At 45.8% G+C, this 144,179-nt stretch overlaps 2 long non-coding RNA genes and 1 pseudogene across 2 annotated transcripts; 2 read left to right on the top strand and 1 right to left on the bottom strand.

Moving 5' to 3' along the window:
• Positions 1 to 18,150: 18,150 nt before the first annotated feature.
• On the top strand, positions 18,151 to 33,008 carry LOC123851356 (uncharacterized). Its single transcript, XR_006792554.3, has 4 exons — positions 18,151 to 18,233; positions 20,621 to 20,757; positions 24,785 to 24,944; positions 32,878 to 33,008. It is a non-coding gene; the product is annotated as an uncharacterized LOC123851356 (long non-coding RNA).
• Positions 33,009 to 34,910: 1,902 nt separating this feature from the next.
• Positions 34,911 to 37,145, top strand: LOC123852030 (ribosome biogenesis protein NSA2 homolog; annotated as a pseudogene).
• A 15,880-nt stretch (positions 37,146 to 53,025) lies between these two features.
• On the bottom strand, positions 53,026 to 143,870 carry LOC135361772 (uncharacterized). The gene is made up of 3 exons (XR_010405713.1): positions 134,938 to 143,870; positions 85,498 to 85,631; positions 53,026 to 53,812 (listed from the first exon to the last, which is right to left on the bottom strand). It is a non-coding gene; the product is annotated as an uncharacterized LOC135361772 (long non-coding RNA).
• Positions 143,871 to 144,179: the final 309 nt, after the last annotated feature.

Genomic DNA, 144,179 nt, shown 5'->3' with positions numbered 1-144,179 from the left:
GGCAGGGGAGCCAGAGTGTCAGCATTTGTCCAACAGCAAACTTAAAAAGAAAAAAAAACAAAAAACAAAAAACAAAAGCGGAGCAATAAGGAACAGATCATCAAATCGGGGCCAGCTCCGGGAAAAACAACTTGAGTCCTGTGCTCTCCTGTGTCCCTTTTCAGCAACAGCCGCCTCTTTTCCTTCCCCAAGGCAGAGGCCACATCAGGCAGAAGAGGCCACACGCAGAAGAGGCCAGGTCGAGAATGCAGGATCTAGTCTCCTTGAGCTTTCAGATTAAAATCCCACCTCTGACCCTTATTAACTGGGTCACTTTGGCAAATTCTTTGTGCCTCAATTTCCTCATCTGTAAAATGGAGAAAAAATAAGACCTCATGGCTGGGGAAAGGGTTAAGTGAGAAAACAGGTTAACACAGTGCCTAGCACGTAGTAAGTGTTCAGTAAACGTTTGTTGTTATTTCATTATTTTTAGAGCTCCTTCTCTCTCTGCCTTTGTCCTTCAGTTACACGCCACTCCCCAGCAGTCCCACTGGATTTGTCTAAAGAGGTAAATGCAGCCAGAAGCATGGAAACACAGGTTCTCTTGCAGGGTATTTTGCACATGGTCCACCAAGACCCTCTCTCTCTCTCTCTCTCTCACTCTCTCTCTCTCTCTCTCTCTCGGTCGGTTTCCACAGAGCTCCATGGACAGCAAGCCCTTACCCTCATCCACACACCCTAGGTGCTATGGCACCATCTACTGGGATAGCCCTCTTCGCCTCCATCCACCCAACTCCAGTTCAATGCCCACACTGTAAAAAAATGCTTTCTGTTTCAAGAAAACCAACCCAAGTGCATATAAGAAGACAGGAGATATACTGACCATACAAAAGTCCAGGGGGAGGTCTGTCTTCAGGCATGGCTTGATTCAGGGTCTTGCAAGAAGTCGCTAGCACCTGATGTCATCTCTCAGTCTCGCGTCCTCTATGTTGGTGTTGCTGTCAGGCAGACTCAACACTTCTGATGGCAAGACATTTGCATTGCCAAGTGAATTCCAGGTTCAAGCTCAGTGAGAAAGAGAACGTTCCTCTCTCCTAACAGCCCCAGCAGATGTTCCATGTGTTCCTTGGCTGTCTTTGGGTCACAGGGCCATCCCTGGACCAATGTTATGGTTGGGTGACAGAGGGAGAAGTGTGACGCTCCCACCTGTAACCCAACTGACAGCTCTTGGATTGATGAAGTGGAGAGGGGTTCTTCCCAGAAAGAGATCAGGGTAGTCTCCAGAATAAGGGAGAAACTCAAAGCCCAGCAAATGCCCACCACACACACGTCTTCCAAAACCTATCCCCAACAATTCTAGCCAAGTCTCTCCTCTGAACTCCTGACCTGATTCTTCAGAGTGCCATTCATGTTGGCAATGTCTTTTATGTCTTTTGCTGGTATCTTTGGTTAGGAGTAAGTCTTGCTACATTAGCTACTCCATGCAACACTTCCATATGAACACTTCCTGTGTCCTTCATTTGGCGATGAATCCAGCGCTGCATCCTTGTTCTGCACTGCTATGTTTCTCTTACTGATCCTGAACTTCACATCCTATATGTATGTCTTACCTGTCCTTCAGGACAGGAAACAAGAATGCTTCTTGCCTGGCACCTTCTATATAGTAATTGCTTGATCGATGTTGTTTGATTAAGAACTGAAGGGCAATTCTTTTCTTATGTCTTCTGTTGGTCGAATGCCAGTAGGTGCTAAATAATATTGCTGGAACCCTAGATTTAGAACGAACACTGAATGTACTTTGGACTTTGATCCAAGCATCCCTAGAGCCCCAGTCTGCCCCCCCTGGGGCTGGAGGCTGGGGGTCCTGGAGAAAGACCAGCAGAGCCCAAACCAACGGAGAGGAGTACAGCCCTTAAAACAAACAAAAAGCTGTATCTGGTCTTTCATTCCTCAGGGAATAGAGATTAAGGCAGGGCAGGTCCTTAGCAGGTGAATGAAATAAATCCACAAAATAAGAGAAATACCAAAAGGGAGCTAAACCAGTTTGGACACTTTGTTCAGAGCCTTTGCCATTACCTGCAATGATTACCTGGCAAAGCTCCTGGACATCCGGAGATAGCTCAGTCCTAGCCTCGAGGCTCCTCTCTGGGACCTGGCTGGGGGCTTGATCCCAATGCAACCCAAGCTGAGCTCTGCGCAAGGCCAGCAGGTCAAAGAGCCTCCAGGGACACCAATCAGTCCTCAGGCAAGGGGGAGGAGAGCCAGAAAGGCAGGAAACTGAAGTGTCTCCAGTTCTCCTCAATCCTCTTTAGGGGATGGAGGGGGCCGCCCAGGTGGGCAGGAACTAGTGATCAGGTCAACATGGCCCCTGCCCCTCAGGAAAGCTCCAGCAGATAACTGCCACCTGACACCCAACACCCCTGCAGTCCCCTGTGGGGGCTTAGGCAGATGGAGTAGGGGTGCCAGGGGCAGGGACGCAGTCTTATTCTCCTAGAGCCCTTCACTGCTAGGACTGTGAGAAGACTTCAGATCCTATCCCCGTGTCATCATTTTCTAGCTTCGTGACCCCAAGCAACCTCTCCAGATCTGACTGCACTTATCTTGGGAGGGTGTGAGGTTGGATGAGCCCCCTGCCTGCTTTAAGTTAGGGGACGGTCAATCCTGATGGTATGTTATCACCTGCCCCAGCTCATCACCCACAGGCCACATCTCTAGGATGCTTGGTTTCCCGGTGGACAGTTCAGGCCAGGTCCCCGTTCCAGCTTGTGCTATGGAGCAATAGGGAAGTGCCGCCCAGCAGTGAAGGGCAGGGCTCAGGGGCCAAACTGTTGCGTCGAGTTCTAGCTCTCCCCCTTTCCAGGCCTCCCCTCTGTAAAATGGAGATAAGTCCTCTCTTGCAGAGTTCCTATGAGGACTCGATGATGTGATGTAGATAAAACGTCTCAGATCAGTGCCTGGCACTGGGTAAGGGCAGGGTAAGGGCTGGCTATTGGTGCCATGAGTGTTTAGGAGCCCACAAGGCTCTTAAAACCACCATCTGAGCTAATAAAAGGTCCAGGATGTCGCTTCCAAAAGCTTCGTCCCAGCGTAAGTTGAGCCTGGCACAGACCCGGGGCCGGGAAGAGATGGCCTTGGCCGTTCTTTTCCTCCCTCCCTCCGGCAGGTGAGAATCGGCAGCCCCGTGGCCTGGAGATTGAAAGCCCCTCCCAGCCTCCGGCTCCAGAGGGTGGTTGGCAGCGCGCTCCTGACGCTGACCGGCTGCACCCCACCTTTGCACAGTGGGGCCTGGCAGGCCGGATGCTGCCTCCTTTCCCAGCGGGCTCATGTCAGATGGCTTGATTACCGTGCGGTGCATTTCAGGCCTCCTTGCCATTATCAGCTTCTCACTTTCAGTGGCTGGATCAGGGGCAGGATCCTGCCCTTCCTCCCTGCGCGCCATCACTGGGGGTTTGTTTTCGCAGCAGCCTGGCCTGCACAGGTGAGCCACGACCTATCATAGCAGAGCCTCCGGCCCGCGCACACCCACCTGGACGCCGTCCCACCTCCCCTCGGCTCAAGCCCTGCGCCTGCCTCCCAGGATTTGTCTTGAGTGAGGCTTGGCAGGTGAGGAAGGGGCTAGGTCCCAACTGTCCAGTCTATGCCACCAGCGTTTCCAGGTCACTGAAGAAAGCGTCTTTCCCGTGGTGATGACCAGTACCCCGGGAAGGATAAAAGAGGAGAAAATTATACAGAAGGAAAAAGCCAGGATTTATACCAGAGTCACAGGTCCTGGATTTACAACATTTGCACCTCCCCCCCAGTCCTTTCCTCACACAGTGCCCCCTCCCACCGTGCCCTCCCCTGTCCCCCATGGCTTTCCTATGATAATACCTCTCACGGGTCCTTCCCTCCCAATCACGCCTTCCCAAATGGACCCCCGCCACACCCAGGCCGGTGCAGCTCCCCTATGTGAGATGAATTCCTGAAGATGGAGTAAGGGATGGGACCTCACCTTTGAATAAACAAACAAACAAAACTTTCTTTCATCAGAGAGCTCCAGAAAGAGTCCCTGGGCGGGGATGGGAGGGACACTTTGGCAGCCGGTCCCTTTCCCTCCCCCGAGGTGTTTGTTCTCACTGCCACCAAGTCACCTCGGTTGCCTTGCTCTCCTGCCCAGGTGTGGGCTGCACCCCCATCTGCCCCCCTTTAGCAGAGCTCAGACAGGCTGGAATTCTCTAAAAATAACCTCACAGAAAATCAACGAAACGAACAATGGGAACACAAGCAGCTGAACAACAGATGTGCTTGCCCAGTGCTGGTACCTAATCCTAAAACAACCGAAGTCCCGCCACCCCTGGGCTGGCCAGGCCTCGGTTCCTTCCTGCCTACTCCCTGCCCCTGCCAGAAAAGACCCTCTCAGGTAAAGCTTTCTGACACGCCCTCCCCCATCCCTGCTGCCTGGCTGGGAGCCTACCAGCCAGGGAGCAGTGGGTAAGAGAAAAGGCAGGTGTTCACAGTGCAGCAAGCAGCTGGTCTTGTGTCCAAGCTGAGCTCAAAGGGAAGGCGGGGCCCTAGGCCCCCTAAACCGGAGCGGAATCCTGCTGGGTGAAGCAGTCCCCCATTTGGTGTGACCTCCAGAGAGGGGAGGCATCTCCAGAGCGGTGCCTGGCTGGGAGAGGGGAGCAGGTGTGATCAGAATTAGAGCCAAGGCCGAGCTCTAGACGTGGGGAGCGGGCACCTGGCTCTGGCTCTATCCCTGTCAAAGGAGGTAACCTCCAATGTCTCTGTCACTTCTAGCACTTTTCCATTTTCCAACTCTCCACCTTGAGCCATCAGTTCCTGGAGAAAACGCCAGTCCGTCAAGATGAGTCTCGGGGGCGGTACCTTGGGAAAGGCCGTTCCCAGCATGGTGAGGGCAGCTAACCTTCCTGAACGTCAAACAGGTACCAGAGACCATCTGAGCCATTTTGCACGTGCGGACTCATTTCCTCCTCACACAAGCCCTGAGCGGGAGGGCCCCAGATCCCCATTTCGCAGATGAGAAAACTGAGGCACAAAGAGGGTAAGACCATCCCAGGGTGGTAAGCAAAAGGATGGGCTTCAGGCAGTATGCTCCAGGGTCTGTGCTCGATCCGCACATTCAAGTTCTCCTTCACATACAGTGGCTGTGATGTCTTTCAAAAGGTGGAAACCCACATGTCCATCAACGGATAAAGGGATAAACAAAATGTGCATCCGTACAATGAAACGATATTCAGTCCTAAAGACGAGTGGAGTGCTACAACATGGATGAACCTCGAGGACATCACGCTAAGTGAAATCAGCCAGTCACAAAAAGACAAGTAGTATATGATTGCACCTACCTGAAATATCTAGAATAGACAAATTCATAGACATGGGGAATAGATTAAAGGTTGCTAGGGGTTGAGGTAAGGGGAGAATGGGGAGTTACTGCTTAATGGGTACAGAGTTTCTGTTTGGGATGATGAAAAACTTCCAGAAATGGATAATAGGTATGGTTGCACAGCATTACAAATGTGCTTAATGCCACTAAATTGTGCACTTAAAAATGGTTCAGATGGTAAATTTTGTGCTATGTTAAAAATAACTTATTAAAAAAAGATTTATTTATTTATTTGGGGGGGTACAGAGAAGAGAGAGAATCTCAAGCAGATTCCCTGCTGAGCACAGAGCCTGACACAGGGTTCAATCTCATGAGCCTGAAATCATGACCTGAGCTGAAACCAAGAGTTAGATGCTCAAGTGACTGAGCCACCCAGGTGCCCCATTAAAAATAACTTTTAAAAATATCTGTACTGAGGGGGCACCTGGGTGGCTCAGTCGGTTAAGCATCTGCCTTCAGTTCAGATCATGATCCCAGGGTCCTGGGATCGAGCAGGCTCCCTGTTCAGTGAGGAGCCTGCTTCTCCCTCTCCCTCTATCCTTCCCCCACCCACCCCCCCATGCTCACTCTCTCTTGCGCTCTCTGTCTCTCTCTCACAAGTAAATAATGAGCACTTACATGCCCTTACTGCACTAGGTACTTTATACATCACCTCGTTTTACCTTTACAACACCCCTGAGTGAGGCTATGGTGCCATTCTACCTAATTTATAGGCCAGGAAACCAAGATTCAGAGGATAAACTACCCAAGGACCCACAAGTGGTAAGTGGCAGAGCTGATACATAAACCCAGGCAACGCCGAAAGCAAACTTGGAGAAGAGGGTAGGGAAATGTGAGAAGGCTAGAACAAGCTGGGACGACCCGGGGTGTGCAGCCACTCACATCCCTTACCTGTGCTCGCCAGCTTCCACAAGTGCCACGTTGGCATTTTGTCCCATCTCTCCCTGCATTTACGTTCTCACAGCCAACCAACACCTTCTGGCCTCCCCCTTCCACTAACATCACTAGCTCTGCCTCTGCTCGTCCACGACACCTCCCCACCCACCCCCTGCACAGGAGGACAGCTGGTCAGGGATCTGGGGGAGGGGGAGGGCTCAGAGTCCCTCAGCCTAATTCTGTTCTGAAGGAGAGAGGGGCCGAGATCTCTCCTAAAGGTGACTGCCAAGCAAACAGCAATTGGGGGTCCTGCCGGGGGTCCTGCCAGGTACCTGCGTGTCCCCAGAAGAACCTCAGGAAGGCTGGGCAGGCAACTCCGTGGGGTGCCAGGTCTCATGGATTACTCATTTATCCCAGTCTCAGGTGACATCCTATCTGAGCGCGCTCAGGGCAGTGCGTTTCTTTTGCCTTTGAAATCACAAAGTGTCCGTTGCCCTTGAAACACAAGGCACTCCACATTCAGGTCACGCAGGAAAGCCAAGCACACCCACATCCAGGCCACAGCACTCATGGCCAGTTGTAGCCTCCTGAGATGTCAGCCTAGTCCCGAAGGTCACATGCAAGTACAAAGCATCCTTAGAAACTCCTCACATGGAAGGGCTCGGGCAAAGTCCCCAGCTGCTACAGGTTGTGACTGGGGGGGTAGGGTGGGTGGGGCGTGGATGGGTTTTCTGTGTGTGTGCCACATGACTTGCTGTCTCTACCCCATATCCCCCAGGAGATTTTCCCTGGCATTCTGTTCCCCAGGCCCTGCAGCCAGCCACTGACTCTAAGTCCCCAGATGTCCACTGAGGAGCTGTGACTCCTTTCAGGGGACCCTGAACAGCTAACAGGCCGCAAGGAGCGAAATCCATGGGGATTCCAGACCTCGGGAAAGATTTTAAAGCAGCTGAGTCTTTCCAAACACATCTTTAATCGTGTCCAGGAAGGATGGCCTCTGCCAGCTGGCAGATTTAAAGGATAGGTTCCCATGCTCTTGGGAAAGTCACTCTGGCTCAGAGTTGCCAGATGACTTTGGTGTCAACCCTCTAGGCCCTGACTCTTGGCTCTGCCATGACCCAGCCATGTGACCTTCAGCCAGTGTGGCTGAATCTTTCTCCTTTATAGAGAGAGAGAGGCAGAGGCAGAGGGAGAAGCAGGCTCCCCGCGGAGCAGGGAGCCCGATGTGGGACTCGATCCCAGGACCCTGGGATCATGACCTGAGCTGAAGGCAGACGCTTAACCGACTGAGCCACCCAGGCGTCCCTCTTTCTCCTTTATAAACCAGAGACAGCGACGGTACCTACCTTCAGTTACTGAAGAGAGTTAAACGGGATGCAGCACATCAGGTACTTAGGACAGTGCTTAGTACCAAGGTTCTATTCAAAAAATATTAGTTGTCGTTAGTGCACAGACATACATTGGTAGCCAAGCAGGGTACCCTGCCCTGGAAACCTGACTCCTTCTCAGACCCAGTGCAGCACAGTGGGTAGCCACTACCTGCCATTGGCTATTGGCCAAGGATAGCATCTAAGACAAATCTTTTTGCTGCCAGTGTCCTACTTTTTTCTTAATTGGCAGGTAGTGCACGTCCCCTGTCTCTGAGCTGGGACCCCTCCACCTCTCCACCCTTGTCTCCTCTTGTACCAATGCTAGGCCACCCTCCCCACAACACACACGTGCACTTTGGATCCAAAACCGGTCCCTGATTTCCCTACACACCATTTTAAACAGCTTTATCCAGATATAATCCACGTGCTATACTGTTCACTATACATTTTGAAGTGTATAATTCAATGGCTTTTAGTATATTCAGAGCTATGCATACGTTGCCATAATCAATTTTAGCCTATTTCATTACCCCTCCAAAAGATCTATATGCCTCTTATCCATCACCTCCCAAACTCTCCTTCCCTCTGCCCCCCCAACCCTAGGCAACCACTTATCTACTTTCTGGCTCTATCAATTTGCCTATTCTGGACATTTCATATAAATGGAATCATATAATATGTGGTCCTTCTCACTTAGCATGATTTTTTCAAGTTCAATCCACTTTGTAGCATGTGTTAGTATTTCATTTCTTTTTATTGCTGAATAATACTCCATTTTACAAATACAGCACATTTTATTTATTGATTTATCAGTTGACGGACATTGGGGCTTCTTTCTACTTTTTGACTATTATGAATAATGCTGCTATGAACATTTATGTAGAAGTTTCTGTGTGGACACATACTTTCACTTCTCATGTAGATACGTAGGAGTGGAATTGTTGGGTCATATGGTATATGTTTAACCACTTGAGGAACTGCCAGAATGTTTTCCAAAGCAGCCATACTATTTTAAATTTCCACCAGCAGGGTATGAGGATTTGATTTCTTCATATCCTTGCGAACACTTGTAATTATCTGTGTTTTTTTATTATAGATATCCTAGATAGCTTTATCCGGTGTGAAATGGTATCTCATTGTGGTTTTTATTTGCATTTCCTGATGGCTAATGAGGTTGAGCAGCTTTTCATGTACTTACAATCATCTGAATATCTTCATTGGAGAAATGCCTATTACGATCTTTTGCCCGTTTTTAAATTGGGTTGTCTTTTCATTATTGAATTGTAAGAGTCCTTCGTATATCCTAGATACGAATCCCTTATCAGATACATGATTTGTAAAAAAATTCTCCCATTCTGTGGGTTGTCTTTTCACGTTCTTACTGTATTCTTTGAAACACAAAAGTTTTTGAATTTGATGCCATTTTGAGTAAATTTTGTATGTGGTATGAGGTAGGGGTTCAAAATCATTCTTATACATGTGGATATCCAGTGGTCCCAACACTGTTTTAAAACAATTCTTTCTCCAATTTAATTATCTTGGCAGCCTTGTCAAAAATTATGTGACCATAAAGTTGAGAGTTTATTTCTGGACTCTCAATTCTGGTCCATTGATCCATATGTCCATCCATAGGCCAGTACCACACTGTCCTGATTACCTTTGTAGTAAGTTTTATATCTGGCAGTATAAATCTTCCAACTTTGTTCCTCATTTTCAAGTTGATTTTGGCTTATATGGATCCCTTGCATTCTCATATAAATTTTAGGATTGGCTTGTCAATTTCAGCAAAGAAAACAGCTGGAATTTTGATAGGGATTATGTTGAATCTGTAGATCAGTTTGGGAATGTTGCCACCTTAATAATATTATGTCTTTCAATCCATGAGCATGGGATGCCTTTCCATTTATTTAAGCCTTCTTTAATTTCCTTCAACGATATTTTGTGGTTTTTGGAGTATAAATTTTGCACTTCTTTTGTCAAATTTGTTTCTTTTTTTTTTTTTAAGATTTTATTTATTTTGACTGAGCCACCCAGGCGCCCCTTGTCAAGTTTATTTCTAAGTATTTTATTTCTTTGATGTTATTGTAAATGGAATTTTTTTCCTTAATTGAGTTTTCAGTTTACTCATTGTTACTGTACAGAAATACAATTGATCTTTGTATATTTTTCATGTATCCTGAAACTTTGCTAATTCATTTATTAGAGCTAGTAGTTTTTTTCATGGGTTATTTAGGGTGTTCTCTATATAAATCATGTCATCTGCTTCCTTTCCAATCTTGATGCCTTTAATTTTCTTTTCTTGCCTAATTTCCCTGGCTAGAATGTTTAGTAAAATGTTATATATAAGTGATGAATAGATATCCTTGTCTTGTTCTTAATATAGGGTTGCAGTCAAGTCTCTTACCATTAAGTATGTTAGATGTGGGGATTTGTAGATGCTTTTTATCAGATTGGGGAAGTTCCCTTCTATTCTTGATTTCTTGGGTGTTTTTAATCATAAAGAGGTGTTGAATTTTGTCAAATGCTTTTTCTCTGTCTATTGAGATGATCATTAAGTTTTGGTCCTTTATTCTGTTGATGTGGTGTATTACATTAATTGATTTTCAGATGTTCAACCAACCTTGTATTTCTGGGGTAAATCCTACTTGATCATATGCATAATCCTTTTTTATATATTGCTGGATTCAATTTGCTAATATTTTGTTGAGGGTCTTTGCATCTGTATCCCTAAGAGATATTGGTCTGTAGTGTTCTTTTTTGGTAATGTCTTTATGTGGTTTTGGTATCATGGTAACACTGGCTTCATAGAATGATCTGGGAAGTGTTTCATCCTCTTCTATTTTTGGAAGAGTTTGTGAAGAATTGGTATTAATTAATTTAAATGTGTGGTGTTTAGTAAAATGTTATTCACCAGAAAAGCCATCTGGTCAAGGGATTATCTTTGTGGGAAGTTTTAAAATTACTAATTCAATCTCTTTACTTGTTTTAGGTCTATTAAGATTTTCCATTCTTCTTGAGTCAGTTTTGGTAGTTTGTGTCTTTCTAGGGATTTGTCAATTTCAATGAAGTCATCTAATATGCTGTCATATAGTTGTTCATAATGCTATTTATATCCTTTTATTTCTGTAAAGCCCATAATATCCCTTTTTCAATTTCTGGTCTTAGTATTCTGAGTCTTCTTTTTTTCTAGATCAGTCTAGCTAAAAAGACTTATCAATTTTATTTATCTTCTTAAAGAGCCAACTTTTAATTTTGTTGATTTTCTCTGTTGTCTTTCTATCCTCTATTTCACTAATCTATGTTCTAATCATAATATTTCCTTCCTTCTGTTTGCTTTGGGTTTGGTTTGCTCTTCTTTTTCCAGTGTTTTAAGGTGCAAGTTTGGGTTATTTATTTGAGGTCTTTCTTCTTTTTTGGTGGAAGTGTTTACAGCTATAAAATTCCCTCTAAGCACTGCTTTGGTATGCTGTGTTTCATTTTACTCATCTCAAAATATCTTCTATTTTCCCTTGTGATTTCTTCTTTGATCCATTGGTTATTTAATAGTGTGTTGTTTAATATCTGTGTATTTGTGACTTTCCCCAATTTTTTCCCATTATTAATTTCCAATTTCATGCTATTGTGACCAGAGGATATAGTTTGTATGATTTCAATCCTTTTAAATTTATTGAGTTTTGTTTTAAGGCCTGGATATGGTCTATCCTGGAGAATGTTCCATGTATGCTTAAGAAGAATGTGTATTCTGCTCTTGTTCAGTAAAGTTTTCTGTAGATGTCTGTTACCCATTGACATTTTATCTCTTCTCATTAATTCCAATTCCCAGAATGTCTTTCCCCTTATCTCCACAGAGCTAAAGTATATCCATTACTTAATCCCTAGAGTAAGTCTTACCTCCAATGTTGTGTAAACTGCTTTGGAAAACTGAAAATAAAGAAAACATATGTGTTCATTATCTGATGCTGCATAACAAATTACCTCAGAACTCAGGGCTTTAAACAATAAACATTTGTTATTGCAGTTTCTGAGGGTCAGGCATCCAGGAGCAGCGTAGCTAGAAGGCTCTGGATCAGTCTCTCTTAGAAGGTGGCAGTCAAACCATCAGCCAGGGCTACAGTCATCTCAAGGCTTGTCTGAAGGATGATCTGCTTCTGAGACGACTCAAGTGGCTGTTGGCAGTCCTCAGTTTCTTGTTAGCTATCAGCTGGAGACTTCAATTTCTTGACACATGAGCCTTGCTACAACATGGCAGGTTGCTTCTCCTAGAGCAAGTGATCTAATAGAGAGCCAGCAAACAAAAAAACCCCCCAAGACAGAAGCCATAGTCTTTTATAGCCTAATCTCAGAAGTGAGATTCTGCCATTTGCTTGCAATTAGACAGATAAACTCTGTAACAGTGTAGCAGGGGGCTACACAAAGGGTGTAAATACTAGGACATGGGGATCATTGGGGGCCATTCTTGAGGCTGGCTGCTGGAGCTTACAAATGATTCGTTTGAAGTAGCACAACACTGATACCTAAATCCAGTAAACACAGCACACAAAATATAAAACTACTGGCCAAGCTCACAAATGAATATTGAGGCAAAATTCCTAAATTAATTAATTTATTAATTAATTAATAAACAGATTCATGTGGCACATTTGAAGAATAATACCCATACATAAGTGGGATTTATTCTGGGAATGCAAGGATGGTTCAATATTAGAAAATCCATTAATATGATTCACTGTATTTTAAAAAAATCTAAGGAGAAAAATTAATTGATTATTTCTGTAAATTCTGAATTTGAATAAAATTCAACCTTCATTCTAGATTAAAGGAAAAAAATCTTAATAAAAGAGGAATAGATAGATTCTTTCTTGGCATGATAAAGTATGTCTTCCCCAAAAGTCAGCATCTTGCCTAAAAGGAAAACACTAAAAGCAGCTCCATTAAAGACAAATGAAAAGATAAGAATGCCCATTACCATTACTCTTTAAAAAGCTCTGCAGATACAAGACAATACAAGTAGGCAAGAAGAATTAGGAAAGAGGTTAGAGGTGTAAAATACAAAAATAAGAGGCAAAATTATCACAATCTGTAGAATTATCATGATTATGATGTATAATTATCATGATTATGTATCTGGAAAACCTAAGAGAATCTACTGAATTACAAACAAGAGAAATGGGTAATGAAGCCAGTTACAAAATTCATATGTAGTTCACAATAGCCTTTTTACATATAAATATCACCCAGTTAGAAGACACAGTGGAAGAATTTCCAACAGCAACTGAGGTATAAAATAGTCTGGAATAATTCTCAAAATGTGCAAGAAATGTATGAAGAAAACTAATATACATGTGTAGTGGCAGATGGTAACTACACTTATGGTGGTGAACACATGTAATGTACAGAATTGTCAAATCACTATACTGTACACCAGAACTAATATAACATTGTGCGTCAACAATACTTCGATAATAAAAATTTAAAACAAACAAAAAAAATGTTTAAGAAGGGGGGGTGGGAGAGGGGCAGAGGGAGAGAGAAAGAGAGATTCCCAGCAGGGAGCCCGACATGAGGCTTGATCTTATGACCCTGAGATCATGATTTGAGCCAAAATCAAGAGTTGGATGCTTAACCAACTGAGCCACCCAGGTATCCTTAAAACAAAATTTTAACATACAAATGGACTTGAAAAAATGCAGAGCTATACTATATTCTCAGAGAGAAAGATTCATCACTGCAAAAATGTCAATGCTCTACTCAGTTACTTTATAAATCCAACACTATCTCAATGAAGGTGACTACAGGACATTGTTTTGTAGAACTAGAAAAGCTGATTCTAAAAGTAAACAATTGAGTCTACCCATGAAACCTGGAGAAAGAAGAATAATGAGCAAGCTTTGGGAGGAGAATTAAGAAACCAGGGCTCCAGGCCAAACTCTGCCCTAACAAATTGAAGGACCATTCATCATTTCTGTTGGGGTTTTGGTTTTCTCATCAGCAAAGCGAGACACCCAGGCTAGAGGGGGTCTAACCTTTCTTTCAGCTCTAGAATTTTCTGATTGATTCTGTTGTAAGATTGTTCGTTCAAATCCTGCAGACTTGGATGGAGCCATGTCTCCTCTGAACAAGTCCAGGGCACCTAAAAGAGTGTTTGGCTAAGTATGTGAATTTCTGGGGTTCCATGGAGGCCCTTTGCCAAAAAGTGGCCCTATTTTTACCCTCACCCCCATGCTGTCTCTGGTACTGCTTCATGGGATTTAGTCCGTCAATGTGACCTCTCCCTCCATTACCTGCCCCCCTGAGGAAGTAAGCTCAGTGTTTGGATTTTAGTGCCACTCCTCTCTGATCTTTTCCTAGGAGCCAATCTGAATAAGAGAAAGAAGAAGATGGGGAGAACAGAGACTCTACAGAAAGGTGAACGACCCAGGGCAAACAAAGAAAAAGCAGAGACACAGAACACTGCAGACATCTTAGCCCCAGGAAGTCCATACAGAGAACTCAGAGGAAGGCACAAGAACTATCCCCAGATGACAGTGGAATTAAATGAATTAATATCTTTACCTGCAAAACAAGTGCATTATAGACTGAGTTCGTATTTATTGCTTTCAACAGAGCAGAATGATTTGCACAAGGAGAAAAGGAGAGCTTCCTCTTCTCTCCTCTCCTCAGTCGGGAAAGACTTTCTGGGAAAGAGAACGTTTGAAAGAGGTCCTCGAAGGAGAGGGAGAAAGATGCTTGGCAAAGCTTGTTAGGGTGTGCTTTCTCCAAAATCAAGAGAAGGTACAGAAGAGGTGGGGGTAGCCAGAGAGCAGTGAGGAATCCTTTCCTTGAGAAAAAAGGGACAGAGGTGCTGAGGAGAAAAATGCTAGCCCAGGAGGGCAAGGGCCGTGAAAGCCTGGGGGTGGGCTGCCATGCAGTAGGTGGAAAATTCTTTAACAATTCTTCCTACGGAGGGCGGCCTGATTTTCCAACAGCAGGCCCCCGCATGGGAGTTTTGGAGGTAACACGCTGGGGGACTGGTGTAGCTCCCTATGATATCACTGCAGGCCAGCAGGAAAGCTTGCAGTCTGATCACTTCTAAGTGTCCTTTATCTGCCTCAGTGGCCAGCCTTGAATTCAGGTGAAGTCAGGTGTTGACCAAACTCCTGCCAGGAGTCCAGCTTCACACTTAGGGCTGCGCTGAACAGAAGGGAAGCCAGGGGAGAGGGTCCTTGCTGGGAAGGAGTTCATAGCTGGAAAAACAAGAATTGCACATTGGAAAGTGGTATTATTCCTATAATTCACCCAAGTCCAGAATTAAATCTGAAAATGAATGGAACAGTGAGTGAGTTAGGAGCTGAGAGGGAACAGAGAGAGGACAGGAGGCTGGTGGCCAGGGACGACTTTGCTGAGAAGGTGGAACTTGACCCCAATATGCATCTATGAGAACAAGGTTTCTCTGCTTTCCTCCATGCCCCAGGCTATTAGGGGACCAAGCCAGAGGCCCCGGGGGGTGGAAGAAGTAGCTTCTTTTCTGGAAGCTTAGAGGTGAGGCTTTAAGTGAGAACTTTGTCTGGTCCTATCTTTCTCAGTGCTGTCTGTTTGAAAAGTGAGTCGATTTTCCTGTTACAATAGCCAAAAAACCAAAATAAATCGAGAAACGAATGGCAAGCTGGAACCTGGAAATGAAGTTAAAATATCTAGGCTTAGTGAAGACACCACAAAATGGTTTTCTCCTCAAAGTGGCGCTCAACCTAGACTACACTGCTCTAATGGATCTGGGGACATATTCTTCTCCCTGACAACTCCACCCACCCCACTTCCCACCCCATTTCCTCCAAAAGCCTTTTGCAGATGGTGCCTCTCAGTTCCCAGAACCAGTCTGGAGCAGTGATTAAAAGGATCAGAATTCCGGGAACCACTTTTTTTCTTCTTGGCCACCTTGGCAAATGCCTAAGCTATACTAAGATGCAGTGAATCATTTAAAAGTGACAATCAAGATGCTGGAGAAAAATTAAGAATTCCACGAGGCATGGGGCCAGTCCACCAAAAAAAAAAAAAAAAAAAAGTGGTTATTTGGGAAAAAATGGGATTCTGTGAACACTCTTTTGGGGAACCTTCCTGATCCATAGGTACTCAGACCTCCCACTTCCCTCACTGGTTCCTTCTTTCGTTTCCCCACTCAAAAAATGAATTACTACCAGTTCTCTGCATAGTACAGGGTTGTAAGACAGCCTAGAAGAAAAGGAATAATGAAAGACTCAGGACCTTGTTGGATCTACTACCCTGAGAGTCTTCTGTACCACACCCTACATTCCATTGGAAGGACACCCCATAATCTTTTGCCCATTTCTGTCTTTTGCAATTTTTCCCGATGCTTAAAAAGCTCTCCCAGGATGCAGAGGGGAAAGCCAAGGAGATTAAAACAAAGAGAGAGAATATAATAGACATAAAAGACAGATAACAGAAACCATACTTATGAATTACAGGTGACTTGCAGAAGAAACTAATCAAAGTACTGACCTAAAAACAGTTTATAAACTGAAAAGACTCCTGCATTCCGGATGGTATTAGTTTCCCAGGGCTACTGTAACACAATACCATAAACTGGGTGGCTTAAAACAACAGGGATTTCTTCTCCCACAGTTTTGGAGGCTAGAGGTCCAAAATCAACATGTAAACAGGGCTTCCCTAGAGAATGCTCTAGGGAAGAATCTTTCCTTGCTTCTTCCAGCTTCTGGTGACCCTGGGTGATCCTTGACTTGCGGCGGGGTTAACCCCAACCTCGGTGTCCGTCTTCACTTGGCCTTCATCTCTGTGTTTGTCTGTGTGTTCTCTCTTTATAAGGACACCAGTCATTGGATTCAGGGTGCCCAAAATCCAGGGCGAATTCGTTTGTAGCCAGTTGTATCTTTAAGACCTTAGGTCACATTCTGATGCTCCAAGTAAACGTGAATTTTGAGGTGACATTATTCAATTGACTGCACAGAACAAATCAATGAAGAGACTAATAAGTAGGCACATCTTGGCAAGAATCTAGAAATAGAAGGACAAAGGAAAAAAAAATTCTACCAGCAGTGCAAAGTTATTACAGTCAAATGATGAAAAATCAGACAGTCTTCTTCAAGCATCTCAATGGTAGCAAGAGATGACCAAAAAAAGTGACACAACATCTCCAAGGTTTTAAGGGAAAACAGTTTAACTTAGCCAAATGGCAGTTTTATCATTCACTTATGACTGTTTCAGAAAAGACATTCTCAAACATTCTCAGGAACATCTTTCCTGAGAAAATTGCTTTAAGATCCACTCCAACCAATGGAGAGGTGAAGTAAAATGAGCCAAAGAATGGGTAGGTCATAATATAAAGGAGTGTTGGCAGGCATTGAAGAGATTTAAGCATACAATGAAGTTTAAATGATATAGTTTCAAAACATGTAATCTAAATAGCAATTAATTTTTAAAGGGAACATAAACAGTGTAGAATATCCACAATTTAATAGTAATTCGTTGATTCCTCATATCCCAGATCATACAACACACACGCAGAAGAAACAGATGGGAGAAGGTAGAAAGAAGTAAAAGAATGTTAATTTCTTCATATTACACACGGCTATTCAGTATTTTAAAATAATTCTTAGTCCTGGTATTTAGAAGAAGTATGGATTCAAGTATTTTACTGGTAGATTTATAATTGGCAAAATGATGTGTGTGTGTGTGAGAGAGAGAAAGAGAGAGACAGAGACAGACAGAGACAGAGAGACAGAGTATGCACACAAGAGAGCATCTAGTTCCCTTCCTCTTTATTTTATAGGAGGTCATCCCCTCCCCCACTGCCACAGCTTAATTGAGGTATAATTGACAATAAAATTTGTATGTTTAAGGTGTACAATTTGATCTGGTATATGTATACATTGTTAAATAATCACCACATTCAAGCTGATTAACAAATCCATCAACTCACATAGTTACCATGCTCTTTTCTCTTTTTTTTTCTCTTTTCTTTGTGTGTGTGTGTATGTGTGGTAAAAACACTTAAGATCTACCCTCTTAGCTAATTTCAAATATATGATACAGTATTACTAATGATAGTCACCATGCTGGACATCAGATCCCCAGAGCTTATTCACCTTGCACAACTGAAACTTGGTACCACTTAACAAATGCCTCCCCATTTCTCCCAGGAGGTCACGTCTACAGAACCTGTCCTTCGTCCCCTTTGCTACTGTAGTCCTTTCACATTCCCCTGGCCCCGCAGGCTCCCCATTTCACCTGCCTTCATATCCAGCCTCTGCACATTCCTGTGGGCAAGAGGAAAGGGGGCAGGTGAAGGAGGATTGGAGTAAGCCATGGATATTAGGCTCTGCTCTGCGTACGTACCCCCTCCCAGCCTAAATTGATTGGGCTGAGCAGGAGTTGGGGCAGGAAGGGGGAGGTACATACTACCAAGACACTTCCTAGACCTTTGAAGGGACATCTTTACTGTTTCTAATTTCTTGTTATTATCAGCAATATCGTAGTGAATATCTCTATACATGTGTTTTCTTCAAAACCTTTATTATTTCTGTTACAGGCTATGGAGTGAGACTCTTCATCTTTCCCCAGCAAGCAATCAGGACTCACACCTGAGTCAGAAAAAACATGAAGTTCTTCAGCAGGTAGCTTTTGAGATGACTCTCAATGATGCTTACCTGCTGCCATGCTCGGCCTCACTAGTCTCCTCCCCTGGAGTGTGAGCTGGGCCTCGTGACTTGCTTCTAATAAATGGACTCCTTATGGGCAGGAGTGGGGAGTGTACTTTTCCCCATAAGATCCAGCCCTGTGCCTGGCTCTCAATAAATGTTTGGTGAGTGACATCAGATGTGAGAGGTGAGGGACAAGGTGGCCTTCCTGTGGGTCTGGCCACACTGTCACTCCTTGGGTTAGTCCAATGGTCTTTGAACCAGGGCATAATGTGTGGCCAGGGATAACCTAAGACTTTCCAAAAGATATGTGGACACAAGTAGTTTTAAGGAAATCTATTTCTAGATTTTCAACTTCCACATCTATTTTTCCTAAAACAGGTCTGCCTGAAACATCTCCTGGTTAAGGCTCCTCCTGTGGGTTCTCCACTCCCACTTCCTCCTCACAGTCCTGCTTCACAAAAGATAAGGATTCCTTTCACCCTCCCTGAGCCTTAATTCCTATGGTGCATAGTTCCCAGCTGATTAAAACTTCCAGGGTATCAAACAAAGGGACAATTTAAGATATTTTTTATTTAACAATCTCACCTCTTCCATTCCCTGACCACTGTCAAAGGATGCAGCCTTTCTGTGGGAGAATCCCATAAAAGCAAAGCAAAGACAGTGCCCAGAACAAATATCAAGCTAATAGCACCTTATTTCCTACAGGTGACAAGCTCGTGGCAAGCCTCTGTGCCTTATTTTCCACTCTGCCAGAAATAGAATTCATAAGTGAGACTGTCTCCAGGACGCATGTCAACATATTTATTTGAATGAACAAATGAAGTCTTATTTTTTTTTCAGATTGAGTCTGATTTGGTTATTTGGTTTGACAGTGAGTTTTGGCTTAACTGATTAAGTTAAATGGTGGACAAAATCCATAAATTGAATGAGCTAAATATGCAGCTGTGTGTGTGTGTGTGAGTGTGTGTGTGTGTGTTTGTAAGATGAATTTTTTATTTAAAAGACTTGGTATTAGCAAGATATGTTAAGATTAACAACATTTTTTCTTTTCTGAACCCTTTCAGAGTATACTGGGTTAAACAAAGCACTTTAATGTGAAAAAGTGCAGGATGCAATCAATAGTCCTCCATAAGTGATAGTAGAGTTTTTTTTTGATATACTTTCTAGCAACTGAGAAACTTGAATGAGTGCAATGACCAAGAATAAATTTCCCCAGGTAGTTGATTCTCCATTCTTTGCATTCAGCTAAATTGATGGAGGATCTAATTAAACTGTCAGCTGATAGATCATTAAAAATAATTTTTGATGATAGATTACCATATGATTTTGGCATATAACTGGGAAGGGGTTCAAAGAATCAAGTCTCACTGCTATGACAAAACTCTTTTTATTCTCATCATATTTCTATGGACACATTTTCTCAGGTGCATCTACAAGAAAGGAAAAATAGCAACGGAATTGAAGCTAAACAGTGTCTCATTCTAACAATAAGTAATGTTTATTCATGGATAGAGAAGTGAGCGTAAAAGAAATCCTTCCCATGTCACTAAAAGATGCATTTCCCACAGTATGGAGGTTCCTCATAAAATTAAAAATAGAACTTCCATATGATCCAGTAATTCCACTACTAGGTATTTACCCAAATGATACAAAACCACTAATTCGGAAAGACCTCTGCACCTGTGTTTATTGTAGCATTATTTACTAGTAGCCAAATTATAGAAGCAGCCCACTGTCCATCAACTGATGAATGGATGAAGAAAATGTGGCATATATAGACAGTGGACTATTACTCAGCCATAAAAAAGAATGAAATCTTCTGTTTGCAACAACATGGATGGACCTAGAGGGTATAATGCTAAGCGAAATAAGTCAGAGAAAGACAAATACCAAATGATTTCATTCGTATGTGGACTTTAAGAAACAAAACAAATGAACAAAGGAAAAGGAGAGACAAACCAAAAACCAGACTCTTAATTATAGACAACAAACTGATGGTTACCAGAGGGGTGGTGAGTGGGGGGTGTGGGTGAAATAGGTGATGGGGATTAAGGTACATTTATCATGATGAGCACTAAGTAACATAGAGAATTGTTGCATCACTGTATTGTACACCTGACGCTAATACAGTATTGTATATTAACTGTCCCGAAATTAAAGTAAAAAAGATGCATTTTCAGTATCATGGTATTTTTGTTAAATATTTATTAAAATTCATATTATATTTATAGTATTTTGATTAATTGTATAATAAACACTATTTTGATGGATAATCTAGAAACTTTTTTTAACACCTGGAGCTTATGATCCCAGGAGATTTTTAAAGTTAACTTCAATATATACACATATTTTTATTTCAGAGTATGATAAGCATTAAAATAGGATGAAAATCTCTGGCGGAATTGGGATGAAAATGCAGATTCAAGGAGAAATATGAACAATATAAGATTTCTGTTGATAAAGAAGAGCCTGTTAGGTATTTTTTAAACAGCTGATGGTGAGTATCAAATTGCTATGCTATTTATATGTCATTGGATACATTTAAAAGAGTCCTGTTACAGTTTTGTAGCTGGCAGATTTTCAATATGCAGACATTGCACCCTTTGGGATCACTACTGAAATTTGCAAGGCAACTATTTAGCTGTCAATGCACCCATGCTGCCTCTCAGACTTGGCCTAGCCCTTCTCCTTAGCTAGAACAATCTCCCTATCCTGGCCAGTATAACATGGGCATGGAGGGTCTGAGACTGGGGTGGCCTGGCCAAGTACAGGGCTCAGGAGGGGGCACACAGTGACAGTCAGGGAATCAGAGCTTTCCCTTGCTGTCCTGACCCCACCACTCTCCAAAAGCCAAGTAGAGGGAAGTCCCACACCTCCCCTTAGGGACTGTGTCCTCAGAGCTGAGGACAGCAACAGGCTGTGGCCATGTAGACAAAGGATTCCCCAGACTTTTAGGCCACAAACCCCTCTAGAGTCCTCTGGCTTAATTAGCGATGCTTGGCTTCCTATAGGAAAGTGGGCACAGGGGCCTGGGCTGCACACTCCCGCCTACTACCCACTTCACAGCTCGCCCTTCTCCCCAGCAAGCCTTGGGTAAGCACTCTGGAGAGAGAGGGGACCAAAGCTCCCAGGCTGAAGGAGGAGACAGTTCCCACAAAGAGGCAGAGAGGGGATACCAGAATCCTCCTGCCCTTGTCCTCATTCTAAAAGAAGGACTGTATGCTCTTAACTTTTTCTTTACATTCATAATTCAAGAGAATTGATGCTTTAAAGGACCCAGGGCCTGAAATATTTATAATGTTCCTTGAGGACCTGCGACAACAGAAGAGAACCACCTATATAAATAGCAAGGCCATCATAAAGGAACCAAAATGTTTGGCAAAGGCAATCCAGGAAGACTTCCTAGAGAAGTGAGATATTCAAACGACTTTTTTTTTTTTTTTTAAGATTTATTTATTCTAGAGACAGCACAAGTGGGAGGGGCAGAGGGAGAGAGAGAATCTCAAGCAGATTCCCCGCTGAGCACAGAGCCAGACGCCAGGCTCTATCCCCTGACCCTGAGATCACGACCTGAGCTGAAACCAAGACTCAGACGCTCAACAGACTGCGCCACCCAGGCGTCCCTTGAAACACCTTTTTAAAGGATATTTGGAGGCTACTAAGCAACAATTCCAATGTTTATTGCCTCCCAGAATGTTCTCTCAGTGGTGAGGAGTTGTAACATTGAAAATACCAGCGATCAGCTGGAGACAGATAAACTGGAGTCTGGGGGAGGGGAGCGGGGGGGGGGGGAAGGGGGGGAGTGGAAGGAGAGAACAAAATCCTTTCACAAATGCAATAACACTGCCCTGCTTCATTTCATTACCAGAGATGAACAGGGCTTATAAATGACGACATTACAAGCTGAAACGTGACCCCCTGGGAGAGAGTACGGGCTGCCTTAGTGTTTGTAGATCTGCTCCCTGCCTGCTGTCCACAGGGATCTACGTGAGCTCAGAGAACCAATAAGCAGGAGCACCTTCCACTGAGATGCAACGATGCTTCAGCTGTAAAGGGCGTAACCCGGCGCGGCACTGAGCCTAGTTGGGCTGCCCTGGCCTGGGGAACCAGCCACAGCTCAGTGACCCGGCCAAGGGGGACAGCCAGGCCCACTGCTCAGTCCTTGGGTGAGGAGCGCACAGAGCAGCGGGCAGCACCCACTGACTTCGTAACCCAATGTGACCAGTCCCTTCCAGGCCCTCTTGGCTCCAGCCTAACTGGATTGCCTGCCCTTGCCCTGTGCCTCCCTGCCCTGTGTTCTCCAGTCCAGGCCACTTCCTTCCCTTAAAGGGCCTTTGTTTGCATATCCCCTTGTCTACTTTCTACTAGTCCCACCTCTAGGCTCCTCCTCGGAAAGGCTTCTCTGATTCCCCCTCAACTGAACCAGCCCTTGATCACCCTGTCATCCTCTGTGCTGCCACCCCGGAGCCCCTGATCTGCAGTTCTCTCATGAAATGGATCCCTTTCTACCTTGCATTATGGTTATTTCTATGGTTTGATTTCCTCTCCCGGCCTAGGGCAAGAATTATCAGCCCGTCTCACTTGAACTCCATGAAGCTGGGCTGAGTACGTCCTGGGTGCCAGGCAGTGCACAGGGGTGCATTCATGAGGGAGGGACACAGAACCCTGCAGCCAGGCCTTCATGTCCCAGTAGGAGAGGAGAGGTCAAGCGCAGCTCAGAGCAATGGCCCTCTAAGGCCAAGCTCAACGCTCTTCCTATAGCTTTAGCCCAGAAGGCGGCTGAGTTCCAGATGGTTGGAAATGATTTCTCTTTAACCAAATGCAGATCAGCCTGTGATGGTCCAGGTAGCAATGGCTGAAAGGCAGTCCAGCAAATACTCAGTCACTGGGTATGGGCTTCTGGGGAATGGTGAGTATACCCTCGGTCATGATACTTTATCGATCTGGAGTCCCAGGAGGGACTCTGGAGCCAAGATTCCTCTGGGCCCTAGCTGAGCACAGGGAGAACATTCAGTTTACATCCAGCAGGTGGTTCCTAACTTTCTGAGAAGCTAATGAAAGTTCTGGATGTTCTTCCCAGAAGTGCACAGACACATGCATGTGTTCTTTGGCACACAGTTTCAGGGGATTCACCTACTTTTGAAAACCCTTCCATGGATCCCTGAATCAACTTTGATGTAAACAGTGGGTCCTTTGGTGTGGTTGCTATGGAACGATGGGCAAAACCTATATACCCTCAGGGAAAGGTGCTCAGAAAATATCTGCTGAATTAATGATCTTGAATTTGACCAGGCTAAGATCCCTACTTGTGTTCACCGATCACTATTTCTTCTACTATCTGATAGAGCCAGAGCCCACCCAGTGTTCAGGTGGAAAAGGCAGCCTTCCGTGTGGTGACATATGTGGGGTTCAGGGAATGCCTTGCCCCTGAAAAGCATCTTTCTCCGACAAACTCTGCCATGAACACAGTCATTAACACAGCATCCCTTTGAAGCAAGGGGTCAGAGTGACTGGGTATATGGAACTCCTCTCCTCCTCTTTCAGGGAGGAGCCTGGGGTTGAAGACGGATTTGTAGGGCGTTTCTTCCTTTTAGAAGGGGGCTCAGCAGACAAAGATAAGGTGCATTGTTCCTGCAGAGACTTTCTAACCTCAGCTCTGCCTCCCTCAAGGGCAATGTTCCAACTATGAAGAGACCTTGAGAACTATTTCAAAATCAAAACACCACCCATATGATCTGACAATCCAGAAACAAAAAAATACCCTGGAAAATCTTTTGTGAGTAAGTTAATGAGAACTGCCAAGAATGCTCAGCCCCTGGGAAGTTTGAATGTATCCAAGCAGGAAAGACCTTTGCAGAAGAGGGGTGGAGGGATGAGCTAAAGCTATAGGAAGAGCATTGAGCTTGGCCTTAGAGGGCCATTGCTCTGAGCTGCGCTTGACCTCTCCTCTCCTACTGGGACATGAAGGCCTGGCTGCAGGGTTCTGTGTCCCTCCCTCATGAATGCACCCCTGTGCACTGCCTGGCACCCAGGACGTACTCAGCCCAGCTTCATGGAGTTCAAGTGAGACGGGCTGATAATTCTTGCCCTAGGCCGGGAGGGTGTCAACTATGTGCTGGGTGGTTTTCACATATTATCTCATTTAAGCTTCACAATATTGGGAGAAGAAAGTATCATTTTCCCCAATTACAAGTGAGGAAACAGGCAAGTGAGCCCAAAGTTATGCAGTTAGTAAGAACCCAGATTCAAACTCAGGCTGTCAGTTCTCAAAGCCCACAAGCTTCCCGCTGTACAGTAGATAGTAAGTATTTTGTTTTGTTTTAGGACAGAACACAGATCAGGCCTATGATCACTTCAACTCAGAAATAAGGGACCATCTGGAGAGACCAAGGTTGTCCTGAATTACATCAACTTTAAAATTTGGAGGAGGGGCCAGAACCCCACTATTTCCCCTGGAATAAGTTCTGGGTTTGCTTCATGATCATGAGAACTAATCACTTTTCTTTTTCAACATACGTACCCAGCAGACCTTAGGATCCTTGTGAAATGTGAACATGGGAAGATCTTCCCCGATGGCCCAAGTCCAAAGCTCCAGAGGCCGGGTAGAAGCAATGACACACAACTCCACAAGATGCCAGGTTGTGGGGCCCAGCAGAGCCCAAGAAGGCTGACCCCTGTCTCCAGGTAACTATGACCAGGGACTCACCTGTCCATATACTTCACTGCACCAGAAAATGACTAACCTGGGAAAATACTCATTGTTGACCACGTTCACTATTTCAAAAAAATTTTGTTTCTTTGTTGAAAGTATCTTTCTTTATTTTACCTCCTTGGCATTTCCTGTTGTTTCTGTGAACAAGCACACTCCCATAAATGTCATCGTCATCATTATCGCCATCATAATGGCCAAGATCCAGGAATTCATTTGCAGTCTAAAAAGCATTTTCCTACAAAATGTAAATCATGATTACGAGCCATAACCAAGACTTTGTAAGACAGTCAGTGTTGAGATAAATGTAATTTTTTTCTTTGGTAATAAGCAACTTTGGGCGCATTTATTAATTTTCATGCCTAGATTTTCCTCTTCTATCTCTCACAGATACATTTATTTTCAACTAGACGTTTTTGAATAAATCTCTGGCCCAATTAGGCAGAGAAATAGGGACCAAGCAGGGTATCTACATGCAAATAAATATTTTTGTGCACCGATATTTGCAAACTGATGACTTTTGAAGTCTAGATTTTTCGGACAAAAATCATTTGGATATCATTAAAGAAAAAAAAAAAAAAGCCTAAAACTTTTTTCCATTTAATAGAGGGCATTGCCAAATATTTTTGGCACCTCAAGTTGTCTTGTTGTTAATCAACTATTATTATAGGGGTTTGCTCCAGAACAATGTTCTAAAAGCTCTTTATCTTGTTACATAAGCAGAATGGCATTCCAAAATCTCATTTTTTAAAAGGCATTAGTCACCAGTATAACAAAACACATGTTCTGTACCAATAAAATTTAATGTTCAAATAAAAAATGCTTGTTTACATGTATTTTTATATGCCGGCCTGTATTAAAGAGAACATGTTTTCCTTAGGTCAGTGGACACTCCCTCCTATTTCTCTGTCTAATGAGAAGCCAACCCATCTCCTTGTCATCGCCCCTGGAGAGGAGGCAGAGATCCAACAGGGGAGGAGCAGATTTGGTAGTTAGGACTTTGTGACTTGAAGCTGAACGGTAGCTCTCCTCCCCTACCCGCCGACTGAGTCTGGGCTGAGAACGGTTTCTACAGGCGGGTCACTGTTGCAATGAGCTGCTGTCATTCAAACCCAACAGTTGTGGACCCTGCGAGAGGGTCCCTCCTCTCTTCATCACCAATAGAGAATCAGACATCAGAATCTTATACTATAACAAGAACAATGACGGAAGGTGCAGTTTTTAAAAACATTTCCTTTTATTCTCAAGTCTAGAGGATGCATCCATCAATACGACTTCTTGCTAAATTCATTAACCTTTGTTTCATCCAAAATAAGTAAATCCTATGAGGTAGGGCAATGGTTCACCTCAAGCCACTATAACTCTATTTGGTATCTTTAGGCTAAAATTTTTCCTTCAAACTAATTTAAATTTTCTAATTGAAGTTTATGGCCTAGAAGCATCTGATTTTTCCCTGTGTTACTGGGTTTGATGTATTTCTTTTATTTAAAATATTTTATTTATTTATTTGAGAGAGAGCGAAAGAGAGAGCACACAATCAGGAAGAGGGGGAGAGGCAGAGGGAGAAGCAGACTCCCCGCTGAGTGGGGAGCCCGCCATGGGGTGGGGAGCCCAATGCGGGCCTCGGTCCCGGCACCCTGGGATCATGACCTGAGCCCAAGGCAAACGCTTAACCAACTGAGCCACCCAGGCACCCCGGGGTTTGATGTATTTCTTACATGCATTCAGAATCACATAGCATAACACTGTAAATGTAACACCATGTCATTCGTAGACTTCTCTTACATGCTTTGCAACCATGGGAGAGGGTATCACAGTTAAGGATGGAGTTTCTCATAGGTAATTCCGGTTCTATAAACAAAAATATGTATTGTCTAAGGGGAATATTTTATTCTAGTAACAGGTTAGATTTTAATTCAATAGCAGGTGAATGATTTATTAGTCTTATTAATTAGACATCAAAGCCCTCCCAAATAAAATAAATAAATAAATAAGCTTCATAGTAACAGAGACCAGGAAGACAGAGAAACATATCCTGGAAACTATTTTTGTGTATGTGCAAAATAGGTAACTGCTACTACCAGTTCTTCCTTTTCCTCACCCGAAAGCCTTGCAAATTCTAGACAAACTACCTCTGTCAGAGTCCAGAAAGAGAAGGAAAAAACAAAATGAAGCTGACACCATTTCTTGCCCGTGATGTCATCTGCTGTCTTCCAAAGCCCATGGGTCCAATTTTGATGTCAGGCTGCGTAACTCCGCAGTGACAGGCCCAAATGTATTTGAAGAGGGAAATAACCTTTCAGCTCTGTGCAGTCATTTTCCCCACAAAGACAAATATAGCCCAGGCTGAAATCACTTAGTGTCAATCAAGGTAACCAGATCAGCTCGGCGTTAATAATGAATTTGGTCATGTGCCCCCACAGCGAGTGAAGTGTGAGATAGCCAACCACTTGTGCCCAGTGACACCCACCGGCTTCTAGGTCAGGCCACAGTTCTCCCAGCCCAGCTGGGAAGCAACAGGGTAACTTAATCTGCCACCCACTCTAATTGCTAAACTGAGAGAATTATCAGGGTTGCCAGATAGGGATTTCAGAGCCCCGGGCCTAGGCTTGGTGGCGCGATGCAAAGCTATGGCTGGGGTTCTCATTAGGGATGGATCCAGGTTTTGTAGGGTCTAGGGCTTACACAACTTAGGGTCTCTCTTTAGGAAAAGAATACAAACTTACAAATATAAGGTTAGAAGCAGGGCCTTGGAAAGGTCCCTTTTAAGTGAGAGGCCCTGAAGCTTATGCTTCATTAACATCATGGTAAATCTCCAGTTGTCATGGAAACCGAAAGAACACTGGCCTCCTGTCTGTGTCCTGGATTTCGGATTGACTGACTCCAAGGAAGTATATCCTCTCTACTCTTATGTGATCGTTTGCCCTTTTCCATAATTCCTTACATGGAGATGAGCTATACGCAATGCGATCATGGGTCATGGGTCATCCCTTTACCAACCACCTCAAATGTAGAGTTGTGTTTCTGACAGACACCAGTCACCAGTTGGTATGCCCTGGTTGTCCTCTATGATGCCAGCTTTTAAAGATTAAGGATATGTCCCAAATATCCTTAGTTTCCCCAAAATAATCTGCAATAAAACTTTGAAGAGGATGACCACAAACTCAATCACTAGAGACAAAAATAATAGAACAATGGCCTCAGGGAGACCTTAGACGCAGGCAGTTTTCAGGCAAACCAAAGACTGCTTGTCCTATTTAAGTATTTACAAGCAAACTAAAAGCATTATTACCACAATAGGAAAAAATCAAATGGCATTTAATCCCTCGAAAGCAATGTTGGTTCGACACTTCAAAATATTGTTAATAGACTGGAAGAGGAAAATTTTATGATTATCTCAATGGAAGCAGAGAAATTATTTCATGATTCTTAATACTCATCCCCAAGAAACTCTTAGCAAGTTGGAAATAGGAGAAAATCTTCTTTTCTTGATAACGTCAACCAGAAAGCTAGAGCAAATATTTACCTAGTAATGAAATTAGAGAGTTATTCCTATAGGCATTAGGAACAAGATAAGGATCCCCATAGCTAGTTCACATTGACCTAGAAGTCCTGGCCAATTAAATGACAAAGAAAAGAAATAAGACATAAGGATCTGAAAGGAAGAAACAAAACTGTCAGTATTTGCAAACAACATAATTGTGTATCTAAAAAATCTAAGAGAAAAAAATAAAAATAAAAAATAAAAAACCTAAGAGAATCTGAGGTAAATGATCACAATTCAGTTAGGAGAACAAGCACAATGTTAACATATGAAAGCAACACCTTGACTGTATCCTACAATAACTATTGCAAAATGTCATGAAGAAAGATCTTATTCACCAAAGCCATGAAACTACAAAATACCCAAGAATAAACAAAAAATGTTTAAGATCTAAATGAAAACATGATAAAATTTTACTGAAAGACATTAAAGAAAACCCAAACAAATCAAGAAAATGTACCTGTATCTGGTTGGAAAGGCTTGGCATCTAAAGATGATTATCCCCGCCCCCCCCCCCAAATTAAGCTCAAACTCCCAGTGGGATCTTTCAAAGAAGTTATAGACTGATTTTAAAATTCTCCTATAACAGAAAATGTGAAAGGATACCCAAGGTAATTCTGAAAAAGAAGTTCTATAAGAGAGAGCCATGCTGTCGTAAATTTCTGAAGTAGTCCGATAGAGGGTAGGAACACTCAGGTACTCAGAGAGCACACAAATTGCATGTCATTGCAATGACCTTTAAGGATAAGAGACTGCATCAAGTAGGAGAACTTGGGGAGTACAGCTCCTTGGTTTACCTTAATCACACTATGAGAGACAGTCTGAGTGCTGGTCATGGTCAACCAGCCAGAAAGAAACTGTCAGGTGATGGGAAGTCCTGAACAGTGTTTTTTGTAGCCCGTAGGCCACCAGCCACAATGCCCCAAAACTCCGGGATGGTTGTGCAAAACCACTTTTGGTAAGCCACATTATTCAGACCTATTATCAGTTTCAGTTTCTTGCTATATTGCTATAATGCCATATTGCTGCACTGCACACAGATTAAATGATAATAACCAGGCATCAAGCATGCCCCGTTGCCTTAAGACAATATGACAGGCCATGTGTGATTGTCATGTGATTATTATCACTATTCATCCTACAGCCCACTGTCCACTGGGCTACTTCAGAAATGTAAAAGCATGTGCCCTCTTTCAGACTCCTTTTGCAAAATTTCAGGCAGGCATGTCATCTACCTACTGGGAGGAGCTGAGCAGGACAAGCCTGGCCATTGGCTATCACAATATCAAAACATAAAGCTACAGGAACTAAAACATTGTAACATTGGTACAAAATAGCTCAATGGGACATAAAAGGGAATACAGAAACTGAGCCATGAATATGTGGGAAGGTATTTTATGATAAATGTGGCATTTAAAATCAATAGGGAAAGAATATACTGACTATTTAAAAAAATTATATTGGAGCAATTTACAAACCATTTAGGAGAAATTAATTTACATCGCTACTTTTTACTACTCAAAAATGTAAGTTCCAGAAGGATTAAAGACCTAAACAATATACAAAACTATAAAACCTTAGAAGAAAATCTTAGAGAATGTGACATAGGGAAAGCCTCTGCAAAAACTATAGAGGGAAAAGTGATTGGATTTAATTTTGTCACATTGTAACATTCTGTCAACAGAAGTCGCATGAACATACTAAAAGAAAAGTGACAGATCATGAAAAGATATTTGCTATGTATGTAACAAAGGATTGGTATTCAAAATATATAAGGAATTTCTATAAGAAAAAGACAAATAGGGGCGCCTTGGGAGCTCAGTTGGTTAAGCATCTGCCTTCTGCTCAGGTCATGATCCTGGAGTCCTGGGATCAAGCCCCGAGTCTGGCTCCCTGCTCAGCAGGGAGCCTGCTTCTCCCTCTCCCTCTGCTGCTCCCACTGCTTGTGCACTCTCTCTCTCTCTCAAATTAATAAATAAAATCTAAAAAAAGAAAAAGACAAATAAACCAACAGAAAAATGGATGACAGATAGGAATTGGCGATTCATAAAAGACAAACTACAAGTCAATACTAAACACAAAAAAATCAGCTTCACTGCCCACCAGTATAGAATTAAACAATAGTGGAATACCATTTCCAATTTTTACTTGTGATCAACAATACTTTCATTTGTCTGAGAAAGTATATTTTCCCTTAATTTTTGAAAGATATTTTCACTGGGTATGAAATTCTGCTTCACAGAGATTCCCCACCCCAACCCCCGCCCCCTCCCGCACTTTAAAGATGTGACTCCATCATCCTCTGGCTTACACAGCTTCTGACAAGAAGTCTGCAATAATTTTTAAATCTTTGCTCCTATGCATAGAATGTCTTTTTCCTTCCACTGTCTTCAGGCTTTTTCCTTCATCCTTGGCTTTCAGTAGTTTGAATCTTATATGCCTAGGTTATTCTGTTTTGCTTTTGTTTTGTTATTCTGCTTGGTGCTCTCTGAGCTTTTTAGATCCATGGGTGATATTTATAATTAATTTTGGAAACTTTTCAGCCATTATTTCTTTAAATATTTCTTCTGTCTTTTCTTTCCTCTCTCTTTCTAAAATTGTAATTTATATGTATATTAGACTATTTGATATTGTCCCTCAGATTTTTGCATGCTCTTTCTTTTTTTCACTCGTGTGTGTGCTTCCATTTGCATAATTTCATAAAGATAGATCTTCATGTTCAATGATTCTTTTCTCAGTTGTATCAAGCTTACTAATGAGCCCATTGAAGGCATTCTTCAACTCTTTTACTTTGTCCTTCATTTCTAGCACTTGCATTTGATACTTTCTTATTTTTTCTATCTCTCGACTAAAATTACCCATCTGCTATTGTGCATTGTCCATCTGTTCCATTAGAACCTTTAACGTAGAAACCACAGTTATTTTAAATTCTGTCTGATCAATCCAACATCTATGTTATATCTGAGTCTGACCCTGTTGATTGCTTTGCTTCTTGATAGTGTCTTTTTCCTTGCTTTTTTGTATGTTTCATAAATATTTGTTGAAATCCAGTCATCTTATCTTGTATGTGACAGTGAAAATTGATGCAAATAGTTTTTAGGCCTGGAAATAAGCATGCCTTTTGCTCTGCTAGGCCTTTGGTATAGGGGTTTGAGTCAATATATTCAGGCGATGCTATGTGGCAGACACTGTTGGTTGTCTTTCCAAAGGTAATCTTTTCTTTTCTCCCTGCTAAAAAACTTGAATATCAAGGGGTCCCTGGGTGGCTCAGTCAGTTAAGTGCCTGCCTTCAGCTCGGGTCATGATCCTAGTCCTGGGATCAAGCCCTCCATAACATTGGGTTCCCTGCTCAGCAGGGAGTCTGCTTCTCCCTCTTGCCTCTGACCCTCCCCCTGCTCTGCTCTCACTGGTACTCTCTCTCTCTCAAATGAATAAATTGAAAAATCTTTAAAAAAAAAAAAAGCGTCCATTGACAGAATGAACAGAAGGCTTAGGACTATGCCTCTGCTTACCCCCAAAAGTGTTCTCACGAATTCTCCCACCTCCTCTATGCCCATTCTCATCTTTGACTTCTTCCAGTTCTATAACTTATGCACACTGTTCTCTCTGCTGAAACAGTCTTCCTCCACATGCTGCCTAGCTAACTCCTACTTATCCTTTAAGTCTTGCTTAGGACATTGCCTTTTCTAGGAGGCCTTTCTAACCCTCCTGAATATGTTTAACTGGGCCTCTTACATTCTCCCATGGCACCCAGTGCTGTCCCCTAAATAGCACTTGGCACACTGAATGGTTATGATTCCTCACTAGAATGTAAGCTCCTGAGGGCAGGGACCACGTGTGTCTTAATTACTGCAGCATTCTCATGCAGGACTCGGGGCCTCACACATGGTTGGGCCACAATAAATATGTGCTAAATAAATGAATGAAATTTTACCCTCTAGAAAGGAAAATAAGGCACACACATAAAAAAGAAAAATAAAAGCCCAGAATTATAACGCCACCAGCTTTGGTTTTCTTTTTCCAATATTCCTCTGACTATTCAGGGTCTTTTCTGGTTCCATACAAATTTTAGGATTATTTGTTCCAGCTCTGTGAAAAATGTCGATGGTATTTTGATAGGGATTACCTTGAATGTGTAGATTACTCTGGGTAGCTTAGACATTTTAACAGTATTTGTTCTTCCGATCCATGAGCATGGACTGTCTTTCCATTTCTTTTGTCTTCCTTCATAAGTGTTCTGTAGTTTTTAGAGAAGAGATCCTTTGCCTCTTTGGTTAGGTTTATTCCTAGGTATCTTACGGTTTTTGGTGCAATTGTAAATGGGATCGATTCCTTAATTTCTCTTTCTTCTGTCTCATTATTAGTGTATAGAAATGCAACAGATTTCAGAAAAGACCCCGAATAGCCAGAGGTATGTTGAAAAAGAAAAGCAAAGCTGGTGGCATCACAATTCTTGACTTCAAGCTCTATTACAAAGCTGTCATCATCAAGACAGTATGGTACTGGCACAAAAACAGACACATAGACCAATGGAACAGAATAGAGAGCCCAGAAATGGACCCTCAAGTCTATGGTCAACTAATCTTCGACAAAGCAGGAAAGAATGTCCAATGGAAAAAAGACAGTCTCTTCAACAAATGGTGTTGGGAAAATTGGACAGCCACATGCAGAAGAATGAAACTGGACCACTTCCTTGCACCACATACAAAAATAGACTCAAAATGGATGAAAGACCTAAATGTGAGACAGGAATCCATCAAAATCCTTGAGGAGAACACAGGCAGCAACCTCTTCGACCTCACCGCAGCAACTTCTTGCTAGACACGTCTCCAAAGGCAAGGGAAACAAAAGCAAAAATGAACTATTGGGACTTCATCAAGATAAAAAGCTTTTGCACAGCAAAAGAAACAGTCAACAAAACCAAAAGACAACCAACAGAATGGGAGAAGATATTTGTAAATGACATATCAGATAAAGGGCTAGTATCCAAGATCTATAAAGAACTTATCAAACTCAACACCCCAAGACAATTAATCCATTCAAGAAATGGGCAAAAGACATGACAGACACTTCTCCAAAGAAGACAAACAAATGGCCAACGGACACATGAAAAAATGCTCAACATCACTTGGCATCAGGGAAATACAAATCAAAACCACAATGAGATACCACCTCACACCAGTCAGAATGGCTAAAATTAAGACAGGAAACAACAAATGTTGGCAAGGATGCAGAGAAAGGGGAACCCTCTTACACTGTTGGTGGAAATGCAAGGTGGTGCAACCACTCTGGAAAACAGTATGGAGGTTCCTCAAGAGGTTAAAAATAGAGCTTCCCTATGACCCAGCAATTGCACTACTGGGTATTTACCCCAAAGATTCAAATGTAGTGATCCAAAAGGCCGCTTGCACCCCAATGTTTGTAGCTGCAATATCCACAATAGTCAAACTATGGAAAGAGGGCAGATGTCCATTGACAGATAAATGGATAAAGAAGATGTGAGATATACGTACACACACACATATATATATATATATAGAGAGAGAGAGAGAGAGGAATATTACTCAGCCATCAAAAGGATGAAATCTTACCATTTACATCAATGTGGATAGAACTGTAGGGTATCATGCTGAGCGAAATAAGTCAATTGGAGAAAGACAATTATCATATGGTTTCACTCATATATGGAATATAAGAAACAGCAAAGAGGATCATAGGGGAAGGGAGGGAAAACTGAGTGGGAAGAAATCAGAGGAGACAAACCATGAGAGACTTCTAACTATAGGAAACAAACTGAGGGTTGCTGGAAGGGAGGTGGATGGGGGTGATGGGGTAACTGGGTGATGGACATTAAGGAGGGCACATGGTGTGATGAGCACTGAGTGTTATATGCAACTGATGAATAACTGAACCCTACATCTAAAACAAATGAGGCACTATATGTTGGCTAACTGAATTTAAATAAAAAAAGAAATAAAAATATAAGTCAGGGTATGCTAAGTCTCAAATAATTCCCACTAAAGTTCAAGGGATCTGAACAGGCTAACTGGGGGAAGCTTCCCAGCAGAGGTGGAAGTGAGCTGGACCTTGCAGGAATCATACCTGAGGGAGGAAGACATTTCTGGCAGGATGAAAGCCAAGCTGCCAGAAATGGGCACAGGAGGAGGCAAAGCATAAAAGTTGGATCCAAGTTTTCACGTGAGGTGAGTGCCAGAGATAACAAACTAGATTATAGAGGGTCTTGAAGGCCAGGCTAAGGGCTCTGAGCTTTATTCTGTAAGCAAAAGGGAATCCCTTAAATATTTTGAGTAGAGCTGGGGCATACGCAGAGTCAAAGTTCTGACTATGAAATCTTGAGAGAGCTTGGGATGATTGAAGCAGGTGGGATAGAGCCAGGATGACCCACGAGGTAGCCATTGTGATACTCAGAAGTGTAAGTAGATAGGGGTATTCGCTTGAGGAATGATCCCTCTCCCATTGTTAGTCTATGCTTGTGGAATAAAAACCATGATTAGTATATAAAGCAAATACAAAAAGCAATTTTTAAAAAACCTGTAGAAAGAGCAAGTCAGGCCCGGTGACCCTATAGACAGGAGTTCAAGAAGCAGACCTAGGAAAAGAAAGAAAGAAGGTCTCCAGGCAATTCCTTTACTGACAAAAATGAGTTCTTTAGAAGTCATCCCTTTCGACTGAGGCTGTGAAGAGAAATCTCATTCATTTTTGCAAATTCCAATGCCCTTTGTGGTTTGTAGTGTTTTCAACTACAAGGCAACTTTCCTGCTGTCACTGAAAGCTGTAATGTTTCTTCAAACTACAAAGTAGGGTCAAAACAATACTGAAGTGGGTGAGTGTGTTTTTCTCCAGAAGTGCCTTTTAAGACAGGACGGGGGAGAGATACTCAAGTAAAGAGTTTTTTCATCCCAAGTACTTTAATTATGGTAACAGTCTGAAAATTCCTAACACCTTACATATGAGGACACAAAAGCAATTTTATCGCACTCGTGGTTTTTATTTATATGCAGAAAACTCTTCAGATTTCAGCAAGGAGGCGAGATTTATTATATATTTGCCCTAAAGATACCAAGTCACACACCTGACAGCAAGTCATATTTTACCGAAAAAATGAAGCCTTAAAATTTTACTGTCATAAGGTTTCTAGTCCCTTTCTTGTATTTTAGGGTTCCTACCAAACATGCCAGGAGAGAGGGCACCTTGAACTTTTCTGACCCTATTGTGTCAAACACATCTCTTACGTGCTTCATACTTCGTCTCAATTCTTTGACAATCCGGTCTGAGGGCTGAGAAATTCTCCATAGGAAAAACCTCAAAACACACACTGTACCTTCCACTCACATCTGGAGTCATATATCAAAACTGCCCTCACAGAGCAGCTCCTGGCTTTTCCTGACAGAAGGGATGGGAGGTCTACCCTCAGGCCGAGGAGCTGGCTCTCCTGAGTGCCTGCCCTTCCCTCATTTTTCCCTCAGGTGAAGCCTCATTTCCCCCTTAGGAAGCCTACCTCCCCTCCTTTCCAGTGCTCTAAGTCCTTGGACAGACTCCCCGTGATATCCCCCGAACGCTCTAAATAGTTCCTCAGTAGGTTTCAGCCAGCTGTGATCTGCTCCTTCAGGCCCCAATTTGTGAAGTCAAGTTTCTTTACTACTAAGAAATAAGCATAGTTTAAAAACCAGTGGGGGGTGAGGCCCCCACATCAGTTCAACTTTTAAAGCAGCACAGGGAGTCTCTTTCCCGTCTCGGGGTTGCATGGAGTCAGCTCCTGGGTCTGTGAGACTAGAAAATTGAGAGCTTCTTCACACCAGCAGCAGCAGCTCTGCCCCATCACCAGGCCACAAAACCAATATACTGAGTCACACCAGAAGCACTGTGGCCATCGTTTGGATTACCAGGAGAAAAAGAGGAAGAAGGAAGGTCTGGAGGTTCGAGAGTGTTCAAAGAAGGCAAAAAAGATGATTGGTCTGAAAGCCGAGCTCTACCATGAACAGCACCAGGCTGAGAAAATACAAATGAAAAAGATTATCATGATGCATGAAAGGAGAAGCCTCCAACAAAAGAATGATGGTGAGACTCTATGAGGAGCGATGCTGCACGCCTACTGGACAGGGAGGGACAGTCCAGAGCTAAAGTCCTTTCCAATAGGATGAAACAAAAACGCCAAGAGAAAGCAGGCAAATGGGAAGTCCCTTTGCCCAAAGTTCGTGCCCAGGGAGAAACAGAAGTATCAGAAGTTATTCAAGCAGGAAAGAGAAAGAACAAAGCATGGAAGAGGATGGTTACTAAAGTCTGCTTTGCTGGAGATGGCTTTCCTCGAACACCCCCTAAATAGGAGAGATTCGTTAGGCCAATGGGCTTACGTTGCCAAGAGGCCCATGTAACACATTCTGAATTGAAAGCCGCCTTTTGCCTGCCAATACTTGGTGTAAAAACGAATTCCGCATCCCCACTATATACAACTTTGGGTGTTTATTACCAAAGGTACTGTCATGGAGATGAACGTGAGTGAGTTGGGTCTTGTGACACAAGGAGGCAAGGTGATTTGGGAAAAATATGCACAGGTACCAATGATCCTGAAAGCGATAGAGGCATAAAGGCAACCTTGCTGGTTGGACAGTAGCTTCCGACAAGTAACTCCTTATAATTACTGAAGACCACACACCAATCGGGAAAACCACCATGACTGCAGTGGTTCTGAATACCACCAAACAGCCCGGCATGTCTGCAGTCACCAAGACAACTATCTACTCTACTGTTAAAAAAAAAAAAAAAAAAAAAAAAACACACAAAAAAAACAAAGAACATGAAAATAGCCCATTTTATAAACTGGTCTTTATTTTCAAGTCAGTTTAGCATCTACATGTTCCTAAGTTTGAATAATTTTAAAGAACAATTATAGAAATATCATGGTCTGTTTCTGCATTAAGAAATGGGTCCTCAGCAATGCAGATCTAGTGTTACTGGAAAAACTAGTATAGTTGAAAATACCTTTTATCGTAAAGGTTAGTGCACACTTAAATCTAGAGCCCAGGCTATGAAACGTCATTTCTGAGATCTTACCTGAAGTCTATTCTACCTCATTTTTCTTCATTAATCCTAAGAAATGTAGCATGGCATACGGTCACATTTGCTTATAAAGTATTTACCCTAAAAGTACAGGAGAGAAGGCACACTACACCAAATAGGAAGAGTTCAGAAGAATTTAGATAAATCTTTTCACCTCTAATCTTTCCTACAGTAAGTTGGTGAATTTGTATTTGAAACATATTTTTCTCTCAATCATGAATAGTAATACCTACTTGGAACTGTATTCTCTACTCAAAATATATAGAAAAAATACACCAAAATGTTTGTATTTTCATACTTTTAGAATGGTTAAAAATTTAAGTAATTCCAGATAAAATAATTTTTAAAAGACTGCACTGATGCCCTTAAAGAGAAATTTGTTTGCAGTTACTTGGATAAAATTAAAAAGGTCATGTTTTAGGTTTGTAACCTGGTCAGATCACTTTTGTAATCTGAATTATGTTTGTAGCTTTGAGCTTTAGGGTGTCCATCATATTACATTAATCTATAATCATGTTAAAGTTTTAAAATTCTGTTTATTTTTTTAAAGTCTGTCTTGAAAGTACAAAACAAAACAAACAATAAAGTAGCTCAGGTAATTTTAATCTGCAGCCAGGGTTCAGAACCACTAGGTTAGAGGATCTCTAAAGTTCTATCATCTTTAGCATTCCGTGGCTCTAGAAGGTACTAATGGATTACCATGGTACACCAACCCCCTTTCCTTTCAAAACACGATGACTAATCCTAGAATGGCAAATAGTTTCAGTTCAAAGACCTACACTCATGACTTAGTAGTTGTGGTCTAGAGCTCTGTGGTGAGGTTTAAGGCAGAATCTGGACTAAACGGGAAAGAGCGTTGTATCAACCAGCAGTGTCTAGCATGAGCAATGGGGAGAGAGAGGCACTCCAGATTTCTCCTGGCCTGTCCTAATCTAAAGAAGAGACCACACAGGAAGAGAGCTCAGACAAGAATGTAGATCAGTGCTATCCCTAGTTTTAGGGATGTACTGCTGTGTAACAAAACTTTCCAAATTGAAGTGGTCCAAAACAACAACTGTGCTCTCATGATGGTATGAATTGGACAGGGTTTTTGCAAGACGGCTTATCCCATTTCCAAGAGGTGTTCAGGAAGGGGATGTTGACAGGGGTTGGAGGGTCAAGATGGCGTCCCACCCCCATGCCTCTCCTTGGTTGGAAAGGCTGGAAAGGGATGTGGGGTTGGCTGGTCTGCCTTCTCAGCAGGGTCCTTACATGGTGGCTCAGAGCTCTAGAAGAGTGAAAGTAAAAGCTGTTGGACTTGTGAAAGGCCTCTTACAAGGCTCAGACAGCATTGTGTCTGCAGAATTCTCTTGGTCACAGCAAGTCACAAGGCCAGCCTCAGGATCAAGGGGAGGAGAAATAAACTCCACCTCTTGATGGGAAGCACAACATGAACGTCCAGGGAGGGAAGGAATGGTTGGCAGCCATCTTAGCAGACAATTGACCATATCCCTTTCTCGGCTCACCTGATGGATCCTCTTGTGTGGCTATTGGCTTAGCAATCGTATCATAAAATAGGTGAAGAAAGCAAGTCGATATTCCTGATTATCCGGTCTTAACTTATACTGTTTAAATATTATAAGTAATACCACATGCATATTCTATTCATTAATACATATATTTACATCACTGCCTTAGCTACTATCCAAATATTATCAGGTAGCATCATTTACTAAGTTATCAGCTTCACCAGTGACTATCAGAAAGAGATAATATGGTTGCATTTTAACCCTATAAGCCCTTGAAGGGATTGTATTTTGTTGTATTTAAGAATACTATTGGGGGGAAGACAGGAGAATTCTACCAAACATTTATTTTTTATTTTTAATTTTTTAAAGATTTTATTCATCCATTTGACAGAGAGAGAGAACACAAATAGGCAGAGCAGCAGGCAGAGAGAGAGGGAGAAGCAGGCTCCCCCCTGAGCACGGAGCCCGATGCGGGGCTCGATCCCAGGACCCTGGGATCATGACCTGAGCTGAAGACAGACGCTTAACTGACTGGGCCACCCAGGCGCCCCTCTACCAAACATTTAAAGAAGAATTAATACCTACTCTTCTGAAACTGTTCCAAAAAATAGAAATGGAAGGAAAACTTCCAAAGTCATTTTATGAGGCCAGCATTACCTTGATCCCCAAATCAGACAAAGACCCCATCAAGAAGGAAAATTACAGACCAATATCCCTGATGAATATGGATGCAAAAATTCTCACCAAAATACTAGCCAATAGAATACAACAGTACATTAAAAGGATTATTCACCATGACCAAGTGGGATTTATTCCTGGGCTGCAAGGTTGGTTCAACATCCGCAAATCAATCAAGGTGATACAATACATTAATAAAAGAAAGAACAAGAACCATATGATCCTCTCAATAGATGCAGCAAAAGCATTTGACAAAGTACAGCATCCTTTCTTGATTAAAACTCTTCAGAGTGTAGGGATAGAGGGTACATACCTCAATATCATAAAAGCCATCTATGAAAAACCCACAGCAAATATCCACTATCACCACTGCTATTCAGCATAGTACTAGAAGTCTTAGCCACAGCAATCAGACAACAAAAAGAAATAAAAGGCATCCGAATCGGCAAAGAAGAAGTCAACATATCACTCTTTGCAGATGATATGATACTTTATGTGGAAAACCCAAAAGACTCCACCCCAAAACTACTAGAACTCATACAGGAATTCAGTAGAGTGGCAGGATATAAAATCAATGCACAGAAATCAGTGGCATTCCTATACACCAACAACAAGACAGAAGAAAGAGAAATTAAGGAGTCGATCCCATTTACAGTTGCACCCAAAACCATAAGATAGGAATAAATGTAACCAAAGAGGCAAAGACTCCGTACTCAGAAAACTATAAAATACTCATGAAAGAAAACGTTCCATGCTCATGGATTGGAAGAACAAATATTATGAAAATGTCAATGCTACCTAGAGCATTCTACACATTTAATGCAATCCCTATCAAAATACCATCAACCATTTTCAAAGAAATGGAACAAATAATCCTAAAATTTGTATGGAACCAGAAAAGACCCCAAATAGCCAGAGAAATGTTGAAAAAGAAAAGCAAAGCTGGTGGCATCACAATTCCGGACTTCAAGCTCTATTACAAAGCTGTCATCATCAAGACAGTATGGTACTGGCACGAAAACAGACACACAGATCAATGGAACAGAATAGAGAGCCCAGAAATGGACCCTCAAGTCTATGGTCAACTAATCTTTGACAAAGCAAGAAAGAATGTCCAATGGAAAAAAGACCGTCTCTTCAACAAATGGTGTTGGGAAAATTGGACAGCCTTGTGCAGAAGAATCAAACTGGACCATTTCCTTGCACCACACACGAAAATAGACTCAAAACGGATGAAAGACCTAAATGTGAGACAGGAATCCATCAAAATCCTAGAGGAGAACACAGGCAGCAACCTCTTTGACCTCAGCCGCAGCAACTTCTTCCTAGAAACATCACCAAAGGCAAGGGAAGCAAGGGCAAAAATGAACTATTGGGACTTCATCAAGATAAAAAGCTTTTGCACAGCAAAGGAAACAGTCAACAAAACCAAAAGACAACCAACAGAATGGGAGAAGGTATTTGCAAATGACATGTCAGATAAAGGCCTAGTATCAAAAATATATAAAGAACTTAGCAAACTCAACACCCAAAAAACAAATAATCCAATCAAGAAATGGGCAGAAGACATGAATAGACATTTTCCCAAAGAAGACATCCAAATGGCCAACAGACACATGACAAAGTGCTCAACATCACTCGGCATCAGAGAAATACAAATCAAAACCACAATGAGATACCACCTCGCACCAGTCAGAATGGCTAAAATTAACAAGTCAGGAAACGACAGATGTTAGCGAGGATGTGGAGAAAGGGGAACCCTCCTACACTGTTGGTGGGAATGCAAGCTGGTGCAGCCACTCTGGAAATATGGAAGTTCCTCAAAAAGTTGAAAATAGAGCTACCCTATGACCCAGCAATTGCACTACTGGGTATATACCCCAAAGATACAAATGTAGTGATCCAAAGGGGTACGTGCACCCCAATGTTTATAGCAGCAATGTCCACAATAGCCAAACTATGGAAAGAGCCAAGACGTCCATCAACAGATGAATGGATAAAGAAGAAGTGGTATGTATATATACAATGGAATATTATGCAGCCATCAGAAATGAAATCTTGCCATTTGCAACGATGTGGATGGAACTAGAGGGTATTATGCTGAGCGAAATAAGTCAATCAGAGAAAGACAAGTATCATATGATCTCACTGATACGAGGAATTCTTGATCTCAGGAAACAAACTGAGGGCTGCTGGAGTGGTGGGGGCTGGGAGGGATGGGGTGCCTGGGTGATAGACCTTGGGGAGGGTATGTGCTATGGTGAGCACTGTGAATTGTGTAAGACTGATGAATCACAGACTTGTACCTCTGAAACAAATAATACATTATATGTTTTAAAAAAAAGATAGTAGGAAGGGAAAAATGAAGGGTGGGGAAATTGGAGGGGGAGACGACCCATGAGAGACTATGGACTCTGAGAAACAAACTGAGGGTTTTAGAAGGGAGGGGGGTGGAGGGATGTGTTAGCCTGGTGATGGGTATTAAAGAGGGCACGTACTGAATGGAGCACTGGGTGTTATATGCAAACAATGAATCATGGAACACTACATCAAAAACTAATAATGTAATGTATGGTGACTAACATAACATAATAAAATTAAAAAAAAAAAAAGAATACTATTGGGGGGAAGAAAAGAGAGAGAAAGAGAGGCAAACCAAGGAACAGACTCTTAACTATAGAGAAAAAACTGATGGTTACCAGAGGGGAGGTGGGTGGGGGGATGGGGGAAATAGGTGATAGGGATTAAGGAAGGCCCTTGTGATGAGCACCGGGTGATGTACGGAAATGTTGAATGACTATATCATACACCTGAAACTAATATTACACTGTATGTTAACTAACTAGAATCAAAATAAAAACTTAAAAAAAAAGAATACTATTGGACATAGGAAATTAGGAACACATTAGGAAGGGAGCTGTTTCCCCGGCAACACTCTTAGCCGAAACCCAAATTGATAGATAGTCTCTTGGGTGTCAGTTTCAGGCTATTGTGCATAGCCATGAGATTAAGAGCAGGAAGTGGAACCAGTGGCTTAAAATCCACTTCTAGGAAATTAAACTCCCCACCCCACGCTACCTCCCTCCACCATGCTGCATATACTTAGAGCATCTGTCTCCTCCTGGAGGTTGTGTTTGCTCGTCTAAGTCTTTTGTCCCCTTCACACCATATGATCCCAAAGACTTTGGCGGTGGTGGTGGGGGCGGGGGGGTGTCTTCTTTTATCTTAATTACTCTTCAAATAGAACCCAGCCCTAAATTCTGTTCTTGAAACCCTGGCAAAAACAGTGTGGCTGGGCCCACAACTCCAAGTGGAAAAACTTACTGCCAATTCAGTTTCACTTGTTTCCAGGTTGTAGTTCTACTGGTTAAAATTTCAAGACAACTTTCTTTGTTATTTAAACACAAATGAGATGTGGGGAATTTTTAAAACAAGGTAATTCAAAGGAGGGCCACAGAGGTAGAGCTGACATACTGCTTGTCCTTTGAAGTTTACTGGAAAAAGGTGACATGAATGTCATAGACATGATTACATAGACCACATCCAATCATCTATCCCACAAGTGTTTAATTGAGCATATTCTATGTTCCTGACATGGTGTTAAGCACAGAGAAAAGAGAAAAAGAAGACTCTGTTCTGGCTGTGATATTCTGAATAGGGGAGGCAGACCAGATATGTAATTCATTACATTACACATGATATTTTATGTACTCTAATAATAATAATAACAGAAAATATTTTTGTAGCACTTACCACGAACCAGATATGCTTCTATATGCTTTAACTTACACTAATTCACTTCATCCTCAGAATAGCTCTATGATCTAGATTCTTTTATTATCCTCATTTTATAAATCAGGAAACTGAGACACAATGGTCCTATTGATGTAGCACTGCTACCATTGTAAAGGATAGGAGGAGTTGCTCAGGTGAAGAAGGGACCTTTGCAAACTTGAGAGCAACCAGAGGGCTGCTGAGAACATTGGTGGGGCTGTGGAGGGTGTGATGGGGGAGCCGAGCTGGCGGGGAGGAGGTGGGCATCGATGATGAAAAGCCCTGCGTACTGTGACCAGGAAGGTCCATGTGGGGCCAGCTAGCTTCCCCACCCACTCTGTTCAGAGATTCACCCCTAATTCGAACCATGTCCTCACAAATGACAGGTTGGAATCTGGAAAAGAGAGGTGGAAAACAATTTTGGTTTTCAGAGTCTTTTAACACACACCGTCTTAGCTATGTACATCTCATGTTTTGCCGTGAAGAAAACAGACAAGGAGGTAAATGTTACCCAGGAAATAAGTCCAGAGCCAGGCCTCAGACCAGATCTCTGGATTGATTATCCAGTGCCCTTTCCACCATGACAACACAGTCCATCCCCACAACTGGACCCCCAAGTGTCCATTTGGCTAGTCCTGTGTCCAGAGGGTCGCACTGACACAGAAAGGATAACTGAGGACATTTAGAATGCTGTGACCCCATTGGAGGCAAATGCACTCACCGTGAAAATGACATTAGAGTCTCATCGTTATTGTAGTCACAACATGACACGCAGGTCTTGGTGTCCTTACGTGTAAAATAAAGGAAGAGTGTTCAAGAAGATTTCCACAGGGCCTGTCCAGCTCTATTCTTCTCCACCTCCATCACTGTCCACACGTGGCTTCATTATTTTAGTCAACTGTTGTTTTTGGCCATCCCCGAGTATCCAGTTCCACTCACAACAGAGCTGAGTTGACAGGCTGTGTTGTCAGAGCTGGAAGCCCGGCGCCTGGGACACAGCCTGAGGCGTGTCTGTATTCCAGCCGAGTCCCTCTCTTCGGTTTATGCTAACCTTGAAGCGGCCAGCATTTCCATGTCCCACTGTGGGATCTGCTTTGTAGCCTGAAATGAGATACGTGTCTCCCTATTAATATCCTCACACCGTCTGAATGCATTTTAAAAGCTCACCGTGCTCAGCAACCTGTGGGCCTGTTTTTGTTATTGTTGGTTGGAGTCGTGCATACTTGACTTAAAAGTTCACCCCCAGTGCAGCTTTATCTGATCAGGGAAGCATGACATAGAGAAGGCATGGGCAAATTTCCTTTGCAAAGCAGTTACCCCTGGATGTGTTTTCCATGCTGGAGATCTGCACCAACCCGGATGAACGGCCGTGGTGGTTCTCACCAGGTGGAGTGTGTCAGTGAGGTCACGGAGAGAGAAGAAGGCCGCACAAAGATGACAACATGGACGGAGTCGACTGGCCCAAAGAAAGGGATATAGGGCAAGGACCGTGTTAACTTGGTTCCCTAATCCCCCCCTCTATTTATACAGGGCTGTTCAGTTTTCAACGAGTCTTTGCACGTCTTCATTCATTTGATCGCCATAGTGCCTGGGAGGTGACCGGGACATAGATAATTCTCTCCAGTGACAGGAAGCTGAGGTTGGGCGAATGGCCAAGGTTACATGGAAGGGCAGGACTAGAACGCAGGCCTCTCACCTCCTAGTGCAGTGTGCTTTCCTCTGCACCCTGCTGCCGAAACCACTGGTATCCAAACTTGAACTTCTTGAAGGCAGAGAGACTTACTCATCAATGTATGTCTCAGGACTTGGCTTACAAAGTCAAGAAATATTTATTGAATTTCTTGAACTCTAGCTTGACTAATGAGAGAGACTGGCCTTCATGAATTTACTCGAGTAGGGACAGAAAAGATTCCAAGTCCTTATGGGGCCTGCAAGGCCATCCATGATCTGGTTTCTGGTGTCTTTCTGACCTTAACTCTGACTTCACCTCCTTCTACTTCCCCTACTGCTCACTTCACTCTGGCCACTTTGGCCTCCTTGCTGTTCCTTAAATGTGCCAGACACAGCCCTGCCTCAGAGCCTTTGCGATGGCTGTTCCCTTTGCTTGGAACACCCTTCCTGAGTTGCCTTCATGGCTAACAACCTCACTTCCCTCAAGTCTATGTTCACACCTTACCTTCTCTATAAGACCTGCCCCAAACACCCTATGTGAACATGTAACTCAGCCCCTGTTTTAGTACCTCCAATCACTCTTACCTTGCTCTTTCTTTCATCAGCATTTTTTGCCTTCTGTCACCATGTATACAGTTCTTATTGTTTGTGACTGCTATTATCATCTGCCTACAGCTGGTAGAATACAGATGCCAGGGAGGCAGATGTTTTTAACTCACTGATATATCCCACGGGCCTCTAATAGTGTCTAGTACAGAGTAGATCCTCAGTAGATATTACTGAATGAATGAATGATTGAACGGATGGGTTTGCAAAGTTACAAACACACTTCTATTTCATAGAGAGGTTTTCCTTCTACTCTATTCAAGTGTCTAGAAGCTTGAGTGTGATGGAATCAACTCCTTTTGGTGCTGCAGAGTTTTCAGGGAGCAGGGAATCTGTCCCTTTACTTTCATTGAGGGGAAAATGAGTGCTGTGACCTGAATCACTGATGGAGTATCTTTTCCACTGGACGTGGACATTTTGACTCTAGATGGGGTTCCTACAAAGAGGAATAAAGGGGCAGATGGAAAAAAAAAAAAAAAAAAACAGAAAAACATATCCTTTGTGGTAGATTTTCAGAGGACCTCTCACATCTCAGACTCAGGAAGGCATAGCACCAAGAATGCTACATAGATACCGAGGAAGGGACAGAATGTGGCCCCAGATCCCCTGATGTGGCAACAAACGTGGGAGCCAGGACAAGGATTCTAAGCAGATGGGCAGGCGCTGAGTTCAGTGGGCATGACTTCCTCTAGAGCCAGGCCCAGTCAAGTGCTGAGCAGTGGGGCAGTGGCTGAAGAAGGAGGGGGTTTCCCCACCGTCGTGGAATCTCAGTAAGCATGCCAAGCCTGGGCACAGGCCAGTGGGAGGGCTGGTGTCAAGCCCCCAGACATCTGTATGGAGCAAGCGGGAGTCTCTGCTCCTGGGGGGCTGCTGGGACCCTAGGCTGGTCACCAGGGCAAGACCCTGAGGGAGAGGAGCTGGAGCTCAGGCAGGAGGCTAGAGTTGTGCTCGGTTACCAGACAGGCAGGACAGGTGGCTGGTAGCCTGGAGACCCTCAACATCTCCCTCCTTACCCCAGGCCTGGTTTGGGAATGGGGGACAAGCTGGACCAAAGCGGGGGGAGCCAGAGAAAGGGCCCCAGCTGTGAGAGAGAGAGAGAGAAAGAGAAAGAAAGATGCAGGGCAGGGCCGACCGAGGTGCCCAAAGGCCTCTTCACGGGGAGGAGTGGCTAAGCCTGGTTCCTCTTTATTTAGCAAGGTATTGCGGAGAGAGACTGCACAGGCTTTCAGAGTCAGGGTCAAAAGCCCAGTGTCACAGCTTTAGAGAAGGGCGAGGAGTTACCATGTCTGAGCCTCAAATTCCTCACTGCTTCCTCACAGGAGTGCTAAAATAGCCGAAGGAGAGAGAGAAAGCGCTCAGAAAGCCCGCACACCTCACGCGCACACTGAGGGGGCCTAACCCAGCCCCTCTCTGAAAGGACCAGCAGTCTCTGACTTCTCTACGGAGGCCCTAACCTTAGCAGGTTGGAGGAAGGGAGACTGTAGCGTGAGCCCCACCTTACAGCCAGGCTGCTCCCCCCAGCCCACCTCCATCTCCGGTGCCCACCCCACCCTGTGCCCAGCCAGAGCCCGTTTATTTGCACTAAGAATGTTAATGTAAATAGGCAACATCCCTTCCCCTCTCTGTCCCTCAGGGGGCAGAAGCATGTGTCCGCCCCTGTCAGCTGCAGCAAGAGTGTCCTGCGTGCAGAGATCCTATCTATGCCGAAAAGAGCAGAAATATTAGATGAGGCTAAATAAGAAAACACAGGCTATTGCTGGAGACCCCGAAGGCCTACTTTGTCTGGGCGACAGTTTGTTTTACTTTTCACAGAATTTATTTTGGCTGCAGCCAGATTGATGGTGATTATATCTGAAATCCCTCCCACATATCTGTCACATAAACACTTCGTTTAATTCAGGTCTGTAAAAAGCTATGGGCCAATAGGGAGCCAGTTTCCCGATTAATTAGCAGACGCTAATGCTGGGCATCTTGTCACACGGTCCAGAGGCTCAGAGGCAGAGGGTCCGAGAGGGGAGGACAGGCGGCCTTGGTTCCTTTCTCAGGAGTTTGATCCCTTGGCCCGTAAAGGAAACCAATGAAAAGTTGGGGGGCGGGAGGGTGGGGGAAGAAGGCCACTCTCTGTCTAGGTGGGCTGAGGAGAAGGATTTCAGGCTGTGGAGTGGGGCCAAAGTCACCCATCCGGGCACAGACGAGGAGGAAGGGGGTTCATACGGATTTTGAAGTGGATACAAAATAAACCACAGGCGTCCTCAGAGTTTTCTGTCCATAGCATCACTGGAGCTGACACCTCCTGGGAAGGGGGAGGGCCTCTTTAGGGGCCAGTGGCTGGGGAGGGAGGCCCCTGCTCAGGCAGCCATGGGCAGGCGGTGGGGGGGGGAGGTGTGGGGGGCGGATGCGGGGCCTGGAGCCTTGGCAGCACCAGCTCAGATTCCCCGAGAGCCCCAGACCGCCACTCTGGCCCTGCCAGCCCGGGGCAGGATTTCCTTCTGTCTGATGGGAGTGTGCCTCTAACAGGCGCAAATGCCCTCCAGCTGTCACGCCCCCCGCAACCCCCGCAGCCCCAGCAGCCAAGACAAGAAAAGCATTATTTCCTCTTGGCCTTCTAATCTCCAGGCCTCTCTAACTTCACAGACCCGCTTTGGGCCCCGTTAACTCAGTGCTTCTCTGGGGCGAGTTCCCCTTTGCTCAGAAAAGGCTCTTTTATTCTCCCCCATCCCATTTGCCTTTGATGTGGAGTTCCCCCACTAAGGGGCCGGGGAGTCGATAGGACGTCCAAGGGGGTGTTTGGTTTTTGGAGGCTTTATTTGCATCCGTACTGATTGTGACCAGGCCCACGCCTGGCAGGAGTCCTGGCAGTCTGAGAAAGAGTACTTTTTGAGTGTGTTGGTCTCTGGTCTCATATGTACCATCTCATTTAATACCAAAAACCCAGCCAAAGAGCTATTTTTTGAACCCCATTTCACAGATGAGGGATCTGGATGAACAGGAGGGAGCCCAGCCAAGGAGAGGCTGAAACAACCCTAAATCCCCGTCTGCCTGAATCCACATTCCATGCAAGCCAGTGCTTTCCAGAAAGGGCTCTGGAACTGGAAGGCGACCCTTTGCCCCTCTTACCTCTGTGGTGCCGCTCACTAGGATGACCCAGGTCAAGTCCCCAGCCCTCCCTGGGCCTTCGTCCCCTTCTGTGTAAAGGAGGGGCGGGTAGCACCTCCCAGGCGCTGCCTTCCGGGCTGCCTGCCTCCGTCCCACTCCAAATAACCGCAAGAACTGGGCCATCCCCAACTCTCAACCTGCCGAGGGACTGCAGACCAAAACCCAGCACCAGCCATATCCAGTTACTAACCAAACACTTGTCTTTCTTCCTGGCTGAAACTGAACGTGCCTGTTGCTTGGGGCTCTTGACCATGAGAGCTAATTTTTAACCCTTTCACAGCAGCTGGTTTTTTTCCACAGCTCACGAAACACAAGGCACCAGTTCACCAGACGTTACTCGGCCTGGACCTCACCCGGGGATGCCCTTTCGAAAGCAGGACACACCACTGGCTTGGCCAGTCCTAATTTTTCACTCCTGTCCCTTTTTTGAAATGTTACTTGGAAAGTGTGATTCCTATTTCACCGTCCTTTTTAAAACAAAGTGCGCCATTGTTTGGAGGGCAGGAAAGGAGAGGCTGGTTTGGAGGGGAGAGAGGGAGGCCAAAGGAGTCGGGGTCAGGGGTCACTCTTTGGCACAGGCATGTGTGTTCCCCATGGTGGAGCTGGGGAAAGTCGGGGCTCCTGGGAAATGCCCACCCAACCAGGACGCCCCAAGTCTGTGACGAACTCCCCATCTAACTGCTTCAAAGGGTCTTTTGAACACTAACTCCTTATTCCTCATGACTCTCCTCTCAGGACAAGACTGGAATACGTTTTGTTCTCCTTCACTGATTTTTATTGGCTTCCAAGATTCTTAAAACTCCATCTTCAGAGCCAAAAACAAACAAAAATCAAAACAGAACAAAAAGCAACCTCAGAGGACAGGACTGTGGAGACAACGAGGATCCAAATTCCAAAACTCTTGGGTTCACCCCAGCCTTAAGGATGTGATAGTCACACTCAGGAAACACAGAGCACCCGCCTCTGGGCTCAGAGGCCTAATTGTCAGACTGTGTTTCCAGATGCAAGGTTCCTGCCTTTGGCATGGACTTTTTCTATAACAAACCCACTTTGGGGTCATTCATCAGTGCATAAATATACACCTGGGAGGTGGGGGACAAGCCCCCATTTTTCTGGCTTTATAAATACGGAACTCACATTTCTCCCATTGACATTTGCAAAAGAATGATCGATTAGAGGGCTCTGCACCATGGAACAATTTCAAATAAACGAGCGTCGTCTGCTACATGCTATAGCTTTCCACACCCTGCAGAGGAAACGGGCCTTTCTTTCTAGCCTCTTCCTTTTAGGGGGCCAACGGCAGAGACCTAAGCCCGACAGGGGTTCCAGCTTCAAGTTTTCGACTCAACAAGGTGGCAGGAGGGGGAGGGTATGCCAACTCTCAGTTCCATTTGCTACTCAGCAAATGGGGGAACTGGAAGTCTGAGGCTCGGAGCACAGAGGCCTCCACGAACTCCTGGGGGCCGAAGAAATGGAAGTGGCTGAGATTTACTGTTGGGTGACTTCCCAATGTCTGTTCTCAGCAAGAGGGACCTAGGGCCACCTCTGTCTGTGGAACAAGTTGGTGGTTGTGCAAATGGAAAGATCTGAGAGAACCACTAACATGGCTGTCTGACCCAATATATTGTCTGCATCTGATACCTGGAATGACATCATTGCAGACACCTTCCTTCGGATCAACCATGTTATCTGTTTGTGACATGGTGAGGGTGGGGTGGGGGTGTACTGGGAGGAGGTGGAGGGGAATTGGAAGCTGGTACCAGGAAAACTGCAGCAGAGCCAGTAAGGACTCAGAAAAGGCCCTAGGTTTAGATCTGAACATGAGTGGTCATCTTAAAGAAGGCATCTCCAGGCAATGTGGGAGGAGGGTTCTAAGTCAAGAAGTGGGAACAGTGTGTATGGAGCCTTCTTTTCTTTGCAAGTTTGGGGTAGAAGGGAAGATGAAAAAGCTTAAGTTATTGCTAGTAAGATAAGTGAATGAAGGATTTGGGGGAACCTTCTAGGCTTTGGGGGCAGCTCACATGATATGCTATATGTGAAAATACTGTCAAAGCAGTAGGGAGCCACACAGATGAGAGTTCGGGGTCCTGACTATTAGCTGGCAGGAGTGTTGAGCCAGTGGGTGGGAGAGACTGGAGCTTGCCGGGTCAGCTCTCCAGTGCCCTCCACCCTCTGAACTGCCATGACTGCTCGGGGTCTCTCCAGAACTTCAGTGACCGGCTTCTCCACCTCAGCACAGTCTGCCCCAGGAGATGAGGACTGGAGCCTTGAGAGCCTGGGACAGAAGGTGTGAGGAAGGACCACTGAAGGGGCCGCCGCCGTCGCCACCACCGGCCCCTGTGAGAGGGGCTTGCAGTACCACGCAGCCGCCCAGCACTTGCTGAACTTGCTCTCGAGCTTTAGAGGGAAGACCAGCATGGTGAGGGGAAGGCTAAGTGGACCCAGTGACTGACCTGGGAGGAGAATTCGATTTCCCAGAAGGGGGCTCTCTTCTTGGACTCCCCGAGAGCTTGTGTGACAGTAAGATTGAGTGGGAGGCCACACAACCTGTCAGATGGCAAGCGCGCTTCTGGCCCGCCTGAGGCGGAAGGTGGCTGAGCGGGGCTGGGGGCATCAGACCTGCCATCGGCACAGTAATTCCATGTATGTGCCCACTTCTCTCAGCTCCCGAGAATCGGAAATGAAGTCAACAGAGTCAGGAGCCTTCAGCAGGGGAGGATGGCCACGACGCAGCACAGGGCAGAGCCACCCATGGAGACTTCTGATGACCCAGCCCCTCCTGGACTGTGTCACCGTCACATTTGCTCATCGGATATGGAGACTAGTGCAGCCAGGGGGCTTTGCATCCATGGCAGAGAGAGAGACAGAAAGAGAGACGAGAGAGAGAGCTCTATCTACTGACTAACAAGAGACCTTACTGCTAACTCAGTGGCTCAGTTTCCCTGCTTGTAACTCCTCTCTGTGCACCCCCCACCCCCACCTCCTCTATCCACCCTCCTCCTCCATCCATCCCTCCTAACCCCCCACCTCGTCCACCTCTCTCCTCCCTGTCTGCCCTCTTCCCCCCAGCCTACCCTCCCTCCTCACTGCCCCGGTCTTCTCCCCGCCGCTCCCACCCACCCTCCTCCCAGGGCACCCTGTCTGTCTTCCTGGTCCTTCACCACCACACAGCTGTTTCAACCTAACTCAGGGCTCCAATGTGAACCAACCTTTGATTTGAAAAACACTGCTAATAACCACCGTGGCCCCTTAAACAAATGTCATTATCCACAAACAACAGACACCAACACACATATGTAGAGAGAAACACGTGTGTTCTGTCTCCCAATCATTTTAAATAAACGTTACCGCAACACAGCTCAGCTATGCAGACTTTTTTTTTTTAATCAATATTGCCTCGAGCTAGCAAATAAGGAAGGAAATCACTGGGAAATGCATTATTCATGAGCTTGCCAGAGTGCTGATGACTGGCAGTGATAAACGTCCCAGTGTGAGCAAGCGGCAGTCTGATAGCTCCGTATCAAGTCAATCTACCCAGCCTGCTTCCTGTTTTCGGGAGCAGGGATATCAGCTCTCATCCCTTTTCTCTTCTCCCTCGTTTCAGAGAGTGAGATCTGTGCACCTGTGGGAACTGAACTTGCCTTCTGCTCGGGTCAGAACGTGTGGGGAGCAGGATGGAGCGGGCGGGGAGAGAACCAAATTCCCGCAGGGGGAGACCCAGTGGGAAAGAGAGTTCCGGCCTCTGCAGTCCTTCAGCTCACACCTTCTTGTGAACCAGAAAGAATCCTGTCTGCTCTCAAGAATTCTAATTGGCAAAGGGAAATCATCATGGCACAGTAATCAATACAGAGCCCTTGCCTAATGGAATTGTGGGAGAGGCTCTCAGAAGCCCAAGCACAGAGCGAGTTAGGGATAGCCTGGCCAGCTCGTCCCTTAGCCTTCCTCACAGAGGCAGGCCTCCAAGCCTGGGGAAAGGAGGAGGAGGAGAGAGGAAGGGCTGGTGGGGCAGGGAAGCCTGGGGCTCCCTCACAGATCCCATACTGGCCCATGGAGTCATCTCGGGCAAGAGGCCCATTCCACCTGGGCTTCTGAGCATCCTCCCCATAAAGGAAAAAGTCAGGAAGCCCACAGTGCCAGGAAGAGACTGGAATTCTTCCAAGTGTTGCATGAGCTCGAGAGGGAGAGAGAGAGGGAAAACTGAAGAGGAAGGAAAAACTGTCACGTTCCAATTAAATTTCAAGTGATTAACAACACAGACTCATGCATAACGTATATGCACCTGAGGAATGCGTTATGTAAATGAACACAAAGTTCCAAAGAGCACTAGTTCACACAATGTCACACAAGCAGGGGGTTGTGAATCCCAGAACAGTAAGCACTGAGCTCGTGTAAGATACAGAGATCGCTGGAAGAGGGGACAATGGGTCACTTCTAGTCCTGCCGAAGCAGCTACAATCATTTTTGATAAGCCACTGGAGGAAAGTAAGAGTCTATTGTCTGGTACAGTTTCTTACAGCCCCTCCCCCCTCCCCGCCACGACTCCTAGCAGGCTGGGGGGGCTGGGACTTACCAGACAGCAGCAGGGTCCATGTCAGAAGTCAATGGAAGTAGGTCCCCAAGAAGGGAGCGGGGACAGGAACCAGGTCCAAGGTCCAGTCCTCCAGCCGCCCAGGTGGCAAACAGAGGGAACGGGACCGGTGTCCTCTTCTTTCAGTTCTGGCCAAATGGAGCTCCTGGGCGAGCAGGCCGGTGGGGAGCCAGAAGCGGCAGCAGACAGCATGCTCAGCCATCACTCAGCTGAGGGTGACGCAGCAAAGCACTGAAACCCCTGTTAGAAACATCAACCCCTTCTGTGAAAAGTCTAAGTTACAGATTTCTTTCTTTCCTAAATGTTGCTTTGATATTTTATGTCCTAAGAGGGCCTTGAATGAGGTTAACAAAGACTGACAAGTAGAAACGTTGGGGTCCCACTTACCAAATAGAGAAAAACAGAGAGAATTCACATGGTTGATTGTACACGTTCCTAAAGCATGGGACAACTGCTCTTTTAATTGAGCTACTTTTCCACTTGCAATTTTATTTATACGACAGCAGTTACCTGAAGGAAAGACTAGGCAGACCCCTAAGCACGACCATGGGAACGACCATGATACCCATTGTGAAGTGGAAAGAATGTCTCAGGAGCAGATAACTGTCACAAAGCTCATGCACTGCACCCTTCACCAGACACATGTCCTCTAGCCTCTGGCCCCGATGTGGTGTCTGAGAGGCAGAGCCTGGCAGCAAGAAACACAGCAGTAACACATGACCCACTGACAGCCAAAGACGTGCTACGGAAACAGTTTCTCTGTCTGTTTTCTTTCCGGGTCATGAATCTGTGTCCGCTGAATGTAGGGACGGAAGTAACACACAACAACAAAAATGCCCTCCTTCCTTAAGAGTCCCAGGGTGTACCCCTGTGTTACAAAAGAGCCTGGAATGATAGAACACAAGGATGGAACACGTTTTCCCTCATTATAGTCACTAACATACTATGGAATGACATTATTTTGGTTAAACATAGATCTGCCTCCCTTCTTCACCCCCCAAATTTGCTGTCCCCACTCCACCCACACACATACTTCACCAAAACCTCAAGAAGGTGAGGTGGGATGCCCAGACGAAGCTCTTAGAACACCTGCTTGGTGTTCAAAGGCAGCTTGTTCTACGTGGCTAATTGCTGTGGGGGCCCCCACTTCTGCACCTTTCCCTTTGCCACATAATTTTGTAGTCCCTTCCGTAAGAGGAGTGGAGTCGATTTCCCCTTCCTTGACTCTGAGTCTGCCCACGCGCCTTCGTTCAGCCGATAGCAACGACTGTGTTCCCCTCCCAGCCTGGCTGCAGGGGCCTGTGGGATTCCTCTTGCTCTCTTCCACCTGTGTCACTGTGGCAAGAACATGCCCAAGCTAGCTTGCCGAAGGCAGAGAGGCACATGGAGCAGAACCGAGCCTCCCAGGTGCCCGGGACCAGACCAGCCTAGATCAACCAGAGGCCCGTCAACCACCAGACATGTGCGTGAACAACAGAGGCGCCTGGCCGACTCCCAGTGGACCTCAGAGGGGTGAGTAATATGTACTTATTGTTGTATGCTGTTTAGGTTTTGTGGTTGTTCATCACGTACCATGGAGTGTTCCTGAGGCAACAGATAACTGGGAATGTATAGTAAAAAGGACAGGGGCTTCGGAGTCCATTGTATTTATGTTCCACTCCTACCTCCACTGTTTTTCATCTGTGTGAACCTGAGCCCCCTACACAACTTCTTCCCTTTAGCCTCCTCAGCTATGGAGCAAGATAACCTCAGAGTGTGATTATCAGGATTAATAAAGACGATATGTGAAAGCTCCTAAAATAGCATCTGGCACATGGTAGGTGATGCGTAAACGTTGCTTCCTTTATCTGCAATCCTTTACCTGAATGCACAGAACTTCCATCCGAGGCTAAGCAGTTTGGTGTCCTCGTTTGTAGATCTGGACAGTCTAGAGTCCGAGCTCACCAGGATTCCCTAGGCATAGGGGCCATCCTAATGTACATAGTGGTTAGCAGCCCACTGTTACACTTAATGACATACCACAGACTTCTTTTCAATATTCCAATGTCTGTATCAATGGTTTTCTACATCCTTTTCAAAGGTCACAGAGGAACTCATTCAGTGAACACATCATCATGTATTTTACCATTTGGGATTTTTCCATCACTTTTTTTCTCACTGAATAAGAAGTAAATGTATATTAAATACCAAGATAGATGAGGTGATGGAATTGTAAAATAGCATATAATGAACAAAAAAATAGCAAAGGGAAGACAAAGTCTTTAAAACTGACATTCAAAATAATGGCCCTGCATCATCAACGAACACTTAATGTCTCTGCAACAATTCTATTGAAGAAGCACAGGTAATATATTCTTGAAGACTGTCTATCCTGAATGGTTAAAATAAAAGCTTCGCTGTCTACAGGAAAAAGCCACAGTTGTCTGAGAAATGTCACTTCTGAGGGGCACCAAAGCCAGATAACTCAAATTTGCCTGCAGATTCTTAAACAGAGGGCAAAGAGGAACCCCAACCTTTCCAGATTTCGAGAGTTCTGATTGGTGAGATTTGGTTGTTAAAAACACCATGATCCCCATCCCTCTAAGCCCATTTTTATTCCTGGTCCTCTCAGTCCATAAGACAAACAACAGCAGCTGTATGGTTCCAGAAAAAGGCGCCTGCCTTTCTTCAAAGCCCTCTGTGAGCTCACGGTCCCCTCAAAATGCCATTCCCCTGCTCTCTGAGCCTTCCAGTGGAAATAGTGGGTAAATCTGAAAACAGCCGTGGCCAACTGGTCACCATTAGCAGATCCCTTGCTCCTGGAAGGAAGTCATACTGGCCTTTAGCGGAAGTCCATTTCCAGTTATTACCACTAGAAAAATGGCTTTTAAATTACATCCTAAAAGGCTAACAGGCCATTTGTCTTTTTAAGTAATGGCACAGAAATACTGTATTACTGCCATTCTAGCCCTGCAAAGGGGGTCTGCCTTGCAAGTGGGAGTGCGGGTAGGTGGATAGGAAAGAGGCCCAGGACACAGAAACATTCAAGGTAGGATGGGATTTGATCCAAAAAAGCAGGAGGCTTTTCTAGAGTCAATTGGGAGCGTGCACACCGGCGAGACCTCTGAGGAGGCAAAGCTGAGGTGGCTTTTCCTGGAAGTTGTCCAGATCGACAGAGATGACTGGAGCTGCACTTCGGGGATGAGAAAGGTGAGTGTTGGGAACACTGGAGCAGAGGGAGACAAAGCTGGGCCACGGCCGTGACCAGGCCTCGACCACCAGCCTAGTGTCTGGATTTACCCTCACACACGCAACCTCGGGAGCCATGGACTTCCTAAAGAAGCAGCCAGATGTCGAGCCAGCTATGACAAAGCTGCTCTGGCTATAAGCTCGGCCTCGGTGCTTCCGGCCTCTCTCTCACCACGCTTGGGAGATCTTAAAAACCAGGAAGTGCTACCTCCACGGGGCCGGGCGTTAACTCTGTGACATGTTATGAATAGGGAAACATTAAAGAAGGAATTCCAGCATTCCTCCCCCATGCTCTAAAGCCTTTGTTTACCTTATTAGTTGAGGCCTGTCAGTTCCCCCGTGAGCTGACAGGTCTGGAGGGTGAAGGAAGCTGTCACCACATGGTTTCCACGCTGACAGTCTGTCTCGCCTCCATTTCAGCACACAATCTGCCTCGAGGCACCAAGGCACGCTACATCTTTCAGACTGCGGCCTCCCCGGGGCATGGCGGGACCAGATCCCCCAGTCTGGAGCCCAGAGAGTCCCACAGAGGGGCCTCTGGGTCTGCCGAGAACAAAAAGCTGCCAGCTTTCAGGGATGAAGTTATCATCTCACACAGCTGGCCTCACCCCTTCCCGGGGAGGAGGCGCTGCTTCTGTGTGACTTCCTCCCTCCTGCTCTCACACGAGATCTCAAGTCCCATCCTTCTCGGAGCAGTCACTGCTGTTTAAGATGCCCCGTGACTAATTTCATGTCCCTCAGACTGGAGCGACGCACTTCTTAGACATGCTCACCATCCAGTGAGTAAGCATCACTTACGTTTAGGAGAGTTGATTTTACAGAGATAAAGAGTTTGAGGGGGAAACCACAATTTCTGGATTGGAACAAGCACAGACACATTAAGAAATAAAAGGCAGAATTTGCATGCATTGTTTCAGATAACGCAGAAGTCCAAGACGTTTAACTCTTATGGGATGGAGCTAAGCCCCGAGATTCCTTGGGTTTATGTTTCTACTCTTCTCTGATATTAGGGATGCTTTGGTGAAAAGTTCAAGAAGCACTTAACTAACATGAAAAGTTACAAAATAGTTCCCATTATCTAGTTTCCAGTAAGACTAAGAAATATGTCCATGCCTCAAGTTCTTCATTTATAGCAATAATAAAAAAATAATATTTAGGGGCACCTGGGTGGCTCAGATGGTTAAGCGTCTGCCTTCGGCTCAGGTCATGATCCCAGGGTCCTGGGATCGAGTCCCACATCGGGCTCCCTGCTCCTTGGGAGCCTGCTTCTCCCTCTGCCTCTCTCTCTCTCTCTGTCTCTCATGAATAAATAAATTAAAAAAAAATAATATTTATATGGCAGGCTCTGTTCTAAGCACATCATATGGATCATCTTCTTTAAATATGGTTACGACCCAATGAAAAGAGAATCATTATTACAGCTGCTCAAGGAGGTTAAGTTATGTGCCCAGGGTCAGGCAACTTCAACGTTGTGGGACCAAGATTCAAACCCAGTTATTAATGACAACAGGCCCTTTTTTCTTAGCCATTCATCTACACTGACTATAGAATGAAAGGGCTGAATCAAGTGATCTCAAATGTGTCTTGCAGCTATGCACTTCCAGAGCTAAAGCACAAGGAATGTGAACAAAGAAAAAGAAACCCTTTCTTATGAAGACAAATCCAAGATGGCCATGCCATCCTTAGTTTATTCTCTTCCACTTTTTGGCAGGTGGGAATTTTGAGCTGGCTTCAATAATAGAACCAAGTTATGCAAAATGGAATTCAGGAGGGATTCCTACAGTGGGCTCAGAGGACAGGGATCCCAGAGGCTTTCCAAGGCATACACAGTACTGTGGTAGAACCAACTTCTATAGAACAGGAGTGGCTTCTTAGTAGTTGTACCCACTGAGAAAGCAAATGGAGGAGACAATAATCAAGTGACAAATGTGTGATGTGAAAGGAGGCAGCATAGCTGGAGGTGGACCCAAGAAGAATGTCTGTCTTCCCGTGGGGTCCTAAGGGGCTCTGAGCAAAATGGCTCTGAAGGAAGGGACATCTGGTACCAAAACCCCATCTTCCTTTCCCATCTAAAATCTCCTTCTTGGCCTGAGATGCTCGGCCCAAGATGCTGCCCTCTGGGCCTGCTCTTATACAAAGTGCAGTAAAGGCAAGTTTGATCCATTGAATCAAGGGAGGAAGCAGATAACCATGCAAGAATCCAGGGGAAGAGAAGACAAGGCATGGGGAGCCTCAGTGAGAAGATGTGGGCAACAGAGGAGAGGTCCCACCAATCTCACGGTCTATTCACTGTTATGAGTGGCAGCAGAGGCCGCAGGCTGAATTTCTGAGAACATGGAGCGTTTCTTCACATTGACGTGAAGCCTCCCTTCATCCACCTGTCTCTGGATGCCCACCACACCCACCCCCACGAACAGTTACTGGGCTTCAGCTGCCTCTTCCCTGCAGCGGCTCAGGACTTGCCAAAGTACACCGCTCAAGATTACATTCCCTAGGGACCTGGTACAACAGGGTCAAGGATGCACAGGGGAGCTCTTCAAAATATTTAACTATTGGTATGACTTGGGCACCAACCAATCAGAACAGGGTTTCTCACCAAAGATACCTTCATGTTGAGTCCCTTCTATTTTTTAGTTTTAACCTTCAGGGTCATCCCTCCGTGTGGGGCAGCAGTTACCCTTTAACTTGGCTGTGGAGCTCCCCCACTGGCACACAGCCTCTCTCCCTGAATCCCTCCTCGTGCCCCACATACTTCTCTCAAGTCCTAGCCTCTTTCCAGCAAAGGCCACCAAAGCACACGACCCACACATCACTCATTCTGACCTCTAAGTGGTCACCTAAGCTCTTCCCCCTGGAAAGCACCTTCTCCTCCCTTCATGGGCCACATCTCCTCCTGCTGAGCTCTGCCTGGAGGTTTCTGACTCCAACAATGCTTCCCTCTACCCCACCCGGCCTTGTGGGCATCTCTTCCAGAACATGTTAGTCTGGACTTGGCATCTGATGTTACGAAGCTCCACTCTTCTCTCGACATTGCCCTCCAGTGTCCGTTTGACTGCTTTGCTTGTTAGTTCTGCCACCCCACCGGGGCTGTATGTTACTTGGGGGCAGGGGCCAGGCTCCAGTTCCTTTTGTAACCCCATCGTGCCCAGGGGCAGGATTAAACACTCTGCTGGAGCTCAACAACCACCTAGGGAACCAAGTTAACTGGGACCTGGATACAAGGCCTGGGCCTGAGACGGGCAGTCACCTCCATCTTGGAACCTCAGTTTTCTTATCTGTAAAATGGGAGGTTGGACTGTGGTTCTCAACCCTAGCATCACATTAGAGTCATGTGCGAACTTAGAAAAAGTCTCAATACCCAGGGCCTACCCCAGGGCTTTTGCTTGAGTAGTGTTGGGTGGGATGGGACATCAGTTTTTGTTCCCCCCCTCCTTTTTTTTAGCATTCCAGGTGTTTCTGATGTACAGCCAAGATAGAGAACCACTGGATCCGACCATCCAAACAGTCCCATGCAACTCTGTGATTCCATGAATTGCACTGAATTCAATGCTATTCCAAGTGAGGTCACCTCTGAGAGAGGGTCAGGTTTAAAACTCACTTGTCGGAGCTCAAGGCTGGTCATCACCTATCCCCGTGGCAGGTCCTCCTCTGGGGCTGTTCTTAGGTGATACTTATTCCGAAGGACCCTTAGATGCTGAATGAAAGAGTTAAGGCCTCCCCCAAATCCAACCCCCTCGACATATTCCGTGCTCTTTAAAGTGTCAAGAAAAGTTCAGGATTGCTGTTGGCAGGTTGTGCCAAAATTCTTGCCTGAACATATTGGATTATAAAATATGTGGATATGACAAGCATATCTGACAGATCAGTTTGCCTCATGCTAAAATGATGTTTAGAAGAAAAGACATGTTTTTTCACTGTTGTGGTTTAGAGTCTTTTGGTTGTTTTGTGTGTTTCCTAAGTGTTTTCATTCTTTCCTCCTTCTGGAAATACGGTCCTGACTTTGAGTTGTGACATCGATTAAAAACTAAGCTAATGAAAAACTAAACCCATGGGAGCACATTAAATGCCACTTAGGAAAGTTGGTTCCGGCTCCTTTTCAAAGCCGACTTGGACACCAAATCATCCTCAATTACAGACTTCCATTTTCCCTTGTATCTAAAAGTCTTTTGTAACTCCCCCTCATTTTAGGGCTGCATAAATGGGGCATATTCATATTCTCTCTCCCTCTCTTTCTCTCCCTCCCCCTCTCTCTAGCTTGTTGAAACAAGCATAGTAATTGCATTACCAGATTTTCAGGATTAATTTTTGGTTCAAGGAAAAGAGCTCAGTTTGAGCGTGTATCTGTAATTAGAGGTGGTAGAGTAATTAGCTGCACACAGCTCGACTGTCTGCAAGGGGTCTAGAAGACAGGTCTATTTGTTCTGTTTCATCAAACAATTTAATCAAATAGTGAGTGCCTTGCTCACAGGCCTCACAGAACAAATATTTGCTGATTGATTGATTCATCAAACAACTGGTCAATTCAGTTAAACCAGCTTTGCTGTCCACTAAGCCAAGGAAAGAAAAATAATTGACCTAAGTCTTTCACTTTTCAAACGGCTGCTTTGCTGCCTTACAGAAACAACTACAGCAGGGCACACAGTGAAGGCGCTGAAACCTGCTTCTTTCTCTTCTTTTCACGTCTTTCCAAAGTAAATAGCATTTAAAAATTACTAGGCTTCAAAAATGAAGCTCAGTGAGAAAACATACCAAAGACCTGCATCGCTTTGTTTACGCCAAGGCCCGCTTCTCCCAGCAGCCTGTCTCCTTGGGGTCAAGATGTCCCCCACCGTTGCGGGGCACTTAAGTCAGCACGTCCCTCGAGCAGAGCAGGCTTGACCCACCGAGGCAGCCTCTCAGCCACCAGTGGCAGTTGTTTCGCCGGGAATCTTGCGGTGGACGTGCCACCAACATCTAGACGCAAAAGGAACACCCACACCGTCCAGAGAAACCTCTGCTTTCTTTGTCACTCACTAGCACACCGTCCTGACTGCCTAGAAACCCTGCTCTGCCCCGCTTGGCCCTGCTCTGTGGGTAGAAATTCCTGGTGGGGAGTGAAGTGTTTCCACACACTTTATTTTCCATCCTGGAGCCACCGACCAGAGGAGATTTGTCTCTGTTGGGCCCAGAAGAAAGAAGTTTGCCCCACAGCGAGGCAAGGCTCCAGCTGTGCACAGAAATGCCTGCCCGGAGGCTCTGTGTGGAGGCCGAGGAATGGCAGGGAGGCAGTTTTCCATGAAAACCAATTTAAAGTGACATGACGTTAAAGGCCAGGAGTCCAAAAAAAAGGCAAACAGCCCATCACCTGTGAGTGATCTCCTGAGCCGGGTCACATTTTTAAAAAATCCATCTCACAAATCGCCCAGTGTTTAACTTGAAGTCCATTTGTTAATTTGGTAAACACTGACATGATATTGACAAGATGACTCTAATCCAGGCAGGAAGGAAGTATCCGGTGTCAGGCAGCTTCAGAGCTTCTCCCCCCACCCCCACCCCCAGGCTCCAGTCCCTCCTCACCTGAGGGTTGGAGGGGGTAGTGACAGTTCAGATAGCAGGTGGAAAACCCAGTGGAGGCAGGGCTCCTTAACCCTCCGTGTGCCAGGACCTTCTTGCTCATGGGAGTGGAGGAACTCTCAGAGCTCCCCACTCTCTCAGATAGAGCAGTTTACCATTTACAAGCCACGTCTTACATTTCCTGCCTAATTAAATCGCCAGGCCTGTCCTATGAGACAAGTCACGATCGTTAATTCTTTGTGTCAACTTTACTGGACATGGTGCCCAGACATTGGGTCTAACATTATTCTGGATGTTTCTGTGCAGGTGTCCTTTGGATGAGATGAACGTTTACATCAGCGGACTTTGAGTAAAGGAAAGTACCCTCCATAACACGGGTGGGCCTTGTCCAATCAGTGGGAAGACTTAATGGAACAAAGAGCGACCTCGTGTGAGCAAGAAGGAATTGCGCCGGCAGACCTTCTTTGCGCTTGGACTGAAACTCTTCCCCTGGGCCTCCAGCCTGCAGGCCTACTCTCCAGATTTGGGATTTGAACTTGTACCATCACATGAGCAATTCCTTAAAATACGGTTAGTTCTACTTCTCTGAAGAACCCTGACTCATATACCGGAAGTGTTATCAACCCCATTTTATGGATTAGGAAACAGCTTCAGTGAGAACAGGAACCCAAACTGGGCTACTGCCATGTAAACTGGTCCCTCGGAGACAGTGCGTCTGCGCTGTGTCCTCACCTGATCACTTTACCAGTTGGAAACATGAAAGCCCAGGACTGGGAAAAAACCCCAGAGTCAGGGCTTCAGCCTCTGCCATCAGACAAGCATACATCTTGATCATATCACTTCTGTTCTCGAAGATTTCTGGGTACATAATCCCATCCCCTTACCTCCATTTCTTCTTCCTCCATTGCTGATTAGAGCTACCTTCTCTTGTAATTTAAACCCATTTTCCTTAGTGCTATCAACCACGCAGGGGAAAATGCCGACTGTGAAGTTTATTTAGAGCAGGAGCCCTCTGTGAATGAAAAGACCATTTAAAATAGCCCATAGCGGGGTGCCTGGGTGGCTCAGTCCGTTGAGCATCGGACTCTAGGTTTCAGCTCAGGTCATAATCTCGGGGTCGTGGGATTGAGCCCTGCATGGGGATCTGTGCTCAGCACAAAGTCTGCTTGTCCCTCTCCCTTTGCTCCTCCCCCCACTCATGCACACACACACAAACACATACTCTCTCTCAAATAGATAAATAAAATCTTTAAAAAAATAAAATAAATAAAATAAGATAGCACAAAGCTCAATGCTCAGAACACAGCAGATGCACAAAATAAACAAATCAAACAGTTGTGTGCATGGTATCTTATAAATGGGGCTTGGGCTTTGTAAACTGTACAGCATTGCGCAAAGTAAGTGACTATCATCATCCCCAGTGCAGGATGCAGGCCGGGATGTTGGAGAGGACACTCAATTTCTCACGTATAAGAAGCAGATCATAAAAGTTTCAGGTCCAAGGTTGAGACTACGCTGTGCTGAAAATTAGTTTAAGTGAAATGATACGGATTGAATACCCTGAACTTAACTACATGAATTCTGGACTCCTGGTTCAATCACTTCACCCTCCAAACCCTGTTTCTTTATAGTAAATGAAATAGGTTCCCCTTCTTTTATTAATGGGAAATGTGCTGGTTTGCCAGAGAGAGAAAGCAACTCACGCTAACATAAATACACAGGTACAGAACCTGAGGGTAGGAGCAGCCGAGCCTAAGAGAGGGACTGGGATCAGGAAAAGGAAAGCCATCGATAACCTGGGCTCGTTCTTCCTCTACCAATGACTCCATTCTTGTCTCTCGGCTAACTCAGTCCATATAGTGGGAAAAAGCCTTCCTTGCTGGTCCTAAATTTATATTTTTCCTTTGTTAAAAAGTCTCGCCGGGGCGCCTGGGTGGCTCAGTCGTTAAGCGTCTGCCTTCGGCTCAGGTCATGATCTCAGGGTCCTGGGATCGAGCCCCACATCGGGCTCCCTGCTCCACGGGAAGCCTGCTTCTCCCTGTCCCCTCCCCCTGCTTGTGTCTCTCTCTGTCAAATAAATAAATAAATAAAAATCTTAAAAAAAAAAAAAAAGTCTCACCAAGAAGGCCATTTCTTAATCCTCATTCCAGATTTTGGGTAAGGAATACTAACTGTCCAGGTTTCAGCCAGATTCCTACCCATCATCCAATTAGCTGTAGCAGGGGGCTGGGGTCAGTCAGCACCTGCCACATGGTTGGCAGAGGATTTATGACTCTCGACCCTGGTGACCCGTGACTGTAGGAAAGTCACCCCCAAAACTGTCAACCACGCAGTGTTCCTCCAACCAGCTCGGCATCCAAACCACCTGGAAAGCTTGGAAAAAATATAGACTTCCCTTCATTACAAGCTTAGACTAGCTTGGAGACCTTGGACCAGTAGTCTCCAGCTGCCAACAGCCTTATCTACTTTAACTAGAATGTTCTAGGAACAGGAAAGGACAATCAATATATTCAGCAATAGCCTCCACCCCCCTCCTATCCCTACTTCCTCCCACTCCACCCAAGCAGTTCTATGTAACTGTTTAAAGTCCCTTTTTGGGAAACTACCCAAAAACATTGTCAGGCGACGCAGAGGAAGAGATGGGGAATAACTATCTAGTAACCTTGTACCAGCCTTTTACTGTGTATCAGATGCTTCCCCACTTATTAAGTGCTTCCTGCCAGCCAGTCCCGGGGCTAGGCTGTTTAATAAATATGACCTTCTGTCCTCACGACAATCCCATAAGGTACATGCTTTTTCTTCTCATTTGACAGACGAAGGAAGTGAAGCTCAGCGAGGTCAAGTGACTTGCTCAGGGTCACTTAGCTAGTTGTTGACAGAACCACTTACTCGTATGCCTATCTCCCTCGGTTTCACTATCAGCTCTATGAGGTCAGGGATGCTATGTACCTGCTTTTGCCCTTCCCAATATCCCCAGCACCGAACATGATGCCTGACACAGGGCAGCTGCTACGTATTGTTTGGGAGAAAATGTAAAATAAATAAATGGCAGCCTGACCGTCTTCGGTGAGGCCATTCCATGTATCTCTACTCAGGCCTCCCAACCAGCCATTGTGCCTCAGCAGGCGCCAATGGCTTACGGGTGGCCTCAGCCACTGGGACAGCCAGGACCCTGGGACCAGAAGCTTCCTCTGGCTGGAAGTAGCCTTGTTCTCTGTCCTTAGGAAGGCCAACACTTATTCTGTTCTACATGTGGTATGATTTGGGAAAATGTGGGAAGTACAGTACAGTCTCATTTAAAGAGTAAAGATTTGTTCTGCTCCTCAGAAACTCAAAAGGGACCCACCCCGACCCTTTCTAGTTATCCTGAGATATTTAGAAACTTGTTCTGCATCCTCTATCTTCGGAGAGTCACTGGATGACAGCCGTCATGGGCCAGGCTCCTCCCTTCCAGCAAGAGCACCCAGTGCTTCTTCGCTGCTGGTGCAGATTTCAGCTCAGACCCTCAAGGTGGGGGAAGGGCGGGGGAGGTGCTGACTGAGGGAAAGCCCCAGAATGACAGCATCCTGCATTCCTCACGTTCCTCACGTGAAGCCCAAAGCCTCCGAATCTGATGCCAGGACTCCGAAACGCCTTTCCTGCCAGGGGATTATGTTCATTTGCACAGGGTCTGAGATAGAAATTCCAAAGAGATGATACTGGAAACCAAAGGCCTATATCATATTAATAATACAGACAGGAAGTCTCCCTCGGCAGCCAGCAGCAAACATATTGAAGAAAGAGGGGCCCCACAGCCAGGTCATTTCAGATTACAAATAGAAACACTTAAACCTTACTGGGTTTGTTAGAGACCTTGTCTCTGGTTTGTTATTACATTTCTGCACTTATATGCTAATTTCTGAGTCAAGGAATCAGAGATCTCCCCAGATCAGGTGCCCACCACAACTCAGGAGGCCGCAAAAATCAATCTTCCCCTTCACTGGATCCTCCATGCTCATGCCAGGGAGCCCCATTGAGCTGGAGGCCGAAGTCAGGCGAGGGCCTTCACAAGGCACAGTGGAGGGCATCTGCTCTGCGTTCAGAGGCCTTGGGTTGGAGGCCTGGCTCAGCCACTCACCAGCTGAGTGACCATGGGAGAGGCGGAACCCACATTTGACCATTTTTACCTTCAGTCTGCCTAAGCGCCCCAGCGCTCACCTTCCCCAAACCCAAATTCCAGTTCTCAGATTCCTATGCCCACCACTTCTTCAGTCAGTGACAAGCGGACTAAGCAGCGGTCACACTTTTAAGTAGTGTGGGTTCAACTGTAGACAGAACTTTTAGCTTTCTCATCTATGAAATGAGAATGATAATAACCCTGCCTGGGTTCTGAACCCATGTGTGTTCATATTCTTATCTGGGATCACCAGCTGTATAAATTCAGTTACTTAACCTTTCCTGGCCTCTGTCTCCTCATCCTAAAAGTAGGGATTGGCCTGTGGGGAGAGTAATGAGACGGATTTTGCAAACTGTTAATTCTTGTTCTTTGTCCACTTTCCTTTTGGGACACACCTTTTACTGATCCATAAGAGCTCTTTATATATTATGAAGTTTAACCCTTCCTCATCAATGCTACATTTTTTCCTTAGTCATTTGTTTGTGGCATGTAAAGGACTTAGCACAGTGACTATGATGTTGGCAGCAATTTTATTACTGAGAAGTGGCTTCTCAGTGGAAAGTTCTAGAACACCATGAGCTATCATTATTTTGTTATTACCAACAAGGACAAGGCTAGATCCAAAGAAGAGAAGTTCCACCTTCCTGAAGAACTGACACCGATTCCAGCTGGCTAGAGGCAGAGAGTGGTGTGGAGACAGATGTGGCTGTCTAGGGCTGTGCTCAAGACCTAGGTGAGAAAGACAAATGTTGAGAGGAACCAAGAAGATCTTGGAAATGAAGCGCTCTCCTTGGAACGAGACTGTATCCTATCCCTACCCACACCACACACACATCACACACGCATGCACATACCCAAGCACACACGTTTACATACACCACACACACACACACACACACACACACACACACATGACTCTCACCTGAAGAGTCTGCACTGGCTGGAACAGAAACCAGTCTGAGAAGGGTTGGGTGCCTTTGTGTGAACAAGGGTCACACAGTTGCTTATCAAGGTGAGCCTCTGAAAACAAAAGGTAACACAGGTGTCCACTTGAAGACGAAGGACATAACACAGCCCTTGGAGGTGTCCAGGACACGTATTTGCGGGCCCTTTGACAGAAGGAACCGAGGCTCAGAAGTTCTTTGTCTTATTTAAAGACACTTAGCAAATGACAGAACCAGAATGAGGATCTGAGTCTCCTGATTCCTATTCAAAGTTACTCATTCAACAAACATCTATTGAGACCCTTACCTTGGGCCTGGCTCTAAGTTGATTAGTTCTAACACCTGGTTGCAGAAGCTTTCAGGGTTCCTCAAGCCTTTCGTGTTGGCCTAATGCACCCGAGGCTCCCAGAAACAGTCTCGGGCCGCAAGGATCCTGGGGAAGGATCCTGGCCAGAGTGGCACATCTCAGTGTTTTGCAAATGTACGTATGTCCTTGTGCCCAAGAAAACAGAACATTGTTCCGTGGGCAACTCTTTGTTGAGTAGCTGGGCCGTGGCAATTCTAATAAAGACTGAGCTCGGAGACCACGCAGGATCCTCCAGTTTATTTGACAGCGTAAAAGGTTTGTGAGTCTAGAAAGTACCTTTGGTTTCACTGCCTCACTTGAAAACCCTTTCATGTTTTAGTTCCTGCTAACTCAGCAAGATGGCCATGGGTTGGCCTAGGGCTGGTGGGGAGGGAGATGATACCTCTGGTCCCCAAACCCAGTTTGCCGGCATGCCAAAGCTGCGCCCTGTGGCTCCATCTCACTGCCTTCTTCCAGCCACCCTCCCATCACTGGAACGGCTCAGGGATGAACAGCGATGAGGCCACAGAGACCCAAAGTGTGCCCATGACCAGCTGCTGCACGGAGCTCACAGCCCTTGCAGCCTTCCCCTCCTCCTTGGCATCCTCTCCCTCAAGAACCGCCCCCTCTCCCCAAAGTCTGATCAGCCTCGGCCAGAGCCGAGGTAACTGAGCTCAGACACTGGATCGGATGTCTGGAGGGCCCCGACCGTAAACTGCAGGTCACATAATTCAACTTGATCCCTCACTCCATCCTACACTTTATGTGCTTCAGGGGACATGGCGGCTGATGGGCAGAGAGATAAGTCCCTGTGTTGGGCCAGGAAGATGAGAGATTGCCCTAAAATGGAAAAGTTACTTCAGATCTAAGGAGGAGAGACCGGCTCAAGACCATGCAGAGGGGAGAGAAGGGGCGCCACCCTGGGAGCCCATCATGAGTCCTCATCAGGAAAATTCAGCCTTTCTCTCTGCTGGCATGCCAGGCAACCTCAGAACTGTGTCCAGAGGTTTGGGACATCCCCCTCCCCTGACAATTTTCCCATCTGTAACATGGGAAAAGCTTACTGCTGAGAAAGTGTGCTAAAATCCCAGTGTGCATTAGTCCTTGGGAGGAAGAACCCTTGAAATGGGCAAGAAGTGTATGTTCTGGGAGGCTAGAGCACATTCAGAAAAAGGCTCAGCCCCTGGCTCCTTCTGTTTGCACAGGGAGGACGTGGAGGGGCCTTCCTGGTCTGGCCCAATGCTGCTGGATCCCAGGAAAGCAGGAACAAAGGGGCAAGGAGGCCAGGCCCTCCTGCCTCTCCTGCCCACACCCTCACAGCTTGGGAACCAGTCGGAGGCCCATCCTCCCCGAGGAGGCCGCAAGCCTTGTGCGGCTGTGTACCCTGGGGTGCTGTTTGCCTGTCACACTTGAGTCTGGGCTTTTCATTTGAGCAAATCCCTCCCTCCCAGTGGTCATGGCCGGACGGGGCCTGATGGCCGGGCTGCTCTGCACCAGCATTTAGACACATTGCTAAATATTCCCAGCTGCCTGGAGGCCCCTATGCTGTATGAGGTAAGACTCAGCAAGGTTTCACCACACAGGTGAGGACAGCCAAAGGGTATTCCCTCAACTTTTTTCTGGTATCCTCCATTTGATGAAAGACTCGTGGTTAAACCTTTATCTTCCATAAACATTTAAAATGTGGTCACCTTGATTTCCATGTTCCATTTTCGTTTTATTTTAAAAAGGGGGTTCCTTGTAGTAAAACATCTGATACCATGGATGTTCTGTAGAAAACAGATGTTTCTCCATGTAACAGACATCGGCAGGCCTCTGCCTGCCCGCCAGGCCTCACACTCACACTCAGACATATGCACACCCACGTGTGTCTCATGAAAGGCCGGCGCGGGGCTGGGTCCCACCAGGGGCACAAGGCCACAAGGCTCAGGTCCCGGCAGCCATGGGATCTTTGAGCCCAGAGGCTAGAGAAGGAACCAAACCTGAACCATCAGTGGAGGAGGTTTCATGGCTTCTGAGTTCTCCTGGGAACATTGCCCTCCATAGTTCATTGTTCTCGCTCTCAAGGTCCTCCACACAGGCTCCCACTGAGCACTCTGGTGCTCTCTGCATCCACAGGGGACAGGGGCACAATCTTTTCAAGGGCACTGGGGGGACTCTGCCCAGTCGGCCTTTGGCAGAGCTGCCAAGTGGGCTTTTCCCCATCTTTCTCCTCTTCTTTCCATATCCTAGTCCGAGCCTGAAGGAGGCCCACAGAGGCCCCAAACTCTTAGGGAAGAGCCAGTTTTTGCTTCCTTCACCTCAAGCACACACACCCCACTGCTGGCTTGACCCCTCAGGCATTGGGACAGCCTGGCTCACTCATTTTCCCAGGAATGTTGCTCTCCATCCCCTCCTGAGACTCCCCTGGAACTGGGAGACACCTGAGGCTTGCTTCCCTCCCAGGGATATCTGCGCTTTCACTGAGACTCTGAACATTAGTTCTCAAGACCCAGAGGAATGGACTCCCTAATGTTGACTGTCTCGGGTGCTAAGAAAGTTGTTTCTGGGCAGCAGGGTACTCGGCCATGTTGGAGGGGCCCCCACACCCACACCACCCCAACCACCGGGCAGTGCCTCAGGACTAGAATTTGCCCGGCATCAGGATGCCTGGCTTCCCTCTCAAGCTGCCTCTCTGTCCCCTGACCCTAGAGTATCACTTCCCCTCTCTCTTTGCCTCAGGATACCTGGAGGACAGTGGACTGTCCTCTCTCTGAGCTCCTGTAGTTCCCACGAGCTGAAACTCTGAGCCAATGATTCTGTAAAATTATTATCCCAGAATTATCTTTATTTATGTCTACCCCACCTCATTCCAAATAAAATTTGTGGAAAACATATGTAGAAATGCACATAAGATACAAATGATATTGTAGCAAATGACTAGAAAATGAGGGGAGAAAAAGAAGATGAATCCTAGCGGCTATAGATAATCTTTGCTAAGGGGAACTGTCAGTTTGGCTCTGTGCTTCCCAGATGCCAGAGCAAAGAGGAAGATACTGTCGGTTACAAGACTGACAAGGTCACCATGGTAAAAAGCAAACTGTTCGTCAGAAGAATCATAGCTGTTCCTGGAAGGGAGACCACAAAGCAATTTCTCACATGGGTTCTCCAAAAGAATCCCGAGGTATGTAGTAAACCAGGGGTTTTCATCTTGAAAGACTGGATCATTCTTTTTTTAAACTAAAGCTTACTCTTCTTAAAGTCAAGAAATAAAACAGACAAAAGGATTTCTCTGGCCAAAGGGGAGTTCAGAAGCAAGGGCTCCATGCTGTGCACAGGACGGCCAAAGTAACCCATAACCTCACTCCCCGAACAGCTCCATCTGACTGGGCACCACATAAGTCACTGTTTCCAAACCTTGCCAGAAGGAGGAAGTCCTCCGGAGGGCTTGTTAAGCACATGGAGCGCAAGGCCCCACAGCAAACCCACGACATCAGAATCTCGGGGCGGGTGGGGGACAGGGTATGCTCTCTGGCCCCAGATAATCTTATGTCCAGGCAAGCCTTGGAAACACTGCCATAAACCAATACCATAACCATCTGGCTGAACTAGACAGCAAAAACCCATTAGAATGGCCAAAACTGTCTGGGCACATGGCGTTCGTTTTAAGGTAGGGCCCCAGAGGAGGTGTCCGCTGGAAGAAAGTCAGGGTAAGCCAGTGTTGAGTAAGCTGTCAGGACCGTGGGCTGGGGGGATCTGGGAGGGAGACAGAGAAATTCGCTGCCCCCTCCTTGGCAGCATCGCCCCCACCAGCACACCAGCTGCCCCTTCCCGTCCTGCCCTCCCTGCTCCCAAGGTGAAGCAGCTGTCCTCCAGAGACACACACAAAAAGTGGAGACAAGGCCAGGCAGGGCGGGCCATACGGCTGCCCCTCCATGAGACAGATATTGGGGAAGCACGAACCTCAGGTGACCTGATGGGCCAGGGCCACGTGCTTGGTCTCCCTGCTCCAGCCCATCCTCCACATCTAAGCCAGGTCAGGCTGCCTGAAACCTTGTGGTCATCAGGTCACGTCCAGTTTGAAAAGTCCTTTCAGGACTTCCCACGGGTCATGATTTTGGCTTGTGGAGTCACACTGCAGCAGTAAAGAGCTTGTGCTCTGGAGTCATATCTGGGTTCAAAGCCTGGTATTCTCACTTATCACCTGTGTGCCCAGGGCAAGTCCATGAGGCAGAATATGCTAGATTGGGCTGGAGTAACAAACAGCCCCCAAATTTCAGTAGATTGAGACAACAGATGCTTATTTCGTATTCAAGCAAAGCTGGCTACGGGTCCAGGCACCTCCCGAGACTGTTATTCCCCACATGGAAGCTCAACGATCCAGGCTGTCTCAACTAGGAGTCACCCCTGTCCACCGCATGCTTCCTCGAACAGGACAGGGCTCTGCAGGGCCTTGCAGAGACTCTTCCTTCAATGCTTTGGCCCAGAAATGACACACACCACTTCCATTCACCAATCATTGGTCAACACTTGTCACACAGATGGGCCTCCGGGAAGGGCGTGGGGAAGGATAATCAACCAGGTGCCAGGAAGAAACAGCCAGCTCTGAGGGAGCACTGAATACAGGTGGTAATGCTGAACAGGGTGCTGGTGTTAGTGATGGGGAACAATCCATGTAAACCTTTAGCACAGTTTCTGGCATACAGCAAGGGGCTAATAAATGTTGAGTATTATTATCATTATCACAGCCCTCCAAATGCTGGCCTCCACCTGATCACTTGACTTCTCTTCCATTCTGGTTCTGACCGATTTTCTTAGAAGCAGTGGCCCCTTTCCTAGTTTGCAACTTCTTTTAGCCTCCAGGTTTGGGTTTTTATAGCTTCTCATCATGTGATTTGCCTCAGTCATTGTAAGAACTCTAGATGCTACAATGGCAAGAGGCCAAGGATGATTTACTATCCAGTGTATGATCACACACACAACACACACTCGTACTTGTTAATGACTGCATATTCCAGAGGTCATTAATTCACGTTTCCTCAGCTCTGTCATCAGGGATGACAGCTCATTCAAGATCAAAGAGCAGGAGGAACCCCCAGATGCAGAGGGAAGAGCACTCCTGGGAAATGAATCACAACATGGTCTAAAGCCTCAGTGTTCACATCCGTAAAACGGGGCTAAGGCGCCTGCAAACCTCACTGGGCTGTGAGAACGAGAAGGTTGGTCCCTGGGAAGCGCCATCCAGATGTAGGGCATAGTATTCTGACAGGTGCCGAATGCTGTGGTATGTGTGCTTCAGAAAACACTCATCAGTAGAGGCCTGTGCAAATCTCAAATGTTTCTTTTCTGTCCCTTGGGTTTCTCTCTCCAGGTGTCTGTTCCCGCTAATTCTTACTCTCTTGATCATCGGTTCACCGTCAGATCGCACAGCCCAGTATCTTCCCTCCTCCAACCTTCCTGGGGTGGCGGAGGGATCAGACTGTACTGGGGAGTGTGCACAGCTTCCCAGGGCTTTTCCCACTGGAGCCCCAAGCTCTGGGGAACAGCTTACTGCTGCCCTAATCATAACAAGGCTCACACCACCATTACACAACTTTAATACCAGCTTTTATGTGGGCATCTGGGGATGTCTGTGCTTATGAGCAATTTGTAATGAAAAAAAGACCGACCTGCAGCAGTCTGGGAGGAGAGGGGCCCAGAGCACCAGGCGGGGCAGGCCCCATCACAGGGGCCGCCCAGACTCTGGGGACACGACTGCTGCCCTGGGACGCTTCAGGCACTATTTGATCTCTTGTTAAGCCCCACATGGCTTCAATTTCCATGTGTTCTGAAAGAGAATGGAATTAGAGTCAACAGATCCACTGTGTCTTTCATAAAGATGTGTTCTTAATCAAGAAGGAGATGGAGCAGGAAAGGAAACCTGCATTCGTGGAAGGCCTACTATGTGCCAGGACCCGGCCAAGAACCTTATTTCTAGGCATTATCTCAAATGAGCCTCATAACCCCCTGAGGTAGATTTTGTCATCTTTTGTGATAGACTGGGCGGGGAAAAGAGCCACAATATTTTGCACCTCATCCCATTGAGAGGTGGAGTCTGTTTCTCCATCCTTCGAATCTGGCATTGACCATCCTCTTGCCTTGGCCAATGAGGCATTATTAGCAAACACAAAACAAGGGCTCAAAAAGTGCTTGCACATCAGGGCTCGCCCTCTCGTGCAGCTCTGAACCATTTTACTGCTACGTGGATAAGCACAGTCAACCCTCCGGGAGGAAGAGGGACCAGATGTGGCAAGACACCAGCCATTCCAGCCACCTGGGGCTGAGGCCACAGGCCCAGGAGGGAGGTCAACCTACACTGTCCCCTGTCAGCCACGGCAGTGTATACCTGAAGCCCAGCTAACTCAGAGAATCACGGGAAATAGGAAGTGGTTGCCGTCTTAAGCTACCATGTTTTCAGGTAGTTTATTATTCAGTAAAAGCTCCCTGATCTATCCCTCATTATGGATGTGGAGCCTGAGGCTCAGAAAGGTTAAATCATTTTTCCAATATTCCTATTTGGTAAGTGGCAGAGAGGGCTGTGAATCCCAGACTCCCACTCAGGGCCCTGAACTACCTGGGCTCTCCTGGGATCAGGCCAGCATGTGCAGTGACTCCTGAAAGCAGATTCTCCCGAGAAATGCTAACTTCCCCCGCACCCGCATTCCATTTTGAGGAAAGTTGGAAAACCTCCAGTCCAAGGGAGAATTTCTGCTTACATGGGCTTCATTCTTCCAAAAGGCACAGCACAGACCTGAAAACTTTGCTCTATGTGGCATTTTAATAAATGGAATCTAATTTTTTTTTAAAGAATTGTTCCATCCTTCCACCTGAAGAATATTCAAGAGACCCAGGTAGTCACTGCAAGGTTCTCTATTCCTCTGGCCTCTGCTCTGGCCTCTGGTCAGGTATCACTGGTTTGAAAATAAACTCTTTCGTGTGTATTTTGTTATTGTGATAAAATCTACATATCATAAAATTTACCACCTTAATTATTTTAAGTGTACAGCTCAGTGGTGTTAAATACATTCATAATGTTGTGTAACCACCTCCAGAACTCTTTTCATTGTGAAATGGAAACTCTGCACCCATGAAACAGCAGCTCCCCATGCCCTCCTGCCCCCAGCCCCTCGGCAACCGCCATTCTACTTTCTGTCCCTATGGATGTGACCGCTCTAAGTACCTTATATAAGTGGAATCATACCGTATTTGTCTTTTTGTGCCTGGCTTATTTCACTTAGCATAATGTCCTCGAGCATCATTCGTGTTGTAGCCTGCGTCAGGATTTCCTTCCTTTTTAAGGCTGAATAATATCCTATCGTATGTATGTACATATCACATTCTGTTTATCCAGCCATCCATTGATGGACACTTGGGTTGTTTCTGTTTTAGCTATTATGAATAATGGTGCTATGAATATGGGTGTACAAACATCTTCAAGATGAACCTTTGTATATATCTGGGAATCTCCTTGCTCAGTAGTCGTACAAAGGGGAATCATTTTGGATGTTTGAATTTGTCTCTTGAGCAAACTACCTTCCTATGCCAACATCATGTTCCAAGGAAGGCCTGCCTGAATAGGGACTCAGGGAGCCCCAGTTACAAGTCCTCTGTGCCCCAGAAGTCAGTTAACAGAACAAATTTCCCTGGGAAGTCTTATTATGCTTGCTGGTATATTCTCAGGCTAGCCCATGTACCCCATTATATAGACAAAGGATAATATACACGTTCTGGGTTCTAGGGGCAGAGTAGCCCTCCTTCCCGATGCAAAATTGGCTTAAGCAGAATTACAAAATAACTACGGTCATATTTTAGTGCTTCTGGGGGCTCCTTTTGAGGTCCCTGGCTTCCCCACTTTGGAATAAGCCCTATGTCCCCTCCCATCTCCCTCACCATCAAGGTGCTCCAATGCCCTAGAATTATTGCTCCTCTCCTCTTCCCCCCATTCTTCTCCTCCTCTCGCTTCCTTTAGCTGTCCCTATGTTTTAACTACTTCTCATCCTCCTTTTGAAATCCCACAGATTATCTAGAGGCACCAGTACTTTCTCACCTGTCTCTCACCTGGAAATGGCAGCATAGAGTTTGCCAGCAGCAGCACCAACTAGTCCATCAACAACATAAATTGGATTCTAATTACATCTGGAACTTCATATATACACCCTCATATCTACAATGAGGAGGGAGTTTGTACTTTGGGATCCTTCACTACTTAGAGGCTAAAGTCCGAACCTGTTTAAAAATAAAATGCATAAGGAGAAAGACGTCTTTGGATATGATTTATGGGATAGTGTATGGAGCTTGGAATTTATTCTTGAAAGCAACTGTGTGCAAAGAAATGAGCAGGCACTAATTGCTTTCAAGAGAAAATTGCATCTCATCACAAGCTCTTGGATTTTTAAAAACTGAGCTCCTTCCCAGCAGGGAAAACATCTAGATTCCCATGGGCCATGGGCGATAGCAGAGCCTTTTCCAGTCCAAGACAGAAGACAGGTCGTCCAGGTTGCTGAGATGCTTTAAGTGAGAAAGGGCACGAGATGGGAAGTGTGGAATGTTGCTTCTTTGTATTGGAAGGGGAATCTAGGGGCCATCAATAATAGCAAGTGATTGTTCAAAATCTCAGCTTCAAACCACACTCAGCATGACTTTCGAGGCCTTCTAAAATCTGGGCCTTGCTAGCCTCTTTCCCCACCACCATCCCCCTCCAAACCTATTTCCAGTCCACAAAGAACTCCTCTGCCTTAGAAGGACTGTCTCCCCTTTCTTCACTGATCCAAACTGCAAGGTGACTTTCTCCCTACTCCCTACAGCAGGCTCACCAATACTGCCATGGAACGCCACCATCCAGCTGCCTCCCCTGGACTTAAAACTTCGAACAGAAGGGAGAGGTAAGGCTCACCCACCACCATGCAGGTGAGTCTGGAATCTCCTATGCAAAAGACACTGTCTTTTGGGCTCATCCAAAAGGTCAGGGCTCATCCCCAGGGCTCATCCTTGAGGTCAGCATCCTCTTCCCCAGAGGCAGCACTAATATTGGGGGTGGCCAGCCTGGCAACTTAGCGGCCTAATCTACAAGGACTGATAAACTGAGCAATGACGTATCAAGATGGAGAAAACCGCATTTACTGAACTCCCCTCAGGGCTCTGTGTCTGGGTAACAGGAAGGGTGCAGCAGGAGCCCCCAAGGGTCATTCTGAAGTAAGGATGGATGGCCCTTCACTGCACTTAAAGGCACAGTGAACTCGGGGCTCTTGTTTTACTGAGAAGGGAACCTAAGTTGGAGCCAGAACGGAACTAATTTCTCAAAACCAGAAGACAAACTATAGTTGGCCTGGAAGGTTCTCCCTCTGTGCCCCCCCCCCCCCCACAAAGCTCCACCTCTCCTCCAAATAAAAAGGGAACATGTACTTAAAGAGAATCTACTGGAAACGATGCCAATTTTGTCAGCCTGCCCGGTGTCCTTACCATCTCTCTCTTTCTCTCTCTCTCTCTCTCTCTCTCTCTCTCACTGTGGCCCTGCTCACACAGGAACAGGGGACTCCCATCCTCCCTCTCCCAACAACCAGCAGGGCACATGGGACCAGCCCGTTCTCTTCTGCTCGGGGAGACAGACAAGGGCCTGTTCTCCACAGCTCGATGGGGAGCTCCACCCTGGAGCATATTCCTTGGGAAAAGAGCAGTCACGCGGGCTTTACAAAGTGCTCAGCAGCCAGGGCAAAGTGTTCAGTCCCGGGGCACCTTTGGTCAGAACCTCCTACCTACTGGCAGCTTATAATGACCAGGTCAAGCCCTTGCCTCTGGAAGCTCACACTTCTAGCCCCAGCCTGGGTACTGGCTCTGGCTGTTTCTGGAATTCCCCTCCACTGCAGACCTCCATAAAGAGGACCTACTACTGACCCCAGGCTCAGGCAGGTCTGACTCCAAGGACAGTCAATCCAGAAACTTGGAACAGAGGTGTGCATTTTTCCCTCCCCGACACTGTCCCTGCTTCCCCCAGGAGGGAAAATGGGTTGCCCTAAGGAATCCAGACCTTTAGGCTGCTCTAAGAAGCAGCCACTGCAATCGACAGGAATGCCAGGTCCTGTCCTTTAAACTGTGCCCAGTGCCCAGTGTGCAGGTCTGACCCCCACGGAGAAGCACCCACGCTCAGCTGGCAGCAACTTCCCTACCACATGCTTTAGATACTGAAGCTCTCCCCAAATGTGGGTGTTTCCAGGAACCTAAAAGGCCCTGGTGGGTACCTCCATCCTGAGCCTCATGCTTCCTGCCCCAGTTGCCAACTCCTGTCACCAAGACTGGCCTCCTGCTGACTTCCTCACTAATTCATGATCGTGGGGAAAAGCACAATCTCTCAGCTACATCAGAATAAAAAGCTGATCAAAGAACATAATCAACAGAGGGAAAAGGCAACCCACAGGATGGGGGGAAATTTTTGCAAATCATATATCTGATAAGGGGTTAATATCCAGAATATATAAAGAATTCCTCTAACTCAACAACAACAAAAACCCCACAACCCAATTTTAAAAATGGACTAAGGATTTGAACAGATATTTCTACAAAGAAGGTATACAAATGGCTAATAAGCATTTGGAAAAATGGTCAACATCGTTAATCATTAGGGAAATGTAAATCAAAACCATAATAAGATACTACCTCACATCCATTAGGATGGCTACTATAAACAAACAAACCCAACAACAGAAAATAGCAAGTATTGGTGAGCATATATACAGAAAGAGGGTGATGAGGATGCTTCCTCATTCCCCAACTCTCCTCTTCTGCCTTCACTTTTCTCTAGTCCTTTCCCCCTGAGGGGTGGGAACCCTAAGCACTTCCAAGCTTTCCCCTGGTGGCTCCACTGCTCCCCATTCTGAGTGCCAATTCCTAACCCCTGAGGTCCTTCCCCATATCTTGCTTATTTCACAGGCTCCCCTGGCATCCGGTGACTGTCCCCGTGCCTCTTCCCAGCCCAGCACCAGCTGCTATGTGGGGTGTGGGAGCGTGCACTCTGGGCTGAAGGTCTCTGGGTAACCTGGGGACAGGATGGAGAGTAGAGGCATCCCTCCCACATGCATTATCTCCCCTTCACCCATAACTCATCATCTTGTGGATCGATTCCTTTAAAAAAAAAATAACAACAACAACAAAACACCTAGTTTCGTTTTTAGGAGAGATTTATACTCCTCCTTTAACATGACTTTCACCTATTTGGGGAGAGTTAATAACCTCGGCCATGAATGGCACTCTGCCCAGATCTCTTGCTGTAATGCCAACGATTCTCCTTGATCATAGACCACAGAGGTGGAGGGATTGGGTTTGGTTGTTAGTTTTGTTTTAGCTATCACTGATAGATGAAAGCAGAGCCAGTCTGATTAAAATGGTGGGTGAGTGGGTGGTAGAAATCCCTACCCCTTGAGGTCCCCATTCCTTTCCTGGCAGAGCCTCTAAACAGAATTGCCAAAGTTAGCAAATAAAAATAATGGCATCCAGTTAAATTTGCATTTCAGATAAACAATGAGTAATTTTTTAGACTAATTATGTCCCAAATCTTGCATAGGACAATCTTACTCCTGAGACCACTCCCCCCCCAAGGAGACCTAGGACTTCCCAGAGCACTGACTGAGCCCACTGTGTGGGCCATGTTGGCTCTAGGTAGGGGGCTCAGCACAGCTGACCTCTAAGAGTCCTTCATCCCAAGGATGCTGTGATTTCTTATGTGCCCACACACCAAGGGGGGGGGGGTGGTACGCAGAACATGGGCTGTGGTCCCTGCCTCTGAGGGGCCCCTCCTTCTCCGACCTCATCTCCCGCCCAGGGCCCTGACTGTGGTATTGTCTACTTCAGCTCAGGAGCCTCGAACTCAGCGCCTTGCTTCCTGCTCAGCCCCAGCACTGCCCTCTGGCCAGGCATTTCCAAGTGAGCATCAACACTGGATAATGGGTCCTGGCTCTGCCTCCTGCATCTCCTCCACCTGCCCTCAAGTCCGGGACTTCCTCACTCATTTTCTAGAATGATCACCTGAAACCACTGGTGAGTAGCTTGTAGCCAAGGACCTTGCTAGTACATCAGGCTCCCCTCGGAGTGGCACAGACCCAACTTTACTGGCGGCAGGAAGGCCTGAGTTTCCAGAATGAGAATCCTCGTCAGGAAGGTAAATGGGATGTCTGTTCTTAAAGACAATGAGCCGAGAGTAGCACATGAGAGAGAAAACTGTGTTTAGTTTGGCTAAAGTCAGGTCTAACAGAGAGTTGTGTGATAACCATCTCCAGGCCCTGCTAGAGGATACAGACCAAAGAGGAAAGAGGAGCCAGGCTGGGGGACTCACAGAATCGGGAGATAACGGGGAAGGGAAACACAGACTGAAATGCAGGAATGTACCCAGTCCTGGTTCCCCGGAGATGCTGAGGCAGGCTTGCAGATATAATGATAAAGAAACTGGGCGCCTGGGTGGCTCAGTTGGTTAAGCGACTGCCTTCGGCTCAGGTCATGATCCTGGAGTCCCTGGATCGAGTCCCGCATCGGGCTCCCTGCTCGGCAGGGAGTCTGCTTCTCCCTCTGACCCTCCCCCCTCTCATGTGCTCTCTCTCAAATAAATAAATAAAATCTTAAAAAAAAAAAAAAGAAACTGACAATAATGCGACAGTCATCCTCCAGCCTCATCCTTCTCTTGAAAGAGAGAAACATAACAAGGAAACCACCTCCATTTCTGTCTCCTCATAAAATGGAGGAGCATAATGCCGTGTCCATGTCAGCATGAGGCACAGTGTCCACCCAAATTAACTAAGCAGTGAAGCCACAGCTAAGTGGACAAGTAAATGAAGGCAGCGGCCACATTAGGACCCTCTACATTTGCAACCTCAGGATATCTATGTTCCAGGGCCATGTCTCTTACTACTTGTGCTATGGCCTTGGACAAGCGCTTGCTTTCCTCAAAGCCTCAGTCCCTTGTGTATAAAATGGCATTAATAACTGTATCAACTTTGCCATACGACAGTAAGGACTGAAGGAGATGACATATCAGACAGGGCCTGTAAACTCTAAAGCAGTGTTCAAGTGCTAAAGGCCACAGAACACAGTCCCTGCCTTCAGGCAGCTCATAATCCAGACCTGCACTGTCCAATGTGGTAGCCACCAGCCACAGGTGGCCATGGAGTCCTGAAAATGTGACTGATGAAAACTGATACAGGCTCTAAGTATATGATAATACAAAAGAGAAGTAAAAATATGGTTTATATTGAATACATGTTGAGATGATACTATTTTGATATATTGTGATAAATAAAATGTATTAGTAAAATCAATGTCTCCTATTTCTTTTTACTACTGTTAATGTGGCTACTAGAAAATTTTAAAGTATGTATGTGGCTTATATCATATTTCTATTGGATAGTGCTGGTCTAGATGGATGGGCATCCACAAAGTCAATGATAATACAAGAGCTAAACAATAAAATGTCCGTAAGTACAAGGCCAAGAGGGGTACTCAACATTTTATGAATGTGTAATTAGGCTGACAAGAGCAATAATTTATGACTATGAAGATGCCAGCCAACCAGTGTGTTTTGGAATGTAAACTAATTATGTGTGTGTCTCTTCTGAGCCTCTAACGATCAGAAAAGCTCACGGCCCACATAAACATTTTGAACTCTGAGCGCCTATCAGGACAATCCAATCCAACACCTTATTTGTTTCAGTTGAAGAATCTGAGGTCCCGAGAAGCCTGAGACTTAACCACGACCACATAGCCCATGAATGACCCTGTGTACCTTCCATTAGACCGCAGTGGGACTTCAGAGATTCTCAAAAGCTTTTATATAAAGATTGTCTAGATTGAGTCACACAATAAACCTGGGAAATAACAACATATCTGCATTTGGCAGATGAGAAAATGGAGGCCCTGAATGACTAAACACACAGAATTAGTGGCATCTTTGAGGCCAGCACCCTGACCTTTCACCCCATGCTCTTCTTCCCACCCCAGGCTCCCTCTCTAGATCCAGAGGATGGTCCAATAACATGTAGCATCTGCGTTCCCTGGTGTCCCCACCGCTCCTCATTCAGGATACGCCTGTGAGCGTTCTTCAGCCTAATTGAATAATGGAACCACACTGATCCTTTCTTCTGAGGTCCAGGGGCACTGTTTCCTCTCCACCCTAGTTCAGCTTGGGAATGTTGACTTTGGAAAACAGCACCAAAAGCACTCTGGCTGCAATTTCCAAATCAGAAACAGCCTCCAAATCCTCACTGAGCAGAGAGTAAGAAATCTCAGAAGGAAGAGCAGTCTGTTTAGGCTGTGAGAGCCTAGAACCTCTTCTCTTCATGGAGCCTCCAGGGACGTATGAGGTCATCGCCTTCAGCTCACATCCACAAATGGGTACCTTCTGTGTGTTCTGGGATTTAGAGATGAATAAAATAAGTCTTAGCTCCTAATCATTCCTCATCCAACAGAGGAGATTTGCACAGATGGTCAGCAGGACCACGAGGCAGAAGGACATGGGTACCATACAATGTGGCCCAGAATAAGGAAGCTCAGGTCCAGGTGGGCTCCCTGGGGGAGTGGGGTCTGACCCAGGTCTTAGAGGATGAGAAGGACATCGTAGGCAGAGAAAGGCAGGGAGAACAGAGATCCAAGAAAATGTCAGTGTTTGAGGACGTATGACCCTGGGGTGGCTGTTCCTTCCTGGTGCTCTCCAAGGTCTTGCTGACCAAACCTTCTCAGCAACAATAGTATCTCCATAACTCTCTGAGATGCTTCATCTGCATGCCCAGTCTCATTAGATCCTTATGAGCACCCCCAGAAGGTAGGCAAAGCAGGTGTGGAGACACACCCAGAAACCACTCTGATCTCAGGGTGAGGCTTCCCCTCCAGACCAGCTGGGCCCTCGGTGAGGGGAGAAGGGCAGACATGGACGCTCAGGGGGCTGAGAGGAAACCTCAGAAGACCGGGCCTGCTGCTGAGCAGCTTGTCCAGAGCCACAGAGTTGCGGCAGGATAACGCCCCTGCATCCGGGTTGGCCTGACTCAAGGCCCTGCTCATGTCTCCAGCAGGAAGGTGAGAGGGACATGGTGTCAAGGGTCATATTATTTCCACGGTAGAAACCAAAGAACCATACTAACTCCCGCAAGAGAGGCGAGAGTACACGCATCAGCTGTGATGCCCTCAAGCCTCACCCTGAGAAAGCCCGGGCTGGGCCAGCCGTCACACAAATCGTCTTTCTTTCCAGGGCACTCAGACTCTCCACCTGCCCTCAGCCTGGTGTCTTCCCCAAGCCCGTGGCCACATCAGTCCACACTCTTTGAGTGTGTGCTCTTGTGCGTGTGCACACACCAACCTCCAGCGCTAGAAGAGCGGGTGTTTATATTCTTTATTGTCCTCACAGGCATTTCTCTTGAAGTTACATTCTTCTAAACTTTTATTGCAAGTGAAAGAAATGCATAAATGTGTAGTGCAGAGTTGCTGACACGCTAAGGATATACGAGGGGCATTAAAGGCTCTGTTAGGATTTGGTGACAGCTGCCAAGAATCTTTTCTAGAATCCTAAATGAGAAGCAGTGAAGATGACATAAAACCCCTGGCGCTGAGCAGGGACAGGTGTTTCCCCTGCCGCAGTTAGTGACCCCGGGGGAGCCTGCTGCAGACTGGGAACACGTGCAGCCCAGGGCTCAGGGGGCCAGGGAGCCTCGGGGTGACTTCCTCCTTCTCCCTGCCCCTTCTTACCCACGCGCGTTTTCCTGGCTGACAGCCCTGCCTGGAAATCATCCCTCTGCAGCGTTCATCTCCTGGAATCCCTGCCAGCCTCTGAGTCTCCCAGGCTCAGCCGGACCCTCTGGAGGGAGACTGCCTAAACCTCCCCCCTCCACGCTGTGCACCCTGCCTCCTACTGTGCTCGTCCTCTGCGTGATCCTGGAGTGCTTGGTGAGGGGGGTTTTTCCCAGCTTCCTGGTGGGGTGCATGCTGCTCCTTCAGGCAAAGAGTCCACTGGGCTCTTATTAGCTACACCCTGGAGACACCTCAGTGAGCAAGCAGGCACCTACTGCCTCGAACTGTCGTTTACTTTCAAACTAGTCCTCCTTTCCCTCCAAAGTACTCTATTTGGAAACCTGCAAGCTACATCGTATTAAGGACACATGCCACCCCGTGACTGCCCCAGTGGAGTCCCTCAGGGGAGCAGAGTCAGCCTCAGAAAAGCTGTGAGGTGAACAGAGCTTAGGGCACTCAATGTGATGGTGCTTCTCTCTCTCCTCCCCAGCCTCACCCACACCCATCTCTTGGCCTTCTTCTACAACTGGAGAACTCCGGTGCAGGGGGAGAGCCTTGGAGCAGGCTTCATCTGCTAACCACCTACTGTTTGCCACGCAGAGCGTCCTGGAATCTGACAGAAAAGGACTAAGGAGAGACATGGCCTCAGCTACTCCAGGGACACCAGATGGTCATTTCTTCAAATCTTATCCCTGAAGCCCCACACCGGAGGTCTAGCCTCAGAGGTCAAGTTCATCAATAGGAAGCATGAGAACAATTCCACAAATAGGTGACTGAAAGACACCTAGCTACTCGCAGCATAGCAGTATAGTTTCACCATCTCCCTTTCTCCAAGCCTGGCCCCAGGTTATACCCAAGGCCACCACAGCATGCATTGGCTCTTCTGTGGGCGTGCGACAGGAAGCGAGTGGAGGGGGCATATCTAAACACACACGGCTGCCTGCTCTCTGTCTGGATAGGACAATGTAACCCTGCATGTCCATGTACCCCCCACTTCTAGGCCTGGGCAGGTGATTGAGAAGTAGCTTCCCCTGAGGGTCAGAGAGTTGAGGGCCAAAGCCTGAGGTGGGGCCTAGTGGGGTGGCTGTGGAGAGAACCTCCGATGAGCTTCTGCAGGGTCCCCTGGGTATGAGTGTTAGAGCCTGAGGAGCAAGAACTACATAAAGGCTGCGTGGTCCCAAATCCCCCCACCAGAATTAACTGGACTGCACTCTGTGCTGTGAGCCCATGCATGAGGGACTCTTTGGAGCAGAGAAGTCCTTCTAGTTTTATTTTTATTTTTTTAAGTAGGCTCCATGCCTAGCATGGAGCCCAGTGTGGGGCTTGAACTCATGACCCTGAGATCAAGACCTGAGCTGAGATCAAGAGCTGGACACTTAACCAACTGAGCCACCCAGGCACTCTGAGAAGTCCTTCTTCCCTTGACTCCAGGGCTGGGCTCCTGGAGCTCCACAGGGAAAGTGCTCTCACAGTGGTCAATGGCAGCCTCCTGGGAATAAGTGTAAGGCCATCCAAGGGTCTGATGTGCAGACAGCACATGAACTTATGTGAGTTCTAATGAGTTTTTGTTCTTTTCTGAAACAGAGTGCATATGGCTCAATAGCCTGGGGACAATTCTCTGATTTTTTTTTTTTTTTTACCTTAAGTTAAAAGGTTTGGGGCTTTGTGGACCACACTGCATTCCTATGGCTAATGAGAACCACAGACGGGTATTTATCAGTTTATGTCGAAACCTCCCATGGACTATTTTGTTCTTTTGCACCCCCGTACAGTACCTGGGAGGGACTTCTGCCCACAGTACATTTGAGTGAATAGTGCTCCCCAACCGTGGTCCAACTGTAGCAGCAGGGTTGAGATTAGCTACTGGGAAGAAAAGGCTAGAACTCAGAGCTGTGCCCCTTCCCCCCATCAGAGGCCCAGGTACCTGTTAGATGGGGAAGATGTGCAGGCCACCTTGGGCTGAAAGTAGGACACGAAACAGTGACTCAGCTCCCTTTTAGATCAAGAAAATGCATTCTTGTTTGTTGTTGTTGTTTTGATTTCTTTTTTTTCATCCTCCTTGAAGGAAAATGGAAAAGAGAATGGAAAGCAAAATAAAACACAAAAAACAATGTTCTCTTAAGCTTGAGAATGGCCAAAGCCTTTGATTCTTCAACTGCAAGTTTACAGAATGGTTCTGTTTGAGTGGCTTCTCCATCTATTTGTGGGGCCAGTAACAATTAATAGCATTGCTGGGATTTTTCACAATCGCAGGACCCTTGACGCTAATCCCCTCCAGTTCCTGGATGCCAGCAGGGAGGGTCTCAACTCTGGGGTTTCAGACACCATGCTCCAGGGAGCTGCCACCTGCACAGCCTCAACCTCCACACCAAACGTCCCCGAGATGGGTGGGAGACGCTCTGTACAAGGGGCATTCGAGGCAGAGGAAACCTAAGTTTGAAGCCGATCAGAGCCCACCCCCTCGGCCAGGGTTGGTCATCAGATTCACTGAGGGTCCTTTCCAAGAGGTGCAAGTCCAAGGCCCCAACCCTAGAGGTTCCTTTGGAACCCAAGATCGGGACCCAAGGCCTCTGTATATGGCAAAAGCAGCTCAGTGATTGTGGTGCGTCCCAGAGTCCCCATACACAGCTGAACAGTATACAGCAGCCCCTTGGACCCAACAGTTAGAACCACTAGATTCAACCCAGCAATGGGGTCAGCTTTTACACCGAAACATATTGGTACAGGATGAAGACGGCTGGCAGGGTGACCCTTTGCCAGCAGGGGAAGTTCTTGTCATTTTGATCCTGGGGAGGTGGGAGTGAGGAGTGTCGGGCCATATTACCCAGGAACAGCTCAAAATATTGACCTGTGGCCTATCAGTCAGTCAGCAGGGCCCTGACTACCCCCAGAGGGTATGGGCTCTTGAACTCTTTAGAGGAAAACTAGAAATGATTTTCTTGGTTTAAAAAAAAAAAAAAAAGGCAAGCCTCAAAATACAATCTGTCAAAATATAGGGGAAAAAGTCAAAAAACCTTTTTGGCTTGTTCCCAATAGCCAGCCCGAAGTCTCCAACCAGGCAGACTAGTTTGGTAGTTAAAGGCACCACACTACGGCCAGACGGCTGGGTTCAAATCCCAGCACAGCCACTTACTGGGTGATCTTGCGCAAGTTACTACTCTCTCCGTCTGAGACTCGATTTCCCCATCTATAAAGTGGGGATCAAAATAGTACAACCTCATAGGGTGGTTGTAAAGATTAAGTGAGAGAATACGTGGAGAGTGCTGAGAACAGGGCCTGGCCCTATGGACTGTGGAAAAGTTAATTATTGTTATTAGTGGTGCCATGTTCTCCCAGCTGCTGCCAGTCATTCCTGGGCACCAAGCCCTGAAAAGTCAGGATCTGAGAAGCCATCGCAGAGCTCCTGAGGGCAGCAGCAAAATGAAGACTCTCCCCTCTTCTAGTCCTTTGGAGATTTGGGTCTTAGAGGCAGCCTGGGTTAGAAAGTATTTAGATGGGCCAGTTGAGTAACTTGTGACACATTCACATGATGGAACGTGATGCGACCATTACAAATAATGAGTGTATATGAATACATGTGGAAGGATATGTGACATAGTGCTGAGTGAAATAAACAGGTAACAGAACAGAATGGCCCCATCTTTGTTAAAAGTACAGACGTGCAGCATATATGAATCATACTCCACAAGTTTAGATATGCAAGAGGTATCACATGTCATTATTTTATTTAAATCAACTCAAATCTGACTCCAAGTTTTACCCTGCTGGCCTGGCAGGAAATTCATTCTCAGGCATTCCTGGGGTTTCTTCTCCTACCCAGTGACACATGAGAATCCAGCATGCTAACATGGTGCCCAGAAAATAGGGAGGCCGGCCTCCAGCCTCCTGTCTCTTGTGGCTGTGACATCCTCACGGTCAACCCCACAGGCCACTTGCAGGTGTGTGGCTATTCACAGAAGGGGAGGTGTGTGTTGGGGGGTGCTCTTCAGCAAGCCTGGGAGCTCAGATGCCTTCAACTTGTTCTCTGGGGGCAGTCATTTTCCTCCAAGTGTCCTGTCCCCTCTGCAGGTGCTACCAGGACAGGTCAGGGTCTCTGCAACTTGAGGCCTATCAGCCTCTGTCCCTGACCAGGGATGGGCTCTGTATTGTTCTCCCTCCCAATCCCCCATGCTCACCTGCCATAATACCTACACTTTAGGGAGCTTGGGTTTTCCTGAGAGCCAGAAGGAGGGACAGCTTCTGCCTCTTCCTCCCCCCAAGCTTCTCAGGCTAAGATTGCATCGGCTTAGACTAGAAGAGGAAAGGAGCCAGGGAGAACCCACACCAATTAACAGCACAGTAAATGACTTGACCACATGTACATGTGTGTGCCTAGGGACCGGGCTGGCCAGTGTGTGCCCAAATGTAGTTCCCTCTGGTGGGGAGGGGAGATTACGGGTGACTGGAATGCTCTCCTAATTTTTCTGTACCTACTACAATAAATATGAATCACTGGTATTAAAAACCATAAAGTTTGACAGAAGCATTTGGATTCATTTAGAGGCCTGGATGACAAGTTTCTGAAACAGGAGGAAGCTAAAAGCAGGGGCAATGGAACAAGCCCTGTAGGCAAAATGAGTTTCGTCTGAGTGACTTCACCTCTAGTGCATGCTTGGAGGATTAAGTCCTTCGTGTCCACATAGAAATAGCTATTTGGTGTAAGAGGCACACTCAGAGCTCTGGGGAGAGAAGTCAAGAGCTGGGGGAGCTACTCCCTGCTCCACCACCCCCTTTACCAGGAACCAGCTTTGCCGAGAGCATGGCCTGGGTGGTGCCAGCTATTACCAGCAGTTGGGGGGGGGGGTGGGGAGCGGTGTGCGCATGCAAATTTTCCCAGCCGCCTCTTTCCCTGAGTCCCTGTTCAGTGCATCCTTCCCTGAGCTGCAGCAACACCTCCAGATGTGTCCATCTGTTTCACTGCCTCCCCCCCTCCACAAGCCTTCACTGGGCCACAGAACAAAGAAGAGGAGCAAGAGGGGATGGGTGTCTCTCATCCCGGTTCTGTGGATCGCAGGGTACCTGGCTTATTTGTTTTCGTGGGCCGGCCAGCTGTGAGCTGCTTGGCTTAAGGCTACAGGATTAGGACTGTTTTCCTTTCAGGGTTTGGTTCAGGGGTGAGACAAAGGATCCCAAGCTGAGGACAGCCAGGGCCTGGCTTCTAGGCTCTCATTTCTCACTGCTGCTGGGGATTCCAGCTCCCCCAAGTGTCAAGGATGCTTCCTTTCAGGGAGGGGCAGCTCCCTGGATAGGGGCAGCTGGTGTCACCCCTGTCCCAGGGCCTAAAACTGTCCCATAGCTCCTGGGGGAAAAGCTTCAGGGGCTAGGTCAAACACAGAGGAAATAGGCAGGGCAAGAGTTCCTCTCTCAGCCTCATGGCTTCCAGGACTGTCGAAGGCTGTTTCTTCCCTCTCCCTCCCAGCAGATTCCAGCATCCCCCAGACAGGCAGTATGTGAGGTCCTCGAAGATTCTTTGATCTTCAGACCCTCAAATCCACTGGAGTGCCAGTCCATAAATATTGTTCTACCACCCCTGTCACCAGCCCTCCAGAGTAACAATGTCTATGCTTTTCATTTTGGCTTTGATAACAATGGCTAACTTCTTTTTTTAATGGGGTTCCTATGTCTGGGCTTTTTCCCCTAACTTGATTGGAAGTTCTTTTAGGGTAGAGGCCATGTTCCCACAGGACAAAGCATAGGATAAAAAAGGACCAGGCACTCAAAACACACTCGTTGAATGGTTAACCTGGATGGATAGGTGGATAGGTAGATAGACAGACAGGTGGATGGATGGCAGACATCCTTCATGGAGATCTTCCCATACAGGAACAGTTTTTCTGTGCATTCATCCAACAAATATTTACTATTCACTTACTATACATGGTAGCCATTGTTCTAGGCCCTTGGGATTCATCAGTGAACAAAAATAACAAAAAAAGTCTACCTTCATAGAACTTATATTCTATCAGCAAGAGACCTACAAACAAGAAACATTAAAAAATAAGTAATTTCAGGGTATGTCAGAAAGTGATAACCACTATGGAAAATAAATAAGTGCAACAGGGTAAGGAGGGTTGGGATTTGAGTGCAGGTAGGTTGTAGGGTATATGGAAGTCAGAGTAGGTCTCATCGAAATGCTGACATCTGGGCAAAGGTTTAAGGAAGGTGGGGGAGTAGGTCATGTGGCTATTTGGGAACAGACAGTGTAGTTTGTACAGTGGAGGATGCTTGGCATGTTTGAGGAACTGCCATGTGGTCAGTGGGATGGAATGGCTTACATAAGAGGAAGGTAGTATGAGATAAGTTCAGAGAGGTAGAATTGAGATGGGTTGGCAGATCCTGTAGAGCCTTAGGGAAATGGGGGCCATTGAAAGGTTTTGAGAAGAGAAATGACACAATCTGATTTAAATTTTAAAGGACTCCCTCTAGCTGCCATTTTGAGAACATACTGCAGAGGGACAAAGGTGGAAGCAATTAGGAGGTGAGAATCCAGGTGAGAAACTAGAGAGGCTCCAAGCAGGATGGTAGCCATGGAGGTTGCAAGCCTAAACAATTGGAATAATGGAGTTTCCATCAAAATGGAGATGGCTGTGGGTGGAGCAGGTTTATGAGGTATCAGTGGGCATGGGGGCAGATCAGGAGAGAATACTGAGTTGTGATATCTTCTTTATAACATCCATGTAGAGATATGGATTTAAATGTGGGCATCATCAGTGATATTCAATATGAAAGCCATGAGATCAAGTGAGATCACCAAAAGAATTAATGTAGATAAAGAAGGGAAGGGAACCAAGGACTGAACCCCTGGGGTATATCAATCCTAAAAGATCAAGGAGATGAGGAGGAACCAGCAAAGGAGACCAAGAAGGAGCAACTTACAAGGCAGGAGGAAAACAATGACAGTATGCTGTTCTGAAAGTCAAGTGAAGGACACGTATCAAGGAGGAAAAAGTGGTCAACTTGCATTAAGCTGAGACTTGACCATTGGGCCCCACAATATGAAGGTTGGTAAGAACAGTCTGTTGAGTACTGGGGACAAAAGAGTGATTGGAGTGGGTTTAAGAGAAAAAGGGAGGAATCCACACATTTATGGTCAACTGATCTTTGACAAGGATGCCAAGAACACAGAAGGGGGAAATGACAGTCTCTTCAATAGTTGGTGCTTGGAATACTGGATATCGACATGCAGAAGAATGAAACTGGATCTTTATCTAATACCATATAGAACAATTAACTCAAAATAAAGGCTTAAATGTAAGAAAAAACCTTTTTTAAATAAAGACTTAAACGTAAGACTTGAAACTGTAAAACTACTAGAACGGGAAAACTAGGAGAAGATCTCCTTGGCATTGATCTTGGCAACAATGTTTTGGATCTGACACCAATGTCACAAGCAACAAAAGCAGAAATAGAGAAGTGCAACTACATCAAACTAATAAGTTTCTGTACAACAAAGGAACAAATCAACAGAGTGAAAAGGTAACTTACAGAATAGGAGATAGGAGAAAATATCTGCAAACCATCTATCTGACAAGGGTTAATGTCCGAAATGTATAAGGAACTCCTGCAACTCAACAGTTTAAAAAAAAAAAAAAAGTGTTTTAAAATGGGCAAAGGACCTAAACAGGCATTTCTCAAAAAAAAAAAAAAAAAAAAAATGCAAATGACCAACAGGTACCTGAAAACGTGCTCAAAATCACTAATCATCAGGAAAATGCAAATAAAAATCACAAATGAGATGTCACCTCAAACCTGTTAGAATGGCCATCATCAAAAAGACAAAATATAACAAGTGTTGTTGAGGACGTGGAGAAAATGAACTTTTGTGCACAGTTGGTGGGAATGTAAATTGGTAGAGCCAATACGAAAATCATTATGAAGGTTCTTCTAAAAATTGAAAGTAGAGATACCATATGATCCAGCAATCCCACTTCTGGGTGTATATCCAAAGGAAATGAAATTGGTATCTTGAAGAGATATTTGCACTCACATGTTTATTACAACATTATTCATAATAGTCAACATATGGGAAAACCTAAATCTCTATCAAAGAATGGATAAAGAAAATCAATATATATGGATATCTCTCTATATATGTATCTCTCTCTACACACACACACAAACATGTACAATGTAATATTACTCAGCCTTAAAAAGAAGGAAATCCTCCCATTTGTGACAACATGGATGAACCTGGAGGACAGTATGCTAAGTGAAATAAGCCAGACACAGAAAGACAAATACTGCATGATCTCATTTATATGTGGAATCTAAAATAGTCAAACACATATAAGCTGTGAGTAGTATATGGTGGTTGCCAGGGACAGAGGCAGGGGAAGGGGAAATGAGATGTTGGTCCAAGGCTACAAAATGTCAGTTATACAAGATGAATACATGAATGTGTTGTGGAGATCTAATGTATAGTATGTGATAATAACTAACAGTATTAGATTGTATACTTGAAGTTTGCTAAGAGGATAGATCTTAAATCTTCTCAACACACACACACACACACTCACACACACACTCACACACAGGGAGGTGATGAATAAGTTACTGAACTTGATTGCAGTGATCTTTTCACAATGTATACCTATATGAAAACATCAAGTTATACACCTTAAATAGAAACACATTTTATATCTCAATAAAGTTGTTTACTCAAGCAAAATTTGGAGGAAACAAATTGGAGATAGAGAGTTTAGACAACTTTCTGGAGAAGTTTTGCTGCAAATGCGGAGGAAATGAAAAGTTGCAGGAGAAGTGGGTTCAAGAGAGGGGCTTTTTAAAATGGTTGAAATAATCAAATTCCTGTATGCATGGAAAGGATTCAGGAGAGAATGAATAATTGTAGATGGAGGAGAGAAGTGGGCAATATGGCAGGAGCAATGTCCTTTCGTTGGTGAGATCTGGTGCACAGGGGGAGAGGTTGCTCTAGAGAGGTGCACAGAAAGTCATCAAGTTACAGACAAGGAAATGGAGGGCATGAGGGCAGATCTAGGTGGGGGTTGGGGGAGATGTGCTGGAGGAGTCTGTTGAGTTCTCTTCTGATTCCTTCAACTTTGTGGTAAAGAGGGAAACAAAGTCACACTGGAAAAGGCATTCAGGGGCTGGAGAGAGAAGAGACAATCACCTAGGGGAATGGGGGAGTAGACAGGAGAGAATGGTGACCTGGCAGCAACTGAGGCCTCCTTTGAAACTGTGGGAGTGGATTTAAAGTGAGATCTGTCAGCATGGGTGTATTTTTTCCCCAGACAGGCATGGAGTAAATGGGGAAGACTTGGATTTAACCTTGGTGGTGGTTTTGCCAAGACAGTACAATGAAACGAAAGGGGCAAGGGGGTTATTATAATGATTGACCATGGAGTTTAAGTTGCATTCTAGAAAGAAGGGCTTCCATTTTAGTACATGGGAATGTGTGAGGTCTTTTACTTTGCCAAGAGTGAGCTGTGGATGGAAAAAGTCTGAGACTCACTGTCCCAGAGCCATCATTAACTCAGTGACTCCCTGAGGATTTAATGGAGGTGACCTGCCTCCCAAACTTGCCCTCATACTCAGCTTTCCCAGGGGTGTGAGATAGCACAGGGCTTGGCAGTGGAACAGAGAGGCGAGGGTCCATCCTATTTGGATGAGACTTTCTCTTAGGCTATCTGTGGGGCACTCCAGTTACCCCAAAGATACAACCCTCCCTGCCTCATCAGCAAGTCTTGCTTCACTGGGAGTGGCCTTAGCAGTCACCTCTGACCTCAGCCAGGTCTCAGCTTCTCCAGCTGGATGGAAGTAGCTCCACTGTGCAGCTGCTTGTCCCCATTCTCCTGCCTCCCTTCTCAAGGCTCACCTCTCCCTGCCCCATTTGTTAGTCCCAGGATAGCAGCTCCATCTCAAGAGATGTCCTCTGAATTCCCAGGAATTTCTGAGGCCCTGTTCCAGGCTTATATGACCAAGTCCTCAGCTGTTCTGTCTCAGTCAACCCCCCACACTTCCCTTCCCACTCTACCCAACTGGCCCCATGAAATATACAGGCTGGACCTCAGCATCCCCACCCCAAAGGCCAGCCTCATTCCCACATACTCAGCCCCAGAGTTCACTGGCTCAGCCTCACTCCCCCACTGGCAGATGGTCAGTCTCTAGGCCTGTTTCTAGACTCCTGATGGCAATCATAACAGCAGCATTAACTGCCACAGTACAGCTACTGAGAAGGTTTGCTTACTGCTATGTTCACATTCCCAGAAGCCAGCACAGAGCTTCACATATGGTAGGTACCCAGCAAATATCTGAGAAATATCTGAGGAACAAAGGGATAAATGAGTCCCATCTACCAAGTGCTTATAAAGTCTTGGGGATGGCACTGTCTTTTTTCACATGTTATCTAAGTTTTATCTCCCCAACAACCTCCTCCAATGCAGGACATGACAGTGTCCTAATTTATGGACAAGGAAAATTAAGGCGCTAAGGAGTCACATAGCTAATAAATGGCAGAAGCAGAATTAGAACCCAGTTCTGTCTGTCTTTTAAACCCATTACCTTATACAGATCCAGGCCAGTGAGTCCCCAAGGTCACCCTGTCACCCCAAGGGCAGAATAAGAGGATACAATTGAGAGCACCCAGGCCAGAACCCCTGGCAGTCAAGTCACATTTCATGATGTATGGAATAAGAATGGTAGGGCCCAGGTTCCCAGAAATGCCTTGGGCTCCCCACCCCCAGCTTTGGGAAGCCAAGCTGCAGTTATGGTCCAGCCCACAGCCCCCTCAAGTAGCTCTGCCCAGGGGTGCCAGATGACCATCCAGAGCTCTGGCCAAGGACCCCAGAAATTCCTCCTACTGGTGACCACCTTCAGTCCCTTCCCTCCCATTGTGCATGCTGGGTCAGTATCTTGGATATGAGGTAGGATTTAGTAATTTGGCAGTCTAGATGCTGGAAATGGATGCAAAGACTACTAGTTGTTCCCAAACATTTTCTCTCTTGAGAAATAATAGAACTCCCAAGTTCTAGACAGGTATATGACTGCCTACCTTGTTAGGACCATAGGATAGCACCAGAAGCTTTTTCCAGATCAGTGATTCCTCCTTTCTTTCTTTCTTTCTTTTTTTTTTTTTAAGATTTTCTTTCTTTCTTTCTTTATTTGAGAGAGAGAGAGAGAGCACATTTGAGTGGGGGAAGGGGCAGAAGGAAAAGGAGAGAGAATCTCAAGGAGACTCCGTGCTGAGCACGGAACCCAACTCCGGGCTGGATCTCACGACCCTGAGATCATGCCCTGAGCTGAAACCAAGAGTTGGACACCTAACAGACTGAGCCACCCAGGCACCCCTGGATCAGTGATTCTTAACCAGGGATGGTCCTAACCTCCCCACCCCAAGACATTTCTGGTTGTCACAACTGGGGAATTCCACTGGCAGAGGCTCGGGATGCTGCTAAACATCCTACAATGCACAAAACAGCCCTCCACAAAAAAGAATTATCTAGCCCAAAGTGTGAACAGTGTCAAGGTTGAGAAATTCTATTCTATATCTTGCCCTTAAAGGGAATGTTCATGCCCTTCTCTGGTACGTTCCTCCTTTCCTCCAGGCTCCAAGTTGAGCAAAACTGAAGCAATGTCCTTGGACCTAGGAACAGAAGCCAGATGCTTGAGGGTGGGAGAGCACTAGTTCCGGATTGCCTGCCTCCACTATTACCATGAAAAAGAAATAACCTCTCTTGTCTAAGCCATTGTATTTGGAGGTGCTTTTATTATAGCAGCTGAGCCTAACTGATGCAATGGATTTTAAGAACAGCACCTGGACCCCTGAAATGGCTCACACTGCGACCAAGCACCAGCCCCTGCCCTTCAGGTCACGATCCCAGACCACCATCTGGTGCTTGTCCAAGATGGCCTCTAAGTCCAGGCTAAACAGGATTCCAACTTTGTGTAACTCCCTGTAATTCCTTTTCTCCTTTTCCCTCTCCCTCTTCTTGTTTCTTTCTATAACACCTTGAGGCAGGCAGAATAATGCCTCCGAAACATGTCCTAATCTTGGGAACCTGTGAATGTTGTTGCATGGCAAGGGGGGAGTTCAGGTTACTAATCAGCTGGCTTTAAGGAGGGGATCCTGGATTATCCAGGTGAGCCCAGTGTCATCACACTGGTCCTTAGAAGTGAAGAGGGAGGCGATGGAGGCAGTATCAAAGTGACACAGGGTGAGAAAGACTCCAATGTCCATCGCTGCCTTTGAAGACGAAGGGGGGCCACAAACCAAGGCATGTGGGCAGCCTCCAGAAGCTGGAAAGGCAAGGAAACAGATTCTCCCCTAGAGCCTCCAGAAGGGACACAGCCCTACTGACACTCGATTTTAGGCCAAGGAGACCCATTTAAGGACCTTCTAACCTACAGAACTGTAAGATAATAAATGTATGTTGTTTCAGGCACCACGTGGTAATCTACTAAGCAGCCATACGAAACAAACATTCACCCTTTCTTCCCTTCTCCTTCTTCCCTCTGTCTCTCTTTCCAATTTAGCTTCTGGAGCTCTATTTATTCTCTATGAAATTTGGCCCAGTGTGGAGCAGAGACCAAGCCCCAGCCAGCCTTTGTCTGAGGCCTCGAAAGTTCCCACCAGCAGGACAGACCGAACACCTGAGAGAAGAAATGGATCATGCTAACTGCGGCATGGGCTGGCTTCGGCAATTCACGGATTCAGGACGACGTCCCTTCCCGATTTGCTTTTGGAAACAACCGTTTCATCTGCACCCAAGATCCTGCAGTAAAGCAGCCCTGCCCTGCACCGCTCTTCGCAGAATCCAGGTTGTCACTAGACTGTGTTTCCAAAGGCGCATCTGTTCAGAGCCGAGGCGACCGCTAGGTGATAGCCATACTAACTGGAGGCGGAATTAGCCAACCCTCTAATTCCAAAGTGTTTGGCTTTGGAGCACAAAAAGTTAAACACCTTCTTGCAACACATTGTAAACATGTCAGTGTGTTTAACATGTTAACTGTCCTCTGTTCCCCTGCCCACGTGTTTAGAAAAGAAACAGGTTATGATGTTTAACTAGCAAATGGATGTATGTGCTCATAGCAGCTAACACTTTTTAAACACTTGTGGATGCTTAAAATTATGATGTGTTTAAGATTTGAACACGTTCGCTTTTCTACACTCTTAATCCAATGAGTGGCTGGCTGCATTTTTTCCCCCCAAACAGAAAAGGTTTATCCACCTTGCAAGGCCAGTCTGCAAAGACAAGTTCTTAGAGCTGGCATTTTCTTTCATATGCAGACCCCCTCATCAGGGGGAAAATGAAAACTAAGAGAGGGTAAATAACAGTCATTCTTCAGAGGATGTCTAGAGTCCTATTCTGGCAGGGAATCTAGACGGATTTCCAGGCATGGACTGAGAGGCTTTACCCATTTCACTATCTGGTTCTGAAAATGAAAACCAGAGGGGCTCCAGGTCCTGCCCAGGCCACACAGAGGTGTGTGGAGGAACTGACTTCTCTACCCAGTCTGCCCAAACCAGTAGCTGGAAAAGGCATGAATTTCTCCCGTGTGTTCCAGGTGCAGGCTCACTGTGCGTGATCATTGAGAGGGTTGCTGGGGGTGGCAGCCCGGCTGCTTTCCTCTGTCCCACCGGGACTTCTTTACCCTAGGCCTCCACTCGCTCTTGTCTCATGTCTCCAGTGATCTCCCCACTCATCTCCACCCTCCACTCGACAGAGTCCGCTCACTTCTCCACACCCACTTCCAGCCACGGACCCCGCTATAAGTGGCCATCAGACACCCTTCCCTAAGCAGTCTCATTTCCTGCCAATGTGTCCCTCGCTCCCTATGCTGCAGCCACCCGGCCTTCTTTTAGTCCTTGCTGCTTCCTACCCCAGAGCCTTTAAATACTCCATTCTCTCTCCATGGAAGCAATTCTTTTCTTGGTCCTCTTCAACTGGTGGTTGTAGTCAACAGTACCCCAGGAAAGCTTTTACTGACTGCCCTCAGCACCTCAAGCCTGGGCAGATGCCCCTTTTCAATGCTGCCCTAGGACTCTGCTTCTCCCCTCCAGCACTTGTTACCATGCACTGAGGTTTGCCTTCCCCACTAAGCCGTGCCTCCCCCTTTCCCTGTCTCACTGCCATAAGCCACCAACGAGGGCAGGGCCTGCTGCTATCTTATTCACCCCTGTATCCTCAGCACCTAATCCTGGACATACGCTTGACTATGGTTAGCACCGAGTGAAGGTGTGCTGAGTGGCCAAATGGGACTCTCTGGTCAATCTTGGAATCAAGGGGAAAAGATCGGATTGTGACTTGGAGCTGTATTTTCTGACCTGGTGCAAGTTCTTTAATTTCTCCGACTCTCAGCCTGTCTGCATGTGGATGGGGAACCGGCTCAACTCAGCCGAAGTTTATTGAGCTGGCACAGTGTATAAGAACTCTGCTAGGCTCCCTAGTGCCCATAGAGGTGGAAACCACAGGGGCTTGCCTACCTTGCCCTCCAGGGGCTTGTAGTTTAGTGCACAAGGTAAGACTTCTACATAAATAGGGGCGCCTGGGTGGCTCAGTCGTTAAGCGTCTGCCTTCAGCTTGGGTCATGATCCCAGGGTCCTAGGATCGAGCCCCACATTGGGCTCCCTGCTCGGCAGGAAGCCTGCTTCTCCCTCTCCCACTCCCTCTGCTTGTGTTCCCTCTCTCGCGGTGTCTTTCTCTGTCAAATAAATAAAATCTTTAAAAAAAAAAAAGACTTCTACATAAATAACCTCAATATGAGGCACTTTTGATAAAGCTTTGAGATAATTTGTAAGGTCTAGGGAATGCATAGAAGAACCCACTTCCACGTGACAGGTGGAAAAGGCCTTGTGGAGGAAAGGACATTTGGGCAACCCTTAGAATGGGTAGGACTTCAACAGGCCAAAAGGTGGGGGAAACAGGGGCAGTCTTCTTATCAGTGCAGTGACGTTAAAGGCCCAGAGATGGAGAAGCCTGGGACGTGCTCATGGAGTGTCCAGGATCCAGCTTGGTTGCCATGTAATCTACAGAGGAGGAGATAAAACTAGAGAGGTAGATTGGACTCATGGCAGGGATGCCTGGGTGGCTCAGCCAGTTAAGCGTCTGCCTTCAGCTCAGGTCGTGATCCCAGGGTCCTGGGGTCGAGTCCCACATCGGACTCCTTGCTCAGTGGGGAGCCTGCTTCTCCCTCTGCCTCTGCCCCTCCCCCCTGCTTGTGTTCTCTCACTCACTCTCTCTCTCTCAAATAAATAAATCTTTAAAAAAGATTGGAGCCATAGCAAGAGGCCTTGAAACGTCACTCAGGAGTCTGGAATAAACTCATAAGGTGGCAGGGAGCTGTTGGAGGGCCGGGAGCAGGGCAGCGCCAATGAGAGCTCCCCGGAGGGTGTGAAGCCAGCTGCCAGGCTGGGGAGGATGATGGGCTGGGAGGCAGCTGTAATTACTCAGGAGAGCAGGCAGATGGCAGTGAGAAAGGCAGGGAGCAGAGGAGGAGGCAGAGCCCAGAGGCCAATCAAAGACAGAAGCAGCAGGGTTTAGGAGCTGATCGGATGTGTGGTCGGAAAGAGTGCCGCTCAACAAGGATGTCAAGGTTCCGAGCCCGGACGATCAGGAACACGGTGCTACAATGAATAAAAACAGAGAACGCAGGAGTAAGGGGAACAGGTTTCTGAACCAGGTGGCTTCTTGGGAGGGCTATTTAAGATGTTCAAAGTTTAGATAATAAAACAAACCACTCATTTTCTGAGAACAGCACTACTGCATGCGTGATTCAGTTTCAGAATCTCAGCGGATTAGGGCTGCCAGCTTGAGGCACCTGTCTGCTGGCTCGTCTCTGGACTGGTCAGGAGGCCTGGAATTTACACCATGCAACTTGCAGATGTGAGTCACCAAAGCGCTTATGAGCTGTGGGGTCAGAAGAGTAGAGCTGTTTTCTCATGCCTCTTGCATGCACTGCACAGTAGGCTCACTGGTATCTGTGAATCCTCAGTTCCCATCGTCTTGCTGGCAGCAGGAAGTCTACACTTTCCAAGCCCCTTAGAGCCAGGCAGAGCCAGGTGCTGGCCGCGGGCCATGTGCTATGAGAGGAAGGTACTCCCAGCCCGAGGCAGGGAGACACCCATGCAAGGTTTTCCCTCTCTCTTCTTCTGCCTCATCAATGAAAGAGGCCATATGGTTTGGATGTAGGCCTTCCTGGACCTCTGAGCTGCTCTGTGGAGGACATGTCGCCAGGACTGGTGGGATCGAGAAAGAAACCTGTGTGTTAAACACCGGTATCTGAAGATCATGTATGGGAAAGTGACCTAGACCACATTTTTCATTTATTTCAGTGACATTTTAGCTCCTATAATAGACTGGTGGCTGTATTCATTTCCTATTAGTGCTGTAACAAGTTACCACAAACTTGGTGGCAAATTTATTCTCTTATAGTTCTGGAGGTCAGAAGTCCCAAAGCAGTCTCACTAGGTTGAAATCAACGTGTTGGCAGGACTCACTCCTTCTAAACTCTAAGGGAGACTCTTCCTTGCCTTTTTAAGCTTCTAGAGGCCGCCTGCATTCCTTGGCTCATGGCCCCCTTGTCTGTCCTCAGAGTCAACAGTGCAGCATCTTCAAATCTCCCTTTCTCTCTTTTGAACTCTGCTTCTGTTGTCACATCTCCTTCTATAACTCTGACCCTCCTGTCTCCCCCTAACTGGGACCTCTGTGATTACACTGGCCCAGCCAGATAATCCAGGATCACCCCCAACTCAAAATTCTTAACCAGCTCACATCTGCGGCATCCCTTTTACCATGTAACACAATCACAGGATCAGGGGAATCCATCATGGACATCTTTGGAGGGCACGTTATTCAGCCTTCGACAGTGACCCATACATTTTCCGGCTGATCCTTAATCCCAGTCTGGTGGGATGTGGCCCACAGGCAGATAGTCTTCCCCAAGTAGTATTTCTTCCATATCACCTGTAGCCATGCATGTTTCCTTTTGAAACACAAACAGTTCCACATACGGGAATTGATTACGGGGCAACAATCCAAATGAAGACAAGCTTTATGCACAAAGATACTTATGAAGCATTACAGATTTTGTTATAAAAAAATTGGAAAGACTTAAACATGCAGTAATAGGGGAAGGTGCCAAAAAATTCTAGAATACTTGTGTTTGAATATTATGCAGCGATTATAAATGTTTATGACAAATCTTGATCACTTTGAAGCTCTTTATAATGTTTAAAGCAAGTTGTACACTTAGACAATCTCAGTTCTAAGAAAAACATGTAGAGAAGAAAATTCTGGAAATGTATACATCAAAATGTCAACAGTGTGGTTTTGTTTTTTTTTTTCCTGGAGGTCACGTATGACTTTTATTTTCTTCTTTACACCTTTTTTTTTTTTTTATTCCTACCAAGAACAAGGACTACTTTTGTCATCAGAAATCTGTTGGTGATGACAGCAGGTCATCAGACTGGAAAGAGCAATCTGGTGGTTGTGGAGATGACTATTAATAAGGAAAGCTGCCGCATAGTTTTTCTCAAGTAAACACTAGAGGATTTGTGGCTGGATAATTCCTGCTTCCGTGTGTGCTCAGACCCTAGGGTATCTCTTCTTTCTGGGTATTTGCCTTCAGAGAGCAGCTAGGATTTCTGCAGATGGTACAAGGACCCCTAGGACCATCTGAATGATGGAGTACAGAGTTGGAGATGTCACACTGATGGTCACCCATAGGCTTCAGCAAGGAGATGATCAGAGGAAAATCTTCAGTGTGAATATGCAAAGGTATACCATCTTCCAGGGTGGCCAGAGCCAAAACACTCAAGCAACAGCTCTTCGGCACAGGGGCAGTGCTGGCCTCAGACCTCATTGCCCCCAAGATGAAAGTGAGCGTCAGCCCGTGTGGGAGAGGGAATGGGAAAATGGGCACATTCAGAGACAGCCAGAGGAAGTGTAAACTGGTAAAAAACCACACTAGGAGGAGGTTGACAGTCCGTATCGGTTGTAAAAATGCCTGTGTCCTGCAGCCTGGTATTTCCATGTGAAGGAATTTATCCTAAGGTAGGAAAAAGAATCTAAATGTCCAACTTTATGAGCTCTGCATAGTGGGATATTATACAGCCATTAAAAATCATGTTTGAGAAGAATACTTAAGACAGATGATATTGATAATAAAATACTAAGTTTAAAAAGTAGAATATAAGGGCGCCTGGGTGGCTCAGTTGGTTAAGCGACTGCCTTCGGCTCAGGTCATGATCCTGGAGTCCCTGGATCGAGTCCCGCATCGGGCTCCCTGCTCGGCAGGGAGTCTGCTTCTCCCTCTCCCGCTCCCCCCTCTTGTGCTCTTTCTCTCTCTCACTCTCTCTCTCAAATAAATAAATAAAATCTTTTAAAAAAAAAAGTAGAATATAAAACAGTAAACATAGCATAATGTAATTTCTTAGCAGATAAATATGTAAACAAGTAAACATATAAATAGACGTTCCTAGAAAAAAGCCTGACTTGTACCAAAATCATATAATGTGATAGAATAACAGATTATTTTCAGGGTTAGATGGAGGTTGGTATGGAGGGATATTTATCTCGGTTTTTCAAGTTTTGTGCATTAAGTGCATATTACCCTTAATATATACTTATACATAGGGCTTTTGCTTCCAAAGTCATCATCCCAAAGTTGATTCTATGGATGGAACCCCTGTTCTAGTCCCTAGAAGGGATTCCCTTTGTCCACTGTCTTTCGTGGCCACACCTGTGTGTGGTCACTGGAGAATATGGACTCTCAGAGGGTTCTTCAGGTTCTTCAGGCTCCTTCCTACAAGTACAGGAGTGGGTCCCCAGGGATTATTTTAAGGCTTGAACAAAACTTTTCAAAGACAGGATTATGGTTCCTTTGGTAAAATGATTTCTTCAAATGCTTTTGAAATATTTTCACTTCTGGTAATTCCATGTGCAAGAAACTACTACGAAAGCTCTTGCCTATTCAAAATTTCTAAGCCGACTTGCTGTTCTTTCGCTTACAGATTGCTGGGCCCTGCCAAGTGCTCACCTAGATCACCAGGCTCCCGCTGCTGTATGGTGGAACATCTCCTGCCAAATCTATGGCTTCTCGAATGCCACTTAGCTTCTACTTCCGTTTGAGGCGCAGAAGCAGTTGGCTTTTTTTTCTAAAGTAGATTCCATGCCCAGCACGGAGCCCAACGCGGGGCCTGAACCCATGACCCCGAGATCAAAACCGCAGCTGAGATCAAGAGTCAGGTGCTCAACCAACTGAGCCACCCGGGCACCCAAGAGGCAGTTGGCTTTTTAATGATTCTGATCCCCACTTCCAATGTGTTTCAGGGGTTTTCTGCATATCCAAGGAATTCTCTGACACCAGCTTAGATGTCCTGCAATTCCACTCAATCTGACACTGTCTACCGGGAGATAGCACTAGATTCCACAAGCCGAGGGCTCGGTCCCACAACACTGCCCCCCCAGTTCAGATGCCAACTGCAAGCCCAGGTCGTCTCACGTGCTTCTGACCGACTGACTGGAAATCAGAGGTTCCCACCATTCCTCTTTGGGTTCATTTAATTTGCTAGAGTGGCTTTATGGAACTTGAGAAACCAGTTTACTCTCTAGTTCACCAGTTTATTACAAAGGATGGCAAAAGATACAAATCATAGCCAGATGAAGAGACACAGAGCAAGGTATAGGAAGAGGGCACGGAAGCTCCTCTAAGCACACCAGTCTCCCTGAGTCTCCCTGTGTTCACCAACCTGGAACATCTTCTGACTGTCCTTTCTGGGGTTGGATGAAAGCATCATTACATAGACACAACTGATTAAATCATCGGTCACTGGCGATAGATTTACCGCTAGCCCCTCACCTCTCCCCGGTGGTGAGACTGTAAATTTAACCCTTGTGTAATCCCTTGGTTGGTTCCTCTTGGGTGACCTAGGGCACTCCCAAAGTCACTGCATTAACATAACAAAAGACACACAACCTTTTTTGACACTTAGGAAATGTCAAGTGTTTCAGGAGCTCTGTGCCAGGAACTATGATTTCTCATCATAAATCACAATATCACACTTATTCAACCCAGCCAGGCTCCAAATTACTGAACTCCCGTCAATTTAGATTTCAGGCTGCAGGCAGCAGAGCGGCACCTTAGAAAGCCACATTTCCTACCCTCTGTTCTTGGAGACAGTTAACGCTAGCCTGATTTCCCCTTACTCTCACGAGATTTAGTAAAAGCAACAAGACACAAGCCAATACGCACAACAGTCTGACCCCTTCTCATCCTTTTTCCTACGGCTACAGCCTTAGGCAGGATATATTCTCCCCTCTTAAGTCAGGCAAAGTTTGAGCAAGTGTTTTGCCACATACAACAAGGGTCGCTCAGCAATATCTGAGTCCTCACTGACCGGTACCTCAACTTCTTTTTGTGACAAGGCAGGGTCTGAAGCAAAGCCTGCCCATCCCAATGAATGCTGGCCTGGCTAGGTAACTACTTTGAAGAAAACAAGCCTTACCTGCCTGTGTACATTCTATAGTCTTAGTTTTTTAAAATGCCAGCCTGTTCAATGTTCCTAGAGAGAGATTTTCTCCACATTTAAATGCCTTTGTCAACAATTAGCAAAAAGCAAATGTGGGCTTAGCTGCATGAATTGTGTCATGTATTAAGCTGTTTGCACACAGGTCCCTCAATTCCTTGTTATATTCCAGCTAAATGTCTAACGCTGATTTGATGGTGAGTACAAAAAGCTCAACACTCAGGATAAAATAGAAAAATGTCCCCCAGCTCCCCATTTCCCCAGTGTCTGACCAGAATGATGGTGTTTTTCCCCCATGGCCCCAAACAGGACATGGCAATCAGGCTCGGTCACGTTGTTGGGTAATGCACGCGTGTGTGTGTGTGTGAGTGTGAGTGTGTGTGTCGGCTCTGGATCCACTTGCCCTTCTTCACACCAGCCTCCCCTCACAGGTGCTGCCCTCTCACACTTCAACAAGCCGCAGGGAAGAGTTTGCTTGTCCAAGACAAAAAAGCTTTGTAAGGCTGCAGGAGCCAATCCCCATGACCTAAAATTCCCTTAGCACTGTCACCTCCCTGGTCCGAGCTTGTCCCTCCCAAAAGACCAAGCGGTGGGATGCGTGAGGAGGAGGTACAGTGAGCAAGCAACCTGTGAGGTGTGATCTGAACAGGGACACCAAAATGTTCCCAGCACCGCAGGCCTCTCTTGCCCCTGCACACTCCACAGTCTCCTGTTAAGGTTTCTGTTCCTTTGAACGAATTGGTTTTCTCTTTTAAGTACCTGTGCCCAGGTGGGAGAGCTGCTTGTGGTCTGGGGGCAGGCTGCAGTGAAGCCCCCAGCCCCTGACCCATCCTCCGCTCTCCTCCAGCCTCTTTCCCTACCCATCCCTTTGCCCAGTTCCTATGTGTGTGGTCTCCATTTCAGCTCCTCTTTCTGGCTACAATTTCCAGATAATGGCTGTCCCTATGCAGCCCAATCCCTGGGACATCATCTGTTGACCACCCTCGAAGGTTAACCCATCCATCACCAAACACCTCCAAAGGGTTGAGTGAACAGCTGCTTCCCAAGAGGAAGGGAGCAGGGTACTAGAAAACTCTGGGCATGGAGGATGATGCCAGAGGTGAACTCTGCCGCACACTGCACTCATCGCTCCAAAGGCTGCCAAGATGCTTGACCAGGTTCCCTTGCCCTTTGCTTCTTCCTCCAGGTGCTGATCCAAAGTCCATTCTCAAGCCTGTCTCAGATTATGAGCTCCTTAAGAAGGGAGATGGGGCCACTGCCAGCACAGGGCCAGATACAAATATCAGTTTAAAAGTGATCAAAGAAAGGAGCAGGAGGGCAAGGGAAGAGAAAGGACAAAGAGGTGCTCCTTTATTCTAGCCTGCGTGTCTCTGTCCATGCTGAAACCTTAGGAGGTTGCTCTATGACCACTCTGGCCCTAATTGCTCTCTCCCTCCCCTGGCCTCGCCTTCTGGCCCCTACCACCTTAGCAGAGAATTGCCTGTGTCCCCACAATGGGCCTGGACTCACAGCCTGCTGGCCCCGTGGCTGTTTTCTGCCTGTGCATCAGCTCTGGCCTGCTAGTTGCTTCTTCTCTCGTCCCCCTGTGGTGATGGACCCTTGCTGCAGTTTTGATTGATTGGGCGACGGGATGGCCAGGGGCTGGGGCACCCTGGTGGCTCCTGCAGAGGAAGGAGAAGTTCAGGGCACATTCCACCCCCGTCAGTGCTGGCTCAGACCCTTGGTGGTATAAAATCTCACGCCTGGAGCCCTGTGAGCTCCTGGTGGCAGCTGCAATTTTATTGGTGGTCTGTGACTTCAAAGGCCTCTCCCCCTGCATGGCTGGGCCAGCAGGCTGCAGAGCACAAGGCCTGTGCCCAGGGCACCAGGGAATTCCCCTGGACCTGGACCCAGCTTCTCCCTAGCCTGCCCTGTCTCTTTCTTCTATAGTTACAAAAGTCACATTCCCGGTTCACTCCGTGACCACGGCAGATGGAGAGGAACTGCGTGTACAGGAGACTGTTTTCACGGACCTGTATGCCCCAGTCTGCAGGCAAGACACTTCTACCAAACAACTGTTCAACGTGCCAACATTCCTTCCTGTAGAAACTCCTTCAGCATCGAGGTGGAGGCTGGGCTCTGGTCTAGGTAACCATAGGCACCCACCTGACTTTTTTGTGCCTCGTCTATCAAGGGGCGGGGGTGGGGGTTGATACCGAGGCCTGGCTGACTGCCTCCCCACTCTTTGGAGGCTTAGAAGAGGTCAAGTGTGGGAGAACAGGCAGAATAATCTCTCAGTGGCAGGGACTGCCCAGTCCACACTGCTGGCGTCCCACTCTGGCAGTCCTGAAACTCAATCGAGTGTTTAAGATACACTCTGGGTTTGAATCTCAATGCTGACATGTCCTCACTGTGATACCTTGGGAGAGTTACCCACCCCATCTGTGCCTCAGTTTCCTCATGGGGATTAGTTAACACTGGTGAAACACTGGACCAGTCACTGGCACCATGCAAGACATGCTTGCTGTTCTTATTAGTGACATACAGAAGCCTCATGTTGCTTGTTTACGCCACATGAATACGTTTGTCTGTCAATGAGGTGGCAAGCTTCCAGTTTCCTTTCCCTCTCCACAACACACAAGGACACAGAGACACACGCCCGCCTGGTTTGCTAGCAAGAGCCGCCCAGAGGCGAGGTCCTGCTAAGTGAGCTCGGGGTCGTCATGAAGACCCCACAAAACCAGCCTACTCTTTATAAAGAGGGGCTAAGAATAACTTAATTCTGGGTGCCTGGGTGGCTCAGTTGGTTAAGCGACTGCCTTCAGCTCAGGTCATGATCCCAGGGTCCTGGGATCGAGCCCCACATCAGGCTCCCCCTGCTCTGCGGGGAGCCTGCTTCTCCCTCTCCCTCTTCTCCCTCTCTCTCTGCCTGCCGCTCCCCCTGCTTGTGCGCATTCTCTCTCTCTCTGTCGAGTAAATAAATAAAATCTTTAAAAAAAAAAAAAAAGAATAACCTGCTTCCCGGAGCAATATAGAATTCACATGAAATTTAAGTAAAGCTACCAGCAAATACCAGTGAAGCTCAGTGCTCTGCTAATGGTAGGCATTTAATGAACGTTCTAGTTCTCACGGCTGGGCACACGATATCTCAAAAGACACTTGCTGGCTTGAGGCTGAAGAATCTGTGTTAAACTGGGAGGTCTCGGGCCCCACCCTCCACCATAGGCCACACCTTCCAGAGTGGCCACACTTAGAACGCACTTAGGTGGACCAATAGGGGTGAACCCCTTAAGGGCAAGGACTGCATCTTCTCCCTCACACTTGCCAGCAGCTGGTCCGGCTCGGTACGATCAACACAAGACGCAAGCCCAGCAAAAGTGACCCTGGCTGTCTGAAATCCTGTCCCGGAGAAAATTATTGAGAGAAAGCTGAAGAAAGCAAAGCTGCTCTCCAACACATCCCAAATCTTGTGGGAGATGGAAACTAACAGGGATGGAAACATGACAGCAGAAAAATACAGGCCGTTTTTGAAGTCTGCCCACCTGGGAGTCAAGCCACATTGAAAATCAATAAGGCACCAAGGCCGGGAGCTCGGGAGCCGACCGGTACCTGCTTGGGCCTCCTTTAAAGCAGGGAAAGCTTTGAAGTTGCAGATGACCAATAAAAATACAGCTGGTATTTACAGCTTCAACTCCTCCTGCCTTCGCTTTTCACCAAGTTGCTAAAGCTGCAGCCAGTCGCCAGGCTGGAATGTTGGCTCAGGACCACAGGGCCCATACTGTTGACAAGGACAGTGGCTCCTGGCATGCACTGGCCAGGGATTGGTGCCTAACTGTAGGCATGCTGGCACCTTCCCAGGACAAGCCCTGTCTTGGGTTCCGGCCTTTGGAGGCAGTGGCTGAGATCCCCGAAAACACTTTAGTAAGGTCAGCTGTGTTAGAAGCTAAGTCCTGCCCAAGACCGGCCAGAGGGGAGCTCTTGTTCATACGGGCTATCAGCGTCCTATCTCATCTTCCACCTCACTGTGGCCCTCTTTGTAATGCCTGTAACACCAGGAGAAGGATCACCCTGTGGAATGACTCCCTCCCTCAAGAGCGGAGCAATCAGAACAGGGTTAAGCGACTAGTTACAAAGGCAACAGAAGTCAGGGTGAAAGGGTGCTAGAACCCAGGTCCCAGCCCAACACCGAGGCCTTCAGGTGCTGAAGCTGGAGGTTCTTCTCACTGCTCTCATTTTACTCTTTACCGCTCACAGGAAGCTCTGCGATCTTACCCTTCATTCAGTACGCAGATTGCAGGTTCTCAGAGTAGGGGCTCTTAGTCCGGTCAGGGAGACAGGACTCAGAGACATAAAACATCCAAGAAAAAAAGCTACGAAGCAGTCTTTGAACGGAAGATATTATACCATTCAACATAGATGGTCAGGCCTAATGACCACGCTGAGCTAATGTCAATAAACAGAGAACTATTAGGAAATTCATTAATCAAAGTCTTGTTTATACTCCTATTTGTCAACCCAATTATTTGTTTGACTTGTGGCCTCCCAGGTTTATTACGGTCATTTCTGTCATCAGCAGAGCTGGGAGGCTGGAATTTCACACGTAGGTAGGGCCTGCACTCTTCTTAGGTATGCCTTCTTGAAGAATCAGAGTTCTCATCAGGGGCCAAGGTCTGTCTTCAGTTAACAAATAACTGCTCTTTGTAATCCAGTGGCTCACTGGACCTTAAATTAATTGATTTGCTAATCACTGTTTCCTGTTTCCAGAAGTTGACCTCTGAAGCACTCTCCTGCTCTTGGGGGACTGTCATCAGGAAGACAATCCAGGCTGAAAACACAACAGCAGGGCAAACGGGGGACTAGCAGCTCTCTGAGGACACCTGGGGCCCTGCCCCACCTGGATTCGGTCTTTCCAGTGCCATCTCTCACTGTCCTCCCACGCTACCCCCACCTCTGTGCCTCTCCTTCCTGCTCACCTGGCTCCTACTCACCCCTCTCACTGCCTTTTCCTAGCCCCGGCCCAAATGTCGAGCTCCCCCGGAAGACCTCCTCTGATCGTCTGTGAGCCAGAATGGGTATGGCCCACCTCTGGCTCTTGAATTCCTCAGTGCCAGTGATTGTCTCTGCTCTGTTCCGGTTGGCCCCTTCCACATACAGCTTTGTGAATGGTGCATTTCAGCGAGTAACCAGTGTGCAAATTCTGTGAGGACAAGCTGGCCAGATGTGCCTCACAGCTCTGCATCCCCTCCTTGGCCCCACCCCTTCACTAACACAGACATACGTGCGCGTGTACACATGCAGACGCATACATGCAATGCTGGCCCAACAGAGGGTACTCTGCTGAGAGTAAATGTAGCTGTTTCATTAGGTGTTTGCCTCCTATGTTCTATGAAGGCCCTGCCCATAAGCGAATAGAGAATGAATATCACTTTGGTAAGGAGCAACTGTCTTCCCTACTTTCATCTTCTAAGTTGAACTAATTTCTAGGGTTTCCACCTTCTTGAGCCGGTGCTTCCTGTTCGGGAAATAAATGTCAAATGATTTCTCCATTCAAAGTGACGGATCACAGTAGGTTTCTGGGTAGCAGGCAGGGGAGCCCGCCTCATAAAAAGTAGACATTCTTTATTACTTTGAAGGGAAAAGGGTAAAGGGCCTTGTGGGGAGTGGGAGGAAGGGTCAGATTTCTCCAGAATTACTCAGAGTAATATCTATCCTCAGCAGCCACCCTGTGAATTCTGACACATCTCAAAAAGTGGGAGTCTGGAAAAAGCAGTCAGAATCTCTTACCTTCTGCAAAAAGCTACTGTGCAGTCTGTTCCTTTGTAGTTCAGGGTGTGTGTGTGTGTGTGTGTGTGTGTGTTTCAAAGAAAAAAAATCAAACCATCTTGGAAAAATCAGAAAGCAGATGCACCCATAATTGAACTTGGCAAGGGCAAAAGAAACCTCGTTGTAGGTGTTACAGGCCCTCACACCCTAATTAATCTGGGGCGTGGAGGGGCTGTGGGTTCCTCTGCACAGATGTGGGGGGTCAGAGACCTTGGGGCGGCAGGAGATTTAGGTGCCCTGAGACCCCTCTGGAAACTAAGGGCCCAGGACCTTCGCCCAGCCCTGTCATGGACTCCTTTTCCTGGCTTGGGAGACTCCTGTCCAGGGAGCCCCGGGACTCGGCCGCCTCTGGCGGGCGCTGGGCTGTGGGGGCCGCCAGCCCACCCGAGAGGGGCTGCGGCACTGCCAGGGCCAGCCCCGCGCCGACAGCCTCGACCCGGTGGCGACTTTTACTATCCGCCATTTACCATTCTGACGGGAAAACAAATTTAAAACACCTGGAAATTTATGTCTCTGATGGGTCGAGTTGCACTGTTCCATTATATTAAATAATCCCGGCTGGGGGCTTCAAAGGCTGCTGGCCTCCGGGAGGCGGCCCCGGCGCGGGGCCTTTGTTAATAGAGCGGGCATGTTGAGCGCGCATGCACTGGCACCCACCCTGGCGCCCGCACCCATGCCCGCACCCGCACTGGCGCCCGCACCTGCGTCCGCGCCCACACCTGCGCAGCCCAGGTCCAGGGCCACCAGCAGGGCCTGCGCGTCCCTCGCGCTTCGGGGCACCTGCCTCCCTTTGCTTGGCATGCGCTGTTCTCGCCATCTGCCCCACACCGGGCTCAGGAGGCTGAGGATGCGTTTCTCAGCCTGAGGCTTCCTAGCTCCGGGACTCTGACCCTGGTTTCCTCAGCTGTGTAACAAGAGTTGGTGGTGGGCAACTGTTCACGGTGATGCCCCTCCTGGCCGCCACACCCTGCCCCCAGGGCAGTCCTTCCCCACACTTTGCAGCAAAGAGGGATTTACTCCAGTAGGTCACAGAAGCTCTAAAGGTCAAGGTGGACATGGGCCAGAGAGAAGGCTGGGGGTAGGAGGAACAACCAGAAGGCTGGCTAAGACTGGGTGGCTGGAGGGGGTCAGAAGAAACTGCGGAAAAGGTTTAGGAGGCACTTGGGGCCCAACAGACCTCCTCAAGGCTGGGGCAGCCAAGAGCAGCACTGATATGGGGGGCTGAGGGTACTTCAGCATCCTGGGGCTATGCAGAAAGCGCCTCCACCACTGACGCTGCCTGGGTGTGGGGCTCAGCGGTGAGCACCACCTGCCTAGAAGCTGGGCAGGAAGGACAGTGAGTTGTGCTCGGAGTCTGATACCAACAGATTGGTTTATGGGCTTACACAAGGTCCCCCTTGGAAACTTCCAGAAAATACTAAAGATGGGGGTGAAAGTGGGCTCTAAGATGTTCTTGCTTTGGGGTGAGGGCTGTAAAGTTTCTCACGGAGTCTCCTGCTCCTTCTCTGAAGCACTACTGTGAGGACCAGAAGGGAAAGTTTCCTGAAAACACAGTAGTAAACCTAAGAGTATACAAATGAGGCCATGTTATTGCAGTTGGGAAAAGGGAGCCCCAGGAGGCTGGGAGCATCTTGCTGCCACAGCAGGAGAGGAACTGGGAGAAGGTGCTCCCACTCCCAGCTTCTTTGCTGTCCAGTCTCCCGTCCTGCAGTGAGGCAGGGCCTGCTCCCCTGCCCCCCATAGGGGAGCTATGGGGATATCTCTTCTACGCGTCTCTGCCAAGGCATGACTCCTCCCTAGGGTCACTAGTGCTACTCAGTTCGGCCACAGCACCAGGGCTTAGAGAAAACTCCAGGATGGGCTCTTCTTAGGACAGCCCAGCGGTTTACTAAAACAGGGTTGTTCACTGGTTTTACAGCTGCTGCCACGTGGATAGAAGTCACTCATCAGCCCACACTCGGGGCAGAATGCTTCAGAGGTGTGAGTCCCGGACCTGGACCTGCCCTCACCTAACTGTGGCCTCAAAGGAACATGTTCTGTCACCTCCTCAGTCTTGTCACTTTGGAAATGAGGGCACTGGGCTGCATTCTCTGACGCTGTCATGTTCCCACCAATGGTTCTTAACCTTGGCAGCACACTGGAGGCATCCGAAACCACTGCCTGGGCTGCACCCTGAGAGAGTCGGATCTGACTGGGCTGGGCTGGAACCTCAGGCGATTCTAACGTGCAGGCAAGGTTGTGAAGCCCCATGCTAGTTGCCGTGAGGATTTTATTAGGCAAACATCAAGTCTACATGGAGTGGCCCAGGGACCAGAACTCAGGAGCTCAAGAGGGAGCTCCTAGGAGTTTCATTTCCTCTCCTGGAATAAAAAGTCCTAGAGGTGATATTTTTGGTCTCTTTTCAAATTATGGCACTAAAGTTTAGGCCACAGTTAGGCCACCAGGAGTCCTATATAGGTTGGCTATAGAGAAGTGGGTCCAATCCCGGCCTGGGTGTTGGATGAGGTCACTGGCCACAGAAATCCTCGACTGAACTACCCCCCATGGGTCTCCTGGGCACAAGACGGCAGTAGCCAGAGAGGTTCCTCCACTGCCTTACCCAGATCCCCAGCTGGAGGGGCCTTCCGAACCCCCGTGCCACACAGGCAGCAACGCTGACAAGGGGAATCACCTGTGTGTGCGGTCAATCATCCCTCTGGGCCTCAAGGGAACCTGAGAGCTTTGAACTGGTTTGCCCCACCCACAATGCAAACTCAGTGTTTGGAACAGGCGTGTGAAAGAATGCTGCCAGAAAGTTCCTCTTCTGTGGATCCGAGGGGGAAGAACTTGGGGAGCAGTGAAAAGTTCTCCACCAAAGGCTTTAAAAGAAATGCTGTATTAACCCTTTCAAGGATACCAAATGGCAGGTGTCAGAGCTCAAAGAAGCCTCCAGGGAGCACCTGGTCCAAGCCCTACCTGCAGCTATAGAAGGTGTTCTTGTGCCCGTATCACCTCTGCAGTAAAAACCCACAGGAAGGGCTGGTGCTGTGTTGTCCATCAGTCTGCTCTAATGAAATAGGGTCGTTTCTAATTGACCAGACTCTACAGATGGATGCAACTAATATGCTTAGAAAGTTTTCCTTTCTTAATAATGATATCCCTTCCCCCTTATTGCATGCCTTGATCCCAGGGTGCTTGCACAATATGGCACTGCACAGCCTCTTGAGAGAAGTAAGGCAGCTGTTAATGTCACTGTTTTATAGGTTAGGCACCTAGCAGAAGCAAGGCCAGGGCAAAAAAGTTCTGGAAGCCAGCTCCCCCCAGGATCTGCCATGGTCTCATCTCCACCCCATGTTGCTATGAACAGGCCTCTCTCTAGCTACAATCCAGCTCACTCCATTTGCGTGTTCAGAAATTTAATTTGTAATTTAAAGGCATATGTTGAGTTTCCAATTGTAACATAAAGATAAAAAGTATGATATGGAATTCTGTTTAAAGTATGTCCCCAACTTAAAAAAAAAAAAAAAGAAAAGCGTGTGTGGCTGTGTCACACTCAAATATAATAAAATAAGCCAAATAAAATACATCAAAATATTACCCATGGTTGTCTATGGACTGTGAGAATATGGCTGACTTTCTTGATTTTATCTTTCTGTATATTTTAAGACCTTGAAAAATAAGCATGTGTTAATTTTGAATTTTAAAACAACATATTTTTAAAAAAATAGAATTTTGGGGGTGCCTGGGGGGCTCAGTCATTAAGTGTCTGCCTTCGGCTCAGGTCATGATCCCAGGGTCCTGGGATCGAGCCCCGCATCGGGCTCCCTGCTCCGCAGGAAGCCTGCTTCTCCCTCTCCCACTCCCCCGCTTGTGTTCCCTCTCTCGCTGTGTCTCTCTCTGTCAAATAAATAAATAAAATCTTTAAAAAAAAAAAAGAGTTTTGTTTCCACAAACTGTGCAAGAGTAAACTTCAGCTCAGCTCCCCACTACGCCATTATGAGTTTCAAAATGGCACCTATCCAGCTGGGAATGGCAATTATCAAGGGAGAGCTTGTGGTTTAGCACCCCAAGCAAAGCCCCACATTAATGGCTGTTAGCCATTACAATGGCCGATTTCTCAGGGATCACTCCAATTAGGATCTTCTCTATGGCTTACAACACCAGCCCTCTGACTTCAGACAAGGAGCATCTGTGGCACAGCTGGAGCAGCTGGGTTGGAAAATCAATCACTGCCCAACAACTGTGCAACTGATGGCCCATCAATCAGAAACATAAGGCGTTCGCTCCGTTTATAAAACACATACATTCTCTCGCAAATCTGTAAATGTAATAAGCAGCCCCAGCACCTCGGCTCTGGAAAAATGGCAGCATCAGTTCCTTCTGCCTGTGGAGAATCACAGACTGGCACCACCAAATGAAGCACCACTACTGCAAGAGCTCCAGAAGACCCCTGTCCCAGCCCCGCCATCCTCAGAGGCCCTGAGCCCTCCTGTCACCAGTACTCAGGGCTGGCTTTGAGATTTTTATTGGCCCTGAGAGCAAGTCATGCTATAACTCTGTGAGAATGCATTAGTACTTGAAGAATTTCTTGGAGGCTTTCTAAAATGGCCATTTCCTCCTCCCTTTCTTTTCTTTTCTCCTTCCTCTCCTCCTTCTAACCTTCAAACATTAAAGGGGATGACCAGACCTATGGGAGTTCAACATTTAGCCACATGTGAGCTGACTTCTGGGCTGAGTTTACTTTCTCAGTATCCAAAAGACTTTGCCACCAGGCCCGTAGACATAACTCACGGTATTTCAGATTTCAGTGCTGGGCCACGAAACCCCAGAATGGTCCAGCCAGAAGTCCAAAGTCACTCCTGGGAACACTTTTCCATCATTATTATTATTTGGCAAGGAACATATTAAGTGATCCTGGTAGGGCCGAGAGATATTGGCTGGGCTATCTTCCTACCCCGTGACCCACCTTAGTGCCCTGACGCTGGAACTTGAGGGTCTGGGGACCCTATTACTTGCATATGCAACATCAGGCCATTGCCTTTCTGTCCCTGGGTGGCCCCAGAACTTCAGTCTCTAACTGCTCCCAAGGAATGCTTCCTGAACCCCAGGATCCTCCACCTGCTTTGGTTTGAGGAAAGAAAGGTTGAGCTGCCCGTGGCTTCAGGAGCCTTTCTTTCCCTCTGTGAGCAAGGGGCACACACTGTGGCATGGGCAGCATAGAGTGCAGCCGTGAACCTTTTTCCTGTTCTGAGAAACGTAATAGTGGTCTTACTATAGCATCTGAAAACTCCGGGCAGCAGAACCAGACTGCCAAACCACATCACGCCTCGGGGTGAGCTGGGAAACGACGGGGCAAGAAGTGTACAGGGAGCTGGCTGGGTTAACAGTGTTCAGAAATAATAATTGTAGAGAGCGGTTATGGAGCATTTACATGTGCCAGATGGAAGAGTGTTTGAACTTTTCAGTATGGTTCCCCGGGGAGGGATGAACCCCACTGGGAAGAAGCTAAAGGGGGACGTATTTCAGGTTGCAAAGGGAAGAAGAACACAGCTATGCAGAGATACAAAAAGCTGCCTTGCTGGGCAGTGGCTCCTCCTCTCTGGAGGTGTTCAAATGTAATGTGGATCATCCCTTGCTGTGACGTTAGAGCTCGAATCATGCAGCAGGGAAGCAGAGGTAAGATGTGAAGACTATTTTTTTTTAAGATTTTATGTATTTGGGAGAGAGAGAGAATGAGCACAAGCAGGGGGAGGGGCAGGAGCAGAGGGAGAGGGAGAAGCAAACTCCCTGCAGAGGGCAAAGCCCAACATGGGGCTCAATACCAGGACTCTGAGATCATGACCTAGCCACCCGGGCTCCACAGATTTTTTTTTTTTAAGATTCTATTTATTTATTTGAGAGAGAGAGAGATTGAGTGAGTCGGGGAAGGGGCAGAGGGAGAGAGAGAAAATCTTGAGCAAACTCCATGCTGAGCATGGAACCCAATGTGGGGCTCGATCCCACGACCCTGAGATCATGACCTGAGCCGAAATCAGGAGTCAGATGCTTAACCGACTGATCCATCCAAGTGCCCCTAGATGTGAAGATTTTTTAATGTCCCTTTTAATGATGAGGTTTCTATAATTCTGCTCCGTGTTTTAGCCATGTGTCTCCTCTCTTACATCCTTCAAGCACTTGCTGACATGTTCCAAATCTTCTTGGCAAATGCTGTGTCCCAGAAGCTCCTGGAAAGGCAGAGACATAAGGCCTCCTTTCCTCTGTATCTCCTAACAAAGGCTCAAGACCATGCCCCAGAACTTCCCATCAATGCTGTATTAATTAGTTCATGCTTGGAGGCCTTCCTGCACTCCAGATCACAGAAGCACTAGATAAAATAATGAGATGAGAATGTTACAAAGACATAGTTCCGATTGCTCAAAACCAGATAAGCCCCTCTGAGGACCTGAAGCTACATGGAAAGACAAGCTAGTAAACAGGCAGCAGCTCAACTCTAGCAGGAGAGAGGGGCCTAAAGGTGCCCCACGGAGGCAAAATAGCTGGATCCAGAGTCATGCTCTGAAACCACGGGTTGGGATGGGGCTTCCCTACCTGTGGAATGAGGTGGGGAAATAATTCTCAGCTCTGCTCAAGGCCCTGGTTTATTGGAGGGGCAAGGTGAAACAGTGCAGCCTTGCAGCCAGGACAGGAGACCTGAGCCACAAACAACAGGTCTGGGCCTAGACAAGATTCCTTGGACACTGCTGGGAAACAAACAAACAAACCCCCCCCCCCCCCCCCCCCCAGCAAACCGACCTGCTAAACAGACAGGTACATGCAAAGAGAAAGAGACAAAGAACAGAACTCCATTCCAAATGAGCTTGCAAACAAAATTCCAAACTCTCAGGAAAAGTAGCCAAAATAATCAGCAACCAGTAAATAAATTTACTCCAAATGAAACGAAAATAACAGAGGTCTGAAAACAAGTTTAGAATAATGCTGCTCAGGTAAAGGAGGTAAAAGGAGTAAAAGAAGAAATAGCAATGAGGTTTTTCAAATTATAAAAAAGAAGAAATAAATTAAGAGACATAAAACTAGAATCTTGGAAATAAAAATACCATTGATGAAATAAAAAAATTTAATAGAGTAAATTCTACAAGAGAGAAGTGATAAATTGGTATTTGCTCGGAATTTGGCATAGACAGAAAAAAAGAAAGTTTATTTAGATAAACGAAGTTTACAAGACCTTGAGGATATACTGAGAGGCTCAAACTTATATTTAATAGACGCTTCATAAAAAAAGAATAGGAGGAATAACAGAAACAACATTCAAAAAGATGATGCTGGGGATTTTCCAAAATTGAAGAGATGGAATGTCGTCATTGAGTACAGACCAGGATAAAGAAAAACACCTTGACACATCATGGTGAAACTGCAGACCATCAAGAAGAGGAAAATCATGAAAATCTCCTGGAGCCTGCCCCAGTAGAGCTCAGAGAGGAATACTCAGGGAAGCTCGGGACTAGGAGCCGTAACTTCTCTTTCACTCATCTCTAGAACAAGGAGCAAGATTAGCTCCCAACACCAGGGGGGAGCTGCAGCCCTCAACCTCTGCGGTCCAGCCTGGTGCACAGGGAAGCAACCACATCTCTGAAGGACTGGGGAAACAGTCTATCAGCTTCCTCTTGCAGGTCTCAGTTTAACAAGTGCTTTATAGAAGGAGTTCCCAGGGCTCTTTGAGAGCTTTTGTAAAGCACTTGTTGAACTGAGACCTGCAGGAGGAAGCTGATAGACTGTTTCCCCGGTCCTTCAGAGATGTGATTGCTTCCCTGTGCGATGACCATGGAATCCTGAACTTCTTTCTGTCACTGAAATAATCCCTGGTTCCCAGAGAAATGGGTCTTTGGGAAGGTACTGGATCCCTTCTCTTGCTACTGCCAATTGTTGTTTTTCTTTACTCTGTAACCTTTGGTTGTTCCTACAGTATGTCACTCTGGAAAAAATATGGAAATGGGGCTTTCACATGTTTGAGACAGAGAGCAAACTCCTGTTGGCAAAAATGAAATCTCCGACCTGGAGCCCCAAGGCTGAGTCAAACTTTTCACTGAATCAAGATCTCTGCTTGCATCTTGAGAGGCAAATTAAGTTGTAATATTCCAGTAAATAGCTATAGCCATTCAGAATGCTACTTCTGGCTCCTTGGCTGGATGGCAAACCAATGCAGAGGCAAATTTAATTACCTGTCAGGAACTAAATAAAAGGTTTGCTTCACCTGATACTCCCAGTGTGTAGGACTGCTATGAAAACAAGCCTGACGCTCAATCGATTTGCTGTTTACAGAGGCCCAAAGAAGTGCCCAGACACAACAGTGGGCTGCTTGAAGCTTTTGGAAGCTTAAATATTCTTTAATGTGCTTGTCCACTGTTCCCTCTTCCTAAGCTTGGCTCAAAACCACTGTCCACTTCCAAGAGCTCTTGCATCTATTCTTAAAAAACATCCCATAATCTTTCCTTTCAAAATGGCTGGTAAGGTAAGATCCATCCCCTCAGCTTATCCACACCAGAAGGCTCATCTCTCCCAGACAGCGGCTGGTGTTCTGTGGTCTGCTGCCTATCCATCAAGATGGCAGGTGCCTTTTACCCCCCGCAGCATCATCCATCAGTGAGTCATGGGAGAAAGAATATTTTGGCACCAAGAGATTTTGGCGAGCTAAGCTAAGTTCACATTTGTTGCTAGAAAACCTCAGTTTCTCCAACTGCAGCATGGGGAAACCTGCCCTACTATTCCCAGAGTTGTAGCAAAGCTAAATGTGAGGATGGGTATTAAAAACCTGGACGAATGTATGGAGGTGTCATTTCTGAATAATACGTATTATGTTATTTTATTGCCTGGACTTGGAGGGCCAAAGGGCAGGGAAGGAGCAATTTCTATCTTGGCGGAAGTTGGAAATGGAGGCTGTGAGCAGCATGCTGAGAACAGAAAAGGAGCAGGGCCGGACAGAGTGCAGAGCAGAGCCTGTGGTGTGAGCTGGGCAGGAGAGGCCACAACTCCCCTCCAGGGCTTTGCAGAAAGCCATCAGCCCCTGGGCCAGTGTGACAGAGCCCACCCCATTACTGTACCGTTTATGGCTTCTGCTGCTTCTCCCCTAGGAGCCTGGAGGACTTCAGGAAATGAAATGGGCTCGAGTGCCCTCACTGTGGCTTCAGAGGGACGTGAAAGAGAGGGTAGCCTGGAGCCACTCCAGAGTATAAACCTAGGTCGGGCTCCTCAACCTTGGGTCACTGGGCCAGGTGGGCACATTTTTCAGTCTAAGCGCCCCAGACTCGGTGTGAATGCCTAGACTTATAAGAACTGGATTAAAGTAGAATCCCACCCTGTCCCCAACCATCCATCCCCAAATCCTGATACCCAGGCACTACCCCCCCCTCCAGCAGGGCTCCCAGGACCAGAGGTGCTCATGCCTCTCTCCAGACCCCTTACCACCTCTTTCCTCCCAGTCCTGTTGAGTTCCCAGACAGGACCTGGCAAGTGCTTGACACAACCTGCTTGGGACCAAAGTCTACAACTCGGTCCCCTCTGCTGGCCCTTCTGTCGTTGGAGGGGGTCCTGTAGGGTTCCCATCTTCCTGCTTTTGCCCTCTGTCTTTCACAGATCAGCTTAAAGTGCACCTCCTCCAGGCTCCTCAACCTCCTCGACCTCCAGAGAGCTTTCCCCCACCTGTGACCCTGCGCAGAGCCAACAGGCAAGCCTCCCGGCCTCTCTTCAGCGGTCACCCTCTATTGTTAGTAATTCCGGAGACGAAGAGGCTCGGGCGAGCTCCACAGGTCTGCAGCCATGCCTCCCTGCCCATTTCCACCTCCAGAGACTTACCAGCACCTGGCAGGGAATTGGGATAGATGGATGGTACTGGGGACCCCACCGGCCACCAAAGAAATGTTCTCCTCCCAGAGCCCTAGAAGGGGCTGAGAACAGCCTCACTCCTCACCTGGCCAGATTCAGGGAGGCCCACTGCCCCAGCACAGCTGGCCTATTAGCTGATGGTGGAATAGGTAACAGCTCTTACAGAGCCTTTTACCAAGAACAGGAAAAGAAATATGCTCCCTGCCAGATCTTTAATGATCTGATTATCAGGAAGGCACCATATTTTGCATTACTCTCTATAGTGGGTTTTTTTTTTTTTTCCTAGGCCGTGCTAATAAAATCTCTAACCCACGTGGCAGCCCCACTGCTCATCAACTATTAGCTGCCCTCAGGGTGCACCAGTCTGTTTATATTATAAAGTCTGAAATATGCTCCTTGCTCAGTGCAGGCTCCTTGGGGGCCATAGGGGGAGCCGTACCAGCCCCTCCCTGTTCCCTCCTACCCTTGTTTGGGGAAGGGTGTCCCAACAGAGGCTTTGCCTGAGGCCAGCTCCTTCGGACGTTAACAAACCACTACAAGGATCTGCGATCCATCCCTGGAATCCCGGTTTAATTATTTAGGAAGAACGCCTTTGCTCCCCCTAAGCTCTGCGGCTCCCCAGAGCCAGTGGAATCATTGCTCAATGCTTATTACTGCCGCGGGCCCCCGGGTACGGTGTGGCAGAGACCTCATTTCAATATTTACCACTTAGATCACTTAAGGGCTGTCAGCTTTAATAACATTTTATCAATTGGATACTTATATTATTCACGGCTTCATAAAAATAACAAGACCTGCCTTGGCATTTCAATCATACCCGGGCTAATTTCAGTGACTGCTCAGGGATTTCGTTTTTATTAACACTTAGATCCGACGTGACTGCTTCTCTTCCTGAATGCGTAGTGCCTGAGGTGGCCGCTGGGCAGGCTGTGAGGGGTGGGCCACACAGATCCCTGCCCTGGGCATGTGGTCAAGGGGAAGTACACAGCCAGCACACCAACAGGCCAGGCGGAGACCCTCTCCCCAGTGATGGCTCATTCACTCACTCACACGGAGCGCAGGGCTCCGTCGGTGGCAAACTGCTCTAGCCCCTCACAGTCTGGTGTCCATCTCCCCTCCTTCTGCCTAGTCTAGGCTGCGGCCACAGTGAACAGTCTCCTGGGCTCCAGAAGGCAGCCTTCTCTTCCGCAGGGCTTGGTCTGGAAAGCTTTTGCTGTCCTCCCCTGATAGAGCCCCCTGCAGCCTCCAGGCTCACCTCCAAGACCTCCCCTGCTTCCCAAGAGCTTGGGGTGCAGGCAGTGCTTGGGGTATCTGTATGTGACTGGTGCTTCCTGGCCCTTCTGGTCTCCCTGCTCTGATTCCCACGTCCTCTTCTCCCACAGGGGCCAGCATCCTGCCTTTCCTGGAGCCACAACCCTTCCCCCTTTTGGTATCCTGGAGGAGCGTGGCATAAGCCTCCAGACTTTTCCTGCATTTTGCTCTCTGAGAAAAAAGTTTGCAACCTGTTCTTGTCTCAAATGTGCTTGCTGTTGCTGGTAACTGCAGGGCAACTAACTCTGGGACTTTTGTTAGTTGCTTGCCTTGGCAACCACTCCCAGAGATGTCACCCTTTTAGAGGAAATACCACCTCAGCAGTGGCCGCCCCATCTTCAGGGGCTCTTGGCTCCCGTGGCTGCCTCTCCTCGCTGCCCCTCCTCGCTGCCCCCAGGCCTTCTGTCCTTCTTCAGCCCTTGGTGCCCCTCAGTTCTGGCCCCTCTGGATATTTGATCCACCAAGGCTTTTTCCTCCCTCAGAGCCTACAATATACCTCCCTCAGAGCCTACAATATACCATCATCCCTGGAATGCCCTTCCCACTGCTCCTCACATGGCTAACACTAGTCTCTGCTTCGATATCACCAAGAGACACTTGCCATGATGCCCCCTCCAACATGGGTTTCTCCTTCTAGCCCGGTCTTCCTCTCTCGTGGCCCCGTTTGCTACCTCCATAGGACTGATCACAACATGCAATGTTCAATAAAACTTTTTTTTTTTAAACAAAGGTTGGTTTGATTTGCTCCATTAACCTGGAGATTATAACTGACACATAGTAGTTGCTCAATAAAAGTATGTTGAATGGATGGATAAATTTATCCATTCCCTTCTACCCCTTCCTTTATGAGAAATTCCCCATACTTAAGAACCCTCCCTCTCACATCATCTCAAGTATACAGATAACTAGATAAAGGGAATCTGATTCATAGGAGCTGCTCATGGTGCCAGAAAATGCCCAGACTAGTGTTCACAAGTCACAGACAGCATAGCACAGTGGTTAGGGACACAGGCTCTGCTTCCTTAATCTTTCTGTACCTCAGTCTGTTCATTTGTAACCTGAGATTAGTAATACCTACCGCATAGGGTCACTATGGGGAGTAAATGAATTAATATATGTAAAGTGCTCAGAACAGTGCCTGGCACATAGCAAGTGCTCCATAAATGTATTACTGTGAGGTCAGAGTGACCTTCTCTATTTGCCACAGAGAAAGCTGCCCCCTCTCTCCCTTACATATACACACTACTGCTGCTCTCTTGGGCGACTGTCATTCACTGCTGAGCCCAGGGAAGCCCATTCAGTGAAGCTCTGACTCTCTTACTTTCATGCAATTGCTGTGAATGGCCTTGGGATGGGGAAAGGGTGGAGACTGATGAATCCTTGCTGCTCGCTGACCAGGCAAATCACACTTGGGGAAACAGGCTTTCCTGCAAGAAGATGCTTCTCATTCTTGCCTACTACATACGGGTCCTCAGAGAGAGATCCTATTCTTTAAGACAGAGACTCAAGGGAAGTTAGTATCTCCCTTGGAGATAATTGAGCAAACTAAACAACTCTCCCCATGGAAGGGCTGTCACATCTGCACGTTCCATGGAGAGATGCGAGGGCAAAGCCTGGGGCTGTGCTCTGGACATCCCATCAGGAAAATCCGAGCCTGGTCTGCCGCTCATCTCCCACACTGGCCGGCGTCCTCCAAACATATGCAGCTATTCCAGAACTGCCAGGCTCCATTTGTGCCCCATAAAATGTACTTAATTCCGTCAGTAAATGTGTCCATTGCTTGAAGCCTCTATTTCTTTTAGAGAGATGTTAAATGCCTCCCAGGTGGTGGGGCTGCAGGGTTCCAGTGTCTCTGGGGCAGTGTGTGTGTGTGTGTGAGTGTGTGTGTGTGTGTGTGTGTGTGTGTATGTGTGATGTGAAGTAAGACCTGTCCGTTTTGACACCCTGGGCTGTCTGGGTTCTGTCCTCCCAAATATTCTAAATTGCAGGAGAAATTGCCATGACAGAACCTCCCACTGGCAGACAGTGTCTTTTGTTACAGACGGAGGTGTTGATCCTTCTCTAATCAACAGCTTAATTAGGTCTGCCGAGATGAAAGCGTCATTTTTACTTTGGGAGCTAATATTTATAGACAACCCTCTCCTCAGTCCCTGCACTGGAGGTGTTAACAACTTGAGGGCTAAATCAAATAAAAATTATAAAACTCATTTCTCCACTCTCCAGAAATCACTGGCAAACTCAGACAGAACTCTCCAGACTATGAGTTGTTCCACAGAGCAGTTTCACTCATGGCCATAAGGGCCCAGCACAGACTTTGGCACACAGTGGGCACTCAGGAAGCATCTGTTGAATTTTGAAATGTATGATGGTGTGTGACGGCTTTCTTCTCTAGCAGGAATCTCTGTGGCATGACGGTTAAGAGCTTGACTTTGGAGTCTGACAGACCTGGAAATAAATACTAGCAGCCTCACCACTCAGCTGTATGACCTTGAGCAAGTTGTTCAACATCACTAAGCCTCAGTTTACATGGCTATAAAATGGGACAATAGGAATACCTGATTTATAGGGCTGTTACCCTTAAAGCCTAAGGCACAGTCTCTGGCACATAGAAGCCCTTTGGCATTGGCTTCTAGGAACAGAGATGGTGGCAGTAAAGATGGAGGTGACAACTAAATCTCAGAGCCTGGGCAACTTTTAAGCCATCTTGTTTCACAGACTGTTTGATTCTGTTAAAAATGTATTAGGCTCCCTCAATAGGGAAATGAAAATCAAAACCACAGTGAGATACTTTACACCCACTCGGATGGCCGTAATTTTCTTTTAAAGGAAAATAAGCATTGGCAAAGATGTAGAGAAATCAGAACCCTTGTACACTGCTGGTGCGTCTGTTCAATGGTACAGTCTCTGCGGAAAACAGATTGGCAGTTCTTCAAAAAGTTGAACACAGAGTTACCATATGATCCAGCAATTCCATTCCTAGGTATCTGCCCCAAAAAACTGAAAGCAGGGATTTGCACAGACACTTGTCTACCAGTGTTCATAGCAGCCTTATTCATAATAGCCCAAAAGTGGAAACCAGCCAAATGTCTACTGCCTAATGAATGGAAAAACAAAATGAGGCAACCCTATCAAATGAAATATTATTCAGCCATAAAAAAGGAATGAGGTTTAATACATGCTACAACACAGAGGAAGCTAAAAACATTACACTAAGTGAAACAAGCCAAACACAAAAAGCCATATATTGTATGATTCCAGTTATAGGAAATATCCAGAATAGGGAACTCTACAGAGATAGAAAGTAGATTAGAGTTTCTTTGGTTACTCACCTCCCTACACACACCTATGAGGTATAGGGAGAGACTGCTAATAGGAGTGGGTTTCTTTTTGGGGTGATGGAAATGTTCTGGACTTAGTGGTGATGGTTGTACATCACAGTGAACATACTAAAGACCATAGAATTGTACACTTTAAAGTAGTGAATTTTATATTACATGAACTATACCTCAATAAACAAATCAACAAACGAACAAAAAGACTGTATTAGGCCCCCCATGGCCGGCACCTACTCCCACTGCACCATGTGCCATGTGCACATGCCCTGCAGGCAGCCACCTTCATCATCTTGTTTTCTGGGATCAGAACCAACCAACAACTTTCCAAGGTGAAGCTTCTACATTATAAAACTTTTTCTAACGCTTTGCAATTTGCAAATCACCTTCCAACTTGATCCCTTACACCAGCCACGAAGACAGGTATTATCATCACTGTTATACAGATGTGAAAACTGACATTCAGAAATATGAAACAACTTGGCAAAGATTGCCTAGTTAGTGAACGGAACACAAGCCTTCCAATTCCAACACCCTCTGTGTTCCCTACCCACAATCCACAATTTGACCAACAGTGCTTTCAAATCTTCACAACAGCGAGCCACTTCCAAACAAGAATCCTGACTATGATTTCAGCCCTCCGCCTCACCTACATGGGTAGCATTCCTGATTCTGTCAGTTCCAGGCCTCCATGGTGCAAATCCCACAGGTCAGAGACACAGCCTTCCCTGATTCCCATTCCACCCAGGGAAGGATTTTGCCCAAAGAATGAGTCATTTATCCAGCTGCCAGGTGCTCCCCCAAATGTCCCACTGCTTTTGACATTGACTAAGCACCTCAAACCAATAAGGGGCAGTAAGGAAGTCCCTGTTTTCGGTGGTTTGTCTCCTTCCTGCCCTATGTAACTCCTACTCCTTTTGGAAGAAGGCTTCTTGCATAGTTCCAAATACAGAGATGAATCAGGGGTTGAGAGCATCCATGCAGTGGGTCAAGAAGAAAAGGACAGGTGTGAAGAAGTTGAGAAGAGTGAGGAGGGCTTTCTACTCCAGATTGTTGGGATAGGTAGTGAGAGAAAAGGAGGAAGGAGAAACCAAGGGATAGAGTGGAGAATATGCAGAGTGTGTGGAGGGAATCCTGAAGAACCCAGGCTGCCTAGAGCAAAAAGGGCAGGGATGAGGCCGGGGGAGCAGATGGGAGACAGATTTAAAAGGCTATGGGCACCAGGCTAAGCAGGGAGGCCACACCAGCAGGCAACAGGGAGCCACTGGAACTTCTTGGGAAGGGGCCTGATATGAGACTTTATATTAGTCTCCATGATATACATTGTCCATATGGAAAAGCCATTAAAAGGAAAAACACCTGCTCATGGGCCTCAGATGTAGTTTCTGTGGGTGGCCAAGAAAGGCTTTTTTAATAACCAAGTTGAAGACTGTTTCGTGAAGAATGGAACTAATGGAATAGAAAACTTTTGAACAAAAACCATGAGATGTTTGGGAAAGGTCATGAGATCCCCCAAACCATGAGATGTTTGGGAAAGGTCATGAGATCCAATGTTCTCTTCTTTATTTGACCCCCCTGGTATCTCACCAGAATGGAAGCTGACCCCGTTCAGAACCAGTCAGATTCAATAGATGCAAAGGTAATGGCCTTATCACTCTTTCTGTAGCCACACCAAAGCATTGCTTCTTAAGGCTGAATGTGACCCTGAAGTCACTGACACTTACATGTGAAGCCGAGCTTCTGAAGTAGCATCCTTGCCAAACTGTTGTCCAGTCTCTACTTGAATAGCCTGAGTGACAGGGCTGTCACTGAAGATTGGGCAACCCTCTCTGTCTTTAGAAATATCTGGCTTTTAATTTGCAATGACGTGGATGGAACTGGAGGGTATTATGTTGAGCGAAATAAGTCAAACAGAGAAAGACATGTATCATATGACCTCACTGATATGAGGAATTCTTAATCGCAGGAAACAAACTGAGGGTTGCTGGAGTGGGGGGTGGGGTGGGAGGGATGGGGTGACTGGGTGATAGACACTGGGGAGGGTATCTGCTCTAGTAAGCACTGTGAATTGTGCAAGACTGTTGAATCTCAGATCTGTACCTCTGAAACAAATAATGCAATATATGTTAAGAAAAGAAGAAGAAGAAGAAGGAGGAGGAGGAGGAGGAGGAGGAGGAGGAGGAGGAGGTAGCAGGAGGGGAAGAATGAAGCGGGGGAAATTGGAGGGGTAGACGAACCATGAGAGACGATGGACTCTGAAACACAAACTGAGGGTTCTAGAGGGGAGGGAGGTGGGAGGATGGGTTAGCCTGGTGGTGGGTTTTGAGGAGGGCACATTCTGCATGGAGCACTGGGTGTTATGCACAAACAATGAATCATGGAACACTACATCTAAAACTAATGATGTAATGTATGGGGATTAACATAAGAATAAAAAAAATGAAAAAAAAATATCTGGCTTTTAGAAACTCTTTCCTTAGATAAAGTCAAAACCTGACTTTTTGTGGACCTCCACTCATTGACCCCATTCTACCTCTCCAGGCCACTCAGAAAACACCTCGCTCATGACAGACCTTCAATATTTTCACCCACTCAGTGAGTCCTCTCTTCTTTATATTTCCTACATGACATCGACCTGAAGCTCTAAACCATCCTAGTCATTTTGCTCTTTTAAACCATCCTAGTCATTTTGCTCTTTTTTTCTTTTCTTTTCTTACAATTCACTTTTAGAGAAGGAAAAATTCGTTATGACACATAGCATGGTCATGCATGGATGTTAGCAGCAAGGGGGACCTGGGACTAGACCCCTCAAGTGGGCTCTAGAAGGTTCTGGGAGGAAGTCAAGTGTAACAGCAGAAGGTGACATCAGATGGGTGTGGAACCGAACCGCAGCGGCCATCAAGGAGTCAGTCCAACAGAGCGGGGCTCAAGGGAGATGTCCCCATAGGTCCAGAGATGAACATCCGGGAACAACGATACCCTAAAAGCCAGGTAGGGAGTCAGTACTAGGGAAGCTGTACAGTGAATAGCCCAGCTTCAGGCTCAGATCCCTAGTCTTAAGGAGACTATGGTTCTGTGAAGGCCATCAGTACGAGGACAGAGGCACAGAGAACTGAACCCCAGATCTGGGCCTGGGTAAGGGGCTTGGTTTGGGCCAGGTTGCATGTCAGCTGTCACTGACTGGTGGAAAGACCAAAGGCACTGTGTTGAACAAGATGCTGGTTCCTTTCTGCTTATCTCTACAGAGAGATAAGCCTCATCTCTACCCTTTTTGTTCTAGGCAGGCTGGGCTTCTCAGGATGCCCTCCACACACTCTGCACATTTTCCACTCTTTTCCTTGGGTTTTTCCCTTCCTCACTTTCTCTCACCCCCCGTTCCCAACAGTCTGGAAGAGAAAGATCTCTTCACACTTCTCAGTTTCACATTCAGCCTTTACTTCTTGACCTAGCTGACTGGCTGCCCCAATACCCAATCCGTGTAGATGCTAAGATTCTAAGACTGTTTCCAGAAGAGTTTCCTGACTGATTACCAATGTCACTCCAGGCACAGGAGGGAAGAGTAATGGCCTGCAGGCTGAGGACTTCCAAACTAGCAACAAGGTCAGCTGCTAGGCCTGGGGCCTGGATCAGAATGGTCCCCAGGTACTTGAGTCTGTTGGCACTCGAGGCTGTTACACCAGAGCTGCTTCAGTTCCTCCGGCCAAAGGACGGAATGGATGGAGCAGACTGCGACACAGCTGAGCCTGTGTGGGTGTGGGGGAGAGAGAGGGCGAGAGGAGGCGGGCCTGGTCAGCCACAGCCTTCGGGGCCCCCAGCAGGAGGCTTTGGCCCTGTAAGTCCTCCGAATCATCCTGATATTCAACTTTCCTCGGTTTAGGTGATAAAGGTATGCAGTCAGGAGGCACTCTGCTGAAGCAATTTTTAGAGTGAACACAAAGAGAATTCCATATGTTTCAGGTCAAAATAAAGTGGCGGGGGGAAGGGAGTGAAGTGGAGAAGGGAGATGAAATGAGGGTGGAAATAGTAACACAGAGATTGGCTTCTAGAAGAGTAACTGGCAAAATATTTGAAACTCCTTTATGTATATTTAAAAGTCTCGTATCACTACTTGGAAGGTAATCCTGCATGAGAAGCCTGTAATGGAAACTGGTCGGGTTTTCTCTGAATGACTTTATTGTAAAAAATCCACATTCTTAATGAGGCACAGGAAAGAAGGAGGAGGCCACCAGGATGGACCACGGCAAAGGAAGGTCGGTGTATCCTGACATGTTTGGAGCCTGTCAAGACATTTGAGTAGGATTCTATGCAAATCTAATCAGCTCCAAAATCAAATCACAATTATTTAACCCATTATCACTGGCCGGAGTAATGCCAGGCATATTATTCTTACCAGCCCTCACCCTGTCAAGACAAGGAAGAAAATACGAGTGTTTACTTTTATTATAATACATCCTGTTATGAACCCCGCTGTCACTAAGTGCATGCAGCACCTTTAACTAAAGAAACTAATTGCAAGCCACTTTCAATATCTCTTGTTTTTTAATTTAATGCCCTCAGAGAGATATAATTGGGCTGGAGGGAAGAATTTTCACTGAAGTCATGAATTTGCTATATAAATACAAACAAGAAAGAAAGCTAATACAGTAAGGGAATATGGGATTAATTTTGAAATTGTCTGATTAGTGGATTGCTGCCCATCAATAATTGCCTTATATTTTCCCAAGGCCCTCTCTTTATTAGAGTCTGGCACCGCATCTGCCCACAGCCTGTCAATCAGCCCGTGCAGCTGGGAGGGTCTGCAGAGAGACCACAATTGGAAGCCTGCTGGGGCGCCTTGTTAGACAAAGCAATATATCCCAGACGTGAAAAAGCTGCCATCTTAACTCGGCTGCTAACGTCTTTACACTCAATCCTCCCGTGTTGGAGCGGGGCCTCGCTGTGACTAGGTCTGATTTTTTTAAAAAGGAAAAGAGAAAGTTGCAATCGCCTCTTGACATATATTTTACAGGCCTGGGCTCTGCTGGAGTTTGAGGTCCACCCCCTCCCCCTCCCACCTCGCAGTGGCTGAGCTGCTCAGTAATGTCGTTAGGAAAAGCTATGCAACAGCTGGAATTTCTAAAGCAGCATCAGCATCATGGGACACAACTAAACACGCTCTGTACATTTAAAAATTAAGAAACATAATCAGAAGGGTTACGAGCGAGTGTGCAGATGGTGGGTTTCTAACTTAATTAATGCTTAAAATCTGGAATGTTCCTCAAGCTCCCAGAACTTTTCCTGTCTATCCTCTCCAGGCCTGATGTTTTTCGAGCCTTAAAAACTCTTGATCAGAGAAAGTTGAGGAGGGTCTGTTGACTGAACTCGCCATAAACATCTTTTCAAACCACACAGACACACAAAGTTGTAGCCCTGCTAATGATATGTTTATGCCATGTCCATTTCCAGAAATATTTACGTCTCTCTATCTTGCCAGCAATCAGTCAAAATATACAAAAATGGATTTGCATGTAAAGATGCTTCATTTGGAAGACAAAATATGATGATAATAAAACAAAGATGGCTCAGAGCATGCTCCTTTTTGTTTTATTATCTACTGTTTTCCTCTTCTATTTGGTAAACTGAGCATTTGTTTTAAATTAGGATATCGTTCTTGTGAGGTAGGAGATAAAATGATCTGGAGCCAAGCCCCCTGTAGCACCACGATGGGTTTATTAGCTACTGAAGTGCAGTTGCCTCTCAATGTCCAGGTCCCGGTCCTGCCCCGTGGCCAAGACTAGCCTTGGCACCATCCTCTGTTTGGCACTATGGACATGTGTCTGCCCCTTGGCAGGATCAGCAGCCCTCTAGGCACAGGCACTGAGGTCTAAGGACAGAGCTTGACTCCATAATGCCCCATGTGCCAGGAATACCAGCCCTGGTCCACTGAGCAGCACACGTCCATGCTGACCCCGGAAGCCTTACAAACCCATTGGTTCCCCTCCCTCTACTTACCATGGTGCGGCCTAGCCCCAGAGTTTGCCACACCTCCCTCCCTCACTGTTGTGTCTTCCATCCTGGGAGACCAATAGGAGTAGGGAACAGCTGGTATTGCTGATTGGCCTGCCCAAATCACCCCAGGTGGGTACCTCAGCGCCCCGGGGGCACACATGAGCAGGCCCGGAGGCCACTCCAAAAATGTGTGTCTCCTTCTGTTAGGTGAGAATGCAGATACTTGCAGCAGAGTTGTGGGAATTAAGAGAATGTGAGTAGAAGCACTTTTTAAGCTATAGTCTTGAGCATTTTGCCAAGTAAGGGGCTATGTTGTTACTAGGAGTATGGAACCTTTTAATGACTGTTCATAATAGTGGTATCAAGGCAGCTGCCTTGGCTGCTTGCTTTGCTCTGGAGGACCCACCAGTTTAGGCCACCGGACAGTGATGAGCCCCAGTGGGCTTGTGCCTTTCACAGTTGCTGAGGATCTCCTATGTGCTAAGCACTGTTGCAGAGGGGATCCACGCCAGAATGTATACCCTGATGCCCCCCCTCACGTTCTGTTTGTGGGCTTCAACTGCCTGGCTTGAGTTTAAGTTCCTGGAGGGCAAGAGCCACATCTTAGTCTGTATTTTGCAAATGTACATAGTTACCTGTCAGTAAAATTAAGTGAGTGAGTGACTCAGGGATAACCATTTGTTGGAGAGATTGCAAAGGGTGAGGTTGAACCATACAGAAAACAAGCCCTTGAAAATCAAAATGTTGGTGCCCCAGTCAGAATCGCAATGTCCTTTGCCCATATTCCCAAAAGACACAGATGACAGAGAAGATTAAGGAGTCACAACATATTCATATACTCTTGCTAAAACAACACAATCAGCTCTGGTTCCAACACAAAATAGAGAGATGATATTACAAGTGGGGCTGAAACCGTCAGTTTGCCAGTTCTAGGTCCGAACAGCTGCTTGGGATCTAGAGCTCCTGCTGAAAGCAGGAGGAGGCCACCAGGGCCTGCACCAGGACTAGATTCATGACATCCCCAAGGGCACCGTGGGATGGGAGACTTAGCCCCTGATATGGAAGACTGGTTCTTGTCTGGGAGGTCCAGGAAACTAGGTGGGGACACGTACAAATCTGCTAGGCCAGGAAGGGTCTGCTCAGCGGTAGCTCTTCTTCCTCTTCTAAGTTTATAAATGTTGGCATTGCTCCATGGCTCCCTCCTTGGACCTCTTCTTTTCTCCATCTACACTCCTTCCCTGAGTAACTCCACCCAGTCCCTTGGCCCTAGTATTATCAAGGTCCTGATGATACCACTATTTACATCTCCAGACTCAGTCTCTTCCTGAGCCAGATACTCAGATGCCTGGTAAGTATACCGCGGTTCCCATGTCCAAACACACCTCTTGATTCCTGTCCCACACCAGCTCTGCCCATACTTCTCCTCCTCTCAATAAGTAGCATGACGGTTCACCCAAATGCTCAGGCTCAAAACCCAGGACTCAGCTTTTCCCTCACACACCCCTCAGCAAGTTCTGTTGGCTCTGTCTTCAGAAGATATCCTGAATTTGATGACTTCTCACTACCTAAATCATTATAACAGTGTGCAAACCTGCCAACATTTGCCTGAGTTGCTGTAGCCATGTAGCTGGTCTTCTTGCTTCCATCTTGCTCCGTACTATGTGTTCTCTACAGAGCGGTCATAGTGATGTTTTAAAGTCAAATTAAACCATGTCCTCCCACCACTCAAAACCCACTCCTGGCTTTCCCTTTTGCCTAAAAGACCCCAAATCCCTACCACAGCTGCAACATCCTACCTGATGTCTCATTTCCCACCAAGTCTTCTTTGAGTCCCAGCCACATGGGACTTCTGGCTCTTCCTTGAACCCATCACCCTGTTTCCTGCCTCATGTCACTCTAGCTTCCACCCAAATGTCACCTTCCAAAGAGCATCTATCCTAAGAATCCCTCATCCTTGTCACTTTTTTCCTCCTTTCTTGTTTCATTGGTCTTCACATTAACCACCTGAGACTATATGTATATTTTGTTGTTGTTGTTGTTATTGTTGATTATCTCCCTAAGATCCACAAGGGCAGGAATTTTGTCTCTTGTTTACTGTTATAACCCCAGTGCCTGAATTGTGCTTAGCACATTAAAGGCATTTAATAAATATTTGTTGTGTGAGTAAATCAGCGAATGGATAAACATATAAACAATAAGCTAATAGAATGTTATTATCCTAATTATCATATACACAATTAAATGAGACTTCACCAAAGGTCCAGGGAAACCAAAGGAAAGTCTTGGTGTATGGTGAAGGGACACCAGGAATTGTGAGGGCCACAGAAAAGAAGGAAGAAAGATCTCCAGATAAAGTCATTTCACTAAGGACCAGACTCACTTACGCTATAGGATGGGCCACTTCGGAAAAGACAATATAAGCTTTGGGGGGGTAGATGGAGGACTTAGAAGTGGTGATGGGAATTCCCTCATTCACTCCAGTCTTCCTCACTGCTCATGCACGATGGGAAGTATAATCTCAGTTTTTATAAGCAAACACTGTGCTTGGTGGCAGGAGATAAAGCCAGGTCTGCATGACCGGAAGAGCTGGTACTTTTTGGAATACATTGGATCTCCATTCCACCCACCAACACCCATTGATCCAAGGTCCCCTTCTCCAGCTGGGGCCTAAAGAACATTGCATGAGTCCACTTACATTCTAAGGTCTTTAAAAGTCTACGAACATGTGCACTAGCTTGTTTTAAAACAAATGGTATCACTCTGATTCCCCAGTGATTCTCACATCAAAATGGGGGTGGGGGCGCACAGGGGAAGGAAAGCTCTGAAGCAAAGCTACTCTCTAACCATAAGGCCAAAGCCTTGCTAGAAACATGACTAATGATGTGATAAGAGGATGCCCATACCAAACTGAATGCAAAACAGGAATTCCAAGGTAACTGATTGCATATAAAGGACTAGGTAACTGACTGCATATTAAGAACATAGTTTCCATGTACTCACTTGGAACAGAACAATCTATAGCATAAAAGGAAAGTAAAATTTGGCAGGGCTTGCTGTGAGCCTGTGAGGAGGCACGAGTGGAGAGAATTCGTAAAAGAGATCCTAACTTAATCAATCACTTGAAGCAGGAGGCAAGAAGCTGCCTTCAGAAATAGATCAAAAGAGTTGTATTGGCCCTGGCGTGCACACACCATATCAATCTCTGGCCCAAGTGTGCGGGGCTCCAGGCGTCACCTCAGAAGCATGCCCAGAGCAGCCTGGTTTTATTTGTAAATGCACAGGAATGGCCTGAAACACAATCCAGAGTAAGGCTGATGGGGCAGGGGCCATGTGGAGTAGAAGTCAGGACCAAATGGAAATTCCCTCAGATTTATTTTCCTACTGATTTCATTCCTGTGGAACATACACTAAATCCATCCTCAAACTGACAAATTAGCGGGGCCCCATCTAACAGATGGAAAAGGGCCTGAGGAAGGGAAGAGAGGTCAGGGCTGGCTTGTGCCAAGGACAGAGGATCCACCTCTCTGGCCTGTTATCTGCATGAACTAGACTCCAGGAACCAAGGCCTGTCACCAGGTCTCGGTGTTCACTGGGCCCAGCAGCCAGCCTCTGTTTACCTAACTCTCTGCCCTGATAAGCAGATAGAGTATCTTTGTTATTTACACAAAAGGGACATGTTGTTGTCCATTTTGCTTTTCTCACTTTATACTACATCTCGCAGGTATTTCCATACTAACTTGGGTCCCATTAAAGAATTAAGTCTTAATACTCTGAGGCCACAATGTATGTCATGAATTAACTTCTCCCCTATGCATTCAGAATGATAGTAGTCATGTACGATCCTTAGGAAAAAGCAGAGTTACTCGAATCACTTTCTGTTTTCTGGGGTTTGGATGAGGACCCTGGCTAAGAGAGGCTAATAGGGTGTTGTATGGTGAACTGTATGGTGAACTATAATTTAACCAGTCCTGTAGTGCTAGACATTTAGGTTGTCCCCCCCACACTTGTTTTTTTTTTTTTTTCCTATTACAAGGCTGCAGTGAATATCCTTGTAACATGAACTTTTATTTATTTATTTTTAGAGAGAGAGCATGCATTCACAAGCAGGGTGGGGCAGAGGGGTGGAGGGAGAGGGAGAATCTTAAGCAGATTCCATGCTCAGTGTGGAGCCCCATGCAGGGCTCGATCTTATGACTCTTCGATCATGACCCAAGCTGAAATCAAGAGTCAGATACTTAACCGACTGAGCCACCCAGATGTCCCAACTTGGTGAACTTTTGTGAGCGTCTCTGTAGGAAAAATTCCTAGCACTGGAAATGTTCTGCAGCCAGATTTTAAGCTCCTTCAGACCAGGAAAATGTATTAATCATCTTTCTTGTTCCTTTGCCTGGCATAGTCACAAAGTTGTGTATATGGTAAGGACTCAACGAATATTTGTTGAAATGAATTAATGACAAAGATACGATCCACACCATGAAATTATAAGCCCTAAGCATGAAGCAGACAACAACAAAATGGTTTGTAATAAAGAGGTAAGTGAAATGGTACCAACCTGGTAAAACTGCTGCAGGAATTCCAAATGGAAGGTGTAGAAGCTTTGATTTTTACCCCTTCTCCTACATCTGAGTTTTATACAGCATTGCCAATTAACGTCTTGTTCTAAGAGGCCAGCTATGGATAAGTCAGCCTTGCCTTCTTACTCCTAGAGATAACAAACAGGAGGAAGAGAAAGATCAAAAGGTCCTAGTCAGAACTTGCTCCTCTCACTGTGATTTTTGGGAGACATCTAGAACCTCATTTCCTAGATGGGCCTGATTTTGGAACACAATTTACTAGTAATCTGACTGGCTCAATATGTTTGTCAAAGATGAAAGAAAATTGCTTTAATTTGGAATTTTTAGATTGTCCTCTCTAAGATAATTTGGATCAGAGTTACTTAAGGACGTACCCCACGATAACCAGAGGTTTCTAAATTCCTACTGCACCACAGATATGAGGATCCCAGGCTTCTCTATGGGATGTGGGCCAACTGCTTTTGACTTTGAAGCTAGCTGGTATTTCACTAATATGATATCATCATGATCTTATTAGCATCTCAGCACAATACATAAGGGTTTATTATTGCCACTTAACAGATTGGGAAACTGAGGCATAAAGAAGTTGAGTAAGTACTTGGCATCCCATAATTCCTAAAAGGCAGATCTGGGCTTGAGTCTGGGTCTTTTAGTCTACCTTCTTCCCTTTGCTCCCAGGAGCAGATTTATCAGGCCCACACTTGCACCTCTCCTTCCTGGCCCTGGGAGAGTCCCTTACATTATGTTTATATGGTCACATATTTGTGTAAAATTTGCAAAAGATACTGAACTGTAGTTAAAAACTGGTCTCTTTTCATTTAGACTTTCGTCTCTGACTCATTCATCTAAGTGTTGGATGGTCTTCAAGTGGTGGGGGGCATTTTTAGGATCTAGCTAAAGGGAGTTGAATTGGGGGTACATTTAGTTCAGTTTTGGTCAGATACATTTATATGATTCACAATCACTTTTATGTCAAGTTATTGCTGGTTGTCCTTGTGCAAAACCAAACCAAACCAACAAAACCCTTAATTTTACTAAAATAATACATGCACATGGTAATAAATCAAATAATACAGGGGGCTTAGAGAAAAGTTAGACGATATTACAAGACTTATTACAAAAAGAAGTCTTCCCCACCCATCTGAGATAACAAATTTCAATTATTTGGGGCAACCTCTTTTGACATTTATCTCCATATTTTTAATTGATATCCTAATATGCTGATTTTTTAAGTAAGAAAACTGGTGAACAGTTTCCTTATATACATTATTTTAAAATAACTTCTTTTTCAATAGAAAAATTTGGTTTATATATCATAAATATTAAATATTCTATTAAAATTATAATAAAATATTTTATAATACTCTATATTAGACATTATCTATTGATTTCTTATATTATTAGATAAAGCAATAGCTCTCTTAAGCCTATCCATGTCCTCTCCCCCATTTTCTTTTTTTTTTTTAAGATTTTATTTATTTATTTCAGAGAGAGAGAGAAAGAGAAAGCATGAGCAGGGGGAGGGGCAAGGGAGAGGGAAAGGCAGACTCCTCCTGAGCAGGGAGCCCGACACAGGGCTCGATCCTGGAACCCCAGGATCATGACCTGAGCCGAAGGCAGACACTTAACCGACTGAGCCACCCATGTGCCCCTCCCATTTTCTTTTCAGTTATGTTTTAATTTTTGATGAAATCAATAGTCAAAGTTTATATGTTATATGACAGGGATAATATTTTTGTTTATTTAAATTAATACATTTTATTTTTCCCCTTAAATAATTATTCCCAACAGAAAAGCAAGCATATACTCACCAAAAAGACAAGTACAAGAATATTCATAGCAAAATTATTTATAGTTGCCTCCTCCTAAAACCTTTCAAATAAATGCCCCCTTGTAGTAAAGTGGATACATTGCAATATACTCATATAACTGAGTACATGTATGATAATGAATGGGCTCCTATTACATGCAACATGACTGAATCTCAAAAATACAATGCTGAGCAAAAGAAATCAGACACATTATAGTATATGAATCCAATTACATGACACACATGACACACGACAACAGCCAAAACTAATATATTCAGTTAGAACTGAGTATAATGGATGCCCTTGAGTGACTGTAAGAAGGTAAGCAGAGGCCTCTGAGTGCTGGTAATGTTCTATTTTTTGATCTAGGTCCTTTTAGTATGAGTATATTTATATGCTTACTTTGTGAAATTCAACAGTTGGCACACTTATAATTTTTTGTATTTCCGCATTTTGTATTCCATAAAAAAATTATTCTAAAAATATCATTTAAAAAGGATATTTATACCTCTATTATTAAATGATATCTTATGACCTCCCAACTTTGAAGGGTTTTGTTACGCTTATACTAACAATTCATGTCTTTTTCCTTCCCCTCTCAACTTTGTTACTTCATTCCCTTTTCATAATATCTTGGTTTAGATATTTACATTCTCTTCTGTAATCAAAAAACCCACATTTGTTTTAATTTTAGTTCTACAATGAATTCAATGCTTACCACCAGATTATTTTACTGTAGTTTTCCTAGTTTTCTCTTAGGTAACTAAAGAACATGCCCTTATTCACACACACACACACACACACACACACACACCAACCCTAATATTTATTTTTATTTGGGTGTATGCCTCCTCACTGTCACTAGCCAAACACTTGCTGATCAATTATTCTTTTTACCTGTGTTATTAGATTTATATTTATATATATATTTTTTATTATTTATATTTACATATTTGTATTATTGTTATAACTGGGATATGTTATAGATTTGAATGTAAATAATATACATAGCAACAATTATTAATAAACTTTTTGTAGGTCTCCCACTTACTGGTGGTCTAATACTTTCCTTTTGCTAAGACTCTCCACAGAGTAGTTTAAATTTCATTCTTAAAAATAGAACATTTATCCAGAGAATGAAAAGACAAGTCACAGCTGGAGCGAAAATATTTGCAAAAGATATATCTGATAAAGGACTATTATCCAAAATAAAGAGAACACTTAAAACTCAACAATAAGAAAACAAACTACCTGATTAAAAAATGGATCAAAGACCTTAGCAGACCTCACCAAAAAAGATATACAGACAGCAAAGAAGCACATGAAAAGATGCTCCATGTTATATGCCATCAGGGAAATGCAGATTAGAACAATGAGATACCACTACAAAACAGAACACCAACAACACAAAACGCTGGTCAGGACATGGAGCAACATGAACTCTCATTTATTGCTGCTGGAAATGTAAAATGGTATAGCACTTTAGAAGTCAGTTTGACAGTTTCTTACCAAACTAAACATGCTCTTACTATGCAATATAGAAATCCTGCTTAGTATTTACCTAAAGGGGTTGAAAACATGTCCACACAAAAACCTGCACATAAATGTTTACAGCAGATTTTTTTTTTTTTTTGTAATTGCCAAAACTTGGAAGCAAGCGAAATGTCTTTCAGTATGAATGGATAAACTGGAACATCCAGACAATGGAATATTATTTAGCACTAAAGTGAAATGAACAATCAAGCCATGAAAAGACATGGGGGAAACTTAAACGCATTTTACTAAGTAAAAAAAGCCAATATGAAAAGATTGCACTCTATGATTTCAACTACATCACATTCTGGAAAAGGCAAAACTATGGAGACAGTAAAAAGATCAGTGGTTTCCAGGGATTAGAGGAGAGGGAGAGATGAATTGGTATGCACAGGACTTTTAGGGCAGTGAAACTACTCTGTATACTGTAGTGGTGAAAACATCATTACACATTTGTCCAAACCCACAGAAGGTACCACAGCAGGAGTAATACCTACTGTAAACTATGGACTTTAGGTGATGATAATGTGTCAGAGTAGGTTCATCAGTTGTAACAAATGCACCGCTCTAGTGAGGGATGTTGATAATGGCAGAGGCTGTGCATGAGTGATGGCAGGAAATACATGGGAAATCTCTGTACCTTCTACTCAGTTGTGCTGTGACCTAAAACTGCTCTAAAAAAAAAAAGTCTATTAAAAAAAATAGGACATCTATCTCTGTACAGGTGTAGGATAAAATGTTCCCAAAACATAAACTAGAACATAATATCCTGAACTTTACAAAATCAACTTTATTTAATTAGGGATAATTCCTTCCTCTCAGATTTGATGTGCTTTTCTAATAATACCAAACATGTAATTATAAACATACTCCTTTTCAAGCACTAATAAATAACTTATCTCTATATAACAACTGTTGAGTACCCAACTCTTTTCACCTGTCTCGCTTTTTAAAGATATTTCAGGATGTCCTACAAACAGAAATTCAGCATGATTATTCTTTGTTCCCAAAGAATCTGCAAGTTTTATATTTGTGTTGTTGTTTTTTAAATCTCACTTTAACTTAAGCTACAAAAATGAGATTTCTCTAAAAATAACAAGAATAAATAATAGTAAATGATAAGTCTTAGGCTCCTTTGTCAAAACTATTGAAAATTGAAAAATTGAACGACTTTGAAGACTAGAAACAAAATTTTTTACAAGTTGGGTGGTTTCTAATTCCTGGGTTTTAACAAATTTGAGGAAGGATCTAATCAAATTACCAGTGATAGATCATTAATAACAATTTCTGATGATGACTACACGATTTTGGCATATAACTTGAAAGGATTTCCAAGCCATGAGTGACATTTTAAAAATAAAACTCGTTTTCCCTCTATCAATTATTTGTGTGAACAAGGATTCTCAGCTCTTACATCCATAAAATCTAAAAGGAAAAGAACTGATGCTAAGCCTGTTTCTGAAAATAAGTCATACTTAAATATTTACCTGTGGTTACATGAACTAATTGAGAATCCAATTAGCAACATCCAATATCATTAAATGATAATTTTCTAGTAAACTTTTACATTTTAATCATTATTTGTCAAAATTTACAATGTTTATTTTTTGTACTGCTGATAACTGCAATAACTGCAATAAACCACACAAAACAATATTTATGAGACTTATGGACATAGAAATGAAAACAAATTAAATTATAATTTGTATATTACTTTTGTTGCAAGAAACATGATAGGATAATCAATAAAAATGTTTAAGCATAATGATATTGCACTGGGATAAAATTATGTGAAAGAAGTGAAAAGAAAATAGAAGTTTAAGGAAAAAAGAAATGATGTACAAACATTTGACTACTAAAAAGAGCTCATTCATATATTTTGGTGCCTATCAAAGCATTGTGATATTTAGAATGGAATGGATAATTTAAAAAAGTTATGTGAACTAAGTTTAATGTGGTTCTTGGGTTGTAGTTTGCTGAACCCTGGTCTAGATCTAGGGAAGTGATGGAGAAAATGTTAATAATGCCGATGAAACTTAAAAATACGTCACGTCTGTAGCCATTGCATTGTGAACAGAAAAAAAAAAAACACCTATTTCTTCCAGTATTCAAAAACTATGATCCAATTCCACAAATAAGTCACAAAGACCATTGGTAGATGAGTGAAGTTCCAACATATCTTCATTGTTTCACTTTCATCCGATTTGTTAAAGTCAACATTCATGCCGGAATTACACTTGGAGAGCCAGGTGTTACACATTTATCAGCGGCACACACTGCTGAACTCAAGTGTGTGATTCCCCATTTAGTCCATCTCTTTTTGTTTCTCAAACCAAATCTGGTCTCGGGGAAAGTTCTGGCATCAGCCTATGCATTTTCCTCTTGCTACTGGGCACAAAGGATCCGGTTTCACACTTGGAGACGTGTCCCTCAACTCTGAGAAACACTCCTGGTAGGTTGTTCTGAAATCCGCTTGCAAATGCATCTTCTCTGCTTCTTCCTGCATGCTCTCCTGCTTAAGCTTCATGGTTTTGTTTCTGTGGTTTCATCCGGACTGAATAATCTTTGCCTTTTAATCCAAGTACTTATATTTAAAGTAAATTATCGATGTTCACATCTACATCTCACCACGTGCTTTGTTTGTCCCATCTGTTCTATGCTGCTTTCACTCTCCTTTCTTGCACTTGAAAAAAAAATCAGTCAAATGCTTTTAATCATTTTATTTCCCTTTTGAGTAGATTGTTAATTGTACATTATTTTACTATTCTTTTCATGGTTACCGTAGCGATTACAATACAACATGCATCTTGATTTGCTAGACTCTAACATAAACATATTTTCACTAATGCAAGGACTATAGAATGCTTTAATTTTTACTCTCTTCTTGCCTTTTGTGTTATTATTGTCATGAATTTTATTTCTACATTAAAATTTTTAAATTTTATTTATTTATTTATTTATTAGAGAGGGGGGAGGGGCAGAGGAAGAGGGAGAGGGAGAATCTCAAGCAGGCTCCACGTCTAGTGAAGAGCCCGATGCTGGGCTTGATCTCACAACCCTGAGATCATGACCTGAACTGAAGTCAAGAGTCAGATGCTTAACCAACTGAGCCACCCAGGCACCCTGAAAATTTTTTTTAAGTAAACTCTAAGCCACATGTAGGGCTCAAATTCACACCCTGAGATCAAGAGTTGCATGTTCCATTGACTGAGCCAGCCAGGCACCCCACTACATAAACACCTCAAGATAATAAGTATTTTATTTTGTTAATATTCAATATATTGATCTCCCCCCCCCACCCAGTTTTATGGTTTCAGGATAGGGGTAATGTTGTCTTCATAGAATGAACTGGGAAGTATTCCCCTCTTCAGTATTCTGAAATGTTTGTGTAGAATTAGTATTATTTCTTAGTAACTGTTTGGTTAATTTACCAGTAACGCCATCTAGATCTGAGGTTTTCTTTGTAGGAAGGTTTTAAACTAGAAATTCAATCTCTAACAGATATAGCATAATTCAGGTTACCTATTTCTTCTTAAGTGAGCTTTGGTGGTTTTTTCTTTTTTTTTTTTTTTTTTAAAGATTTTATTTATTTATTTGACAGAGAGAGGTAGAGGCACAGCGAGAGAGGGAACACAAGCAGGGGGGGTAGGAAAGAGAGAAGCAGGCTTCCCACCGAGCAGGGAGCCCGATGCGGGGCTCGATCCCAGGACCCTGAGATCATGACCGGAGCTGAAGGCAGTCGCTTAACCAACTGAGCCACCCAGGCGCCCCGGTGGTTTTTTCTTTTCAAGGAATTTATCTACTTGATCTAAGTTGTTGAACGGATTGGCATAAAGTTGTTCTTTTATTATTTTTCTTATCAATAGGCTCTATAGTTATGTTACTTCTCATTCCTGATAATGTAATGGGAACTTGGGTTTTCTTTTTCTTCCTCTTTTTTTAATCAGGCTGGCTAGAGGTTTACCTTTTTTTTTTTTCCTGAAAGAATCAGTTTTTGGTTTCATTGACTTTCTCTATTGTTTTTTCTGTTTTCCATTTCATTAATTTGGGCTCCTATATATTCTTTTCTTTCTTCTGCTTACTTTGGATTTCATTTGCTCCTTTTTTCGTTTCTTAATTTGGAAGCTGAGATCCTGATAGGACTTGAGGGGCAAGAATTCCAAAAACGGGGGGTACGTTCTGTACAACTTTTCCTTTCAGTGAATCTGCTGATAGCAAATGGCTCAGAAGCAAAGGGCAGCCCCTGAGAACCTGGGAAGCCAATCAAGTCTCAGGGCAATCTCTCAGAATGGGTGACAGAGTTAGAGATCAGTGCATACTAATGGGGAGGGGTCCTGGTATACATCTCAGACTTCCAGTAAAGACTCTGGAAGAGAAACACCACAGGTATATAGCTAAGATGGAAGTAGAACAGTGTGCTCAAAAGACTGAAGTCAGCTCATCCCAGACTGGTGTAGTCGTCTGTCCCTACTCTGCCTGCCAACTGGCAGGTAAATCTTCTCTGCAAGAAGAAAACATTAGCCAGAGCCTCAAATTATATCTACTATTTTCATATAGAAGATCTGGCATTCAATCAAAGGATTACCAGACACGCCAACTGATAGAATCAACGGACAAAAACCAAGGAGTATGACAGACTTCAGAACAAACTCACAAATGATACAGATATTGAAGTTCCCAGGCATGACTTCAATTATGATTACTATGTTCTAGAAAACATAGGGCAAAAAGAGACTTTCACTAGAGAACTAGAATCAATAATACTGAAAAGAGAGAATCAAATGTAAATTCTCAAATGGGAACATATAAATTGCCGAAATTAAAATTTCAATAGGAATTAAAAACTGAATAGACATAGAAGAGGATTAGTTAACCAAAAGATAGATCATTAGAGGGGATCTAGAGTAGAGGAGAGGAGAAAAGGATGGTTTCATGGGTATATGCAAATGTAAAACTTACCAAACTGCACATAAATATGTGCAATTTATTGAATGCCAATTATTCCTCAATAAAGATATATCACCTTTAATGGAGCAAAAATCAAAATGGCATCAGATATAATTTTCTAGAATAGAGCAAAATTTTAAAAGTTCTCAGAGAAAAAATGACCTTTGGTCTAGAAGTCTATGCTCAGCTAAACTAGCACTCAAGTAAGAATGTAGATTAATGGCTATTTTCAGACATGTAAGTCCCAAGGTATTTGTATCCCATGCACACTTTCTAAAGAAAAAAATTAAGAATGTATTTAGTTAAACAAAAAAAGAAGTACGGGAAAAGGTGAAGCTTCAAGAAAGTGACACCTACGTAGGAGTGTGACTAAAAAAAAAAAAAAAAAAAAATCCCAGATGACAGATGAGCAGTAGACTTTGAAAGCAACTACTCCCATTTGGACCCCAGCAAGGAACCTTCAAGAAGAAAGTAGATTTTTATCAAAAAAGTTAGTATAGTATAGTATAGGAAAAAAGATGGACTTTTTCAAACAGAGAAAGACATGTATCATATGATCTCACTGATATGAGGAATTCTTAATCGCAGGAAACAAACTGAAGTGTTGTTGGAGTGGGGGGTGGGGTGGGAGGGATGGGGGGACTGGGTGATAGACACTGGGGAGGGTATGTGCTCTGGTAAGCACTGTGAATTGTGCAAGACTGTTGAATCTCAGATCTGTACCTCTGAAACAAATAACGCAATATATGTTAAGAAAAAAAAAAAGAAGAAGAAGAAGAAGAAGGTAGCGGGAGGGGAAGAATGAAGCGGGGGAAATCAGAGGGGTAGACGAACCATGAGAGACGATGGACTCTGAAAAACAAACAGGGTTCTAGAGGGGAGGGGGGTGGGAGGATGGGTTAGCCTGGTGGTGGGTATTTAGGAGGGCA

Source organism: Mirounga angustirostris, unplaced genomic scaffold (genome assembly GCF_029215605.1).
Source record: "Mirounga angustirostris isolate CCGP_5_RB_7025 unplaced genomic scaffold, mMirAng1.0.hap1 SCAF_10, whole genome shotgun sequence".
Classification (NCBI taxonomy): domain Eukaryota; kingdom Metazoa; phylum Chordata; class Mammalia; order Carnivora; family Phocidae; genus Mirounga; species Mirounga angustirostris.
Note: the sequence above shows the minus strand (reverse complement) of the source record. Positions and strands in the feature narration are given on the sequence as shown.